We start from the raw sequence: 144,179 nt of genomic DNA, 5'->3' as shown, positions 1-144,179 counted from the left end.
CTAAGTTCTAGGGGACTGATGACCACAGCTGTTAAGTCCCATAGTGCTCAGAGCCATTTGAACCATTTTTTTTCTTTCGAAAGCAGTTCTGATTGCAAGATCACTTTCAAGAAACATCATTTACTTTAGCACACTCTTTTGCCACATCAACTTTAACCTTCTTTTTACCATATTCAAGATGCTGTTCATGATTCCTGAGGGTCATCCTGAACACTGAGAATTACTAAAGTCAAAATGAAACCTCCTTAAAATTAGGAAAGCCATTTTCTTGCCACGCCTTGTCGGACAGCACTATCCCCATTTGTGGTGCAAATTTTTCTGGCGACCTCCTCTGCTCTCACACCTCTATTGAACTCGAACAGAAGAATATGTCAGCAATCTTCCAGTTCCCTTGGTGCTCCATTTTATAGCATCCACAGCTACACTCACTATCTCCAAATGCCAAAAAGACAATGTGGAAACTCAAATAGCAACAGTGAACTACAAATAAAAAAAATGATGATCGATAAATAACCCCGTAGCAACCAGAATACCAACACGCAAAACAGAAATACTACGAAATTATGCACCAATCCATTATATTGGACAGTCGACTGCACACTACGGTACAGACGATATCACAAGCTTACAAATACGGACAGGCATTTGCATGCCCAATCCGACCACCATCCAGAGCAGAACAACTCAGTCATCCGTTACTGAGGTATCGGCGTGCAGTTGTTATGTGATGTCCGCAAGATAAAACCTGCGCCCAAAAGGCTGCAGACAGGGTTATCAGTTGTAGCCGTAAGTCGATCCATACAACGAACAGAAGAAAGCAAGATAGGCAGGAAATTGATAAACTGCAGCCAGCAGTGTCCTTGTGCTACGTGAAGCATGCCACTAACCGGGTTGGGTCCAGCCCAGGCGCGGCTCGTGGTTTCTATACTGGGGAAGGCTGCGGCATTTGTCGATCGGAGCCAACATAGACCTCGGGTTACGCTACAGATTAGTCTGACATAAACAACTAAGAATTCAGGGGGAGAGGGTGGGCAGATCACCCTCTACCCATAATTTTACGTACTGTATCTTCTATAATCAGGTATTAAATATCATTAGAAGCTAACTTCGAGTTAAAATCTTTGGTTAGTGTTTTTATACGTCATCATTACATTTTGTGACACTTTGCAGCAAATCACATGAAAAGACGCGTTTCGGAGAGCTCTTTAATGCGGGTCTGGATGCACCAAGTTCTTTCACTTTCATCCTATGGCCGTGTTCCAAGTTTTTACCTATTAAATTGCACACTGAATTCATATTGCGCTTGTTTCACACTCGCGGTATGTCGCAGATATTCACCAGCAAGTAAAACTCACTAAAATCTTGCAAAATATACTCCGAAAAAGAAACTTGCTAATATCACACGGTATCAACCAAAGTAGTCAGCATCAGCAAGCAAGGAAAGTAAAGTAACGGGACAAACTTCGCGCGCTTTGTCCTCTAACCACTTATGAAACTCTCGCTAGATGGCAGTACGGGTATGTTACTGTAGTGTAGTGCACTCTGGCGGGATATTTGCAAACTTATTCTAAATGTGGATAAAATAGCCAATGGCAGAAACAATACTACTATGTAAAACATTATCAAAACAATAATGCTAAACGTCGATTAATGACGCATCGAAGCGTAGTAGAGATGTGCAGAGACAGAGATTGGATAGGGAAGTTTCGGCCACTCTACATTCCTTTATTACATAGATAGTGGAACCTGAAAAATGTGTGGTGGTTGGTATGACACCCTTAGGCTGCAAGCTCTGAGCCTTCGGGTCGCCCATAAAGAGCAGTACTATGTAGATGCCACGCCCCCAAACCGCTACTACATGCAGCTTAAGGACGTTCCAAGGCGCAGCCTAAACACTACTAACCGTTCGGAAAACAACTATCGATACAAACAGTTCCAAAAACGTTGACCGTCGTTATTTTAATCGGAATGGGAAATTGCGATATTCGTCCTGATAATTTAAATTATGTAATACGTTCTTGCGAAATTTACTTTAACATATATTTTGGGGCGGCTCCGCCTCAGAGCCTTTAATTACGAGCCCCGCCTGGTCCAGCCTGTCTCTTACAACAGCCCCAAGATCTATGGTATTAGGTAGTCTCCACCAAGTGCAAGGTTGACGCTATGCACACTGCAGACGTGTACAAGGTGAGACATCAATGAGGAGACGTATACATCAGTGAACCCGGCATGCGAGTGCGTACTGGAGCAGGAGAATTGCGTTCATCCAGCGCAAAACGGCAAATCTGTAGTAGCCAAGCACCAGGAAAACTGTGGCAAGGAAACAAAATTTAATGAAACCTGCATACTTGGAAATCTGTCATGGAACACCTCCCCCACCCTCCAAAAAAAAAAAAAAAGTTTTTAAAAGAAGTGCTTATATATCTACCTAAAAGGTATGTTCAAAAAATAATGGGGATGTTTGTTTGAATGAAATAATTTTATTTATACAGGGTGGTCCACTGATCGTGACCGGGCCAAATATCTCCTGAAATAAGCGTCAAACGAAAAAACTACAAAGAACGAAAGTCGTCCAGCTTGAAGGGGGAAATCAGATGGCGCTATGGTTGACCCGCTAGATGGCGCTGCCATAGGTCAAACGGATATCAACAACGTTTTTTTTAAACAGGAACCCCCATTTCTTATTACATATTCGTGTAGTATGTAAAGGAATCAGGATGTTTTAGTTGGACCACTTTTTTCGCTTTGTGATTGATGGCGCTGTAATAGTCACAAACATATGGCTCACACTTTTAGACGAACAGTTGGTACCTAACAGGTAGGTTTTTTTAAATTAAAATACAGAACGTAGGTACGTTTGAACATTTTATTTCGGTTGTTCCAATGTGATACATATACCTTTGTGAACTTATCATTTCTGAGAACTCATGCTGTTACCGCGTGATTACCTGTAAATACCACATTAATGCAATAAATGCTCAAAATGATGTCCGTCAACCTCAGTGCATTTGGCAATACTTGTAACGACATTCCTCTCAACAGCGAGTAGTTCGCCTTCCGTAATGTTCGCACATGCATTGACAATACGCTGACGCATGTTGTCAGGCATTGTCGGTGGATCACGATAGCAAATATCCTTCAACTTTCCCCACAGAAGGAAATCCCGGGACGTCAGATCCGGTGAACGTGTGGGCCATGGTATCGTGCTTCGACTACCAATCCATCTGTCATGAAATGTCCCACTTCAACCGCACGCGAGCTATGTGCCGGTCATCCCTTTTTTTTCTCATGGGACGTTTGAACTGGTATGCATTTGGATTGTTGTTCCAACCACCTCTGGACCAAATTCAGAGAAAAAAAAGCTCTATGTGCGCTTGTGACAGTTTATATGTTAGCAAATACTTCAGATGAGATTCAACAAGAAGCACGCTTGCCAGAGCTATGTGCCTGACTGATTGCATATTGAAAATTATCCCAAAAGCAAAAGTATTTCTTGCATGGATCAGCAACGTAACACCAATGATTTTTAAGTTTTTGATATAATTTTCAGTGACTCTAAAAATACCAAGCCAATAAGATTTGTTGTCAAGTCTCAGTGAGCTCTTATACCTTTACCTAATGGATTTCTGGAGTTCATAATATCAAAAATTCTATGAATATAATACAAAAATTCTACTGTTGCTTCACTTCCTTTAAAATTTGGATCACCAGCTCTCATCAAAAACTCTATACTACCTGCCACACTAGAACTCAAAGTCTGTGCAGCTAATGAAACTTTCATTTTTCTATTATCTATTTCTATTATCATAACTTATATGTTGTCCTGATAGTTTGTTGGCAAATGTCATACGACCTTCTTGTTGTACCTTGATCAATTGCTCAATGAAATGCCATCTAATAATGCCAGTTGGAGACTCATAGCAGACACTTCTGCTAGAGCATTTCTGGCTAACTTAATCATATGACACGTGTCCAAGATACAATAAACACTGTATTTTTCCACAGGATGCGGAAAGTGGCTTTTAAAATCACCCTTGGAAAAATTTAAATTACAGCCAAGTGAACGTAAAGTGCTTATATTTATCTTGCAGCCATCACATGTAACACAGCAAACCCTAATGCCAGAACTATGCAGCCTCTCTAAAGCTGATTTTATCAGTGTGGCCTGATTATTTGCCTGTACACCATTGATAAAGAAATATGCAATCGGGCATTTAAATTTGCCTTTAATAGAGACAAGCATGAAAACCAGAGCCTCAGATGCCTCTATTACTTCTTTTGACTGAGGCACTTCCCCACCAAAGTCTAAAAAACCTGTGTATTGCTTAGTTCCTTGGTCCCAAACTACTTGCTTCCTAATTGCCATACTGTCTACAATTAGACATGAATCGCTGAACGGGTCCATGACAATTCGGTTCAAATCAATGTACCTGAAAACATCTTTTAAGAAGCCAGGTTCACAGTCTACACTTGCCACCCATTTGGAAATCAATGATTTATGGGGCAGAGGCATTAATTTTTGCATGTATTCATATGCTGCTGGTAAATAAAAGTACACAGTGATTGTAAACATTTTCAAATTTGCTGTGTATCTGTTACCCTTTGATGAGAGAGAGTTGTTCACTAAATTGCACACTAATTCCACTTGTGTTCCTTTCTGATGATTGAGGTAGTTAGGTACCTTCTCAGGCAGATGCCCCTTCTCCTTCAATGAATTTATGATGTCATACATGGAAAACACTTTCTTCTCTCTTCTTCAAAGTTTTTCACGGACGCACTTCAGTTTACATTTTAATTCGTGCACAATTTCTGAGAAAAAATTGCAACTTTCGGCCGCCTTGTCTTCCATTTCTACTTTCGACTGTATACCACAATCAATTACTGAAGAACCAACTGCACTCTGAAATAAAGAAATAATTTCGTTGTGATTGAAATAACTCAAGGCTTGATGAAAAAATATTATATGGAAGCTTTGGGGGTGTGAAAACATCCTTATACTAACGTTTTCAACACAATTCGCAGCTTCTGCATTGGATAAATGGGACATGCTTTCTACGGAAGAATTCTCATTGACAACATTCTCCACACAATCAGTAGCTTCTGCTGTGGGCAAATCGAGCACGGATTCCATGACAGAACGCTAAAAACAAAAATATGGACCTGTATTACAACATTGCATAGACCTATGTAGCCCATTTGTGTCCGTACGAAATAAATTCACAAAAGTAAAAAGCACACACATAGCAAGGAAATTAATCAGCTACCTCAAATGGAGAAACATCGTTGTTACTCAAAATCCTAACAACATGTCATCGTGGCTGTTTATTTGGTGGCATCAAATGTGTCGGAAAGTCAAAAACCGATGGCACTGCTTCGGGTTTGAGACGTTTCTTCCACGTTCCAGGGCTTACTATGTAATCGTATTGTCAGAAATGGTTTCCGCAAATAAAACTGCAAGACGTAGGATTAAAGCCTTTCCGCTTCACAGAGGTAATCCACTTCTTTAGCAGCTCTGGGTGCTTTAGAGGAAACCTGTTCAAAAACATCGAATTAGCAAACGCACTAAGTTTGTATTTTTATCGTATTGTATCGGTAGTCCTATTACCTGTGAAATGGTGTCACTTTCCTTACTCCATCGCTTCGTACAATTGAAAGCGGACCAAGAAATCGCCATTTCGATAATCTTTAATTTCTTATTCACCACAGCTCACTGGTTCCATGAAAATAGGATGTCATTAAATAAAAATAAAACTGAACACATCATCTTTTCCCTTAGAGATGTTAATGATGGACCTAATGAACTCAGACATTCAGTAAAATTGCTAGGCATTTATCTAGATACCAAATTGTGCTGGAATACCCACACAGAAAAGCTGTGCAAGAGTTGTATGTCTCCTTAGGAAACTGAAGGATTGTGCAGTAAGGAGTGCATACTTATGGCATACCATGCCCTTTTTCATACTGATCTGCATTATGGAATACTTCTTTTGGGAAACTCTGCTGGGGGAAAAGATGTTTTCCTCTGGCAGAAGAAAACCATTAGATGTATTTTTGGTGTGAGCAATTTAACTTCTTGCAGACAGTACTTCATTGAGCACAAAATTCTTACAGTTCCCAGTCTATACATACCTAAAGCACTTATGCATGCCAATGAGAATGCCCACATGTATGAAAGCAGGTCAGATGTGCACTCATATGAAACCATAAATAGGAACTTATTAGACATTCTTGGGACACGTTTGAGTAAAATCCAAAATAATTTTTTACATGCTGCCTAAACATTTTACAACAATACATCACATGGAACAAGGGAATTGCATGAGAATAGATTTAAAATGGTGGTAGAGAGAAAGCATTCTATAGCATAAGTGAATTCCTACATAATGAAAAAATATGATTCTCTATTATTATAAAGTGTGATTGTGATCAAAGAAACTGTAATTTATGTCATACAACCATACTGACCATTTGTATAATCATATATCATATGCTAACTTTTGTGTAATCATTTGTACCACAATCTGTATAACTATGTAACTACTGACCTTATGTATAATCATTTGTATAACCATCTGATGATGCCTATACAACACAACAGTTGTCTACAGGCAAATAAATATGAATATATGAAAATATGGCCGTACAGACTGAGAGAAACTTCTTGCCAAATTCGAATTTGGTGAACAATACAGACGACAGTAATCAGCCAGCAGAGCCATCTATCGGTAGGTCCGGTAATTGAGCATCCCTCATTTCGCTAGCCTGTCGTTCTGTCATCTGTATCTGTAGTGTGTTTATAAACTTGGCCGGTAAATACAATTGGTGTGTTCCATCAACTACAAAATTAATAAAGATGTATGAAGCTGATAAAGCGCTTTACAACGTGAGGCACCCTGAACACAAAACTAGATTAAGAAGATTGGAGAGCTATAAAAATATTGTGGAAATTATTAGCCATGAGATACATCCTGGTTGCACGGCAGCAGACATTACGAAGAAAATTAATGGCCTCCGCACAAGCTACTCCCACGAGAAAGCAAAAGTATGTATCGACATATTTATTTCTTTTTATTTATGCAAGTAAAGTTTACGTGACACACAAATGATTTGCATCAATTTGTTCACTGCAGCTACTTGAAGCATACAATAACGTTTACACAACCTACAAGTGGTTTACATTATTTTCATTACTATTATTGCAGATGCTTAAAAGCAAAAGCAGAGCCAGTGCACAGGCAGTTTATACTCCATAAGTGTACTGGTTCCACTTGCTAAAATCCCTCCACCAGGCCACAGAGGCGGACGAAAGTGTTAGCGATGTCGAGAGTACGGAAAGTGGCAGTTAACATGGTACACCAAGAAAATGTTTGAGGTATATTCATTTGTTTATATTTTACGTAACTAAATGTGATTATCTTGCCAGGGCACTTTCCCAGTGCCATTGTACTAACTGCTCTCCCGCAAGTGCGGTCTCCTACTACGGCTGACACTGTTTCCTGACGAGTGTACAAGTGTTTTCTTCTCTCAGTTAACGAGTTGTGCAGTGTGCAGGCAGCCAGTGTAATTGTGGTAACTTTTTCTGGAGGCAGATTAATGGTAGTAAGAAAAATCCTGAAACGATGGCAAGAATGCCAAAGCTGCTTTCGGCTAATCTTCTTCCTCGTGACAGTCTGTAAATGAAAATCTTTTCTTCCTTAGTGATTCCTTCTAAAGGGTAAGGCTTCATAACGTTGTAACTCAGAGGAAAAAGCATCATCTGCCAGTACAGCCATTGGAGTTCTAATGTTTGTGTTCCCAAGTTTTCTGCCTTCGGGAATGTTCAGAATAGATCGGTCAGTGAGACACTCCCGTGGTTTGCTTTTTGAAAACACTCCAGCATCACAAACACGCCCCTTAGGTTCCTACATCGACATACAAATTTGTAGGTAGCACCTACCGTGGCAAATAAAATGATACTGTTAAAGGATTTATAATTGAAAAAGTGAGATCAATTAGTTTGTGGCCATTTAATACGAACATGCTTTCTGTCCATTGCTCCTATAGTATTATAACAGTTCCACTTCTCTGTGAAATCCTTTGCAATTTGCTCCCACTCTCTTCTGCTTGTGAGTACCTGTAAATAAGATTTATGTATGTGCAAGGAAGTATGTAACTAACGGCTTTCATTTCCATTTTATAACATGAAATGCAGACTCAAGAAGAGCCTGTTGCCACATGCAGTGAGCCACAGTCCCAGCATCAAGAGCAGCCTCTCACAAAGAGAAGGAGAGGCACAACCGACGTAATTGTGGAGGCCACCAGAACATTGAAGGCTGTCGCTGATATGGCCAGAAACAGCCCCTGCCCCAGCCTGTTCGAGGAGACCAATATAATGCCCTTGCCACCCACATCGCAGCTGAACTGCAAGATACGGAGATGTGGGTGGTAAAGAATTTACAACGGACACTATTCGTGGGTCGCATCGCTATTGGATGGACAGGTCAGATTTGCTGCATGCGGCATCTCGACATCCACAACTGTCCTGTTCTGGATATATCCAGGCTGCCTTGCAGCAAGCTGATATAGAAGAGGATGACTCAATTTAATAACTTACGTGCACTCATGCTCATAAATTAAGGATAACGTTGATACATGGTGAAACAATGCTCTGGAGGGTGGTTTGCGGGTTTAAATCACCCGGGGGTATGACCATGCGGTGCATTTGACCTACGGTCGTCGCACAGTGGCAGCCAACATACGCTGGGGTGTGTTGGTGCATGTCATAGTATGGTGCAGTGAGTAACTGTGCAGATGTTTTCAGACATGCTAATGGTGACTGTGTGTTGAATGGCTCAAAGAGCACATATTGATGACGTTATGAGAGGTAGAATACTAGGGCAACTGGAGGCTGGTCAAACACAATAGGTCGTAGCATGGGCCCTCTGTGTGCCACAAAGTGTGATTTTAAGATTATGGCAACAATTCCAGCAGACAGGAAACGTGTCCAGGCATTACAGTACGGGATGTCCACAGTGTGCAACACCACAAGAAGACCGATATCTCACCATCAGTGCCCGCAGTCGGCCACGGAGTACTGCAGGTAGCCTTGCTCGGGACCTTACCACAGCCACTGGAACAGTTGTCTCCAGACACACAGTCTACAGAAGACTGAACAGACACGGTTTATTTGCCTGGAGACCTGCAAGGTGCTTTTCAATTACCCCTGGTCACAGGAGAGCCCATAAAGCCTGGTGTCAAGAACACAGTACATGGTCTTTGGAACAGTGGTCCCAGGTTATGTTCACGGACGAGTCCAGGTATAGTCTAAACAGTGATTCTCGCCGGGTTTTCATCTGGCGTGAACCAGCAACCAGATACCAACCCCTTAATGTCCTTGAAACGGACATGTATGGAGGTCATGGTTGATGGTGTGGGGTGGGATTATGATTGGTGTACGTACACCCCTGCATGTCTTTGCCAGAGGAACTGTAACAGGTCAGGTGTATCAGGACGTCATTTTGCACCAGTACGTCCGCCCCTTCAGGGTTGCAGTGGGTCCAACCTTCCTCCTGATGGATAGTAATATATGGCCCCACTGAGCTGCCATCGTGGATTACCACCTTGAAACAGAAGATATCAGGCGAATGGAGTCACCTGCTGGTTCACAAGACCTAAACCCAACCAAGCACATCTGGTATGCTCTCGGCTGACGTATCGCTGAACGTCTTCAAACCCCTAGAACACTTCAGGCACTACGACAGGCAATGGTGCAAGAATGGGGGGCTATACCCCAGCAGCTGCTCGACCACCTGATCCAGAGTATGCCAACCTGTTGTGCGGCCTGTGTACGTGTGCATGGTGGTCATATCCCATATTGATGTTGGGGTACATGCGCAGGAAACAGTGACACTTTGTAGCCCGTGTGTTTCTGGACAGTTTTCTCAACTTATCACCAATACCGTGGAGTTACAGATCAGTGTCGTGTGTGTTCCCTATGTGCCTATGCTATTAGTGCCAGTTTTGTGTAGTGCCACATTGTGTTGCACCACATACTGCAATTATCCTTAATTTATGAGCATTTTTTTTTTTGTAGCTCTCCAGTCTTCTTAATCTATTTTCGCACTCAGGATGCCTCACGTTGTAAAACCCCTCCTCAGCTTCATACATTTCTATTAATTTTGTAGTTTTCAGACACAAAATGTAATTGATTTGTTTATAAAATAAAATTAGATCTTAATGCACATAAAGCGTATTGAACATTTATTTACCTTCAGACATTGGTCCTTTAGTGCTTTATAAATTGCTACACACGTTTCAGGTATTATTTTCGTTAATGTAGCAAGGAATCGGAATGTTACAGTGAGCCTGTCTTCTGCAGATATAGCAGTTCTTAGTAAGTATTGTGCTTTGTGATATGAGGATACACTCCCTGAGCGCATACTGAAATGGATGCCCATCCATTCTTAAGTAATTTATGTATGACTTGACGTCCTCCACTACAAGCTCAAGTAACAAGTTTTGTTCAATGCTTTTATCGTCATAAAACCCACGGCTTTTGTCACAGGGCTTTCCACACTGTCATTGGAGCCATTTCAAGTTCACGGGATGCATGACACACCGATTTCTTTGGACTCCTTATGAATGTCTCTCATACGCACTCCGCATTCACTTTACTGACACTGGGATGTCAGCTTCTCTTTGCCGGGCACAAGCGACCCGTCATAACAAATTTGCTGTTGGCTTCTTACCGTACTTGGTTCTAAACATCTATTGAACAGCTGTAGCACACTTGCTTTTGTCGAACTCCAACACACAGAAAGCTCACTCCGTACCTGAACTCGCCATGTTTGCGACTAGCGCTGACTATTGGCAAATTACCAAACTACGCTGCGGCGGTATACATGAAAAAAAAAAAAAAACTTTCAGAGTTTCTCTTCAAAATGACATATGTACGATATCTGTACAGTGTTTGGTTCTTGTGCAATAAATAATTGAAAGTGTTCCCAGACTTTATGTACACATTGTATTTGTTTCAGAAAAGCTAACTGAAACTGTGAGCTCAGCAGATCACGGTAAAGAGACAATGTACTGAATGCAATTTGTGTTCACCCTCTGCTATAAGCAATGCATGTCTGAGAGATTATTTCTGGGATCATTTAATAGTGACTTCGACTATTCTGAGCAAGCGCAAATCATGCATCATCTTGCCATTGTCTCTGGACTGTGAATCCGCCACTCTTGCTTCTGTCAAATACAAGCCTCTCAAAATTGATTGCGGTTTTAAATTACTATGGCTAAAACATCATAAAAACTTCAGGAGCTAATTTCATTCTGAAATCATTCATTCTTTTAGAAGCTTATGAGATGCAGTAGGGAGTACGAAAGCCATCATCTACAGTGACTGCTGCTCCATTGCTCAACAACAGAAGAACTAATTTCATTCAACAATTTGAGTTTAAATTTCACTGCTTTATTGAAATACATCATTCTGATGCCCAACGTGGGGCCCGATACAAAAAATTTGTATGTCTGACATATGCTGGATGAGACGCCCTGCTAAACCCGCATAAGAGGACAGGTCGTTTAAGTTGTGGAAAGGGGTCAAAATAAGCAGCTGTCAGTTACACTCGAACATACAACCTTTTATTTGATCAAGCATTACAAGAGCCAAGAAAAATAAAAAAAATACACAGCTTTAGTTTTGGAACTCAATTAGCGACTGAATGCGCCATACAATCTCATGCCTTAAGGGCAAGACCAAGAACACTTTAATTAAAAAAACGGCTGAAAGCCAATAACTTAAAGCTCAACCAAAATCAGAAATTTAAAAGGCAAAGCCTTACTTAGAACAGTTCCTTAATTAGGTTGAAGGCCCAAAGACTCTGACACTTTAAGAGCAAACAACTTAAATTCAAAATCAGCTGAAGGCCCAACACTTCAGACTCAATGATATTGATTTTAAAAATGCCAAAGGCTTTACTTAAATTAGGCTTAAGACCCAAACCATCTGATGCCTTAAGGGGAAAACAACCTTAATCTAAAAATCGGCTACAAACCAAACAAGAAAAGGCAGTACATGGCCTGGAATTCAAACACTAACACTCGCTTAGGTGAGACAGGCGGTTGGCCTCAACCATGGTCAATCCGATGACAACCCAACCGACAGACAGCCAACGGACCCATGGACAAGATAATCTCCGCTTCACCTGACCAGCACACAACAGGGAGTCCAATGGAACAACGTAGAAGGTATTGGCGCCCACAACCAATTATACACGGAGCTGTCAAACTACACACCGTGCTGGACAGTGATAACACAATGTGGAAAATACACTGCCTGAATTTATGTCAATGGCCAGGGCAGGTAACCTGAACGTTAAGGGCCACAAGACAAACGATTCCGCTGGTGCAGTTCAATTCAAATAACCTAGTACAGTTAAACTCCACCGGAGGGTGGCTAAAATTTGCCAAATTGAAAACACATGTTGTTGCTCACGGGAATATTCCAATAGCTGATAACGAACTCCAAATGACACGACGTGAACAGTCATGACTTACTGGTAGATTATGTCGAAACTCAACTTTCATGTCCAAGATCGGTGAGCCACAAACGTCATAGTAATGAGAACACCACCACACACTCTGATACCACACAGAGACCACCAGCAGGCGCGGATAAATCACACGCCGCGGATATTTCCTCACTGCTCCACGCCAACCGACCAAATGCCTGCACACAGCCCAGCCAGAATCTATAAGTGCCAGGCCAAAGATAGTCCGAGGTGCGAATATCGATACACACCACTGCTGCCACCCGTGGAAAGAGAAGATAACAGCATAATCGCTATAACCGTAGGAGACTAAGTACGGAATAGCAACCAAGGTTTAACCAAACGCATTGCACGAGCCAGCCACAGCTCACTGGATTTTCGTTTTGATGTCTAAAACCTGCGGGAAGGCAAATCTGATCGTTGTCCAGATGACAATTCTGATATCAGATGGACACGGGTCCGAAAGGATAACGTATTTATCATCAATATGACAACGAATTCTAAAGAAAAGGCCAAGGACAGCAGCCTTAGCATATTTGAAGACTTCTCAAAATTCTAGTAATGCATTTTTTATGAAGATCAATTTATTGCCTCATAATAGTAACATATACAAAGCATTGTTCAAATTGAAGTCATCCAACGGGGTCACTACGCTGATCAGCCTGAACCCACTTACTATCAATATAAGCCCGTCCAGGCGATAGCAGCGTCACCTGGTGAGGAATGACTGCTACTCAGACACACGCACTGTGCATGTAGTATCAGGGAGCGTGCTGTCCGTGTGTAGGATGGGGTAGCCATGCTATCTATCTGAGTTTGACAGAGGGCAGATTGTGTTCGCCTGGAGGCTCGGCAGGAGTATTTAAGGAACTGCGAGACTTGTCGTGTGTTCGAGAAGTGTTACGGTGAGTGTGTTCGACACATAGCAAAACCAAGGTGAAGCCACATCTGGGCATCGTGGGGTTGGGAGGCCACCCCTAGATACATACACTACCGGCCATTAAAATTGCTACACCAAGAAGAAATGCAGATGACAAACGGGTATTCATTGGACAAATATATCACACTAGAACTGACATGTGATTACATTTTCACGCAATTTGGGTGCATAGATCCTGAGAAATCAGTACCCAGAACAACCACCTCTGGCCGTAATAACGGCCTTGCTACGCCTGGGCATTCAGTCAAACAGAGCTTGGATGGCGTGTACAGGTAGAGCTGCCCATGCAGCTTCAACACGATACCACAGTTCATCAAGAGTAGTGACTGGCGTATTGTGACGAGCCTGTTGCTCGGCCACCATTCACCAGACGTTTTCAGTTGGTGAGAGATCTGGAGAATGTGGAGGCCAGGCCAGCAGTCGAACATTTTCTGTATCCAGAAAGGCCCGTACAGGACCTGCAACATGCGGTCGTACATTATCCTGCTGAAATGTACGGTTTCACAGTGATCGAATGAAGGGTAGAGCCACAGGTCGTAACACGCCTGAAACGTAACGTCCACTGTTTAAAGTGCCATCAATGTGACAAGAGGACACAGAGACGTGTAACCAATGGCACCCCATACCATCACGCTGGGTGATATGCCAGTATGGCGATGACGAAAACACGCTTCCAATGTGCGTTCATCACGATGTCGCCAAACATCATGATGCTGTAAACAGAATCTGGATTCATCCGAAAAAATGACATTTTGCCATTCGTGCACCCAGGTTCGTCGTTGAGTAGACCATCGCAGACGCTCCTGTCTGTGATGCAGCATCTAGTGTAACCGCAGCCATGATCTCTGAGCTGATAGTCGATGCCGCTGCAAACGTCGTCGAACTGTTCGTGCAGATGGTTGTTGTCTTCCAAACGTCCCCATCTGTTGACTCAGGGATCGAGACGTGGCTGCACGATCCATTACAGCCGTGCAGATAAGATGCCTGTCATTTCGCCTGCTAGTGATACGAGGCTGTTGGGATCCATCACGGCATTCCATATTAGCCTCGTGAACACACCAATTCCATATTCTGCTAACAGTCATTGAATCTGGACCAATGCGAGCAGCAATGTCGCGATACGATAAACCGCAATCGCGATAGGCTACAATCTGACCTTTATCAATGTCAGAAACGTGATGGTACGCATTTCTCCTCATTACATGAGGCATCACAACAATGTTTCACCAGGCAACGCCGGTCAACTGCTATTTGTGTATGAGAAATCGGTTGGGAACTTTCCTCATGTCAGCTCGTTCTAGGTGTCGCCACTGGCGCCAACCTTGTGTGAATGCTCTGAAAAGCTAAATCATTTGCATATCACAGCATCTTTTCCTGTCGGTTAAATTTCGCGTCTGTAGCACGTCATCTTCGTGGTGTAGCAGTTTTAATGGCCAGTAGTGTATGTCGGACTCGTAGACTGGGCAAACTGGTAAAACAGGGCAGGCGGTGAACTGTGGTGGAACTAACACCACACTTTAATGCCGGACAGAGTACAAGTGTGTCTGAATGAACTGTGCACCGAGTACTCCTAATGACGTGCCTCCACAGCTGACAATCCGTGCACGTACAAATGTTAACACCACAACATCGGCCAATACAACTCAGAGGGATACGTGACCGTAGCACTGGACGTTGGCACAGTGGCAGAGCGTCGCTTAGTCTGACGACTCCCAGTATAGTCTTCATTGTGCCGATGGGAAGGCACAAATCTGTTGTCTTTCAGGGGATCAAGTCCACGATTCCGTACTGCGGGAATCGGCTCCGTAACATCTGCACTGTGGGATGGAGATAAGCTGGCAGCGGCTCCATTAAGCTGTGGGCAATATTCGTCTGGGCATGCTCGGGCCCAGTCGAGATTGTGCAAGGCACCGTGATGGCCGAGCAGTATCGTATACACTGATTGCGGACCGTGTACACCCCTTCGTGACAATTATCTTTCCCGACAGCAGTGACATATTTCAGCAAGATAATGCACTGCGCCACAACGCCAAGTGCGTTACGGAGTGATCCGAGGAACACAGTGGTGAGTTCCAATTGGTGCACTGGCCCTCCATCTCGCCAAATCTGAACCCGATCGAAAACATTTTGGATGTGATTGAATGTGGTGTCGGAGCTCATCGCCTCCCCATCCCCAGAATTAGGAGGCTTGTGTGTGCAGATGTGGTTCAACTCCCTCCAACGACCTAGCAAGGTCTCATTACTTCTGTGCCATAACACATCACCATTGTTATCCGTTCCAAAGGAGGACATACCAGATATTAGCTGGGTGGTCACAACATGCTGCCATATCAGTGTATAAGGCAATGCATTGGCAAGATGGAATGAGTCTTTTTTTTTCAGTTCAGAAATAATATTGAAATCCGTTTGTAACGATAGGACAACATTCCGACAGTGAATTCTCAGAATCTGGTGTCACGAATGTAAGTGATTTATTTTGGAAGTGAGGTCGAGCAAGTACGTAACACACTCACGTACGACTAAATTGTACAGAAATGTTCCACTATACAACTAACACATTTCAAATGATATAGGACTTTGTAGCCCATGTGCTGGATGTAGCTACGATTCTGCAGCAGCAGCAGCTCCACCCACTTTGACAGCTGTAATTCTAGAAAAGAATCTTCTGAAGCACTGGCATTTCCAGGTATATACAGGGTGTAAATGGTATAAGGCACCAAAATTATACAGATGGTACATCTCGGTGTGCTTGACAAAAAAGTCTAATGACATTTTCTTGTATCATGTACTTTATTTTTGTATTATTAAAACCTAATGTTCATAGGATAGGTAGTATACGCATTTCTGTTTACGTAGTCAACTGACAGCACATGACGTACCGAGCTTATTGCCTACAATGACGGGGTGGCCAGGGAAAGGCAACGAGCCGACCAGAGGATTGGAATCATTAGACGGGTACAACAACGTGGTGTGATAATCAGGTGGTACCGAAAAAAGGAATGTAAACGGTTTTTGGGTTGTCAAGAATGTGTAATTCGCTTTACGTGAATTGAATACAACCAGTCTGTTTCTCAACAAGTCGATAACGAAGGTCGTAGTAGTAATGACAAGCTAATATCAAACACAATGTATTTCCATTAGTACAAATTCAATCAATCATCGAGTAGATAGTTGTGCATTAATTACAATCAACTGTTTCACCTTTTTACGGCAATGCCATAACAAATACTAAATTCACATTATTTTCCTTCTGTACAACATTGTAACGAAAAGAAAACCCATTACTTCGTTTCCTCTTACACCAATACTACAATAAATGTTCGAAGTGACGACCATTCGCTTCTACACACGCTTCATTATGGCAAACCCAGTTTCGTCGCACTCATTCGCTCACATGCACATTGGCCTTTATGGTATTGGCAGCATCTAAAATCTTCTGCGTCAATTTGTCCACATTATTTACTGGCCCAGCATAAAGAAGTTCCTTCATATGGTCCCAAAAGTAAAAATCCAGTTGATTTAAATCAGGGCTGCGTGCTGGCCATCAACGTGGACCCGAGCGCCTGATCCATCGTCCTGGAAACCGACTATCCAAAAATCTGCGTACTCTGTGACCAATGTGGGGTGGAGCACCATCGTGCAGGAACCACATGTTATGACGTATGCCTAACGGAATGTCTTCTAACAACGTTGGTAACAATGTTTCCTCTAGAAACGTTCGGTAATAGTTACCAGTCAAACGTGCAGGTAAAACATAGGGACCAATAATGTAATTATCGAGCATACCCGCCCACACATTTACGGAAAATTGTTGCTGAAAGTGTGTTGCCACTACGTGGCGAGGATTGTGTGCACTCCACGTGTGCATGTTATGGAAATTAGTTATTCTGTCGCGAGTGAAACACGCTTCATCTGTGATGACTAATTTGTTGACAAAATCATGCTGCACACTGTGTAACAAAAACCACTCTGAGAAATCATGTCGCACAGGGAAATCTTGTTCTTCCAATGGTTGTAAGCGTTGAATGTGGTAAGGCTTAAGACGCTCCTCTTGCAAAGTGCGATGAACGACAGTGTGCGATATAGCAATGTGGCGGGCGATGCTTGAAGTACTCTGAGAAGGATCCTCCTGTATGCAGTCCAGTATTCTTTCCTCAGCTTCCAATGTACGATTGGCACGTTGTGGACCTCTGCCTTCTGCACCGAGCAGTAAAGAGCCAGTATCTCTCAATCTAAGGAAATTAAATATATACTCATCAGTTGTATTCTGTCATGATGTAACAAAAACGGAAAGCATATCAGAACAGAAGATACGTTTCGCATACGGACGAAAATTTACAAAGGTGCAGATAACTACTGTACTTTATTAACATGTAAATGCATAATAATTGCATCAAAGTAGAGAATTACAATGACACAAACCTTTGGCACACAGCAGCAAATGTCTTTCGTGCAGGAAGTCGTCGTTGTGGGAAGCGTTCTCGATAAATTCGTACAACTGCCCTCGCGACACCTTTTGCCTCGCCATAAATTAAATGCATATCGCATAGTTCAGCTATAGTAAATCTCCTTTCCATCCTAACAGTTAACAGAGTTGAAATAACATCTGCACGGGTTATTCGCCTACTGTCGTCGCTCGGTGTATTACAATGACGTAGTCACTCAGGCCGCAGTTGCCTGTGTGTTTACGATTTACGCTCGCGTTGTCAATACGCGCAGCGGGCAATAACAGGAACCAATTGCTTACGTACATGCACAGCCAAGTATCTACTTTTCCAAAACCATTATCCTGAGACGAACTGTTTTTTTCTGGGACAACCATGGGAAATACGCAAACATGTTACTAGACTTTTTTGTCAAGCATTGCGAGATGTGCATCTGTATAATTTTGGCGCCTTATACCATTTACACCCTGTATACCTGAAAAGAAATTCCCACATCCAGTAATTTTCATTCACAGTTTAAAAGGCATATTCTTCATTGTTGGCTGTGACTACATCAGAATCTTGTTACACATTTGAACAGTTCTAACAATGTTGGTCGCTTCGTATTCAGACTCGTTTGAGGAGAGAAGTGTTTAAGGGGGAGACATATGCAAAGTTGCAATACTTTGAAGAAAACCTTAAAAAATCCAAAGTTTTCAAGGCAATGTAAATAAATTTGGCATAGTTTTTAATAAACGTTATATGGATACACACACATGTTTTCATGCATGTATAAGTTATATGTTTTGAATAATAAACAATCGAAACTTTTTCAACAAGGTTCTTGCAAATGTTCCTTTTTTGCAAAATCAGTCAGAATGAAATGAATGTGTGTACTTATAAAGTTTAATATACCATTACTGCAAATATATGTAAACAGAATATTGATAACCTTTTTTCCTAGATTTTTACAGCTCACCAAACTTGTGTAGGGAAAAAATTTTAGAGCTTTTCTCTTACATAAATGCCTTAATATTGCAGTAAATGAAAATTCCTTTCACAAAATGTTTCATTATAGTATTGACTAACCTCATGCCAAATTTAAATACTATAATGAGAAAAAGAAACACACAGTTGCCAAATGTAACTTACGGGAAACCTGAATGAAAGATTTGACAGTGTTTTATGTTAGGCCTTACCTGTGTGGACTATTCTTTTCATCTTCAAGCAGTCTTTTCTTCGCTTGTCCTCTTAGGCCAACACGATATTTTGAATTGAGCAACAGCATCAGCTGCAACAATTCTCCGATTATCGATTTCCTTCAATACTGACAGTGTGAAAGCTCCTGGGTCAAATCCTAGCATCTGTAGACCCCGTAGTCTCCCAAGCTTATCACAGTTAAAAACTAAACAAGCATCCTGCACTGCAACTTCATCAGCAGCTGTGGAAAAAGATGCTGAATTGTGACATGGTTTTCCTATCAGAGAGTTGTAACTTTCATTAGGATTTCGAATTTTTCCATGCACACTCTTTTGTAGAACTTCTGGATGTGCTATACACCAAAATATTCCCCACATTGTGACTGCATAAAACTGGAAGAAAAAAAAAAAAAAGACAGGAATGAATGAGGAAAAAGAGAGATCAACAGAGGGATGTGGTCCAATGCAAGCTTTTGTTAGTTGTTATTTTTATCAAGTGCAACTGGAATGTAATATTTAGGAATTGAAATTTCAATGCCGTGTAGTAAATGAAGATACAGTAAAAATTTTTTCACAATTTTGGTCGCTTTCGAGTACGTACCCCCTTAATGCTAAGGTTTGTGATACGAAAACAGGCAGTCTAAGGAAATAGTTCAATGATATTAAAGGGGAAACAATCCACGGGGATAATCCCATAGTGCATAAAGATGGAATTTCAGTATTTAAAAGTAAATTGCTAGTTATCAGTCGAGAAATTCTCATCCGTGCACATGAAGACACTGTGGAAAATTTTCTATCAGTTGTAGACTGTCCCTATTTAACTCAAGAAGACACAAAACATCTGAATGGCTATGTTGGTGGGGACGTGCAGCATTCCACAAGTCGAGGCAACAGTGGACAGAATCACGCTGCTAGCAGCAGCAATGCTACACCTCGTGCAGACCACAGCAATGGCAATGCACAAAATTGTCACCAAAACAATTCTGGTTTTGTATGTGATCACAAAGTAGATGAGGTTAAGGAATTCTGCTACCTTTGAAGCAAAATAACTCACGGCTGATGAAGCACGGACGACATGAAAAGCAGACTAGCACTGGAAAAAAGGGCTTTCCCAGCCATGAGAAGCCTACTAGTATCAGATGTCAAGTCTTAATCTGAGGTAGAAATTTCTGGGAATGTTTCATTGGAGCATAGCACCATTAGGTAGCAAAACATGAACAGTGCAAAAACTGGAACAGAAAAGAAATGAAGCATTTGAGATGTGGTACTACAGAAGAATGCTAAAATTAGGTGGACTGATAAGGAATGTGGAGATTCTCTGCGGAATCAATGAAGAAAGGAACACATGGTAACACTGAGAAGAACAAGGGACATGATGATAGGACACATCTTAAGGCATCGGTGAATAGCCTCTGTGATACTAGAGGGAGCTATACTAGCTATCTATATCCGGATCCCGCTCCAGCTACTGCCGGGTATGGGTGCTGACGAGTCCTCTCCGTTTGTCTCGGTCCTCCCACCACTTTTCTTGCTCCACTTGCTGCCAGGTTACACCTCTCCTTTCTACAGATATTCTCACTCCCATTTTCCACCGTGTTCTTGGGCGTCCTCTAGGTCTTTTCCCATCCATCTTTAGTTCTTCCAAAATGTTGGGGAGTCTCTGCCCAAGCATTCCCCTTAACATGCCCATACCATCTTAATCTCGTTTTTTTTTTTTTTTTTTTTTTCAATTTATTCTCTCATACTTTCCTGTTTAAGGTCCTCTCTAATCTCTACATTCCTTACTTGTCCATTTTTGTTTTCCCTTAACTGCTCTGAGAAATTTCATTTCCCCTGCTTGCAGTCTGCTCCAGTCCCTTTCTGTCATTGTCCATGTTTCTCCACCATAGGTGACAATAGGGAAGTAATAATTCTTATAAATAAGGAGTTTTGCTTTTTACGAAAATTCCTTTATTCCAAACCAGATGTTTTATTGTGTGGTAGAAATTGCCTCCCTTCTGTAACCTCCTATTAATTTTGTTAGTTATTCTTCCATCCCTAGGTATTTCACTCCCTAAATAAGTGAAACTTTCTACCACTTTGAGGGGTTCTCCATTCAAGGTAATATTTCTGTTGATCCCTTTCTCTCTTCCAAATACCATTACTTCCCTCTTATCTTTATTTATTTTTAATCCACACCTTTTCATTATTTTCTTCCACACATCAAGCTGTAACTGTACATCTACCTCTTTATCACCCCATATTACCATATCATCTGCAAAAAATCATCTTTTTGTCTTTTTCTTTTACTATATCTTTAACTGCCCTGTTCATTCCCTCCATCACAACATTAAAAAGTGCAGGAGATAGAATACTTCTTTGCTTAAGTCCTTGTCTTATTTCGAAGTATTCAGAGTTCCCAAATGGTGTTTTAATTCTACAATTGTGTCCTCTGTACATTGTCTTAATACATTTATGTATCCATCTTCTATATCTATCTTCTGCATTTCTTCCCAGAGTCTTCCTCTGTTAACTGAGTCATATGCCTTTTCTATGTCTATAAAAACTATTATCGCCCTTTTGTTATACTCCCAACTTTTTTCCATATACTATAGGAGGTAAAAAATTTAGGGGAAGACAGAGGTGGGAATCTGTACAACAAATAATTGAGGACATACAGTGCAAGTGTTACTCTGACATGAAGAGGTTAGTGCAGGAGAGGAATACTTGAAGAGGAGAGAAACCGGTCAGAGGCACACGCACACACAAGCATCCAATTAAACTTACTTGATAGTTGAAACTTTATGTGTTGCAGTTGGTTTCCTCCAATCAGAGCGCTCAACATCACACCCAAATCATTATTCACAGTTGTCAGATTGCCACAACAATTACTTCACTTCCAATTCCTTGTCTGGTCCTCTTTCTTGATGTGCTTGGATCCTGAACCCTGGGTCTGGGTCTGGTCTTTATATTTTGTGTTTCATCACAGACAATAAGCACAACAAAACACACACACACACACACACACACACACACACACACACACACAAAATGATGCTAATGAAAATACACATTTCATACACAGCACTAACCAAACACTACTAGTTCTTTCCACACACATGATTCAGCGTTACATACAGAGTTGTTATAATCACAAACATTGGCTTACTTTGGATAAGCTTTGCATGATATTATGTGAAGCCAAGTTTTTGAAGACTGCAATTAATCATTGCAACTGTGTCTCCAGTCATAAATACAAGAACTTTCTGTAGTGTAATGGCGTAGCAGAATGGTTAATGTACAAGCCTGACATGTGGAAGGTTTTAGGTTCAATTTTCATCAAATGCCACAAAAGTTTTTGTTTTTCTAAAACTAGTCAATAGATTATGATTATTATTTTTATTCAGTTAATTGGTTTAAATGTATTTTTTTTTGTTTCTAATACCTTAGTGTGTCATTTTCATCATCATATTGACTTTTTTATTTGCTCTTCCTTCTCTTATTATTATTCTTTTTCCTTTTGATATCTGCTTGTGTCACCTATAATCTGCAACGAAGCACCAGCCAGGACCATTCATCATTCGGTAACGTGGCAGCCCGTGTAGCCAGTGTGAAGATAGTTTCAGGTAACCAGTGACAGCAAGAAATTACAGTCTGCTTTTACTGCTGAAGTTGAAATTCTCTTCCGGAATATGACAATGCAAAAAAACACATGAAATTTTTCTGTCTTGACTTTGCACAGAGAGGTTAGCAATAAATATCAGAAACAAAGAGTTCTGCTCCAGATTCTTGATCTCGGATGCACTGCACATCACAGTTGGTTGGTTGGTTTTGGGGAAGGAGACCAGACAGCGAGGTCATCGGTCTCATCGGATTAAGGAAGGAAGGGGAAGGAAGTCGGGCGTGCCCTTTGAAAGGAACCATCCCGGCATTTGCCCGGAGCAATTTAGGGAAATCACGGAAAACCTAAATCAGGATGGCCGAACGTGGGATTGAACCATCATCCTCCCGAATGCGAGTCCAGTGTCTAACCACTGCACCACCTCGCTCGGTGCACATCACAAGATTGTAGTTAGTTTAGGACACGAGTTTCAAGTCAGGGCTACAAAACTCATAGCCTGCCACAGTTCAGTCACTGGTCACTTAAAATCAGCTGTTGACAGACCATCACCCACTTCTGGCAAATCTCGTAGCAGCTGATTCCAACATTGCCCTGCGTTACACATCATCAGCTTTTTGCAAAGTGACCTGCCATCTTGTGTGTTGCCTGTAACGGAGTGGTAGCTGGCAGCGGATGTGTCAGCATTGTAGCACCAAGTGATGGAAGTCAACAATCAAGTAATTTTAATCAGGTTACAGTTTTTCAATTGTCTTCACAAGGATGAGTGGACCTCTTTTCAAACCCGTCCACCAGAAAAAATAAATAAATAAATAAATAAATTTGAGGTGGCCACTGGAGATCAAACTGGGAACGTCGGTGCTACTAGCCAAAAATACTGATCACTAGACTGTGTGGTCCATTTGTGTTTGCTGCTGTAATATAGACTTTCATTGGTGTGACATTAGGACACTTGAAAAGCTGTGTATTCTACCAAAAATGTGTGTGATGATTACCAGAAGAGAGATACTTGTCAGATGAGAAAACCAACAACATAATAAAGAGTCAGACAGCACAGATTCTAACGAGTCAGCATTATCAACTGACACAAACAGCAGATGATGAATCAACACACAACAGCTGCAGAAAATGGCGACATTGCCAGAGAAAGTAGTTTACCGATACTGACAGCAAAACTTTGTGAGCAGCAAAGGTGAAATATATCGTACACCTCGTTTCTGTTCTTGTTCTAAATGGACACTTCATTAAGTGGAACAAAAAGGTGTGTAGTGTGTAACAGACTCCACTTGTAAAGAGTAATGGAGTGTACATTATTCTTACCTTCCCTCCTAATTTCTTGGGCAGAAAAACACTAGTGCTGCCATCCTGACAAAAAGGCAATGAGTTCACTTTACCAATAAAACAATGTTAATCAAAACCAAATCAATAGAAACAAACCAAGGAAGGGAAAAAAAGCACCCACTCACACATGGACAAGTGCAAGTAGGACTTGAGTTCCGAGGATTCCACACTCACTTAATTACATGTATGGACAGCGCTCATCTATATTTTATTTATTGTATTTTACACATCTAGTTCTGTAGGACCAAATTAAGGAGCAAATCTCCAAGGTCATGGAAAGTGTCAGTACATGAAATGACAACATAAAAGTAATAACAGATAAAATAAAATGTTTATGAACCCAAAACAAGACAGGCCATAAGTTTATGTAAATGCAATCAACAGTATAACACAGGAATCAGCTTCATTTTTAAAGGTACTTCTCAACAGAATAGAAGGAGTGGCCAATGAGGAAACTCTTCAGTTTCGATTTGAAAGTGCATAGATTACTGTTAAAATTTTTGAATTCCTGTGTTAGTTTATTGAAAGTGTATTTAACTTCAGTTTCTGCCTAGTATTAACTGAGTTAAAGCTGCTAATTTGTGGGAATAAGCTTACATTGTTAACTAGAAACGACTGTAAAGAATATATGTACTGAGGGGCCAATGTCAGAAGACCCAGACTAATGAACAGGGGACAACAAAATGTTTGCTTACTTACACCACTTGTTGCCATACCACACATTTCTGAGCCAAAAATATCCTTTGAGAATGGGAAGAGTTACCCCAAAATATAATATAATACCATACATCATAAGCAAACTAAAATAAACAGGGTAGACTACTTTCTGTGTCAAACCATCACCTACTTCAGATACTGTTTGAATTGTAAAAATCGCAGCATTAAGTCTTAGAACAATATCCTGAATATGAGCTTTCCATGAGACTTTTCTATGTATCTGAACACCTATAATTTGAACTGTTCGGTTTCACTAATCATGTGTCTAGTCTGTGAAATTAGGTCACGTTTTGTTTAATTGTGTGTTAGAAACTATAAAACCTGAGTCTTACTGTGATTTAGCGTTAGCTTATTTTCTACAAGCCATGTTTCTGTTCTTGTTCTAAATGGTCACTTCACTCAGGGGAACAAAAAGGTGTGCAGTGTGTAACAGACTCCACTTGTAAAGAGTACTGGAGTGTACATTATTCTTACCTTCCCTCTTAACTGCACTATTTGAAACAGTGCCAATGTTGCATACAACACCTTTACTACCAAGCTAGTGTCATCAGCAAACATAAATATTTTAGACTCACCTGTAATACTAGAGGGGATATCATTTATGTAAATAAGGAACAGGAGTGGGGCCCCAGCACTGGTCCCTGGGGCAAACCCTATTTAACTGTGCCCCACCTGATGCCCACAGCACAGCCATTCTCAACAATTTCGATAATGACCTTTTGCTGTCTGTTGCTAAAGTAAGAGGTGAGCCGGTTGTGAGCTATTCCCCATATTCCATATTGGTCCAACTTCTGGAGCAATATTTTTCAATCAACAAAATCAAACTTCTTAGTCAAATCAAAAAACATGTCTAGCATTCAAAGCCTTTTGTTTAATCCATCTAATACCTCACAGAGAAAAGCGAATATATGAATTTCACTTGTTAAACCACTTCTAAAACCAAACTGTACGTTTAGTAGCAAATTATGTGAAATAAAATGATCAATTACCCTTACATACACAGCCTTTTCAATAATGTTAACAAACACTGATGGCACAGAAATAGGTCTAAAATTGTCTACTTAATCCCTTCCTCCCTTTATAGGTTTAATGAGAGAGTTTCCAAGTATCAAAATCTCCATCTCAAAATCCCAACTGACTGATTCACTCATTCACTGACTCATCATTGCCCAGCCCAAACCACTAAGGACAGACACTTAAAATTGGGAGAGTGTTGATCTTATACTGTAGGCATCGTTTAATAAGGGATTGTCTGAAATTCCATCCGTAAAGTGTGAAATAGTGGATGAAAGGTCTTTTGAAAATTAGTCACTACCATATTATGCCAATTCTGAAGTTAGACCGAAAAAAATTGGCAGTTGGTTTCTCAGTCAGAAATAAAGAAATACATGTTTCAACATTTTTGGAAATTCAACACCAAAGGGTATAAAATAGTAGCTGTAGTTGGTTTCGCAGACAGAAATAAAGAAATACGTGTTTCAACGTTTTTGGAAATTCAACTCCTAAGGGTATAAAATAATAGCTAAGTTTTTTAGAAAATAAATCATTATTAATAAACTACCAGAGCATTTTAGAAGCTTGTAGTAGTAGTTGTTGTTGTTGTTGTTGTGGTCTTCAGTCCTGAGGCTGGTTTGATGCAGCTCTCCATGCTACCCTATCCTGTGCAAGTTTCCTCATCTCCCAGTACCTACTGCAACCTAAATCCTTCTGAATCTCCTTAGTGTATTCATCTCTTGGTCTCCCTCTACGATTTTTACCCTCCATGCTGCCCTCCAATGCTAAATTTGTGATCCCTTGATGCCTCAGAACATGTCCTACCAACCGGTCCCTTCTTCTCGTCAAGTTGTGTCACAAACTCCTCTTCTCCCCAATTCTGTTCAATACCTCCTCATTAGTTATGTGATCTACCCATCTAATCTTCAGCATTCTTCTGTAGCACCAAATTTCGAAAGCTTCTATTCTCTTCCTGTCCAAACTATTTATCGTCCATGTTTCACTTCCATACATGGCTACACTCTATACGAATACTTTCAGAAACGACTTCCTGACACTCAAATCTATACTCGATGTTAACAAATTTCTCTTCTTCAGAAACGCTTTCCTTGCCATTGCCAGTCTACATTTTATATCTTCTCTACTTCAACCATCATCAGTTATTTTGCTCCCCACATAGCAAAACTCCTTTACTACTTTAAGCATCTCATTTCCTAATCTAATGCCCTCAGCATCACCCGACTTAATTTGACTAAATTCCATTATCTTCGTTTTGCTTTTGTTGATGTTCACCTTGTATCCTCCTTTCAAGGCACTGTGCATTCCGTTCAACAGCTCTTCCAAGTCCTTTGCTGTCTATGACAGAATTACAATGTCATCAGTGAACCTCAACATTTTTATTTCCTCCCCGTGCATTTTAATTCCTACTCCGAACTTTTCTTTTGTTTCTTTTGTGGCAGTGTTCGTAGCGACAAACACTTGGCTGTGGAAATGGCTTACGAAGTCACCGCCACAATTTTAATAGCGGGCCGACCGGTCCGCTGGAACAGTAAACAGAAAGATGAAAAACCAAACACTCTGATTAAATAAAAAGTCGGTACTTATCTTTATTGATAAAGATACAGAAACACAATAGGGAACTCCGTGTCTACAGAGATCTGTCTAGTTTGAGTCGGAGCGGCTAGGTCAGCGTCGGCTGACGACAAACAACAACTCTGCCGCGATGAACACACAACTGACTAGCAAGTACACAATTCGGTGGCGAGTATACAACTGAGCGGCGAATACAGAACTGTCCTAGCGCTCGCGACTCCAGCGCTTAAGAAGCCAGAAGCCAGCGGTGGCGCGCGCAGACTTGCGGCGATTTCCTGTATCGCTGGCGCTGCTTATACGGACGGCGTCCGAACTTTGATGCTGCCAACCTTTTGGCAGCGGGCTCGGGTGGCATTACTGGCTAGGACATAACAGTTTCCTTTATTGCTTGCTCAATATACAGATTGAATAACATCGGGGATAGGCTACAACCCTTTCTCACTCCCTTCCCAGCCACTGCTTCCCTTTCTTACCCCTCGACTCTTATAACTGCCATCTGGTTTCTGTACAAATTGTAAATAGCCTCTCGCTCCCTGTATTTTACCCCTGCCACCTTTAGAATTTGAAAGAGAGTATTCCAGTCAACATTGTCAAAAACCTTCTCTAAGTCTACAAATGCTAGAAACGTAGGTTTGCCTTTCCTTAATCTATCTTCTAAGATAGGTCGTAGGGTTAGTATTGCCTCACGTGTTCCAATATTTCTACGGAATCCAAACTGATCTTCCCCGAGGTCGGCTTCTACCAGTTTTTCCATTCATCTATAAAGAATTCGCATTAGTATTTTGCAGCTGTGACTTATTAAACTGATAGTTCGGTAATTTTCACATCTGTCCACACCTGCTTTCTTCGGGATTGGAATTATTATATTCTTCCTGAAGTCTGAGGGAATTTCACCTGTCTCATACATCTTGCTCACCAGATGGTAGAGTTTCATCAGGACTGGCTCTCCCAAGGCTGTCAGTAGTTCTAATGGAATGTTGTCTACTCCTGGGGCCTTGTTTCGACTGAGGTCTTTCAGTGCTCTATCAAACTCTTCACGCAGTATCGTATCTCCCATTTCATCTTCATCTACATCCTCTTCCATTTCCATAATATTGTCCTCAAGTACATCGCCCTTGTACAGACCCTCTATATACTCCTTCCACCTTTCTGCTTTCCCTTTTTTGGTTAGAACTGGGTTTCCATCTGAGCTCTTGATACTCATACAAGTGGTTCTCTTTTCTCCAAAGGTCTCTTTAATTTTCCTGTGGGCAGTATCTATCTTACCCCTAGTGAGATAAGCCTCTACATCCTTACATTTGTCCTCTAGCCATCCCTGCTTAGCCATTTTGCACTTCCTGTCGATCTCATTTTTGAAACGTTTGTATTCCTTTTTGCCTGCTTCATTTACGGCATTTTTATATTTTCTCCTTTCATCAATTAAATTCAATATTTCTTCTGTTACCCAAGGAGTTCTACTAGCCCTCGTCTTTTTACCTACTTGATCCTCTGCTGCCTTCACTACTTCATCACTCAGAGCTACCCATTCTTCTGGTACTGTATTTCTTTCCCCCATTGCTGTCAATTGTTCCCTTATGCTCTCCCTGAAACTCTGTACAAACTCTGGTTTAGTCAGTTTATCCAGGTCCCATCTCCTTAAATTCCCACCTTTTTGCAGTTTCTTCAGTTTTAATCTACAGTTCATAACCAATAGATTGTGGTCAAGGTCAACATCTGCCCCTGGAAATGTCTTACAATTTAAAACCTGGTTCCTAAATCTCTGTCTTACCATTATATAATCTATCCGATACCTTCTAGTATCTCCAGGATTCTTCCAAGTATACAACCTTCTTTTATGATTCTTGAACCAAGTGTTAGCTATGATTAAGTTAGGCTCTGTGCAAAATTCTACCAGACGGCTCCCTCTTTCATTTCTTACCCCCAATCCATATTCACCTACTATGTTTCCTTCTCTCCCTTTTCCTACTCTAGAATTTCAGTCACCCATGACTATTAAATTTTCGTCCCCCTTCACTACCTGAATAATTTCTTTTATCTCATCATACATTTCATCAATTTCTTCATCATCTGCAGAGCCAGTTGGCATCTAAACTTGTACTACTGTAATAGGCGTGGGCTTCGTGTCTACCTTGGCCACAATAATGCGTTCACTATGCTGTTTGTAGTAGCTTATCCGCACTCCTATTTTTTTATTCATTATTAAACCTACTCCTGCATTACCCCTATTTGATTTTGTATTTATAACCCTGTATTCACCTCACCAAAAGTCTTGTTCCTCCTGCCAACGAACTTCACTAATTCCCACTATATCTAACTTTAACCTATCCATTTCCCTTTTTAAATTTTCTAACCTACCTGCTCGATTAAGGGATCTGACATTCCACACTCCGATCCATAGAATGCCAGTTTATTTCTCCTGATAACGACACCCTCCTTTTTGAAGCTACGTCTATGAAATTTGGTATTCATCTTCTCAGTTAGAAAAAAAAGTTTTTCAGTGGTTTTGGAAATTCAACCCCCTAAGAAGCTGAATAGGGGACGAAAATTTTTAATAAGACATTTCGTTATACTAAAATTTTTTTAAAGGTATAAAAATTGGTATTTGAATCCTCTGTTAGATGCAAGGAAATGTGTATTTGGAGGTGAAAGTTCCTATGGAAATGTCACCACAAGAATGCAAAAGACATGATTAAGAAAAACCTTGCACTCATGCTACTAAAATCACTTTTTGCTCATAAGTACAGTTGGAAAAGCTCATGCTTCTGTGACCCTAATTACTGTGAAAACGTGTTGTAATTTGTGAAGAACATAAAAATTCAATTTAAGAAAAAAAAAAATCTGTGCAGACCATACAGTCCGTGCAGACCATACAGTGCAAAGCAGCAGACGCTAAGCTAGTATATGACATAAATGGTTTTATCTTTTGATTGCATTGACTTAGAAGTTTAAATTTTTTACATCACCAGGGGATCATACACCTTAGTAGTTGACATAAATTTCAACTTGATATCTCTATGCAATCCTGCAAAAAGAGAGGTCTTAACATGTGGACAGATGTACAACAAAGCGATCCCATAAGGGTCCCCTTTTTAACTACTGAGGTGTGGAACCTTGAAAATAATCAATTGAAAACTGTCCACTGTAAATAAAAACATATTATTACACTGTGAGTCTGTAAAGGACAGAAATTACATTTATACGAGGGTAAGTGAATTATTATCTGCAATTTAGTTATATTTTTGTTTATTTTGGTAGTACTGTTGTTTTACGTTGATGACACATGCTTTGTTTATTTGTTGTTATATCTTTGTAATTGTCAAGCTGCTAGGTTAGTTTTGTAATTGCTGCTGTGCTGTTAATCATTGCTGCTCCGCTGTCTATTTGCACCAAAGAAGAGCAATGTTCAGTGATCTGTTTTTGTGGTCGGAAGGCGTATCAGGGGCCAAAATTTGTCGAAGACTTTTGGTACAGGATGGGAACAGTGTTTTGCCACAATGGAGTGTCTACGAATGGATTGAAAAATTCCGAAATGGTCGCACAAGGTCGCGCAAGGAGCCAGACGATTGTTTACTGACACAAATGAAGAAACCACTGAGTGTTCACATGAAATGATTCCCTTAGACAGATGATTAACTACTCACAAAGTGGCACATTGTCTGTAAATTAGTCACAGTTCTGCCTAAAAAATCATCCACAACAGACTTGTGTTTCATAAAGTTTGTGCAAGATGGTTCCCAAAACAACACACAATTGCATAAACAAACGTGCTTGAACATCTGCAAAAAACATTTGGATCACTATGGTAACGAAGGAGACAAATTCTTAGACAGGATCATTACTGGTGACGAAACATGGATCAATCATTACGGGCTGGAGAGTAAATGGCAGAGTGTGGAACGGAAACATCCAAATTCACCGTACAAGAAAAAGTTCAAGACCCAACCGTCCGCAGGAAAACTAATGCTTACGGTTTTTTGGGATGCGCAAGTTCCAGTACTGGGATGTTATGGGGAAAGGGGCAGAACAATAAACAGTGTACGTTACAGTGGGATGCTTACTGCCAGGCTGAAGCCTGCAATTCGAAGCAAACACCGAGGATTGCTGTCAAAAGTTGTTGTTTTGTAGTACGACAATGCCTGTCTGCAAACTGCTGCCCACACTGCTGAAATGCTCCAGAAATTCAAATTTGAAGTACTGGATCATCCTCCATATAGTCCCGATCCTGCCTCTTCTATCACTTGTTTGGTCCACTCAAACAGGCATTAAGGGGTCGTTGATTTGCCTCGGACGAAACAGTGAAAGAAGCGGTGCATTCCTGGCTCGCAGCTCAACTGAGACTCTTCTTTGATGAGGCCATCAGCAAGTTTGTACAACGATGAACCAAGTGCTTTGAAATGCAAGGAGACTATGTCGAAAAATGATGTTCTTTTAAGTTTCCTCTCTGATTACAATAAAATTTTATAACTACTTTGTGGATAATAATTGACTTACCCTCATATTAAATAACTCTTTGCATTCATTTTGTATGTGTTGGCATCATCATTGGTGGGGCACATGTCTGTTAAAAGCAGTTCTAAATGAGAAGTCATGGTGAGAAGTTCTTAGGTGGAGCTCATTGTTAAAACTGCTTCAGTGGGCTTGTGGAGAGCTCACAACAAAAAAATGAATCAGAAATGTGAAATTCTTCATGCATGAAATGTAAATATTTTTATACTAATCTCTACCAGTAAAATGAAAGAAATGACAAACAGAAAACTATGGAACTTTAATCTCAATTTACAATATTATAATGACAATAAGATTTCTTTGATATTTGTACATTTCACAGATGTTAACAGCTGAAAAAGCAAAACAAGGATAAGTACTCAATCATAGATTATTTTTACTAGTTCCTGCTTCTCAATTTAGGATACAAGTTTGCAAACACGTTTCAGACATACACCAATCAGTCAGAACATTATGACCACATATCCTCGCCACGGAAAACAACACCGACATGTCAAGGCATGGAATCAATTAGGCCTTGCTAGGTTGCTGGAGGGAGCTGGCACCACATCTGCAGAAGGTCACCTAATTCCCAAAAGTTCCGGGAATGGGGCGGGGGGCACGAGCTCTGACGGCTTGTTTAATCATCACATTCCTGACGTGTTCTATCAGGGTTCAGATTTGGCGAGTTTGGAGCCCAGCACATCAATTGGAACTCAGCACTGCGTTCCTCAAATCTCTCCATTGTACTGCTGGCCTTGTGAAATGGTGCATTTTGTTGTTGAAAAATGTCACCGCCATTGGGAAACGTGATCATCATGAAGGCAAAAATCAATCAGTGTGTGACTTCAGCTGCCAGAGAAGCCTTTTGTTGTTCCTATCTGCATCTCAGCATTTCCTTTTCATAATATTGTTACAGATCATTATGAGGGAGTGTACGTGGTCTCCAACCAGTGTACAACACCCTCGGTCATTTTGGTGCCTGGCATGAGCTTCATGGATGGCCATGTGAATATCCCCCACAGCATAATGGAACTGCCACCAGTTTGGCTCCGTCCCTCAGAACAGGTGTCGAGGAGATGTTCCACTCAGTCACAACGGGTTTGTGTCCTCCCGTCGGCACTATGAGGAAAGTACTGGATTCATCAGACAGTGCAATTCTCTACCACTGCGCCAATGTCCAGTGCTGAAGGTCACGATTCCATTTCAGTCATAATTGCCGATGTCACGGTGTTAACACTGGCATATGGACAGGTTGTCAGCTGCGGAGGCCAATTGTTAGGTGTGTTAAGTGCGTTGTGTGTTCAGACACACTTGCATTCTGCCCAGCATCAAAGACTGATGTTAGTTCCACCACAGTTCGCCGTCTATCCTGTTTTACCGGGCTGCCCAGCTTAAATCGTCCAACACCTGTAACGGAGTGTGGCCGCCGAACCCCACGATGTCTGGACAGAGTTTCACCTTGGTTTTGCCACGTGTTGAAGATACTCACCATAGCAATCATCAAATCATCAGCAAGTCGTGTAGTTTCCAAAATGCTCATGATGAGCCTCCGGGCCATTATAATCCACCCTCAGCCAAACTCAGGTAGATTGTCCGCCTTTCCCCACTCTACACATGAACATCTCCCTCAGTGACACTAGAGGCACCGTGCATATGTCTCACTAGCAGTCATTCCTCGCCAGGTGCCGCTGCTATCACCTGGGTGGGTCTGTATCGGTAGCAGGTCAGTGGTCATAATGTTGGGGCTGATCAATGTATGTGATTGTAGAAGGAAAGTAGTGGCTAGATACAGTAGATACAAGAAGAGTCACGTTAAAGGGGATAACAACACAGCCATAAAATTACATGGCCACCCAGCACTTAGCCTCAGGAGGTAAAACTAAAATTACTGCTGATACACAGATTTTAAAAGGGCAGCTTCCTCATAAGCATTCGTAGCTGTCCGTCCCTGAGCAGTTGGCGACACACACTTTTCATTCACTGTCCGTGATAAGGGCTCCGAGGCCTCCTTCGACGTGACACTCGGGCATCAGCTGGCGTATTTTGTCCAGTTCGGCATCATCTCCGTCACAATAATCGATGTTCAGCTCTCTAAACATACAGAAAAAGAAGTAGCAATGTTATTTGTGTGTAACTGAGCCATCTTAATTTGCACAACTATAATGGACAGTACTAAAGTGTTGTTGGATATAGTCTGACAGAATTAAGTCTATTATGTAGTTTACTAAAGGATGCCTAGACAGAGTGGATCATCAAGGTTCTTGTGACAAAAAGGTGGTTAATAAACTGTGAAACTATGACATAAATGAGGTGCTACCTTAAGTATCAGAGAATTTCATCGCCCCGCTGAAACTAGTAGCAGTTTGTCACTCCACTGCTAGATGTTTTGAGGTACACATCTCAGCAACTGCACCACGAAGTTGTGTCATTTTTCCACGCAGTTGCGAGTTGTTGCTGTGCATGTCAGGATGTGCTTCAGCACTCCTGTGATGTGTGAAATGGATAACGTGAAGGATCAACAGATCTGCATAAAATCTGTTTTCAGTTGAAGGAAACTGCAGCTGAAACCCGATGTACGCTGACAGAAGTGTTTGGTGAGAGTGCTCCGAGTCAAGCAACAACATTTGACCAGCTCGAGCACTTCGAGGAAGGCCAAGAATCTGTGAAAGATGACACACATTCTGGTCGACCCTCGACACGTGCGACATCAGAAAAAATCTTTAAAGTGCATGACGTGATTCACAAACACCGAAGGCAGACAATTCGTGATGTTCCTAACAGACTTGGGCTGTTGTACTACGTGCCAATGAATTCTAGCCGATGAACTGAACACAAAACGAATGGCAGTGAAGTTTGTCACTCGCCTTCTCAGCATCGACTGGTGAAACCTCAAGGTTCAGACGTGACTGAACTGCAACAAAAAGTAAGATGGTGTCCAAAATTCTTATCCATTCATAACAGGTGATTAATCTTGGGTCTACGGTTACGACCCTAAAATGAAGCACAATAATCTCAACAGAAAACACCATCTTCTCAGAGGCCGAGAAATCTCGACATGTTCGCAGGAACACAAAGTCAATGCTAATACTTGTTTTCATTGTTTGAGGGATAGTGCACAAGGAGTTTGTTCTACTCGGTTAGACTGTGAACGGGCAGTTTTACTGCAAGGTTTTGAGACAACTGAGCGAAAATGTTCGATGCAAATGGGCAGGGTTCTGGAAAAATAAAGACCGGTCGGTGCACTGTGACAATGCACTTGCGCACACGTCACTTGCTGTGAAGGAATTCCTGGCCCAAAAACAACACGAAACTGAGCAGCCATAGCGCACGGATCTCCGTGCCGGCACATTCACAGGAGCTCAGTCCGTCAGTTCACCTGATGACGGTGACACGTACGATCACCGAAATATTGTGCCCGTCGGACACTGTAGACCGGCAGTACACCCGTGGATATTTTGATTACCAAATACGCCGGGAGAAACTCGAGAATCACATACAACAACTCGATACTGAACTAACTAGAAGCAGTCGGCAGTGGAACTGCGACGAGTGGCCACGCGAATGAGGACGAGTCCGGCCGAGGGAGACCGAGACAGACGGGAATGGAACCGAGGCTGGAATGAGACTGGCCGACAGGCCATTGCGGGAAAAAGACCAACTGTTGCCCGTTCCTGGTAGCTATAAGTAGAAAGCCGTGACCGAAGTGAACTATGAAAGACCGTTCCTTAGAATTCATTCCTCGCTCCTTCCATTCATCTCGGTGAACTGTTCCTTTGGACCAGTCAGTTCACGAACGACCCACCTCTAGTCGTGACATACCGTTGTACCGTCAGAGTTCCCTCAGTCAGTACCAGCCGTGAGCTGACTTAATATATGACGGTGCCGCACATGAGGAATAACATCACGGTACCTATCTGCAAAACGGGAAGAACGTGGCTTCTGCCCAGCTCATCACCATACTCACAAGTCATCCAGGATACTGCAGAACTGCAATTCACTGCCGAACACAGTGCCGAGCCATTCGTCGACGTCTTACGCTTCCCGGCCACAGCACCAATCCGAATGCAGTAGTCAGTGATCGACCGGCACGTGTGACGGTAATTCCTCGGTCTGGCTACCGCTAATCTCCAACCGACAGTGCGTGACGGAACGGAATGTTACCGGAAGATCATTACTCGTTCTCAGTCGGTGGGCACAGATGTGAATAGATTAGAGTGTGCTCAGTGCACGATACGGTGGTCCTCACCGGTGGTGGTCAGATGCGGTCAACCGGTACCTCGATGATGAGTACGCCTGCCCTCACATTCCCCTGCAGCCTGACATCGTGATATTGTCACATCAGAATGCCACACAAATCTGTATACTGCACAATTCGACCAGCTAGCTGAATGGAAACCTGGTTTCGGGCTCTGCGAGGTGCCGATATTACTGTCTCGGAGGAGTATGCGGCACCTCTGCATCCTGCACGGTGATCTCTCGACGTCTGATGGCGTACACACCGCTTACGTACTCCGACAGGCCCAGTGGTGAGACTAAATACGAACGACTCTAACACGTTCTGCTGGCAGCCCTACCAGATAACACTCGTCTCACAACACTTCCTGCAATCGTGACATCACTTTGACATCACACGCAATATTGTGAGGCCCACCGTAATATCTACAACTGATGCGGCAGGCACCGTATTTATATCGGCATATTTGGCTGTTCTCTGTTATAGCTTGCAGTATGTCATTTCGAGACGACAACATATTTGAAGAGTGTCACAGACACATCGACCTTATAAGCCTTCGAGAGATACTACAGTAATGGAGACTTGAGACGAATATCACACGAATCGGATCTAGTGTAATAAATAATGTCGTGGTTTGTGGAGTCTAAAGAAGCAGGTTTGCACCTCACTACATGCTAATATTGTTTTCTCACCTCAGTGTTGTTAAGACATTCTGAGACTTCCTTATGAATGTACTACAAGTATGTTCTGCAGTATTTGATGATATTTAACAATTTTGTCAGATTAGAGAACAAAATTAAAAATTATGAAATAAATATTTGGCTGCTTCTTTCCAAATACGTGGCGATTTTGGAGAGTGTGTGGTTGGGCAGGAACTTAAGCGGACAGCTTAAATTGCTGCAAGTGAAATGAGCAGCAGCAAAATTCACATTCTTCATTCCAATAAATATTTGGTTCTTTATTTCTGAATATTTGATTATTTCCAATCGTATAGTTCAGTGGGGATCTAAGAGGACACTTAAATTGCTATAATTTAAATGATGAGCAGTAACATTCGTATTCTTCCTTGTCTTTCACATTGGACTCACATTCGGGAGGATGTTGGTTCAAACCTGCATCCAGCCATCCTGGTTTAGGTTTTCCATGATTTCCCTAAATCGTTTCAGGCAAATGCGGGATGGTTCCTTTGAAAGGGCACAGCCGACTTCCTTCCCTAATCTGACGGGACTGATAACCTCGCTGTTTGGTCCTCTCCCCAAATCAACCTTGTCACAAATACAGAGTGTCCCAAAATAATGTATGCACTCTTTGAAACTGAATATCTCTTTAATTAACAGAGATAGTAAATTTTTGCAAGTAATAATTAAGAAGTAAGTGAAAAACATCAACAGGTTCTTTTATTCGTGGACTGTAAACAAATGTGGCATTATCATTGGATCAACAGAAATGGGTGCTGAAGTGTTACTGGAAAATGGAGAACGTGAATGACAGTGAAGGGTTAAATTTGGACCACCACCGATGGTAACAATTACTCTTTTTTTTTTTTTTTACTGTTGCGTAGCTGCTTGTTTTCACAACTAGTTCATTACTCTCTTGTTTTCATACGTTTAAGATGTGTATTTTTTGGCACTGATGTTAAAGAAAGATTTTAAGTGGAAATTAAAACTATATTATGAAACGAACACACGGCATTCACGGTCAAATTACAGCACTATCTCAATCAGTAATACTAAGTCCGCCTTATCCGTAACTTATTCCATCAAAATTCAAACCCCAATCAGATTTTCTATTTTGTATTTTCACAGCAGAACCCCGAGGAAAGGAAACACTACAATTGGCGTCCTGGGTGACAGGACTTACAATCTTCAGATTTGATACAAGTGCAATTATTATAAATTTTGGACATTTTATCTAATTTTAATCACGTAATAGCATCAGAAAATGAATTTGGACTAATTTTCATTCATTTCAATTGTATCGTTACGTGCATGAAATTTAGAACAATATTGTTTGACCTGTTATTAATTCATCTTAATTTTCATGCCGAGGAAATTAATTTGTAAAAAAAAAAGGGGATAACATTCCATAAAATAATTTGCACAGACGTGAAAGAAAAATCTTGGATTGAAAACTGTATATCTGATGCTACATTTGCAACACAAGACTGAAGGACAAAAAAATTGGTGAGTACAGAAATTTACTTTTTTTCCAGTTTCAAACAGCCATCTGTACTTCCTTTAGTCTGATCCATTTATTTCGAAATTATTTCTCCAAATTGTAGTTAAAACTGATTTACTATTGTTGCAAATGATAAGTGAAGAGCATATTCACAGTCATTTATTTGTGAGAGGGAAATTTCAGTACCAGTTTAATAATTCAATTTCTTATTAAAAATCATTTAGAAATATCCATTTCCATAAGAGAAATTTCAGATTTCAACAGATCATATATTTAAATTTTTTTTTTTTTTTTTTTGGTCATTGGAAAATTATATTTGCGATTAATTACAAAAATCACAAGATTGACGCTAGACGAGTAGAAATTGTTTCCGCGGACGAGCTTAGTGAAAGTGACACATTGCAAAACATGTCCGACAGTCAAATGAATATTGAACTTAATAGTGAGGATGTTGAAGACATAATTTTACCGGATCAACTAAGACAACAACCCCTATATTTAAACAGATATATAGACAAATGGAGAGTGAGTACTACGCGACATTGACAATGTCAACTTAAGAACCAGACATAAATCAGACATGAAAAAAATGACAAAACTAAGACACAGGACTCTGACATGCTCAACCAGATTCTGAAGTTACTTGGTGACCAAAACAGAAGATATGATGCTTTAGACAAGAAAAACATTTAAAACGTGACATTGGGAAATTTAACACTAAATCCGATGAACTGACATGGGACATATAAGAAAATTTTGAAAAACAATCGAGTCAAATTGCCGATTTGACAGAAACCATCAGTAGTCTTGGAAGGAAATTTACTGACTTATCAGACAAGGTTACGAGACAAGAAAAAGTATTTGTGGAATTCAGTGACGAGACAAAAACTGACTTATGACGATGTAATGAGAAACTGTTAACAGTAGTTTTTGAACAACAGAAAACCAGTGCCCAAGTTGACGAATTATGACAGTCACAAAATTCTGTAAAAACAAACCACGAACACTTAGACCAGATCTTTCAGACAGATTAAATGAGGTAACATTGGTGCAGAAATCCTTACAGGAAAAGTTAGAAAAACTTGAAGACAGAGCAGATGTAGCATCTTTAAAGAATGACACAACTCTAGCAGAGAAACTTGTACATGAATGCAAATTACGTGATGATTATTTAGACGAGAAGTTTGAGACAATGACACAGATCATTTTAGGTGACACAAAGGAACAAGTAAAGGGAGGAACAGATAATATTCAGAAAGAGGTACGTAAACTTAAAGGAAATGTAATACCAAGTTTGTCAGTGACACCAAAACCCATAACAGGCAACCAAAACACAAATGAGAATCCGAATAATGCTAGGCCCAGCACATAGCTGAAAATAGAATTACCAATGAGTGATACAAATCCCAATGAACCATTTTCAATGCTACCACAAGATCAAAATTACTATCAGACATCACCACATACTATGCACAGTTTGACTCAAAATGCAGGACCCATAATACCATCGGGAGTAGCTGATGAAACATTAGTATGGCATGGATACTTTCAGACATTTTCATGTGATGAGAAAGACAAAGTGCATCCAATTGTTTTCATCCGCTCTTTTGACGGTATTTTCCCGAGACATTGGTTAGAAGCTGATAAAATTCGATATGTTACAAATTTATAACGTGGAAGAGCAGCTAAGTGGGGAGCAGCAATGAAAAGATGATGTTTAACATTTGAAAAGTTTGAACAAGCATTTCTCGAGGAACTCTGGTCGATCACAGAAGAGCAAAGTTTAGAACGAGAAGTATACAATCCAGAAATTTACAACCCGAGAAAAGAGACTTTACACCAATGCTTTGAACGCTACCTAGATAAAACATTATATTGGACAAAACCAGCAGATTTACCAGACGTAATTAGAACACTTAAAAGCCACTTACCACTTCCTTACCGTGATAAATTAATAGGAGTGTCCAAGGACAACATAAAGAATTTTTTCAGTTATGTTGATGAGATAGATGTTTACGGAGATGAGATCAGGAATTTCAATCAATTGTATCCGATCTATCCAAGCAATTCGCATACGCACAACAACAGAAATGACAGAGGCTATTGGAATCCGCCTCCGACACCACAACAAAACACTCAAAGAAACAATTCGCACTACACTGGGACAAATCCATTCAATATTAGGAGAAACAACTCACTGCATTGGCAGGGAAACAGTAATTATTACTATAATGGTAGTTGTTGTTGTTGTTGTTGTTGTTGTGGTCTTCAGTCCTGAGACTGGTTTGATGCAGCTCTCCATGCTACTCTATCCTGTGCAAGCTTCTTCATCTCCCAGTACCTACTGCAACCTACATCCTTCTGAATCTGCTAAGTGTATTCATCTCTTGCTCTCCCTCTACGATTTTTACCCTCCATGGTGCCCTCCAATGCTAAATTTGTGATCCCTTGATGCCTCAAAACATGTCCTGCCAACCGATCCCTTCTTCTAGTCAAGTTGTGCCACAAACTTCTCTTCTCCCCAATCCTATTCAATATCTCCTCATTAGTTACATGATCTACCCACCTTATCTTCAGCATTCTTCTGTAGCACCACATTTTGAAAGCTTCTATTCTCTTCTTGTCCAAACTAGTTATCGTCCATGTTTCACTTCCATACATGGCTACACTCCATACAAATACTTTCAGAAACGTCTTCCTGACACTTAAATCTATACTCGATGTTAACAAATTTCCCTTCTTCAGAAACGCTTTCCTTGCCATTGCCAGTCTACATTTTATATCCTCTCTACTTCGACCATCATCAGTTATTTTACTCCCTAAATAGCAAAACTCCTTTACTACTTTAAGTGTCTCATTTCCTAATCTAATTCCCTCAGCATCACCCGACATAATTTGACTACATTCCATTATCCTCATTTTGCTTTTGTTGATGTTCATCTTATATCCTCCTTTCAAGACACTGTCCATTCTGTTCAACTGCTCTTCCACGTCCTTTGCTGTCTCTGACAGAATTACAATGTCATCGGCAAACCTCAAAGTTTTTACTTCTTCTCCATGAATTTTAATACCTACTCCGAATTTTTCTTTTGTTTCCTTTACTGCTTGCTCAATATACAGATTGAATAACATCGGGGAGAGGCTACAACACTGTCTCACTCCTTTCCCAACCACTGCTTCCCTTTTATACCCCTCGACTCTTATAACTGCCATCTGGTTTCTGTACAAATTGTAAATAGCCTTACACTCCCTGTATTTTACGCCTGCCACCTTCAGAATTTGAAAGAGAGTATTCCAATTAACATTGTCAAAAGCTTTCTCTAAGTCTACAAATGCTAGAAACGTAGGTTTGCCTTTCCTGAATCTTTCTTCTAAGATAAGTTGTAAGATCAGTATTGCCTCAAGTGTTCCAACATTTCTACGGAATCCAAACTGATCTTCCCCGAGGTCGGCTTCTACCAGTTTTTCCATTCGTCTGTAAAGAATTCGCGTTAGTATTTTGCAGCTGTGACTTATTAAACTGATAGTTCGGTAATTTTCACATCTGTCAACACCGGCTCTCTTTGGGATTGGAATTATTATATTCTTCTTGAAGTCTGAGGGTATTTCGCCTGTCTCATACATCGTGCTCACCAGATGGTAGAGTTTTGTCATGACTGGCTCTCCCAATGCTATCAGTAGTTCTAATGGAATGTTGCCTACTCCGGGGGCCTTGTTTCAACTCAGTTCTTTCAGTGCTCTGTCAAACTCTTCACGCAGTATCTTATCTCCCATTTCGTCTTCATCCACATCCTCTTCCATTTCCATAATATTGTCCTCAAGTACATCGCCCTTGTATAGACCCTCTATATGCTCCTTCCACCTTTCTGCTTTCCTTTCTTTGCTTAGAACTGGGTTGCCATCTGAGCTCTTGATATTCATACAAGTGGTTCCCTTTCCTCCAAAGGTCTCTTTAATTTTCCTGTAGGCAGTATCTATCTTACCCCTAGTGAGACAAGCCTATGATGGTTATCCGAACAATAATTACAATAAGAACAATAATAGTTATACTCAAAATAACAACAACAGAAGAAGGAACCGAAATTATAGAGATCAAAGAAGAGAGAATAACAGGTACCATCCAGGATATTTTCAGAGAAACAACAGACAACAACATCCATACATGTTACTTTTGAATACATTATGGGCACAGCAGTGATCAATGTCTTATAAATAATTACTATTAAAAACTGTCTTGATCATGATTTATTTAACAAGGTGACCGGTTTCAACCACTACTGTGGTCATCTTCAGACCATTGAGTAGGAACCTCTTTCTGTTGAAGAATCACTACTGTGATTGAGTAGTGATTCTTCAACAGAAAGAGGTTCCTACTCAATAGTCTGAAGATGACCACAGTAGTGGTTGAAACCGGTCACCTTGTTAAATAAATCGTGATCAAGACTGTTTTTAATAGTAATCCATACATGTATTGCAGGAATAACAGTAATTACAATACTAGTTACATTCAAGGGCAAAATAATGCATGGGGAAATCACAATGGACCATTGCCACGACACATGCAATACAGCAACCCTCAATTCATACCTAATGGAATTCCCAATGTGACGCGAGGTAATGTCAACAATCAAACATCTGATACTTGGGTAATGCGCGACAGAAATGTAAATATTATTGAGTTGGGCAATGAACCTAACCTGCAGCAACAGCCGAATTTGCCGGAAAATGAACGACGACTGAGCTAAGCGCTCAAGTTATGGTCGATAGGGAGCAGAGCGCAACGGACCCGACGATTTGATTTCTCCGATATGATGACGGTAAGAAAATAGAAAAAGAATTATATCAGGATGTAGATTTTAATAGTACCAGTAAAACAAAGAAGATTATTCAGGCTATAACACGAGTTATGATTGGTAGTTATGAAGTGGAAGTAATGTTAAATACAGGAGCAGCAGCAAGTGTCATTTCAATGTCTTTATATAATGAACTCAAGCGAATAATGAACATACCAACATTGCCAGTACAGAATTGTCACATTATAAGTGCCACAAGTAATAAATCAAAGAATGTGAAATTTCAAGCTCTCATTAGCTTCACATTTTCAAATATACCACTCAATTACAGTTTTCTGGTAGTAGACAAATTAGTTATGCATTGCATATTAGGAACTGACTTTTTGAATGAATATCAAGCAATCATAGATTAAGGAAAGAGGAAATGTCATTTAACCGTAAACCAACGACAACTGACAATAGAGTTAACTCAGGGTAAAAATTTAAACAGTGAACATGGTAAGTTTGAACAGATACATTTTGTGTATCCATCAGCAACAAACATATGTGATTTAACTTTTTATCAAGCTGTATCTCAGGGAATTAAACCTAATGATTTATATGAGAATTGCACAGAATCTGAATATCTGACGAAGGAACAACAACTTGAATTACTTGAAGTTTGGCAGCAATTTGCTGAGAAACCTGGAATTATTAGAGGCTATACTTATGAGATGGATGTTAAGCCACAAAAAAAAAAAATGTACTGTAGAACATATTATAATATTCCTTGGTCAAAGAAACCCGCAGTTTTGAAAGAGATTGAAAGAATGCAAGCTTAGGGTATCACTGAAAGGTCACATTCACCATATTGCAGTCCGATCCTAGCAGTTAATAAAGAGGATGGTAGTGTAAGGTTAGTGCTGGATGCAAGATAAATTAACAAAGTCATAATCCCAATCAACACACGACCTATAAATTTGGAAGAACAACTTTTAAAATTTCATAATGTACAGTATTTAACCGATATTGACCTCCGCTCATTGTTTTGGCAGGTGAACCTCCATAGAAACAGCCGTAAATACACTGCATTTCTATGTGAGGGACGTAGTTATCAATTTTGTGTTCTACCCTTTGGTCTACGAGGGAGTGCTGGAGTACTTATTGAAGCCTTAGATGCTGTTCTTGGACCACAATTGTTACTGCAAATCACAGTTTATGTTGACGACATTGTCATTGCCACCACTACTTGGGAAGAACATGTTAATCTTTTGAAGCAACTTCTGACTAAATTTTCTGACGCAGGTGTCACTATCAATTTATCAAAAATGAAATTAGGGAGGAGAGAAATCAAATTCCTTGGTCACATCATATCAACTGAAGGCATTTATCCAGACTCAAGAAAAATTGATGCAATTAAGAATTTTCCATCCCCACAGAATCGTAAACAACTCAAAGCTTTTCTTTGTCTATCTTCATTCTTCAGGAAATTTGTACTCTACCACTTTCTTAACAGTCCACATCTTCTATCTTTACTCAAAAGAAATAATATTTGGAAATGGACAGAGTTCTGTAAGACAGATTTTGAAGCGATTAAGAATGCTATAGTAAATGCACCGTTGTTATGTCATCCTGACATGACGTCAGACTTTTGCCTAGTAACAGATGCAAGTTCCTATGGGCTCGGAGCATTTTTATTCCAAATTCATGCAGAAAATGAACAAACAGTCACCAAACCTATCAGTTTTTCTAACCGCATGCTCACTGAATGCGAAAAGTCGTATTCAGTGACCGAGCGCGAAACACTTCCCATAGTATGGGCATTTCGCAAGTTTCGGTACTTTCTATGGGGAAAACATACTAAGCTTTATACTGATCATCAAACTCTTTCTTTCCTGCTATCATGCAGGTTATTACATTCACTTCTTGCACGCTGGTGTGCATCACTACAAGAGTATGATTTCGATATTATATAGCTACATAAAAGGAGAAGCCAACATTATAGCTGATGCTCTATCTCGTTTGCCACAAGGCTTACAAGAATTTTCAGATGTGATAAAATAAACACCAGATTTCAAAATTTTACTCATGTAAATGAACCATGGACCTTGGCGTTGGTGGGCAGGCTTGCGTGCCTCATCGATACAGATAACCGTACCGTAGGTGCAACCACAATGGAGGGGTATCTGTTGAGAGGCCAGACAAACGTATGGTTGCTGAAGAGGGGCAGCAGCCTTTCCAGTAGTTGCAAGGGCAAAGTCTGGATGATTCACTGATCTGGCCTTGTAACACTAACCAAAACGGCCTTGCTGTGCTGGTACTGCGAACGGCTGAAAGCAATTGGGAAACTACGGCCGTAATTTTTCCCGAGGGCATGCAGCTTAACTGTATGGTTAAATTATGATGGCGTCCTCTTGGGTAAAATATTCTGGAGGTAAAAGAAATACAGTAGAAGTAGAATGGGTAGCTTTGAGGAATGAAGTAGTGAAGGCAGCAGAGGATCACGTAGGTAAAAAGACGAAGGCTAGTAGAAATCCTTGGGTAACAGAAGATATATTGCATTTAATTGATGAAAGGAGAAAATATAAAAATACAGTAGTACAAATATTCCAGAGGTAAAATAGTCCCCCATTCGGATCTCCAGGCGGGGACTACTCAACAGGACGTCGTTATCAGGAGAAAGAAAACTGGCGTTCTACGGATCGGAGCGTGGAATGTCAGATCCCTTAATCGGGCAGGTAGGTTAGAAAATTTAAAAACGGAAATGGATAGGTTAAAGTTAGATATAGTGGGAATTAGTGAAGTTCGGTGGCAGGAGGAACAAGACTTTTGGTGAGGTGAATACAGGGTTATAAATACAAAATCAAATAGGGGTAATGCAGGAGTAGGTTTAATAATGAATAAAAAATAGGAGTATGGGTAAGCTACTACAAACAGCATAGTGAACGCATTATTGTGGCCAAGATAGACATGAAGCCCACGCCTACTACAGTAGTACAAGTTTATATGCCAACTAGCTCTGCAGATGACGAAGAAATTGATGAAATGTATGAGCAGATAAAAGAAATTATTCAAATAGTGAATGGAGACGAAAATTTAATAGTCATGGGTGACTGGAATTCGGTAGTAGGAAAAGGGAGAGAAGGAAATGTAGTATGTGAATATGGATTGGGGCTAAGAAATGAAAGAGGAAGCCGCCTGGTAGAATTTTGCACAGAGCATAACTTAATCATAGCTAACACTTGATTTAAGAATCATGAAAGAAGGTTGTATACATGGAAGAACCCTGGAGATACTAAAAGGTACCAGATAGATTATATAATGGTAAGACAGAGATTTAGGAACCAGGTTTTAAATTGTAAGACATTTCCAGGGGCAGATGTGAACTCTGGCCACAATCTATTGGTTATGAACTGTAGATTAAAACTGAAGAAACTGCAAAAAGGTGGGAATTTAGGGAGATGGTACCTGGATAAACTGAAAGAACCAGAGGTTGTACAGAGTTTCAGGGAGAGCATAAGGGAACAACTGACAGGAATGGGGGAAAGAAATACAGTAGAAGAAGAATGGGTAACTTTGAGGGATAAAATAGTGAAGGCAGCAAAGGATCAAATAGGTAAAAAAACGAGGGTTAGTAGAAATCCTTGGGTAACAGAAGAAATATTGAATTTAATTGAGGAAAGGAGACAATATAAAAATGCAGTAAATGAAGCAGGCAAAAAGGAATACAAACGTCTCAAAAATGAGATCGACAGGAAGTGCAAAATGGCTAAGCAGGGATGGCTAGAAGACAAATGTAAGGATGTAGAGGCTTATCTCACTAGGGGTAAGATAGATACTGCCTACAGGAAAATTAGAGAGACCTTTGGAGAGAAGAGAACCACTTGTATGAATATCAAGAGCTCAGATGGAAACCCAGTTCTAAGCAAAGAAAGGAAAGCAGAAAGGTGGAAGGAGTATATAGAGGGTCTATACAAGGGCGATGTACTTGAGGACAATATTATGGAAATGGAAGAGGATGTGGATGAAGACGAAATGAGAGATAAGATACTGCGTGAAGAGTTTGACAGAGCACTGAAAGAACTGAGTTGAAACAAGGCCCCCGGAGTAGGCAACATTCCATCAGAACTACTGATAGCATTGGGAGAGCCAGTCATGACAAAACTCTACCATCTGGTGAGCACGATGTATGAGACAGGCGAAATACCCTCAGACTTCAAGAAGAATATAATAATTCCAATCCCAAAGAAAGCCGGTGTTGACAGATGTGAAAATTACCGAACTATCAGTTTAATAAGTCACAGCTGCAAAATACTAACGTGAATTCTTTACAGACGAATGGAAAAACTGGTAGAAGCCGACCTCGGGGAAGATCAGTTTGGATTCCATAGAAATGTTGGAACACGTGAGGCAATACTGACCTTACAACTTATCTTAGAAGAAAGATTCAGGAAAGGCAAACCTACGTTTCTAGCATTTGTAGACTTAGAGAAAGCTTTTGACAATGTTAATTGGAATACTCTCTTTCAAATTCTGAAGGTGGCAGGGGTAAAATACAGGGAGCGAAAGGCTATTTACAATTTGTACAGAAACCAGATGGCAGTTAAAAGAGTCGAGGGGCATGAAAGGGAAGCCATGGTTGGGAAGGGAGTGAGACAGGGTTGTAGCCTATCCCCGATGTTATTCAATCTGTATATTGAGCAAGCAATAAAGGAAACAAAAGAAAAATTCGGAGTAGGAATTAAAATGCACGGAGAAGAAATAAAAATGTTGAGGTTCACTGATGACATTGTAATTCTGTCATAGACAGCAAAGGACTTGGAAGAGCTGTTGAACGGAATGGACAGTGTCTTGAAAGGAGGATATAAGAGGAACATTAACAAAAGCAAAACGAGGATAATGGAATGTAGTCTAATTAAGTCGGGTGATGCTGAGGGAATTAGATTAGGAAATGAGACACTTAAAGTAGTAAAGGAGTTTTGCTATTTGGAGAGCAAATTAACTGATGATGGTCAAAGTAGAGAGGATATAAAATGTAGACTGGCAATGGCAAGGAAAGCGTTTCTGAAGAAGAGAAAATTTGTTAACATCGAGTATAGATGTAAGTGTCACGAAGTCGTTTCTGAAAGTAGTTGTATGGAGTGTAGCCATGTACGGAAGTGAAACGTGGATGATAAATAGTTTAGACAAGAAGAGAATACAAGCTTTCGAAATGTGGTGCTACAGAATAATGCTGAAGATTAGATGGGTAGATCACATAACTAATGAGGACGTACTGAATAGAATTGGGGAGAAGAGGAGTTTGTGGCACAACTTGACTAGAAGAAGGGATCGGTTGTTAGGACGTGTTCTGAGACATCGAGGGATTACCAATTTAGTATCGGAGGGCAACGTGGAGGGTAAAAATTGTAGAGGGAGACCAAGAGATGAATACACTAAGCAGATTCAGAAGGATGTAGGCTGCAGTAGGTACTGGGAGATGAAGAAGCTTGCACAGGATAGAGTAGCATGGAGAGCTGCATCAAACCAGTCTCAGTACTGAAGACCACAACAACAACAACTGATGTATGACGGTACATTTGCACCTTAGTACAAAAACATGTGCAGAAAGTTTCCCATATTGCAGGACAATGATCCCAGGTGGATACAGATGAAGAATAAATTAAGCGCAGGAACAGACCCACATTTTGAAAAATATTACACATTACACAAAGAAGTACCATTTCACTGACGAAACCCTGAATCACAGCATTGGTGTGTTTGCTTACGTGAAGCTCATGTTGATGATTTTATTTTATTTACACACAGAACTTGGGGACACTATTGTGTAGCCAAATGTACAGATAAGATTATACAATATTGCTATTTTCCAAATTTAAGGTGAAGAGTATTGAGGAATATTAGGAAATGTATCATATATCAGAAAGCCAAGTATTCTAATTGCACAAGCACGAATGAATTGCAGCCAGTCATACCTAAGAGGCCATTACAGCTAATTTCTTTAGATATTGCAGGACCCTACCCACAAGCACGTGGAGGAATGAAATACGTCCTTGCTGTGTTAGATGTTTTCACAAAGTATTTAAAATTATATGCTTTACGTTCAGTTTCTACTGCTGCTATTACCAGACGTCTATTAACAGATTATTTTGTAAGAATAGGAAAACCTGAAGTTATGATCACGGATAATGCAGCATATTTTACCAGTTTAAAATGGAAGACTTTTATTGAAGCACAGAACGTTAAACATATTTTAATTTCAAGATTTCACGCAGCAGGAAACCCAGTAGAAAGAACATTTCGAGAATTTGGACAGTTTATGAGAACACACACACCAGAGAGGCACACAAAATGGGTAGAATACCTAGCACCATTTGAACAAATAGTGAACAATTTAACTCACATTTCTACTGGATACACACCAACAGAATTAATTGTGGATAAAACAGGAAGAAATGAATGGACAGACCCTCTACCTAAATTTACAGCAACAACAAATGCTGTTAGTTTAGAAGAAAAGGTAAGACAAGCTTACACAATATTATGTGACAAAGCTAAGGAAAGAAAGCAGAAATATGACAGAGGTGTCAGGAAAGCACAAACATTTCAAGTTGATGAGTTAGTTTTACTAAGAACACGTCCTAAACCCACAAAACTGAAAACTTTAAACAGGAAATGGCAGTCTTATACTCTGGACCATACTGAATTGCAAATATTCCACACCCTGACTGTTATTCGTTAGAATATTCGTTCTACATCCACACAGACATTTGAAAAAATACATACAGTAAAATGTTAGCTAATGAGAAGAAGATAATTAATATGATATACAGTTATGATGAGCCTACGTTGAAGTTACACAGATATTTACAATCTAATGAATAGAGGTAAATCTAGAAAGCAAAGAGAAATAAATAAATATATTTAGACATGTGAACCATCCAATAGCTAATAAGATACACTCCTGGAAATGGAAAAAAGAACACATTGACACCGGTGTGTCAGACCCACCATACTTGCTCCGGACACTGCGAGAGGGCTGTACAAGAAATGATCACACGCACGGCACAGCGGACACACCAGGAACCGCGGTGTTGGCCGTCGAATGGCGCTAGCTGCGCAGCATTTGTGCACCGCCGCCGTCAGTGTCAGCCAGTTTGCCGTGGCATACGGAGCTCCATCGCAGTCTTTAACACTGGTAGCATGCCGCGACAGCGTGGACGTGAACCATATGTGCAGTTGACGGACTTTGAGCGAGGGCGTATAGTGGGCATGCGGGAGGCCGGGTGGACGTACCGCCGAATTGCTCAACACGTGGGGCGTGAGGTCTCCACAGTACATCGATGTTGTCGCCAGTGGTCGGCGGAAGGTGCACGTGCCCGTCGACCTGGGACCGCACCGCAGCGACGCATGGATGCACGCCAAGACCGTAGGATCCTACGCAGTGCCATAGGGGACCGCACCACCACTTCCCAGCAAATTAGGGACACTGTTGCTCCTGGGGTATCGGCGAGGACCATTCGCAACCGTCTCCATGAAGCTGGGCTACGGTCCCGCACACCGTTAAGCCGTCTTCCGCTCACGCCCCAACATCGTGCAGCCCGCCTCCAGTGGTGTCGCGACAGGCGTGAATGGAGGGACGAATGGAGACGTGTCATCTTCAGTGATGAGAGTCGCTTCTGCCTTGGTGCCAATGATGGTCGTATGCGTGTTTGGCGCCGTGCAGGTGAGCGCCACAATCAGGACTGCATACGACCGAGGCACACAGGGCCAACACCCGGCATCATGGTGATCGTCGAGGGGACACTGAATAGTGCACGGTACATCCAAACCGTCATCGAACCCATCGTTCTACCATTCCTAGACCGGCAAGGGAACTTGCTGTTCCAACAGGACAATGCACGTCCGCGTGTATCCCGTGCCACCCAACGTGCTCTAGAAGGTGTAAGTCAACTACCCTGGTCAGCAAGATCTCCGGATCTGTCCCCCATTGAGCATGTTTGGGACTGGATGAAGCGTCGTCTCACGCGGTCTGCACGTCCAGCACGAACGCTGGTCCAACTGAGGCGCCAGGTGGAAATGGCATGGCAAGCCGTTCCACAGGACTACATCCAGCATCTCTACGATCATCTCCATGGGAGAATAGCAGCCTGCATTGCTGCGAAAGGTGGATATACACTGTACTAGTGCCGACATTGTGCATGCTCTGTTGCCTGTGTCTATGTGCCTGTGGTTCTGTCAGTGTGATCATGTGGTGTATCTGACCCCAGGAATGTGTCAATAAAGTTTCCCCTTCCTGGGACAATGAATTCACGGTGTTCTTATTTCAATTTCCAGGAGTGTATTTGGTTATAAGAGGAGTTGCTCTTGAGGCATACACACATTAGAGGAGGCATATACACATTAGAGGAGGCAGAGAACTGAACAGAATTATTTTCTTTAGGAGGCATGTGATAATAGTAATGTTATTATTATTGAAGTAAAAAAGGAAGTGATGGTGAATAAGATGAATATAGATGATGCTGAGGAATAAGTATAGCCTATGTTATTTTGTGAAGAACGAATAATAGAAATAGGTGAGAATGTTATGAGTAACTGAGAATATGTTGAGAGGAGAGAAACTAGATTTGAACACTAAACTAATGGGAACTTGTAATGAAATTTTTTGGAATTATGTAGGCTTGACACTTCAGATTGGAAGAATTATTTAAGAGAACATATTTACCAGTCATCTAATGGTATAATTAAAGCTTATCTACTGTAATGAACATATGCACCATTAAATAGAAAGGAGAATAAGGAGAAAGCAAAATGTCAGTCTTCCGTTGCGGCTCATTCTCATCCCTCCCGTAGAAAAATTTATACATGTTGATGAAATATTTCACATTATATAATTTGTAATTATCTGACAGTATGGAGAGACATACATTCATATTTATTTATGAATAGAATTTTACAGGTACCACAAGGTAAGACAGAAAGTTGGCTGAAACCAGATGTAAACAGTAATGAAATCCTAAACTCAGATAGGAATGTATACAGCAGAGACAGGCTGGACAGTGAAGGGGGAGGCGTGTTTAATGTGAAATGATTTGGGTGAAGATCACGATTAAAGCAGGCTCAGACATGGTAATTGGATGTCTCTATAGGCCCCCTGGCTCAGCAGCTGTTGTGGCTGAGCAACTGAAGGATAATTTGGAAAATATTTCGAGTAGATTTCCCCACCATGTTATAGTTCTGGGTGGAGATTATAATTTGCCGGATATAGACTGGGAGACTCAAACATTCATAACGGGTGGCAGGGACAAAGAATCCAGTGAAATTTTTTTAAGTGCTTTATCTGAAAACTACCTTGAGCAGTTCAACAGAGAACCGACTCGTGGCGATAACATATTAGACCTTCTGGTGACAAACAGACCCGAACTATTTGAAATAGTTAACGCAGAACAGGGAATCAGCGATCATGAAGTGGTTACGGTATCGATGATTTCAGCCATAAATAGAAATATTAAAAGAGGTAGGAAGATTTTTCTGTTTAGCAAAAGTGACAAAAAGCAGATTACAGAGTACCTCATGGCTCAACACAAAAGTTTTGTCTCAATTATAGATAGTGTTGAGGACCAGTGGACAAAGTTCAAAACCATCGTACAATATGCGTTAGATGAGTATGTGCCAAGCAAGATCGTAAGAGATGGAAGAGAGCCACCGTGGTACAACAACCGAGTTAGGAAACTGCTGCGGAAGCAAAGGGAACTTCACAGCAAACATAACATAGCCTAAGCCTTGCAGACAAACAAAAATTACGCGAAGCGAAATGTAGTGTGAGGAGGGCTATGCGAGAGGCGTTCAATGACTTAGAAAGTAAAGTTCTATGTACTGACTTGTCAGATAATCCTAAGAAATTTTGGTCTTATGTCAAAGCGGTAGGTGGATCAAAACAAAATGTCCAGACACTCTGTGACCAAAATGGTACTGAAACAGAGGATGACAGACTAAAGGCCGAAATACTAAATGTCTTTTTCCAAAGCTGTTTCACAGAGGAAGAGTGCACTGTAGTTCCTTCTCTAGATTGTCACACAGATGACAAAATGGTAGATATAGAAATAGACGACAGAGGGATAGAGAAACAATTAAAATTGCTCAAAAGAGGAAAGGCCGCTGGACCTGATGGGATATCAGTTCGATTTTACACAGAGTACGCGAAGAAACTTGCCCCCCTTCTTGCAGCGGTGTACCGTAGGTCTCTAGAAGAGCGTAGCGTTCCAAAGGATTGGAAAAGGGCACCGGTCATCCCCGTTTTCAAGAAGGGACGTCGAACAGATGTGCAGAACTATAGACCTATATCTCTAACGTCGATCAGTTGTAGAATTTTGGAACACGTATTATGTTCGAGTATAATGACTTTTCTGGAGACTAGAAATCTACTCTGTAGGAATCAGCATGGGTTTCGAAAAAGACGGTCGTGCGAAACCCAGCTTGCGCTATTCGTCCACGAGACTCAGAGTGCCATTGACACGGGTTCACAGGTAGATGCCGTGTTTCTTGACTTCCGCAAGGCGTTCGATACAGTTCCCCACAATCGTTTAATAAACAAAGTAAGAGCATATGGACTATCAGACCAATTGTGTGATTAGATTGAATAGTTCCTAGATAACAGAACGCAGCATGTCATTCTCAATGGAGAGAAGTCTTCCGAAGTAAGAGTGATTTCAGGTGTGCCGCAGGGGAGTGTCGTAGGACCGTTGCTATTCACAATATACATAAATGACCTTGTGGATGACATCGGAAGTTCACTGAGGCTTTTTGCAGATGATGCTGTGGTGTATCGAGAGGTTGTAACAATGGAAAATTGTACTGAAATGCAGGAGGATCTGCAGCGAATTGACGCATGGTGCAGGAAATGGCAATTGAATCTCAATGTAGACAAGTGTAACGTGCTGCAAATACATAGAAAGATAGATCCCTTATCATGTAGCTACAAAATAGCAGGTCAGCAACTGGAAGCAGTTAATTCCATAAATTATCTGGGAGTACGCATTAGGAGTGATTTAAAATGGAATGATCATATTAAGTCGATCGTCGGTAAAGCAGATGCCAGACTGAGATTCACTGGAAGTATCCTAAGGAAATGCAATCCGAAAACAAAGGAAGTAGGTTACAGTACACTTGTTCGCCCACTGTTTGAATATTGCTCAGCAGTGTGGGATCCGTACCAGATAGGGTTGATAGAAGAGATAGAGAAGATCCGACGGAGAGCAGCGCGCTTCGTTACAGGATCATTTAGTAATTGCGAAAGCGTTACGGAGATGATAGATAAACTCCAGTGGAAGACTCTGCGGGAGAGACGCTCAGTAGCTCGGTACGGGCTTTTGTTAAAGTTTCGAGAACATACCTTCACCGAAGAGTCGAGCAGTATATTGCTCCCTACTACTTATATCTCGCGAAGAGACCGTGAGGATAAAATCAGAGAGATTAGAGCCCACACACAAGCATACCGACAATCCTTCTTTCCACGAACGATACGAGACTGGAATAGAAGGGAGAACCGATAGAGGTACTTAGGGTACCCTCCGCCACACACCGTCAGGTGGCTTGTGGAGTATGGATGTAGATGTAGATGTAAGTACAGAATGGATATACAGCATGGAATGCAGCAGCAATTATCTGACAAGAACTAAGAAGATTTATTTATTAAGTACAACATTTATTTATATTTCTTGATACTCATGAAAGGAAGGAGATGAACTACACTAACCTCATAGAAAGGAAAGAAAGGAAAAAAGAATGAGCTAACAAATAAAATATATATTTCAATCTGAATGTAATTTAATTCACATATCAGCACAATGATATTGAATGTAACGTAAAAATTTACTATATTTTTCATTTAATTCTGTATATGTACTATATGTTAACAATGTAAATATCCCAAGTAATGATTTATTGTAAATATTTGTATATCCATGTACTTATTATATCAATAAATGGGTCATTCCATGTCAAATCAACCAATTGTACTACATGATTTGAACCTTGATATCTCATATTTGGATGATTTTTTTTTTCAGGTAATGTACTCACTAACACTAGTTTAAATTTAAAATTTCAAGTTTTTCTGGCCTTTGGTTTTTGAGTTTCACGGATTTGAAAATCAAAAAAACCTCCGTTTTTAATCAGTCAATGATAGTTTTAAAATACGGTAGCTCAAAAACTAGACAACCTAGAGAGCTCAAACTTGCACCATTGTTTCCCTCTGCAAATTCCCTTCAATTTGATATGTAACACGACTATGCTACCTAAATTTGAAAATTTTAAACTATTCCAAAAAACATTTTTTGTAATTTCCAAAATACGTACCCTCGGATTTTTTTATAAAAATTATATGTGTTGTCCAGTCTAACTGGCTACATGCATGCAAAATTTCAAGATGGGATCTCAATGGGTTCTTGTATAAAATAATATTTTACTACCGCAATATGCACTAGTGAGGTGGAAAGCAGACTATTTCTACGCTATGAATACTAAAGTAGGCCTATGTAATTCTAACAAACTTAAATTATTTTGTTAGCCTTTTTATGCAACATTACCCTCTTATTGTTTTTTAATTCATTAAATGATACAGTATTGTTTTAATTTAATGCCCATGATTCTTTTAACTATGCATCAGAAGGAAGTGAACACATTTTAATTGGTAATACACGTGCTACAAGTTAAAATTTTGAATAAAGCCACTCACCTTCATCCTTAGTTGTAAATGGTAGAGATTATCTTTTTCTTGGTTTTCCAGTGTTATTTGTAATCATTTGCAACAAGTTCCTTATATTAGAAATTGGCATATAAGTAATTTCACTTGGGAAAAAGATTAATTTGTTGCTGTCTGCATGGATAGAACTGTGTTTCTAATACCAATTGGTATTTACAAAGTTAATACACCTGGTATCTATACAACTTAGTGTTTAGTGAGGGTAGGTGTAACATAATTTAAACGTGCTTCTTTTATGATCTTTTAAGATATTTTTCCAAAGCAAGAGAAGACAACTTCATTTCTTTAGCACTTAAAGTGTAGGTTCTTTCCATAGCTGTTGTTGGATTCACTGTTTTTAAAAGAGCATTTCCTGGGACATCTAATATATCTCTTGGTTGTGGATAGTACATATTGTAATTTTCTTCAATGCATCCTAGCCACCAAGAGTCGTCATATGCTACTGTCACAAAACCAGCAATAATATTTTCCATATGTGACAGTGTTATTTGGTTCAGTGTTGTCACATATTCAAGAGACTCATCCAGACTAAAATGATAAGGCTTGACAGTAATTTGACTCTGTGTGCAGGGTTTATATGTGTGAAACTTTTGTGTTCTCACAATCGCTTTTGAGTCACTGAACCGAGGAAGTAAGTATTCTTTGGTCAGTTCATAGTCCTCTGTTGTGCAATATTCAAAGTCAATGTTTTTATGTTTTCCATGGCAAATACATGAAGTGATTTGGGTGTTAAGATATTTTGGTCATATGGCCTTTGTAAGCTGGCTTTAGCAGCTAGCCGCTTAACAGTTACACAAAGGCCACCGCATGCGCTCTTGCCATAGGATGTTGCAAAGGGCTCCCACTCTGCCTCAATTTCAAAATCAGTTTTACGCAAACACAAATTAAGGAAGTTATTATTATTTTTATATTGTGCAGCGCTGCCATCAGAAAAGTAAGTAATATTTTTAAGTGCAAAAGGCAAGTTTTGGTTTATGATTTCTAGCAGTTTTTTCTGGAATACATAGAAAGCGACTGCATTATGTTTCAGGCACTCTGAAATGAAGATATACTGCAGATGTTTTTTAGTTTTCCCTCCCATTTATAATACATGACGAAAGGATGCAATGTAGCTTCCCCGTTACATCAAGGTGGCCATAAGTAGGGTAGTGGCCAAAACTAGAGCCTTGACCCTATATGAAAATCTCACTTTTTTTTTTTTTTTTTTTTTTTAAAATAATAAAAAGTGAATGTCGTACAAAATCGTTAAGATTCTTAAGTTATTATTATTTTGTATATTTTATTCTCGCATTAAAATATCATTTAATGAATTAACAAACAATAAGAGGGTAATGTTGCATAAAAAGGCTAACAAAATAATTTAAGTTTGTTAGAATTACATAGGCCTACCTTAGTATTCATAGCGTAGAAATAGTCTGCTTTCCACCTCACTAGTGCGTATTGCGGTAGTAAAATATCATTTTATACAAGAACCCATTGAGATCCCATCTTGAAATTTTGCATGCATGTAGTCAGTTAGACTGGACAACACATATAATTTTTATAAAAAAATCCGAGGGTACGTATTTTGGAAATTACAAAAAATGTTTTTTGGAATAGTTTAAAATTTTCAAATTTAGATAGCATAGTCATGTTACACATCAAATTGAAAGGAATTTGCAGATGAAAACAATGGTGCAAGTTTGAGCTCTCTAGGTTGTATAGTTTTTAAGCTACATCATTTTAAAACAATCTCCGATTGATCAAAACGGAGGGTTTTTTTTATTTTTAAACCCCTGAAACTCAAAAACCAAAGGTCAGAAAAATTTGAAATTTCAAATTTAAACTAGTGTTAGTGAGTACATTACCTGAAAAAAAAATTGAAGCAAATCTGAGATGTCAAGGTTCAGACTGTTAGTTGATTTGAGACGGAATGACCCAAATGTATTTTAAGGAGATGTTAATGAACTGAAAAGGGCTTGTGCATGTAGGACAGGATTCATATAAATGGAACTGAAAATGCAAAGAAGAAACCAACGTGATGGAGCACTGGTCAAGAAATATTTACGTAGTGTCAATATGCCTTGAAGTGTATAGTGTAGTGGAAGCCGGCAGGTCTTCACGTTGGTGTAAAGGACAAGCTCATCACCTGTTGTAGGCAGTGAGGTGTTTCCTGTGCCCTCATTGACCATTTATACCCCGGTGGACGCCACCAAAATTCAACTGCTGGACATCACAATTTCGTGTTGACACAAAGAACAAACTTTGGATTTTCTTCAAGTCACACGCAGGAGATCTAGGCAGTACACACACACACGCGCACACACACACACACACACACACACACACACACACACACACACACACACACACACTCACAGAAGCCGATACTATGTTTAAAGACATTCAAGTCACACGCAGGAGATCTAGGCAGTACACACACACACACACACACACACACACACACACACACACACACACACTCACTCACAGAAGCCGATACTATGTTTAAAGACATTTGAGCAATACAATAGAAACAATTATTGTTCAAATTAATTCCATTGTAAACACGATTGATGCGAACTAAATTCAAACGCTGTGCTAAGCAACAATAACATGCCAAAGTGTTAATGTCATGAGTCGTAAAGAAGATACACACCAAAAAGACTGTATACAAAGACTGCTACGCAAAGAGCATTGTGCTCAGGAATATTTTTTGCAATATGTAAAAATTCTTATTTTCTTATATATATATATATATATATATATTATATATAAATACAAAGATGAGGTGACTTACCGAACAAAAACGCTGGCAGGTCGATAGACACACAAACAAACACAAACATACACACAAAATTCAAGCTTTCGCAACAAATTGTTGCCTCATCAGGAAAGAGGGAAGGAGAGGGGAAGACGAAAGGAAGTGGGTTTTAAAGGAGAGGGTAAGGAGTCATTCCAATCCCGGGAGCGGAAAGACTTACCTTAGGGGGAAAAAAGGACAGGTATACACTCGCACACACGCACATATCCATCCACACATACAGACACAAGCAGACATATAAAAATAAACAAAGATGAGGTGACTTACCGAACAAAAGCGCTGGCAGGTCGATAGACACACAAACAAACACAAACATACACACAAAATTCAAGCTTTCGCAACAAACTGTTGCCTCATCAGGAAAGAGGGAAGGAGAGGGGAAGACGAAAGGAAGTGGGTTTTAAGGGAGAGGGTAAGGAGTCATTCCAATCCCGGGATTGTGTGTGTGTACGAGTGTATACCTGTCCTTTTTTCCCCCTAAGGTAAGTCTTTCCGCTCCCGGGATTGGAATGACTCCTTAGCCTCTCCCTTAAAACCCATATCCTTTTGTCTTTCCTTCTCCTTCCCTCTTTCCTGACGAGGCAACCATTGGTTGCGAAAGCTAGAATTTTGTGTGTATGTTTGTGTGTCTATCGACCTGCCAGCGCTTTTGTTTGGTAAGTTTCATCATCTTTCTTTTTAGATATATATATATATATATATATATATATATAATTTTTTTTTTTAATACTGCCACACTCGCTTGCGGGTCGTGTCAGTAGAGGAGGCATTGTAATGGTACTTTGACTACCGCGCCTCCGCCAGAGCAAAGTTGTGATTTACGATCGCGCATGCATTAGAGCGACAGATTTTCATAAGTAATTTTGATTTATTTTTTTACTTTTGCGTAGGTGCGCTTGTTTTAACAACTAGTTTATTACTCTATTGTTACCTTGTCTTCATACGTTTAAGACGTGTATTTTTTTGGGGCTGATGTTAAAGAATGATTTTAAGTGGAAATTAAAACTATATTATGAAAAGAACACACGGCGTCTTCAAGTTATTTCAATAGTGATTCGCAATGGTTATCGCCAAATTTATAAATTAATCCAGACAGTGAGAACTGCAAGAAATTTTCATCAGACGGAGAACAAGAGGCCCAGCAAACAATAAAAAAAAGACACCCTAGAAGAAAATCAAGAAGTATCCCAGATGCAGCCACGAAGACTATATTATAATAGATACTACGTTTCTGACAGAATTATAAGGTAAATTTCAACTTATTTCTGACGCTATTTCCTTACGGTCACTTTTTGTAGTGTTGCCGACCCAGTCTGCCATTCGCGGTCAAATTACAGCACTATTTCAATCAGTAATACGAAGTCCGCCTTATCCGTAACTTATTCCATCAAAATTCAAACCCCAATCAGATTTTCTAGTTTGTATTTTCATGGCAGAACCCCGAGGAAAGGAAACACTACACAGTGATACAGGTGTACATACATTCCCCGAAGAAACCTGGAGGCAGTACTCTTGTGAGACTGGGATATGCAAAAGCAGTGTTCACAGAATTTTGCAGGCTCAGAAATTTAAACCTTACATCCGAAGACTTTTCCATCTTCGTAACAAGGATGATCCTGACTGGTGAAGTGAATTTTATGAGTGGATGATTAACAGATGTGGAGGAGAGAAATGTTCCCAAGATCTAATTCCTTGGTCACATGAAGAGACCTTTATAAACTTAACAGAATAATTAACTGCCATCATTGCGTGTAGTAGGACTGTGAGAAACCATATGCAACTGAGGGAAGGCATATTATTCTACCACGAGAATGTTTGGTTTGGTCTGTTTTCTGGAGGGTTAGTCAGGCCATACTTCTTTGAAAACACTGTCACATGTTATTCTTACTTGAAATGTTGCATATGATAACTCCTTGTCTTAATGACTGTTTTGAAAATGGAGGTTATTACTTTCAACCGGCTGGTGTTACCCTCACCTTCACACTGATGTGAGCACATTTCTCAATCGTACATCTCCTGCCAGACGAATAGGACGAAGAGGTAGTGTGGAGTTTCCAGGTCACTCTCCTGATTTATCTCCTCTAGACTTCTCTCTGTGGGGTACTCTCAACAACACCCTTTACACTGCAAGATCACAAACACTTATTGGTCTTAAAGAGCAAATTGAGCAAGCCTGCGATGTTATTCCATTAGGAACAATACAACAGCAATACCACTCTGTTGCAAGTTGTTGTCAATGGTGTATTGCAGTGGAAGGAGACCATTTTGACCATTTACCACCTTTAGTGAGACCTTAAGGTACACCACAAACATTGTATGACATTAATTAAAGAGATATTCAGTTTCAAAGAGTTTATACACCATTTTGTGACACCTGGTATTTTGTAGGTAACAATCATCTCACACGTCTTCCTGAGAGAGAGAGAGAGAATGGTTGTCATCTATTGTTGATGAAGGCCTTAATGGGTGAAAGCTTTATTTGTGACAGTCTTTTTGTAGTGCCTATCTGCGACTCAGCATCTCCGCTATATTGTGATGAGCACCTTTCCTTTACATAATTTTGTTGGAGGAAGTGTTGTGAGACAAGCGTCACCCAGTCCTACGTGCGACTCTAATTGTTTATGTTCTGGGGAAATTCTGGAGATGCCGTCAAAACATTCAAAATTAAAAAAAAAAAAAAATTATAAGAATAATGGAAGGGGTAGAAAGTCGCAAATCATGTAGAAAATTGTTTCAAAAAAGGATGATCCTGCCACTTCCTTGCATATATATACTTGAAAATATAATGTGTTTAAAGCAAAACTTACATACAAAAAGACCACTCATCACTCAAAATCACACAATACACAGCTATGATAAGAGACAAAAATTGGATGTACATGTTCAAAGCGCCAACACAAAGTTATTTCAAAACAGCCTTATCCATCCTAGTATCAAACTATACAATGCCTTACCAGATACCATAAACACATACAAAACATTGGTCACTTCAAATATAAACTGAAGTCGTACTTGGTTGATCACTGCTTTTACACAGTAAATGAATACCTACAAAACCAAATTTTTGTGTGTTTACCCAATGTAGTCTCATTCAGAAGAACATTTGTATTTTATCTCTCTGTATATAGTGTAACAACATTTATTTAAGTATTCATCATTAATTGATATATTAATGTGTGTTATTATGTACAAAGGTATATTATATGTAAAACTGTTAATATTAACAAAAAAAATCCAAATATCTCTTGCACATTGTGCAGCTGTAGATAAAATGGATCAATAAATCAATCAATGAATTAAACCAGCCAATGGTCATATGGAGCCTATTACACTGGGTCACCAGGCGGTGCATGCAGTCCTGCCACCACAACTCTGTTTGGCCACCACGTGGTCAGTCTGCCGTGCACTAGCGATGAGGGAACATGTCGGACAGCAAGTATATGTACATGCTCCTCCTTGTACTTTTCATTAAAAGAAGAGGAAGATACATGTATGCCCTATGCTACCACTAAGGGAATCTAAAGGGTTGTATTATACTCTTTTTAATGAACTGTGTTTGGATGACCACCAATTTTTTAATTACTTATGTATGTCCAAACTGCCTTTCTTTGAATTTTTGTCATTAAGAAAGGTTGATATTACCCGGAAAGATTCGAAAATGAAAAAGGGCACCTCACTAGAAGGAAAACTCTTAATCACTTCAGTATAACTAAACCAATAAATTCAACTATAAATTATTAAATTTTTTGCTTTAGGAAACAACAATTACTTTTGAAAACGTTTTTAAAAATGTGTGTGAAATCTTACGGGACTTAACTGCTAAGGTCATCAGTTCCTAAGCTTACACACTACTTAACCTAAATTAACACACACACATGCCCGAGGGAGGACTCGAACCTCCACCGGGCCAGCCGTGAAAACATTTAAAATTTTAAAAAATTTAAATAGTTTAGTTTCATATTTTTATGCTATTATGTCGAAAGGAAACTGATTTGAGGTATTACTGAAAGTAAACATTAACACTGACATTTATTTTCAAAAAGAACATTAATAAGAACATTTATTTCCTAAAGTTTTGTACATTGTATACGTAGGATATTTGTATATATACACTACATACCGAACATCAAAGGTTCACTCATCTATCAGAAGCTTCATTTGATGCGACAGAAGTACCTGCACACGGAAGAGATTGTAAGTGCACATTTATGTTTGGGTGTTGTTGAAACAATCTGGAAAAATTGAATTTGTGGTTGCCGATCCACCATTCCTAGCTGAAACATTGTTTGCTATTGAGTAGGATGTTGTCCCGTCAGCCATTGATGCATGTGCTGTATTTGCACATGCTGTGTTTGTTGAGGATACTCTAGCACTGACGATGATAGTGAAAGACGAAAGGATCCACCATAAACCATCTGCTGTCACCCTCGCTCCACATTTTTTTGGCCAGCAGCAACGAGAGAAATCACATATTTGTTTTCAGCAAGTACTTTGTGAACCTCAGTTATCGTAGAGAGGAGAAAGTGTGAGGTTTCTCTTCCGATGCAATCTTTTTTCAGATTTGTGCTGAGAGATCCTAGATGTAGGTCCATTACCAAGCAAAACATAAGTTTTATTTTCTTCTTCATTGTGATGTCTTCTTCGCCCACATCGCTGGTTGCAGCTGAAGTACTTTTGATACCCTTTACCCAAAGAAGTTCTCCCATGTTGGGAGGGAGGGAGGGAGGGAGGGAGGGAGGGAGGGAGGGAGGGAGGGAGGGAGGGAGGGAGGGAGGGAGGGAGGGAGGGAGGGAGGGAGGGAGGGAGGGAGGGAGGGAGGGAGGGAGGGAGGGAGGGAGGGAGGGAGGGAGGGAGGGAGGGAGGGAGGGAGGGAGGGAGGGAGGGAGGGAGGGAGGGAGGGAGGGAGGGAGGGAGGGAGGGAGGGAGGGAGGGAGGGAGGGAGGGAGGGAGGGAGGGAGGGAGGGAGGGAGGGAGGGAGGGAGGGAGGGAGGGAGGGAGGGAGGGAGGGAGGGAGGGAGGGAGGGAGGGAGGGAGGGAGGGAGGGAGGGAGGGAGGGAGGGAGGGAGGGAGGGAGGGAGGGAGGGAGGGAGGGAGGGAGGGAGGGAGGGAGGGAGGGAGGGAGGGAGGGAGGGAGGGAGGGAGGGAGGGAGGGAGGGAGGGAGGGAGGGAGGGAGGGAGGGAGGGAGGGAGGGAGGGAGGGAGGGAGGGAGGGAGGGAGGGAGGGAGGGAGGGAGGGAGGGAGGGAGGGAGGGAGGGAGGGAGGGAGGAGGGAGGGAGGGAGGGAGGGAGGGAGGGAGGGAGGGAGGGAGGGAGGGAGGGAGGGAGGGAGGGAGGGAGGGAGGGAGGGAGGGAGGGAGGGAGGGAGGGAGGGAGGGAGGGAGGGAGGGAGGGAGGGAGGGAGGGAGGGAGGAGGGAGGGAGGGAGGGAGGGAGGGAGGGAGGGAGGGAGGGAGGGAGGGAGGGAGGGAGGGAGGGAGGGAGGGAGGGAGGGAGGGAGGGAGGGAGGGAGGGAGGGAGGGAGGGAGGGAGGGAGGGAGGGAGGGAGGGAGGGAGGGAGGGAGGGAGGGAGGGAGGGAGGGAGGGAGGGAGGGAGGGAGGGAGGGAGGGAGGGAGGGAGGGAGGGAGGGAGGGAGGGAGGGAGGGAGGGAGGGAGGGAGGGAGGGAGGGAGGGAGGGAGGGAGGAGGGAGGGAGGAGGGAGGGAGGGGAGGAGGGAGGGAGGGAGGGAGGGAGGGAGGGAGGGAGGGAGGGAGGAGGGAGGGAGGGAGGAGGGAGGGAGGGGAGGAGGGGGGGAGGGAGGAGGGAGGGAGGGAGGAGGGGGGGAGGGAGGAGGGGGGGAGGGAGGGGGGAGGGAGGGGGGGAGGGGGGGAGGGAGGGGGGGAGGGAGGGAGGGAGGGGGGGAGGGAGGGAGGGGGGGAGGGAGGGAGGGAGTGGGGGAGGGAGGGAGGGAGTGGGGGAGGGAGGGAGGGAGGGAGGGAGGGAGGGAGGGAGGGAGGGAGGGAGGGAGGGAGGGAGGGAGGGAATATGAACTGTGAAACTGAAGTTTCGACCGTATTAGAATGGCCCTCTTCTACCGAGTCAGGCTTATAAGCCCAGAATGACCAACTGGTACCACCTTGGGTTTTGGATGGTTTGAGCTTTAACCTTATGCCCTGTGCCCATTTTGAAACTGCACACAGGTCAGTATTGAGATTCTCAGTTGCTGTCTTCAGGTTTATCAGTTTTGCACCTAGAGACAACTGGAAGCCATCAGTGGTATTTGCAGGACAAATACATCATTTATTTACAGTGAAAAGAGTATAGGACCTAATACCAAAAGCTGGGGGATGCCTGAAACTACGTGCCTCCAATGTGACTTTATGGTGCCGTGCATGACACATTGCTGGCACGATGTCTGGTATGAGCAAAACCATTGCACTGCATTGTACTTGATAAGAAATTTAGGCTGCTAAGTTCGGCAAGTAAAATGTCACAGTTCACAGGATCAAAGGCTTTATGGCATGTAAGAAGCACATTATAACATTACAGGTTGGGATTGATCTACGAGGTCTCGAATTTCTTAGTTGTATCTGTCAGTCGGTATGGAGAAATTGAGATTTGGGGGATTTCTTTATATAGTTTTGCGTGATTAAGTCCCGATGCTATGCGAAGCTGTCATTTAGTTATGCACTATTTGCGATCTGTTATGTGTTACCTTCTGATAATAAATAATATTTTTTCTGATTATCTTTAAAATATAATGACAAGAAATGTTTGAGATCATTTGGAATAATGTTTTAATAACTGTGTAGATGATGTGACGTTATTCGTTTACTCTTTAAAAAAAAAAGAAGGGAGTGTTAATTGTGCATTTATGGACAGTCTGTGTTGGGACCAGTGATTACGAGATTCCAGAAATAATTGAGTGGATGAAGTTCAATTGCACACACTCGTGTAAGGTGAATTACGATCTCGAAATTGGTTGTAGATGTATGCAGGTCAATTTTGTGACAGGCTGGTAAGCGTCGCAAGTGTGTCACGGTATCAAGACTGCTTTCGTGCCGCCGATGGTTTGCTTTTAAACTCGCGAAAATACAATTTACCCAAGTTCTTAATTATCGCGAAAGGGTAGAATATTTGATGAACCATTGTGGAGGATGTAAGTTTGGATAGAAAGATGATTTCAAAATCCAATATAAATCCCGTTGATAGAAATAGCCTAGCAGCCCAAAAGCACATACGTGGTTATCAGCAGAAACAGTGTACTATTTTTCGTGCACACGTTTACACTCTACATCGAGGTGTGGATGATTTGTGGGTGAGAAATAAACTTCTGAAAGCATTTGATTAAATAAAAGGAAAAATATAAAGTAGTTTATTTGTATATTTTGTTATTTCATGAACAGTGATATTTGCATATAGTGGTGTAGAGCCTTACGTATTATTAATATTGTGGCAGACTGGCCGTAAGTGCTCTTGTTACAAGTCGAGTTTTGGGCCTGATTAAGAGTAGCTGGTTCTTAAAGTCTCAAAGGTTAAGTGAAGAATAATATCACACTTAATAAAGCTGCATCGAAACCCACTATCTTTATACTATATTAAGCTAGCTATTCCGGAATCAGGTGATACCGTGGCTGTGTGGTTGTGTGTTGTCGACAACAAATATGTAAACACTAACATAAACATTTCTCGTGCTCTGATATCGACGAGGAAAGAAGAGATGACAATAACGACATACACGTATCCATATACAAACAGTATATCTGCGGTTAAAGACTGATTGAGAACACTTGTAGTTAAGGACTGACTTCAGATATGGGAGAGGGAGAGAGGGAGAGGGGGAGATATATATATATAGCAATTTTAAAATTACCTTAGATTAATGAGTCGTCCGGGAAATTTGCCAAATGGTATAGACCAACATACGCTGTATCTAAGGTGAAGGCGGCAAAGCCCGGACATGTCAAGGAAGCATTCTACACCTGGCTCTAGTTTCTGAAATTTTATTGCTTCGAATTCCAATGTTCGCAATGCTGGCAATACAGATATGTGACGAATTGCATCTCCACGAAGACAGTCACAGTAGGATATTTTGAGTCTGTAATAAAAATGTGAAACAATACATTATTAGGAGCAAGAGAAATGAAACGAGTAGTGTAATTGAGAACTTGGACGGGAAGTAGATGGTAAGAAGCTAAAGGGATGAGAAGGGAAGGGTGGGATGGTGGTTGATGACGACAAATTAAAAAGCAATAAAGGAAGTAATTAAATCATGCATAGAAAGTAAAAAAAATATTAGGACTGTGCACGAGTTCAAAGCATTTTTCCTGAAGTTTAATTAACACAATGGATACACATAACGGAGACTTTACTCGTCAATAAAATATTCTCCTTCACTATTTACAACAGTCTGCTAATACTGGGATAACTTTTCAATTCAGTGACTGTAGAAATCACACGGTTTTGAGGAAAACAACTCGTTGAGCCACGCTTGGAGCATATTTTCAGCTGGAAAGGCACGCAAAACGTAAAAATCTGAGGGTGTAAGATAGGTGAATACTGTGAATGTACAATGACATCCCATTCCAACTTCTGTATTATGTTTTCTGTCAGTCTAGCACAACGCGTGTAGCGTATCGTGGAGTAGCATCGATTCGTGCAGTATTCCTGGTCGTCGTTCCTGCATTCAGGGTGTATACGCGGACAAGGAAAAAAAATTCCCGGATTTCCCGGTTAAAAATACACTTTCTCCCGGATGAAAACATACTTTTTCCGTGTTATTAAGTGACAGTATATTTTCCCTCGGACCTATAAAACTTCAATCCTTTGAATGGTTATGTTTTTATACACGGGCGTAGAATTTCCCGGCACTTTAGAAAACGGAAGTTAGGGAAGAAAACTCCTTTTGGAAAGATGTTTGATGTACAACAACATGTGCGCTGCATAATTTTGCATTACAAAAGTATAAATTCGAATTCCACCAAGCACTGCATGTTACTTTCCGAACAACTGTAATCGAGATTGCGACATGTTTTTGTAAGTCAGTCATAGCTCATGTCACGTGCTCCCACCAGCCGATAACCACAGGGCACACGATGTAGTCATCACTGTTAAGTCTGCGGATAAACAAATGGGAAAAGTTAATGTTTTAAATTAATATACATAGTGTTGCTACAAGAAAAGAAAAGCTTTCACATATAACATTGGTCTCTAAGGTTAATAAGCAGCAAGAGAAGCTAAGCTTTCACATATAATGTTGATATTTTTTGTGCATGCTGCACTTTAGGATATATCACATAAATGTGCCAGTAAAATTTTTAGCGGAGTCCAGTGACTTGTCCTCAAAATTTTCCACAAATAAATTAGCTACCGCAGAGGAGAGAGAACTTCCCGTAGCACTACATCAGTTTGCTCACAATAACAACATGAATGTCTGATCTTCTGGGCTCGAAATACTTCTAAATGGCTCGCCATCAAATGTTCTGTGATTTACGAAATTCATCGTACATTCTCGCACATAGTTCAATTTGCGTAAAAGGAAATTTACTTTGAAAGCAACGCTTTTCAAACCACCATTCGCAATATTTTCCCGTGACCTGTTAGAAATAGGTTCGTTTTAGTAGTCGTCAGTGAGCGCCAGATAACAGGCGCCACCACGCTTTGACAGCTGCTATGACACAGGAAGCCAGTGTGTTCGTACATGTAAAACGTTAAAAGATCTTACATTATATCATAAAAGAAAAAAAGACATCAGAGGATACTCCAAGAGTATCAGAATTTCGTGAACCATACTAAAATAGTACATTTAAAGTGCATACTTAAGAGCACATTCATATGTCCAGATTCCCAATGAAGTAGGTCTCGACCTGATATTAAGCTTTTCGGTGTGGGTTTTGGCATGTAAATCTTCTTGGAGTACCAGTACTGTATTAACTCATTTTTGATTCTTTCTTATGGCATACGTGCTAGAAGATGAAAACGAGCTACAAGATGAAAAGGTGCACCTGAAATTCAGCGAGCAGTTGAAATTAGCCAATAGTGTGATTCAAACACACTGACTGCCTCAGCATAAAAGATTGATAAAAACCAAATTTCTTTAGCAAACCAACAAAAATACCTTCACTGTTCTACAAGGCGATTAATGCACGGCTGTCAAAAAAGTGGAAATAAAATCTGAAGCTAATAACGTATATTAGCCTTCTGTAATTATGTTAGTGTATTTTAATTCACTTGATAGCTCCCGGCCACAGAAATCCATTTTGTTTTCATTTGACATGAGAGGAATAAATGAAGAGGAAACAGAAAAATCACTAAATGTAAAAACGGGTTACGTGGAGACTACACACTTCTCCACTATAGCTCAGACTGCTCTGCGCATCAGCCTCGGATCTACATTTCCAAACCGGGGCAATACTAAGATAGTGGCGCCGCCCCGCCCAGCCCCCTCCCTCGGGCGTTTGAGATACGTCAAAAATATAAAAAATCGAATTTTCAAAAATATGTTCATTTTGTAGTGCACAGCTTTCTGAAGAGTCTGATACATAAAACACACATGTTTGAGGAAATGTAAGACATGTTATCTGGTCTTAAAAGTGTGCCAGAGTGCAGTGCCACCCCTCTTCACACAGCATTCTTCTCCCTCTTCACACAGCATTCTTCTACCGCACGTCACTGTATTTCGCTCCATGGAATTGAAACGAGTATATTTTGTATCGGATGCCATCAAACTACACTCAGGACAGCGGAAATTAAAATCTCCTGCTCCCAGTCATCAGGTTTGACATCCTGCCCCTTTTTTTTTATAAAATCTCGCAATTAATACTGGATGGGATTATTTGTAATTGGGAGAACAAGAACTCTTCAGGAAATTTGCACTCTTTATTGCCTGTTAGCTAATAACTTTCTGTTTTGGATGAAATAAAATTAAATATAGGATACATAAAACCAGTAAAGACAAGAGACAAGCAATACAGTACACATTTCTTCAATCCTTAGCTCCTAGAATTGTTTTCTCTCTAATCCTGCTACAGCTTTACACGGTGTGCTTTCCTTTCGTCGAACGTTTTGCTACACGAAAACTCAAAATGTCATTGTCTGATACTGTGTAAGCTGTTAATACAACACTTGTATGAGCACTGTGTTTTGTTGTCATATATGGCACACATCCTTTGCAATTTATGTTTTATTTTCCTTTTTTTCACGTTCATGTTTTATTGTTGCACTATTATCCTGCAGTAGCTGTATACAGTAATATCCTCCGTTAGAGTATCGATTCTTACCAGTCAAAATGACAAAAATTTAACTGAAAACTAAAACGACGAAAAATTCTCGGAATTCTAAAAAAAAATTCCCGGGTTTTTCCCGGATCTCCCAGTTGTCCCGGGTCGTATACACCCTGTGCATTGCATCTAAAAAGTGTCTCATTTGTTAACAGTAAACATCAGCAGTAGCTGTTACACCTCAAGGAAGCAATTCGTAGTACGCCACACCATCACTGTTCTGCCACATGTACACTATGTGATCAAAAGTATCCGGACACCTGGCTGAAAATGACAAGTTCGTGGCGCCCTCCATTGGTAATGCTGGAATTCAATATGGTGTTGGCCCACCCTTAGCCTTCGTGACAGCTTCCACTCTTGCAGGCATACGTTCAGTCAGGTGCCGGAAGGTTTCTCGGGGAATGGCAGCCCATTCTTCACGGAGTGCTGCACTGAGGAGAGGTATTGACGTCGGTCGATGCGGCCCGGCTCGAAGTCGGCATTCCGAAACGTCCCAAACATGTTCTACAGATTCGGGTCAGGACTCTGTATAGGCCAGTCCATTACGGGGATGTTACTGTTGTGCAACCATTCCCCTACCGGCAGTGCATTATGAACAGGTGCTCAATCGTGTTGAAAGATGCTATCACCATTCCACAGTGGGAAGCAAGAAAGTGCTTAAAACATCAATGTAGGCCTGTGGTGTGGTAGTCCCATGCAAAACAACAAGGGGTGCAAGGCCCCTCCGTGAAAAACATGACCACACCGTAACACCACCGCCTCCAGATTTTACTGTTGGCACTACACACAGTGGCTGATGAAGTTCTCCGGGTATTCGCCATACCCGTACCCTGCCAATGGATCACCACATTGTGTATTGTGATTCGTCACTCCACAAAATGTTTTTCCACTGTTCAGTTGTCCAATGTTTACACTCCTGACACAAAGCGAGGTGTTTTTTGGCATTTACCCGCACGATGTGTGGCTTACGAATAGCCACTCGACCGTGAAATCCGAGTTTTCCCATCTCCCACCTAACTGTCTTAGCACTTGCAGTGGATCCTGATGCAATTTGGAATTCCAGTGTGACGGTCTGGATTAAGGTCTGCCTATTACACATTACAGCTCCCGTCAACTGTCGGCGGTCTCTGTGAGTCGACAGACGAGGTCGGCCTGTACACTTTTGTGCTGTACATGTCCCTCGACATTTCCACTTCACTATCACATCGGAAACAGTGGACCTAGGTATGTTTAGGAGTGTGGAAATCTCGTGCACAAACATATGACACAAGTGACACCCAATCACCTGATCACATTCGTGCTCTCTCACAATGTCTAATGACTACTGAGGTCACTGGTGTGGAGTACCTGGCAGTAGGTAGCAGCACAATGCACCTAATATGAAACACACATGTTTCTGGGGGTGTCCGGATACTTTTGATCACATAGTGTATAACACTACCTCATGTGGATGCCCCCAGATCTTTGCACGGGGATCTTTCCTTTCTTTTCCTCGTACTAGCATACAGACACCATTTCTCATCACCAGTTACGATACAGGGTAGGAAAGGTCAGTGTTGTACACAAGCCGACTGGTGATGTGCAAGCAGAGATGCACATATCTTCCCTATCGAATGCATACTTCGAAAGATAGTGGAACGATCACAGTTCGTCAAATGTACCAGTTCTGAAATACACTGATGCAGATCATTGTGGATTAACTCTGAAGTTCTTTCTGCACCTGAAGAGTCACTAATGTCAGAACGATCCTCCTCAAAACGAGAAAACCATTTTCTCACAGTGCTCTGTCTAGCAACATTATCCCCATTTATGGAGCAAACGTTTCTGGCTGCCTCTGCTGCCATCACATCTCTGTCGAACTCAACCAGAAGAATATGTCGAAGATCTTCCGATTTCTCCACTCGGCATTCCATTTTCTAGTGTCCACAGCTCGACTCATTATCTCCAAATGACAATATGTAAACTCAAATAGCAACAGTGAACTAATGACTTCTCAAAGTCCTACAGGTCACTATTCTTTGCATCTGTAAGATGTCCCCGCTGTTGACTAGAAACTCGTAGCAACCGGAATACCAACATGGAAAACAAAAGCATTATGAACTTGTGCACCAACCTAATATATAGCAACACTGATGTATAATAATAATAGTCCAAGAACTGAAAGAGGGGCAGTGAACAGTGAGACACTGTGTGATTTAGTGTGAGCAGTCAGACACTAACGCACACTAAATCTGAGAGAACGATACAGTCCTTTGAGATTAGAACGGTGGTGTGACAGAGCAATGGTGTTTCACCACTGTTGTTCAACATACTATTAGACAGATATGTCTGTCAATGGGGAAATAACTGAAGATCCAGAGAATTTATAAACCAATCTGGCTAGAAAACAAAACTGAAGGACTACATATTCACAATAAAAAGTATCTCGGGAAGATGATACCGGCAAATGGCACTCGGGAAGGAGCTCGTGAACAGAGAAATGAAAAGATGACTACAGCAATCTGGAAGACTGGAAACGTCTACAATGAATCGCGCCTATCCGGTAAGGTAAAAATGACATCCCTCATACGGCAAGAGCTGACAACACTTAATGTACCCAGGAATGTTACCGAAAATGATTGTTTCGACGGTCTAGGTCTTACGGTGTGGAGAACCGTAATGCCGCATTACGTTCAAATATCTGAACACGGTAAACTCACCAGTCGACGTTACTGTGACAGTCCCGCTTCACCGCGTGTTTCATTCCGGGGTTCCGTTCAGCTACGACTCTATTTTTACGGACAATAATATGCAACCGCATCGAACGGCACAGGTATAGGAGCTCTCAGAACGAGAGGATATTCGGCAAAGGGACTGGCCTGCCCGTTGCCCCAATGAGATACATTGGGGAGACGTGTTGCAGCATATCCACATTCAGCAACAACCGTCCAGCACTTGTCAACTGCACTGTGGAGGAACAGAACGCCCCACCACACCAACTCCTTACCAACCTTCTGGCCAGCAGGCGAGCCCATTGCAGACCATGCACCGCCATCTGTGGTGATCACACACCCTAGTAAGGATCGTGTCCTATGTTTTGTAATGTCCAGGAGACCATCATAAATCAGTGACTTCAGTGTAATTACTGTCTTTGAATAAAAAAGTAACATCTGGTCATCTCATTGTGTATTTCTGTCAGTTACCTTTTGCATTGTATTGTAGTGGTTCTTTCTACGTACAATCCAAGTTTGATCAAGCTATGTTATTTGGCAGTGAAACATTATGTGAAGGTTACTTTTTGTCCTTTAAAATTTGCACACCAGTGTAATAGTTATTACATTTTGAAATAAATATTGTCCGTGTTCTGTTTCCCCACCAGAAATATTTGTGTGATACAAGTTCTGTGCTGTGATTGGCTCAGTCCAGGAAACCAAAGAAGTAGTACATGATATTGCAACTTTTTGAAGTTCGTATTTCATATTTATATACAAACTTCCCCATTCCTAAAATACACTTTTTCAAAGCACGGGTGCATTAAAGATCTCTAGAAAACATAATGTTCGAAGTTACAATTTCAGTGAAAGTGAATACCATGAATTCAGTGGAAAATTATTTACATAAGAAAGAAGCAATGTTGGAGAATCTCACTAGTGTTTTATCTCCAGCCGCAAACGCCTATGCCTGTGTTTATTGACAATCGAGTCTAGCTTCCAATTTTTTCATCCTATGGCTGGCTTTTTGTCAACTTGTGATGTAATCAAGTCCAACACCTTACCTGCACCTACGAATACTGTGGGTAACAGAAACAGCAGTAGAAAATAAAAACTCTATATACACACATCAAAAAAAGTTTTGCATCACCCCTGTTCCCAGAACTCCTGAAGATAGATGTTGACTGTGGATATCATATCTGTCACAGACACAGTCCCTTTGACTGTCCAGAGATGTCACTAAACCCACCCAAAGATGTAAACGATCATATACGAGCACCAACCTAATATATAGCAACACTGATGTATAATAATAATAGTCCAAGAACTGAAAGAGGGGCAGTGAACAGTGAGACACTGTGTGATTTAGTGTGAGCAGTCAGACACTAACGCACACTAAATCTGAGAGAACGATACAGTCCTTTGAGATTAGAACGGTGGTGTGACAGAGCAATGGTGTTTCACCACTGTTGTTCAACATACTATTAGACAGATATGTCTGTCAATGGGGAAATAACTGAAGATCCAGAGAATTTATAAACCAATCTGGCTAGAAAACAAAACTGAAGGACTACATATTCACAATAAAAAGTATCTCGGGAAGATGATACCGGCAAATGGCACTCGGGAAGGAGCTCGTGAACAGAGAAATGAAAAGATGACTACAGCAATCTGGAAGACTGGAAACGTCTACAATGAATCGCGCCTATCCGGTAAGGTAAAAATGACATCCCTCATACGGCAAGAGCTGACAACACTTAATGTACCCAGGAATGTTACCGAAAATGATTGTTTCGACGGTCTAGGTCTTACGGTGTGGAGAACCGTAATGCCGCATTATGTTCAAATATCTGAACACGGTAAACTCACCAGTCGACGTTACTGTGACAGTCCCGCTTCACCGCGTGTTTCATTCCGGGGTTCCGTTCAGCTACGACTCTATTTTTACGGACAATAATATGCAACCGCATCGAACGGCACAGGTATAGGAGCTCTCAGAACAAGAGGATATTCGGCAAAGGGACTGGCCTGCCCGTTGCCCCAATGAGATACATTGGGGAGACGTGTTGCAGCATATCCACATTCAGCAACAACCGTCCAGCACTTGTCAACTGCACTGTGGAGGAACAGAACGCCCCACCACACCAACTCCTTACCAACCTTCTGGCCAGCAGGCGAGCCCATTGCAGACCATGCACCGCCATCTGTGGTGATCACACACCCTAGTAAGGATCGTGTCCTATGTTTTGTAATGTCCAGGAGACCATCATAAATCAGTGACTTCAGTGTAATTACTGTCTTTGAATAAAAAAGTAACATCTGGTCATCTCATTGTGTATTTCTGTCAGTTACCTTTTGCATTGTATTGTAGTGGTTCTTTCTACGTACAATCCAAGTTTGATCAAGCTATGTTATTTGGCAGTGAAACATTATGTGAAGGTTACTTTTTGTCCTTTAAAATTTGCACACCAGTGTAATAGTTATTACATTTTGAAATAAATATTGTCCGTGTTCTGTTTCCCCACCAGAAATATTTGTGTGATACAAGTTCTGTGCTGTGATTGGCTCAGTCCAGGAAACCAAAGAAGTAGTACATGATATTGCAACTTTTTGAAGTTCGTATTTCATATTTATATACAAACTTCCCCATTCCTAAAATACACTTTTTCAAAGCACGGGTGCATTAAAGATCTCTAGAAAACATAATGTTCGAAGTTACAATTTCAGTGAAAGTGAATACCATGAATTCAGTGGAAAATTATTTACATAAGAAAGAAGCAATGTTGGAGAATCTCACTAGTGTTTTATCTCCAGCCGCAAACGCCTATGCCTGTGTTTATTGACAATCGAGTCTAGCTTCCAATTTTTTCATCCTATGGCTGGCTTTTTGTCAACTTGTGATGTAATCAAGTCCAACACCTTACCTGCACCTACGAATACTGTGGGTAACAGAAACAGCAGTAGAAAATAAAAACTCTATATACACACATCAAAAAAAGTTTTGCATCACCCCTGTTCCCAGAACTCCTGAAGATAGATGTTGACTGTGGATATCATATCTGTCACAGACACAGTCCCTTTGACTGTTCAGAGATGTCACTAAACCCACCCAAAGATGTAAACGATCATATACGAGCAGCGCCTATTAGAAAGAGCGTATCCGACAGCCGATCAGGTCCAGTCATTCCACCAGGAAGGAGATACACAGCTCGTTTTGTCTGTAACTCAACCGAGCCTAGACAGTCAATACCACAGTTCGATCGTGTCCACATTGTTACTTTGCGCCAGGAAGGGCTCTCAACAAGGGAAGCATCTCGGCATCGCGGAGTGAACCAAAGCGACGTTTTTCGGTCACGGAGGAGATACAGAAAGACAGGAACTGTCGATGACATGCCTCGCTCAGGCCACCAAAGTACTACTACTGCAGTGGAAGACCGCTACCTACGGATTACGGCTCGGAGGAACCCTGACAGCAATGCCACCGTGTCAAATAATGCTTTTCGTGCAGCCACAGGACGTCGTGTTACAACTCAAACTTTGCGCAATAGGCTGCACGATGTGCAACTTGACTCCCGATATTCACGGTGAGATCTGTCTTTGCAACCATGACACCGTGCAGTGCAGTACAGATGGGCCCGACAACATGCCGAATGGACCACTCGGGATCGGCGTCACGCTCTCTTCACCAATGAATGTCGCATATGCCTTCAACCGGACAATTGTCGGAGACACATTTGGAGGCAACTCGGTCAGGCTGAACGCCTTACACCCCCTTTTCAGCGAGTGCAGCAAGGCAGAGGTTCCCTGCTATTTTGGGGTGGAATTATGTGGGGCCGTGGTACGCCGCCGGTGGTCACGGAAGGCATCGTAACGGCTGTACGGTACGGGAATGCCATCCTCTGACTGATAGTGCAACGGTATCCGCAGAATTTTGGTGAGGCATTCGTCTTTGTGGATGACAATTCGTGCCCCCGTTGTGCACATCTTGTGAATGACTTCCTTCAGGATAATGACATCATTTGACTATAGTGGCCAGCATGTTCTCCAGACATGAACCCTATCGAACATTCCTAGGATAGATTGAAAAGGGCTGTTTATGGACAATGTGACCCACCAAACACTCTGAGGGATTCTATGCCAAATCGCCATTGAGGAGTGGGACAATCTGGACCAATAGTGCCTCGATGAACTTGTGGATAGTATGCCACAAACGAATACGTGCGTGCATCAGTGCAAGAGGACATAATAATGGGTATTAGAGGTAGCGGTGTGTACAGCAATCTGGACCACCGTGTCTGAAGGTCTCACTGTATAGTGGTACAACATGCAATGTGTGGTTTTCATGGGCAAGAGTGGAAATCATGTTTATGCTGATCCCTGTTCCAATTTTCTGTACAGGTTCCGGAACTCTCGAAACCCAGGTGATGCAAAACTTTTTTTGATGTGTGCAAATTAATTATCAATCTGAACAATATAACTGTGAGTTTTGCAATTATTTGGTATGAATTAAATAATTCTGATAATTGTAATTTGAAAATGAAATTATATAAAATTTATGATACAACTTGTAATAATGTTCTCTTTATCTTCTATATTTTTCCGTAGCATTTATAGAAAAGCAAACAAAGTAATTTTTTTACTAATAAGATGAATTTTATTACTCTCTGTTGTTCTTATAATTATTAACCCGTATCCATACATTCAAGCCAACATTCAACATCTCTGGAGAATATAATGAAGCCCTTACACAACAAGGTAAGTATTAGATTATGAAATATCTTAATTGAACATGTCCTCTTTACAGTCTGCACTGAAAGGACACAAATGTGGATACCGAAAATACAGCATTGAAATCTGAACTCACATTATACGAATGCACAGTTTCGCGGCAATACAAATTAATAAAATTTTCTCCGGCTTCCAGCCGTGTCAGGTGGTTGAAATCCCATAAGCTTTCAACTGAGCTCTCCTGAGTTACTGTCAAGTGGTAAGACTGACTGCCATGTCGCCGTGGCCGCGTCGTTATATAGCCGCACTGCTGGCTGTGACGTCACTGGTGCTCTCTTCCTCGCCATACAGGGTAATGTTTACATCCCGCGTCTGTCGCATCCATTTTAACCTCGCGATGGCCGGGTCCCAGGCTGCGCTGAGCTGCAAACCGCCGTCATTGTTGATGGTGTTTTCAGAGGTTTTTATTTCAATAGCTTCTTTTATGACACTATCGCAAAATCCCTTCATCCTCATAATGACAGGTGTTTTGTCAAATGACACTTTTATCATCTGGCCCCCTCGTCATGAAAAACTGGGAGAATTTTTAGAACACCTCAACAGCATTCGTGGCCACATCAAGTTTACAATGGAAGATGAGACACACGGTTCCGGTGCATTGTCCTTCCTTGACGTCCTCGTTTGACGGAAAACCAATGGGCACCTCAGCCACAGTGTCTACAGTAAACCGACACACACAGATCGGTATCTGCACGCTCTCAGCCACCACCATCTGGCACAAAAACGTGGCGTTCTGAATACCCGCGTCCATCGTGCTAAAGTCATTTCAGATGTTGAAAGTCTGCCACTAGAACTGAGCCACCTCCGAAAAGTCTTCTGGGAAAACAGGTACAGTCACGGACAGGTGTCACAGCCTGTATCTGGTGTGACATGCAAGAAACACACCAACAGAGAAGAGAACACCACCGAAGAAGAAAGCAAGAAACTTGTCTCTTTGCCTTTCTGTGGTACAGTGTCAGGAAAGATTAGCCGGCTCCTGAAGAGATATAACATTTCATTAGTGTTCAGGCCCCCAGCAAAAACTTGACAGCTCACGAGGCCTGTGAAGGATGATCTACAGCTTAGAATGCCTGGAGTGTACAAGATACCGTGTCAATGTGGCTGTTACTATGTCGGCCAAACAGTACGTACTGTGGACCGACGCCGGACGGAACAAGAGATGTGTTTACGCCTTTGCTATCCAGAAAAATCAGCCATGGCAGAACACGCCTCAGAAAATGGACACCGAATTCTATTCGACGAAACATCTGTCGTTTTGATGACGAAGGGATTTTGGGATAGCGTCATAAAAGAAGCTATTGAAATAAAAACCTCCAATAACACCATCAACGAGGATGGTGATTTGCAGCTCAGCAAAGCCCGGGACCCGGCCATCGCGAGATTAAAACGGGCGCGACGGACGCGGGCTGAAAACTTTACCATACGTGGTGAGGAAGAGAGCACCAGCGACGTCACAGCCAGCACTGCGGCTATATAACGACGCGGCCATGGCGACACGGCAGTCAGTCTTACCACTTGACAGTGACTGAGGAGAGCTCAGTTGAAAGCTTATGGGAGTTTAACCACCTGACACGGCTGGAAGCCCGAGAAAATTTTATTGAACACACGTTATTTGTTACATCTTAGTAAGAGGAAGGGTACATGCGGGTGTGTCAACTGGAATATGATGTACGTATGAAGAAGTTGCCCATTACTGATTCATACTTTTTAGATAAAAAAGAATTATAATGGATGTAAATTTTGATGAACACTTTAGTTTATTATTTACAACTGGCTGTCATTTACAGAGTCAAATGTGTTGAATAGATCACAAAAGATAATTAACTAATGCTCTTTTGTTGATTAATGTTAAAAAAGTTGATGATTGACTATTTTACACTTTAACATCAATACCCGTGAAAAATATAGTTGCATCACTTTGCCGAACACAGCATTATGTGTTTACACTTACATTTCCAACTGTTTTAGCTGGTGGAACAGCTTGAAAGCCTCATCAGTGTGTCCGCGACAAGCGATCAGTGATAGCTCTCGCAGTTTTGGGCACCCCTTTGAGATGGCGAGAAATGCCTCATTCCCCAGGTCAGGGATACGCCACAAACCAAGTAGCTGCAGGTTTGAGAGGCCTCCACCTCTGAAACACAAAAAATAGTTCTCTGTGTGTATTAAGTACTATTTCTTAAACAAGCGGTAACAAGCTAATTCTGTGATAAGAATGAGAATTAGTGTCACACAAAAGCTCTGCGAAGCATTTTTTCCTTGTAAAGGAGAGAGTGTGAAGTGTGCAAAAAATTTTTGCACTGGGAGAGGTCTCCAGGGGAGGGATGGACATTTTGGAATCATGTATACGGATATGTAGGTTAGGGTCCCAGTATCCTTCTCTGCAGCCATTCACCCTGGTGGACTCTCATTTGCGAGTCATCGACGAAAAGAAATTTCGTAATTGTACGTGACTGTCCTAGAGCATTAAAACCAATTACAATAATCATATGTTCACTGTGGTGTAACTGTTTGCATACTCACCTGATGCGTGAAAGATCACGGGTTCAGACCTTGTCAGGTGCTTCCAAATTTTTATTTTCAAATATTTTTAGAAATGACTGATTAAAAATAACTACAGTTAATTGGTTTAAACACATTCTTTTTAAAAATTCATAGCCCTTTGCTGCCTCATTTTAATCAAAATATTAACTTTTTCATTTTATTTTAGTTTTTCGGACCTTCATTTGGCATCTTTGTGCAAGTGATTTTAATTATTTTCATATATCTATCATAATATTTGAACACTTCAAAATCCCAACCTATCAGTTAAAACCCAAAGAAATGCAAGACAAAACACACTGTCTATATTGGTTGTGTTCTGATGTAAAAGAATGTATTTTTTGATACAGACATGTACATTTTTTTGGGTCGGTAATCATAATGCAAGTAAGCAAAACATAAATTCTTGTTGCACTATGGACAAAATAAAGCAGCTGAAGATGTAACCGAAAGAAGGGCTTATATATAAAATTAAATTCAAGCAAAGTCAGGACGAGAAATAATGAATGCAATAACATGGACAAAAATATAAGATGATCAGATGGAAGAAATTAAGCTGGAACCAACTCAAAAAATAAATCAAATCACACACAAAAAGATAAAAAAAAGAGATAGAAAGAAAAACTGAGAGCAGTTGAAAAAGTTAATATGATGAGTGTATTAAGAAAAGGATAGATTACTACTCACCATGTAGCAGAGTTGTTGGATTGCAGACAGGCACAACAATAAGACTGTCCAACAAGTAAGCATTCAGCCAAAATGGCTTTCATGAAAATTGGACAATATTATGAAAAGGATAGACTGCCACTAGCAATATAGTGGAGCTGTTGAGTTGCCGGTAGGCAACAAGACTGACAATCAGAATTGGACAACTGACAATAACAAGAGTATTAACCAAGCAAGCTTACACACACACGCACGCGCGCGCGCGCGCACACACACACACACACACACACACACACACACACACACATGCAAATCCAACTCACACACACATGATCACAGTCTCTGGCTACCAAGGCCCGACTATGAGGAGCACCAGCAGCACAATGGGAGAAAAAAACTTGGTGGTGGGGATAAAGAGGACATTAGGGTGAGGAAGAGAGGATAGTAGGACAGGGATGGGGGATAGCAAAGTGCTGCTTGTGGGAGGATACAGGAATGAGGTGGAGAGAGGGTAGGGCAGCTAGGTGCAGTCAGAAGGTTAGACGGAAGGCAAAGGGATAGCGGGGGCAGCAGAAGTATAAAGACTATGAGGGCGTTGGTGGGATAGAGGGCTGTGTAGTGCTTGAGAGGTAACAGGGAAAGGGGATAGGTGGTGTAGGACAACGAGTTATGAGGTTGAGTCCAGGAGGGTTTGGGAATGTGCCATATACTGCAAGGGCGTGTGTGTGTGTGTGTGTGTGTGTGTGTGTGTGTGTGTGTGTGTGTGTGTGTGTGTGTAATTCTGATGAAGTCCTTTCTGCTGAAAGCTTACTTGGTTAAGACTCTTGTTATTGTCAGTTGTCCAATTCTGATTGTCAGTCTTGTTGCCTACCTGCAACTCAACAGCTTCACTATATTGTGAGTGGCATTCTATCCTTTTCATAATATTGTCATTATTTCGTCTGGAATTCCAATTATTTAATATGATGATTAAAATGACAAGACTAAGGATTAGTTACAAAAAAATACATTTAAACTAATTAATTGAACAAAAATAAAGATCAGTCACTTTGCTAAAGATTTTAAAATGAAACATCTTGAAGCCACTGATGAGATTTGAACCTGTGACTCTCAAAATATAAGGCTCGTATGCTACCACTACGCCAAAATGCCCATAGGATTGGCATCGATTTTTAAGCTCTAGAACAGTCACACAAAATTACAAAATTTTTTTGTCAGTTACTCGCAAACAAGGGTCCACCAGGATGAATGTCTCCGGGGTGAGACACCTGGGACGCCTACATACATTACTGTAAATTTCTTCTTGTTAGACAGTATGAATTTTTCACTCTGTAGTAGAATGTGCACCAATTTGAAAATTTCTGGCAGACAATGTGTCTGCCTGACAGGGTTTCAAACCCAGAATTGCTGCCTTTCGTAAGAAGATGCTCCATCGATTGAACTACCTGAGCACAACTCGCAACCCGTCCTAACAGCAGGCTCAAGTACGATATACAGTTTTAATCTACAAAGAAGTTTCAATTGCTCTTAGATTTATGATTAAACAAATTCAACCTTTATTAATCTTTACTGAGTAACACCCTCACTCTGCGGTATACAAATCACAATGCGATCTGAATAATAGTAACTATACGGTAGTATGAGAGAAAACCAGTTTCATATTCGATTAAGTTTTTGTGATTTAAGGGCCAACAACTTCTCTGGTGAGCACGTGCCACATTAACAACGCTCAATGCCGATTCAGCATCCAGATATCTATCAGACGACAACGCAGCAGTTTTGCCTCATCGTACTGTGGTGCTATTGGAGACTGGCATATTTTCACCACGCGGCTATTTGTATACGAAGTAATGAATACCGGTCTTACGCAAGATGTGTTTAAAGAACTGCTTGTCGCATCAGTGACAGCAATATTTGCTGCTTCAGGGAGTGTTGATTCTACTTCTCTGGGTTGGTATACACGGGGTGTCCCTCCTAAGAGTCTTCAGGCTCATCGGTTCTGGTATTTTGGCAGATTTTCACAATTTTGTTTTTGCAATGTGTAGCTGGAGTCGGCTCAAACAAATACTGCTCATAACATCTTTCATATGACACCAACTGTTGATGGAAAGCACCAATTTATTTCCTATTAAAGTGCGCATCGTTTACGATGGCGGCCGAGTTTAGGTTAGTTCTGCGCATCTGACGTCACAAAACGCAGTCGGCCAATGAACAGAGAACGACGTTGCCAGATCTCGACTGCAGTGCAGAGCACGGACGAGTGTCTTCAGTTTTAGAAATGTTCAGTCATAAATAAAGTAATTGAACAAAAGCAATGTCTTGATAGCAGACTTTCTTTTACAGAAAGTTTGGAAAAAGCATTCTTTATACCAATTGCTTCATATTCTATTAATTAATTAAACCAAACAAACAATAAGGCTCCTAATTCAGGCGATAGCAAGGATAGGTGTTTGTATCATTCTCACGAACTTTTTCGCAATAAAGAACAGCGGTAATTGTTTATTTCCTATTGTACTTCGACGAAACGTGAGTAATTTGTAGTCATACCAACAGTGTTTGTCGGAATTTTGCGTGCCATGTTAAAGTCCTCTAGGAGCTCTCTCGAGTGACAAGCTGTGTTAGTGTAATGATTAAAGTGTTTGGCTGCTAAGTGAAAACAAAAACAATATCGAAGTGTCTTACTTCACGAATTTTATTCGTATGAATGTAATTTTTTGAAATTTCTAGTGCTTTGTATCTTCATTATAATCATAATAAGTTTTCGGTTTTTCTAATTTTGTCCTCCAATATTTCTTTTTACAGCAATTAAAAACAATGAAAAGGCACACATACAATATTCATGTTATCTATTCTGTTTGTATATCTTCTCTTCTGCAGTCGCTGTTTTACTATTCATATTGCGATATATTCTTTTGCGACAGTATTAAAGTATTATTTAGAGCAGACTTTTTGCTCGTATGTTGCCAAGCTACTTGATTGTTGGACGCAATTCTTTGCTTTGCTGCTTTGGCAACATCATCATATTCAATGTTTTCGTTGACTGATCTATGTTTTGGCAAGTATTTGCTGTCCATTGTGACAAACGCGAATTGTTTGCTCACTGTGCCTGTATGACAATATATTTTAGTTTTTTCTATGTTTTATTATGTCCACAATTCAGTTTTGTGTGCTTCACCAACTTTGATTTATCAGAACTCTTTAGAAAAAATTGAAATGACTCTGATATAAATAAAACTTTTATTACAGTCGCGAAAGACGGAATATTTGTCAATATTACATACGACACCTGTGTGGTACTTAAATTAAATGAGATATTGTTATACAGTAAATTTTATATGAAATTAAGGCAACTAAAATCGACCATACGGAAAGTATACGCTATGGACTTTTACCTCTGCAAACTCTTCAAAATTTCGTGCAACGGTTTACTACATTTAATGCTGCACAATAACTGCGTCGAACATCGAAACAAAATTAGTCATTTATGGGGGGAAGGTATCAGTCGAGAAGATGTGTAAAAATCAAATTTTTGGGCCAAATAGCTTTTGAGAAATCGAATGATAAGTATGTCAAAGCAGTCGGAACACCGCGTGTCTGCACAGGCGAGCAGTGCAGTGATGACAAAATAGCGCACAGCGCGGAATGTGGGGAGCACGTCTCTGTAGCAGTGAAAGGGTTAATTCGGCCGTGGTGGCTTTACTACATAAACTGTGCGCTTCCCCCTAAATGTAAGTTTGCGAACTGTACTATACTACGGTGCCGCTTCTCTCGCCGCGTGCGTCGTTTGCAACTTGGCAACGCAGCAACCTCCCGCATCTGGGCGGGCACGCACGAGCCGCCAAGATAAAAGAATTGAACTGTACAAACAACACGATTTTTAAAAGCAGAATTTTACACACCCTTCTGATAGATCAGTCCCACGCTACTGTAGTGTGATACTTGTTTTATCAGTATGTGTTAACCAGGGCAATAAAACACGATGAATAACCAGTACTCCAGCAGCAGCAGCAGCGCCCTACCCTGTGCTGACTGCTACCGCTATGCGGCAGTTAGGCTCGGTCGCTATTGGAGTACTGGTTATTAACCGTGTTAGTTTTTGTGTTGGCAGAAGAGCTAACACCGTGTTACGAGTGGAGGCCGAAATACACGCGTTTTAGCTCACGCAGGCTGGTGTGAAGAGGGAAGAACTGTACTGACGTGAGGTCTGGAACACGACAAGGAATGAGAAGTCAGAAAGCGGATGTAGTTAGTTTGATACTTAACTTTAATCCATTAATGATGAACGTCGCTCTTGACGGTACACGATACACAATATCATTATCAATAGTAACTGAATATGGCGCCTTGCTAGGTCTTAGCAAATGATGTAGCTGAAGGTTATGCTAAACTGTCGTCTCTGCAAAGGAGAGCGTATGTGGCAGTGAACCATCGCTAGCAAATTCGGCTGTACAACTGGGGCGAGTGCTAGGGAGTCTCTCTAGACTAGACCTGCCGCATGGCAGTGCTCGGTCTGCAATCACTGATAGTGGCGACACGCGGGTCCGAAGTATACTCACGGACCGCGGCCAATTTAAAGGCTACCACCTAGCAAGTGTGGTGTCTGGCGGTCGCACCACAGTATTCCATTGTCCACCAAGCCTACACAATATACTTGTCCACCCTTACACAACCCCTGCTCCCAATCCCCTACCTCGTGGCTCACACCCCTGTAATAGACCTAGATGCAAGACCTGTCCCATACACCCTCCTACCACCACCAACTCCAGTCCGGTCACTAACATCACCTATCCCATCAAAGTAAGGGCTACCTGTGAAATCAGTCATGTGGTCTACAAGCTAAGCAGCAACCACTGTGCTGCATTCTATGTGGGCACGACAACCGACAAGCTGTCTGTCCGCACGAGTGGCCACCGACAAACTGTGGCCTAGAAACAAGTAGACCACCCTGTTGCTGAACACGCTGCCAAACACGATATCTTCCATTTCAATGACTGCTCCACAACCTATGCCATATGGATCCTTCCCACAACACCAACTTTTCTGAATTGAGCAGGTGGGAACTTTGCTTGCAATACATCCTATGTTCCCGTAACCCTCCTGGCCTTAACTTTCGTTAGTCACTGTCCTCACCCATCCAGCCCCCTCCCTGCTCTCATTCCAACACTACACAGCCATCATTCCACCACCACACCCAGCCTTTCCTATTTTCTCTCTTTTTCTCTCTATGTCTCTCCTTTTCCGCTATCCCCCTCCCCACCTCTCCCCTGCCTGCCACCCAATCTGCAGCACTCCACTGTCTACCATCCCCACCACACTATCCATCCCCCTCCCTGCCCCAGCCGCCTCCCCCACCCAGTCACCACTCCCATCATGCACTGGTGCTGCTGCTCGCAGTGTGGTTTTAGTTGCCGGAGACTGCAGTCATGGGTATGAGTTGCGTTAGGGTGTGTGTGTGTGTGTGTGTGTGTGTGTGTGTGTGTGTGTGTGTGTGTGTGTGTGTGTGTGTGTGTGCGCACGCGGGAGCACATGTGTGTGTCTATTGTTGACAAAGGCCGTTGGCCGAAAACTTTAACTGTGCCTATCTGCAACTCAGAATCTCTGCTATATGGTGAGTAGCAACTTTCCTTCTCATAATATTGTTACCGTATTTACTCGAATCTAGGCTGCACTTTTTTTCCGGTTTTTGTAATCCAAAAAACCGCCTGCGGCTTAGAATCGAGTGCAAAGCATGCAGAAGTTCTGAAAAAGTTTTCGTTGGTAGGTGCCGCCATAACTAACTTCTGCCGTCAAATATATGTAGTGCTCGTGTTTGCTGCTATCTCATTTAAATCCTGTCTGCCTAATAAACTACGAAACTAGAGTGAGACAACAGCAAACGCGGAAGAATATACTTATCGAGTCATGTTTATATTCGTATTATTCTTATGACTAATAGTGATACAGTCAGAAATGAAGCACGGCAACTGACTAGATTTTAAAATCTAAGATGACTCTAATTTCTGTGCAGAATTTGATGTACTAAAGAAGCGGCCGCAAAGATTTTCAAACGGAGAAAAATTTTCGCCTAACTCTCGTTCAGAACATGTTGTATCATACGCAGTCTATTATTTGGTTCGTGTTGATCATTATCAAAGAAAGCAGCAGTGTAAGTAACAAAAAATAGCAGTGTCTTGTCATTGTTTCACTAATGAGACGATTCCTCTCTTTTTTTTTTTTTTTTTAATTGTACGCGGTGGTAGTGCGCACAAAAGCAAGCCATGCCACGAGCGGCGACAGGCCGTAAACGTGCACTATCAGAATGCGACAAACAATGCATGACACAGTACAGTAATGCATTTTCAGCTTAGAGTGACGTAAACACCTATAACAAAGAAAACGGCACTTATCAGATCAAAGCAAAATAAGCAATCGATTCAAACCTGGCTACGTGGTAAAGCTTACCTGCTTAGCTCATGACTCGAACCAAACTACTGTAGCTGCATCGTCATTCATTTGACCTAAATTGTGTCTCATACTACAATGGACCAACTTTGTTTCGATTTGGAGGTGCAGCCTAAAACTTTTCTCTCCCCTTGAATTTTGAGACTCAAAATTTCAGGTGCGGCTTAGATTCGGGAATTTTTTTTTTCCTTTATTTCGAGTCTCATTTTTCAGGTGCGGCTTAGATTCGAGTGCGGCTTAGATTCGAGTAAATACGGTAAGCTTTGAAAATAATTTTGTTTGTAAGGGGAAACTAACACACTTTCTCTTGACACTGTATATTGGATGAAAGATGTGATGAGCTGTACTTGTTTGGACCGACTCCAGGTACACACTACAAAAACAGAATTGCAAATATCTGCCAAAATGCCAAAAAATATGCTAGAAGGCTCTTAGAAGGGACATGGTATGTCTGAAGATTTGTCATTCTACCAGCTTTCCAGAATGTGGAAAAAATGGATCCATTCGACTGGGAAGTACTTACAGCCAGGAGCATACGTTATGGACATTTCCGAATAAAAGATGAGCCCAGAATTTAAAAGAAACGTAAAAAGTGTGGGACTACAAATCCAAAGGTCTCAAGTTCGATCCCTGGTCAACCCCTGAAGTTTTTATCTGTCACTTGTAATTTATTCATGCCTGGCAATATTTGATGATGTGGAAAATGCCAAGTAATCCATGTTATACTGCAGGTCCCCTACAAATGGTGGGGTAATTCGGTTGGAATTCATGTTAAACTAAGCCATCCTATAGCCAGCCAGGTAAACAGTTCTAAGATGAGAACAAGGCAACAGCATACCATCTCCAACAAGACTGCCTAGAAAAAAAACTCTGGTGTTAAAACTGATCTTCATACTGATGACAGCTTTAATTTTATTAATATTCTTCTGCCTTCACTATTACTTAATTATTTTTACTTAAAACTGCAGCACATTTCTCCAACTTCGCATTTATTTCCGAATCTTGCCTGCTGAAAAATAAATGTTGGTCAAAATGCATCAGTTACTTTGAAATTCCAAAACATTCAGAGAGACAACATTATAAATGGGCTCCTATACTATTAAACATGGAGCCAATTGTGAGTTTCTGATTGGAAAGTTCATCTTTCAGAGGACAAAAGTACTCCAAAAAGAAAATCAATTTTAGTAATTGGGATGAAAAAGAGAAACTCGACACCATTACAACCCATTGGCTGCACATTGTACCCATAAAACTATATTGTAATACAATACAATGACACAATGGATACCAACATTCAATTGCAAAATTAATAATATTGGTTGAATACCAGTCATGGCATTTTATACCAAAGCTTTCCCAAACTTATTTTATGATTTGTACTCGTTAAAGTTCTATCAAAAGAAAGAAGGTATTGATAAGTAAACCTTCATTGTTTAGGTATTTTGTGAATTCATCAATTATGCTTAGTATAGCTGTCTGTAAATGACAGCTTTTTTGAGGTTTATTTTGATGGCTGGAAGAACTGCATCAGAGATTGATTATCTGAAACTGTCTATTTCGTATATAGGTTTAGGTCCAAGGTATTACACACATACTGCAGCCATTCATCCTTGTTGGTCCTCATTTGCGAGTAATTGACAAAAACAATTTTTTTTTAAATTTTCTTTAGCTTTAAAAACAGTAACATATATCAAATTGTTGCCATAGCATAATGTTTATCATGCAGTCTACACAGGTGGAAGGTTGTGGGTTTGAATCTTGTCACATGGTGTGAATATTTTTTATTTTTTAATCTTTGATTGTTATTTCTATTAAGTTATCCTGTTCAATATTTTCCCTAGACTTTTGTCATGTCATTTTAATGAACTGTTTCAATTGCTCTCATTTCTTCCTCCTCTTATTCTTTTTTCCACTTTGAACCTTTGTACATGTGAATATCATTATTGTTATTTATTGATTTCAATTTAACTTCTTCCCTATTATCATCTTATATTTTTGTCCACGTTATTGCATTCATTATTTTTATTCTTCATTTTGCTGGAATTTTGTTTTACTCATAATCCCTTCTTTCGCTTAAATCCTCATCTGTATTACTTTGTGCATAGTGCAATAAGAATTTTTATTTTCAATGTTTATATGATGGCATCCAAAAAATACGCATCCTGTAATGAAAAATATAATTTTGACACTTCTGCACAGTCATTAGGAATAGATTATTTAATCTTTCATCAGCATTTTCAAACATTAAAATTTTATGATAAAAATAATGTAATTCACATGTACTAAGGTTCCAAGTGGAAAAAGAATAACAGGAAGAAGAAATGACAGCAACTGAAACAGTTAATATTTTGACTAAAATAGTGTGACAATGGAATAGAAATAGAAAAATTACATTCAAACCAGTTAATTGAATTAGAATAACGATCCAAGTCATTTCAATAAGTATTAAAAAATAAAAAGTCCCATGCCACCTGACGAGGGTCACATCCACAGCCTTCAGTGTGTGTAGACTGCATGACAACCATTATGTCATGGCAACAGTCTGATTAATGTTACTATTTTTAAAGCTAAGGTAAATTTCCAAAAATTTTTTTTGGCGATTACTCGCAAGTGAGGGCCCATCAAGGTGCGTGGCTGAAGGGTGTGTGTGATAAGTGGGACCTCGACCTACACCTCCATATAGATAGTTTCAAAAAGTTGAGGTCACCACTGGGGAGTTGTCCTTTTGAGTACCAAAACCAGGACTTATTTGCTGATTTTCGTATCCAGGTAAGCCTACCTTTATTAAGAGGATTATTATGTAAAACAATGAAAGCCAGACATGTCAAGTGAAGATAAATCAAAAAACATTGAACTCCAAATAAAATATTTTATTTCAGTCCATTGCCACATGTGTCTTTTGAATGATCACTTGTTTTGTTCAAACTATGAGTATCTTCAGATATGCTGAAACAAATCAAAGACATGCTAAGGTCAAACAATGAAAAACCCTAGATGGAATAATGACATTATTATGAAAATGCATTATTATGAAAAGAATAGATTGTTACCATATAGTGGAGATGTTGAGGCACAGATAGGCACAAGAAAAAGGCAGTCAAAACAAGACTGAGGTCACACGTATGTGAGAGTAGCGTTTCATTCAGTGTATTATGTACATTGTCTAATTCTGATGAAAGCCTTTTTGGCCAAATGCTCAGCCGTTTGACAGTCTTTTTGTCGTGCCTATCTGGGACTCAGCATCTCCATTATACGGTGAGTAGCAACTAATCTTTTCATAACATTGCCATTATTCTATCCTAGATTTTCAATTGTTTAACTTTGCTTGCAGAGCAGCCTGTCAGTGTTACATGCTCTGCCCAGCTTCCATAACTATGGAATTGTAAAGAAGAGTGGGGAAGCATGTCAGCTGTCTCATATTACACAGTGTATAATCGGAAGTATCAGAATGCCTATTACTGGACACTGTCCATGTTTCTCATTTATAATACTTCATCTATGGTGGGGACAATTTCAGTGAGACACTTGAATCTGTGTGGAGGGCCAGCTGCCCGTTCTTCCTCAACAACCAAAACCAGAGAAATCAGTGATGTTGGACGGAGCAAAAGCAACATTCTTACTCATTCCAATAGTGTTCCAATGTGTTCTGGTCAGGACAGTCTACTTCAGAAATGTTATAGTCCACAAACTACTACCTTACAGACGCAGCTTAGTCACGATGCGGACAAAAGTCAGCATCGAGTGATCGTGAAGAGTCATTGCAGTGAATTGTGATGAAAAATAATGGGCCAACAGTTGGAAAAGTCACTGCAGAACCAAATGTCGCACTCACAAATGCTGTCAGCACCAAACCGGTAAAAAGGGAACTCCGTCAATCCGTAACCAGGGACTTGCAGGGTGAAGTGGAACTCCAAAATCATTGATCAGTTATACAAATGTACATAACAGGAAAATGTGATGATCAAACTGTGTATGTTGAGCAATGCAAGAATATCATTTGGTCAGATGTGTCTCTTTTCACACTGTTTCCAACATCTGATTAAATTTACATTCCGAGAGTGGCATACGACTGACAGTTTGGGCAGCAGTATCGCAGTATTCTGTGGGCTTCGAGGAGTTTTCTGCAAGGTAGCATTACTGCCGAGGATTATGTGACCATTTTGACCAATCAGGTATATCCCACAGTACGATATTTGCTCCCGAAGGGGACGCATCATCCTTTGCCACCAGTCAGTAGACCTCAGTATTATGAAGCCCTTGTGAGCAAGTTTGGAAAGGAGGGTGCACGATTGTCATTTGTCTCTGTGACCATTACCTGAATTTGCCACTATTTTGAAGGAAGAATGGTATAAGATTCCCTCAAAACCATACAGGACCTGTACTTATTCATTCCAAGATGACTGGAAGCTGTTCTGAATGCCGACAGTTTTCCTACACTGTATTCAGCACGGCAGTGTTTTTTTGCCCACCCCCTGAATCTCGTTACAGAAAGTGCTCGACTGTTACCCTCGCCAGCGTATTCTCGTAATCTTTCAGACACTGAAAATTCTCAGTCACAGACTGCGACAGACTGGAATGTCACCATCTGCCAACCACTACGATTGATATAGCCTGGAATACTGTGAAGTAGTGTGAAATGATTTACCTGTCTCAATCACCCAAATTTGGTTTCACTCGGTGCCCAGCCGACTAAGAGCAACTGCCACAGGAAGATGTGGCAGCACCGCATACTACCGTATTTTCTCGAATCTAAGCCACACCTGAAAAATGAGACTCGAAATCAAGGAAAAAAAAAAATTCCTGAATCTAAGCCGCACCTGAAATTTGAGACTCGAAATTCAAGGGGAGAGGGATGTTTTAGACCGCACCTCCAAATCGAAACAAAGTTGGTCCATTGTAATATGAGACACGATTTAGGTCGAATGGATGAAGATACAGCTACAATAGTTTAGTTCGAGTCGTAAGCTTAGCAGTTCAGCTGGACCAGGTAGCCACTGCTACGCGTCAGGTGCTCCGACTGTATTTATACGGGTACCTTTCCTTTTTCACGTGCTTCGTCTGGATTCAATCGATTGCTTATTTTGCTTTGATCTGGTAAGTGCCGTTCTCTTTGTTATAGGTGTTTACATCACTCTAAGCTGAAAATGCATTATTGTACTGTGTCACGCATTGTTTGTCGCATTCTGATACTGAGTGTTAACGACCAGTTGCCGCTTGTGGCACAGCTTCTTTTGTGTGCACTACCACAGCTTACAATAAAAAATAAAAGGAATTGTCTCATTAGAGAAACAATGGCAAGTGACTGCTATTTGTTATTACTTACACTGCTGCTTTCTTTGATAATGATAGACTGTGTATGATAGAAGATGTTCTGAACGAGAGTTTAGCGAAAATTTTTCTCCGTCTGAAAATCTCTGCAGACGCCCCTTTAGTACATTACATTCTGCACAGAAATTCGAGTCATCTTAGATTGAAAAATCTAGTCAGTTGCCGTGCTTCATTTCTGACTGCATCACTATTCAGCATAAGAATAATACGAATATAAACATCACGTGATATGTATATTCTTCCGCATTTGCTGTTGTCTCACTCTAGTTTCGTAGTTTATTAGGCAGAGAGAATTTAAATGAGACAGCAGCAAACACGAAAGAATACAAGCATAATGTTTACATTCTTTTATCTTTTCTTTTAATTTATTTACTGACGCAGAGGTTTTGGCACCAGTATTTATCTTTGTGCCTGCAAAGCATGCCTGTGTAGCGCTATATATAATTGACAGCATAAGTCAGTTGTGGCGGCACCTACCAACATTTTTCAGAACTTCCGCTTACTTTGCACTTGATTCTAAGCTGCAGGCGGTTTTTTCGATAGCAAAATTCACAAAAAAAAGTGTGGCTTGGATTCAAGTAGATTCTACATCCACATCTACATCCATACTCCGCAAGCCACCTGACGGTGTGTGGCAGAGGGTACCCTGAGTACCTCTATCGGTTTTCCCTTCTATTCCAGTCTCGTATTGTTCGTGGAAAGAAGGATTGGCGGTATGCTTCTGTGTGGACTCTAATCTCTCTGATTTTATCCTCATGGTCTCTTCGCGAGAAATATGTAGGAGGGAGCAATATACTGTTTGACTCCTCAGTGAAGGTATGTTCTCGAAACTTTAACAAAAGGCTGTACCGAGCTGCTGAGCGTCTCTCCTGCAGAGTCTTCCACTGGAGTTTATCTATCATCTCCGTAACGCTTTCGCGATTACTAAATGATCCCATAACAAAGTGCGCTGCTCTCCGTTGGATCTTCTCTATCTCTTCTATCAACCCTATCTGGTACAGATCCCACGCTGCTGAGCAGTATTTAAGCAGTGGGCGAACAAGCGTACTGTAATCTACTTCCTTTGTTTTCGGATTGCATTTCCTTAGGATTCTTCCAATGAATCTCAGTGTGGCATCTGCTTTACCGATGATCAACTTTATATGATCATTCCATTTTAAATCACTCCTAATGCGTACTCCCAGATAATTTATGGAATTAACTGCTTCCAGTTGCTGACCTGCTATTTTGTAGCTAAATGATAAGGTATCTATCTTTCTATGTATTTGCAGCACATTACACTTGTCTACCTTGAGATTCAATTGCCATTCCCTGCACCATGCGTCAATTCGCTGCAGATCCTCCTGCATTTCAGTACAATTTTCCATTGTTACAACCTCTCGATACACCACAGCATCATCTGCAAAAAGCCTCAGTGAACTTCAGATGTCATCCACAAGGCCATTTATGTATGTTGTGAATAGCAACAGTCCTATGGCACTCCCCTGCGGCACACCTGAAATCACTCTTACTTCAGAAGACTTCTCTCCATTGAGAATGACATGCTGCGTTCTGTTATCTAGGAACTCTTCAATCCAATCACACAATTGGTCTGACAGTCCATATGCTCTTACTTTGTTCATTAAACAACAGTCGGGAACTGTATCAAACGCCTTGCGGAAGTCAAGAAACACGGCATCTACCTGTGAACCCGTGTCTATGGCCCTCTGAGTCTCATGGACCAATAGCGCGAGCTGGGTTTCACACGACCGTCTTTTTCGAAACCCATGCTGATTCCTACAGAGTAGATTTCTAGTCTCCAGAAAAGTCATTATACTCGAACATAATACGTGTTCCGAACATAATACGTGTTAGAGATATAGGTCAATAGTTCTGCACATCTGTTCGACATCCCTTCTTGAAAACGGGGATGACCTGTGCCCTTTTCCAATCCTCTGGAACGCTACGCTCTTCTAGAGACCTACGGTACACCGCTGCAAGAAGCGGGCAAGTTCCTTCATGTACTCTGTGTAAAATCGAACTGGTATCCCATCAGGTCTAGCGGCCTTTCGACTTTTGAGCAATTTTAACTGTTTCTCTATCCCTCTGTTGTCTATTTCGATATCTACCATTTTGTCATCTGTGTGACAATCTAGAGAAGGAACTACAGTGCAGTATTCCTCTGTGAAACAGCTTTGGAAAAAGACATTCAGCCCAGAATGAGATTTTCACTCTGCAGCGGAGTGTGCGCTGATATGAAACTTCCTGGCAGATTAAAACTGTGTGCCTGACCGAGACTCGAACTCGGGAAGTTTGGAACGTAGGAGACGAGATACTGGCAGAAGTAAAGCTGTGAGTACCGGGCGTGAGTCGTGCTTCAGTAGCTCAAATGGTAGAGCACTTGCCCGCGAAAGGCAAAGGTCCCGAGTTCGAGTCTCGGTCGGGCACACAGTTTTAATCTGCCAGGAAGTTTCAAGACATTTAGTATTTCGGCCTTTAGTCTGTCATCCTCTGTTTCAGTACCATTTTGGTCACAGAGTGTCTGGACATTTTGTTTTGATCCACCTACCTACCGCTTTGACATAAGACCAAAATTTCTAAGGATTTTCTGCCAAGTCAGTACATAGAACTTTACTTTCAAATTCATTGAACGCCTCTCGCATAGCCCTCCTCACACTACATTTCGCTTCGCGGAATTTTTGTTTGTCTGCAAGGCTTTGGCTATGTTTATGTTTGCTGTGAAGTTCCCTTTGCTTCCGCAGCAGTTTTCTAACTCGGTTGTTGTACCACGGTGGCTCTTTTCCATCTCTTACGATCTTGCTTGGCACATACTCATCTAACGCATATTGTACGATGGTTTTGAACTTTGTCCACTGATCCTCAACACTATCTGTACAAGAGACAAAACTTTTGTGTTGAGCCGTGAGGTACTCTGTAATCTGCTTTTTGTCACTTTTGCTAAACAGAAAAATCTTCCTACCTTTTTTAATATTTCTATTTACGGCTGAAATCATCAATGCAGTAACCGCTTTATGATCGCCAATTCCCTGTTCTGCGTTAACTGTTTCAAATAGTTCGGGTCTGTTTGTCACCAGAAGGTCTAATATGTTATCGCCACGAGTAAATAGGGTAATTCTCGCACTCTGTATACTCACAAAGTGCCTACAAATTTAATAATGTATTGTTGTTATCATAATGTAAACTGGGGGGGGACGAAAGTCACGGGGTAGCAATACGCACATATACAAATGGTGGTAGTATTGTGTACACAAAGTAGGAAAGGGCAGTGCATTGGCAGAGCCATCATTTGTACTCGTGTGAAGAGATTTCTGATGTGGTTAGGTCGACTTGACAGGAATTAACAAACAGACACAGAATGTGGAATGGTAGCTGGAGCTAGATGTAGGGGGCAGTCTATTTTGGAAATTGTTAGATAATTCAATATTTTGAGATACACGGTGTCAAAAGTGAGCCAAGAATACCACATTTCATTAATCACTTCTGTCTACAGACAGCACAGTGGTCGACGGCCTTCACACGACGACCGAGCGCAGCAGCTTTCGCATCGAGTTTTCAATGCTACGAGACAAGCAATACTGCGAAAATAACCGCAGAAATCAATGTCGCACGTGCGGTGAACATACCTGTTCACACATTGTGGCGAAATCTGGTGTTATTGGGCTACCGTAGCAGACGACCGACGCGAGCGGCTCTGCTAACAGCCCAAAACCGTCTGCAGCGCCTCTCCCGGGCTTGTGGTCGTGTCGTTTGGACCCTAGACGACGAGAAAACTGTGGCCCGGTCAGATGACTGCTAATTTCAGTCGGCGAGAATCGCGATGCCAGGGATCGAGTGTGGTACAGGTCCCACAGAACCGTGAGACTAATTTGTCAAGAATTTACTGTGCAGGCTGGTAGTGGCTCCAAATTGGTGTGGGCCACGTTTACACGGAATGGATAGGGTCCTCCGGTCCAAGTGAGCCGATCATTAACTGGAAATGTTTATGTTCGGCCACTCTGAGACCGTCTGCAGGCATTCGCGGACTTCAAGTTCCCAAACAGCTGTGTCACATCCCTGGGCCACAACTGTTCGCAATTGGTTTGAAGAACATCCTGGACAATTCGAGAAATGGATCTGGCCACTCAGATTGCCCGACACAAATCCCACTTAACACTTTCGGGACACAATCGAGGCACTGGAAACACTTTTGCAATTACGAACGGATAGCGACACCGCGGCTATATATTTCAGCAGGGGACTTTCGACGACTTGTCGTCTGTGCCACAGCGGGTTGCAACACTACGCCGGACAGAAAGAGATCTGACACGATATCGGAAGGTATCGCAGAACTCTCGTCACCTCAGTGTACGCGCACAATAAGCAGAACACCATTACTCGCTATACTTGCTGTTGCAGTTTTAATGGCCGGTCCTAGATGTACGTGAGAACACATGACATTTTACACAGTTGACAAAAACAGTCTCACAGAATTCACTCTTATTTCCAATAGGATGGAAAGTGGACTTACATAAATGGCACAGGAATTACGTGCGGTATCCGTTTGTGTATCGTATCGAAGATAAGTTCTCGCAAGTTGTGAAGCCGTCCCAGTGCCCTGAATGCTTCCAAATCTTCTCCATCTACAACGTCGTACGTATTCAGCTGCAGGTATTCCAGGGTGTCAACACACTTCACCAGCAGAGGGACTATGTTCCTGTTTAACAGAGCAACACAACTTACTCTCAACTGCCAGAATTATTATGTGACTGAAAATTTACAAACAGTATACTGAGTTCTGTAAGAGAAATAGAATAATACAAGCAGTTAATATAGACATAAACAACTGTGAATGAATGTTCCAAATTTCTGAGTGTATACAATGAACTCTAAACTAAAAAAATCACATTGCTGAGCTGTTCAAACAACTAACAGGTAAACCTACACAAAGGATGCACATCAATTTTAATTAGCTTTGAATATATTATAGCAGAGAACAAATAACAGATACTTTTTTATTTGTGCACGTGCACCCATTATGGGGACGAAACACCCCCTCGAGAAAAATTGAGTTTGATTCTGAAACAATGCCACTGAAATGGCAACAGATATAAAAATAATTAAATAAATGTTCTAAGGTTTTTAACGTACATTACAACAGCACACCTAGATTTGTACAATTTTTTTTATTCCCTCTCCCCACTGTTTAGCTTTTCGAGTTGACATCTGACTAATAGCAAAATGCATAGCATCATTAATAGCAAATTCAGTCATATGTGACGAAGTAGTGTCTGCTTTAATGAAAGTTGTCACGGTGGGTTGTTTAATGAGTCTTTCCCAGATAAGTGCACTATATTTGTGTTTTCTTTTTTATATTTGGTGTATTTTTTTTTTTTTTTTTTTTTTTGTTTTCGTGTCGTAAACTTTTCAGATTTAATAATGTTACATTTGAAATTGTGTATACATTATTGCTGTATTACTGTAAATCTGTACAATAATGAGGAGATGCAGAATTGTTCTGAATGATCTGATTTTTCAAGGGTGTGTTTCACCCCCGTTAACGGTTGTATGGGCACCTATTAAAAAACATGTGGCTATTATTCTGAGCTCTACCAGAACACATTCAAAGCCAATCAAAATTGAAATGTATCTCTTTTTGCTTTTCATAATTGCTAGCTTGAGAATACGAAAAAAAAAGTAACATATTAATATGATGTGCTTACATCACATACACTTTTTCTTCCACAGATCCGTAGTGTGGGCATCATCACATATGCAGAAAATGTCATAATGCAAGAATAAATAATACATATTCAGTAAAATTATCAAAAAGGTAATTGCAAGCAACTACTTAACGTTCTGACTGCAGATAATACATAGTCTGACAGAAACAATGCAGCATCTGGAAGGGAAGATTAAATGAAACTTCACAGCTCGAGAGGGTATTTGAAGTTATTTCGGCGATTACAAAATCGAGTCAAACTCGACAGTGTGAACCCCCTTATTAGTAAGAAATGCACTGCCTCTGGCATAGATGAGAGCACTGCTTCATTTGGGAAGGGTGTCATAAAGCAGTCGTATCCACTCTCGAGACAAACTGGGCGACAACTCCCGTAACTGGCCCTCGATATCCCGTATGCTGCAACTGGGACACAATTGACGTCCGAGACAGGAATGAAATCTTCACTGGGCAAAAACACGCTGTAAGAATATGTTGTGCTCACCCACAATCGTCTTGTAGACATCTGTTTAAGGACTCGGTCCTTCTGACTACTGATTCACAGTATATTTATTCCCTCGTGATGTTTGTTGTAAATAAATAATCCACTACAGATCAAAACGAAGAATGACGTATATAATTACAATACCAGAAGGAAAAATTACATTCATCACTCCACATTAAGGTTGTCTTTAGCACAAAAAGGAGTGCACAATGCTCAAACAACAATTTTTGATCACATACCTAGTGATATAAAATGTCTGACAGACAGCAAAGTAAAATTTGAAAACAAACTGAGAAAGTTTCTCTTTGACAGCTTCTATTCTGTAGAAGAATTTCTGTTACTGTAAAGTGTAGAGCTTACTAACTCCCAACAGGAGCAAGATAGTGAACTCACGTTGATATCTCTGAGACGAAATTCACCTGACATCTATCCTATGAAACCCATCTGGGTTATTGGTTGCCATCACAGCGTACACAAAAAAATATCAGTGGCACATTATTTACACAAATTACACGACCTGTGTTTAGGCATCTAATGCCACATACCTCGACAAACCTGCCAACAAACTGCCAGACCCCTGATACACAGAATCGGTGATTATTTCACCCCGAAGAGGGACAAACGAGCTATTAAGCAGGTAGACTAGATGTTTTGATTCATTAGTGTACAGTATGTACAAGAACCGAGGTGAAACAATAAGAGTGGAAGACCAAGAACAAAGAGCACAGATTAAAAAGGGTGTAAGTCAGGGACATAGTGTCTCACCCCCGCTGTTCAGTCTATATGCTGAAGATGCCATGTTGTTGTTGTTGTGGTCTTCAGTCCTGAGACTGGTTTGATGCAGCTCTCCATGCTACTCTATCCTGTGCAAGCTTTTTCATCTCCCAGTACCTACTGCAACCTACATCCTTCTGAATCTGCTTAGTGTATTCATCTCTTGGTCTCCCTCTACGATTTTTACCCTCCACGCTGCCCTCCAATACTAAATTGGTGATCCCTTGATGCCTCAGAACATGTCCTACCAACCGATCCCTTCTTCTGGTCAAGTTGTGCCACAAACTCCTCTTCTCCCCAATCCTATTCAATACCTCCTCATTAGTTATGTGATCTACCCATCTAATCTTCAGTATTCTTCTGTAGCACCACATTTCGAAAGCTTCTATTCTCTTCTTGTCCCAACTATTTATCGTCCATGTTTCACTTCCATACATGGCTACACTCCATACGAATACTTTCAGAAATGACTTCCTGACACTTAAATCAATACTGGATGTTAACAAATTTCTCTTCTTCAGAAACGCTTTCCTTGCCATTGCCAGCCTACATTTTATATCCTCTCTACTTCGACCATCATCAGTTATTTTGCTCCCCAAATAGCAAAACTCCTTTACTACTTTAAGTGCCTCATTTCCTAATCTAATTCCCTCAGCATCACCCGACTTAATTAGACTACATTCCATTATCCTTGTTTTGCTTTTGTTGATGTTCATCTTATATCCTCCTTTCAAGACACTGTCCATTCCATTCAACTGCTCTTCCAAGTCCTTTGCTGTCTCTGACAGAATTACAATGTCATCGGCGAACCTCAAAGTTTTTATTTCTTCTCCATGAATTTTAATACCTACCCCAAATTTTTCTTTTGTTTCCTTTACTGCTTGCTCAATATACAGATTGAATAACATCGGGGAGAGGCTACAACCATGTCTCACTCCCTTCCCAACCACTGCTTCCCTTTCATGTCCCTCGACTCTTATAACTGCCATCTGGTTTCTGTACAAATTGTAAATAGCCTTTCGCTCCCTGTATTTTACCCCTGCCACCTTTAGAATTTGAAAGAGAGTATTCCAGTCAACATTGTCAAAAGCTTTCTCTAAGTCTACAAATGCTAGAAACGTAGGTTTGCCTTTCCTTAATCTTTCTTCTAAGATAAGTCGTAAGGTCAGTATTGCCTCACGTGTTCCAGTGTTTCTACGGAATCCAAACTGATCTTCCCCGAGGTTGGCTTCTACTAGTTTTTCCATTCGTCTGTAAAGAATTCGTGTTAGTATTTTGCAGCTGTGACTTATTAAGCTGATAGTTCGGTAATTTTCACATCTGTCAACACCTGCTTTCTTTGGGATTGGAATTATTATATTCTTCTTGAAGTCTGAGGGTATTTCGCCTGTTTCATACATCTTGCTCACCAGATGGTAGAGTTTTGTCATGACTGGCTCTCCCACGGCCGTCAGTAGTTCCAATGGAATATTGTCTACTCCGGGGGCCTTGTTTCGACTCAGGTCTTTCAGTGCTCTGTCAAACTCTTCACGCAGTATCGTATCTCCCATTTCATCTTCATCTACATCCTCTTCCATTTCCATAATATTGTCCTCAAGTACATCGCCCTTGTATAGACCCTCTATATACTCCTTCCACCTTTCTGCTTTCCCTTCTTTGCTTAGAACTGGGTTTCCATCTGAGCTCTTGATATTCATACAAGTCCTTCTCTTATCTCCAAAGGTCTCTTTAATTTTCCTGTAGGCGGTATCTATCTTACCCCTAGTGAGATAAGCCTCTACATCCTTACATTTGTCCTCTAGCCATCCCTGCTTAGCCATTTTGCACTTCCTGTCGATCTCATTTTTGAGACGTTTGTATTCCTTTTTGCCTGTTTCACTTACTGCATTTTTATATTTTCTCCTTTCATCAATTAAATTCAATATTTCTTCTGTTACCCAAGGATTTCTACTAGCCCTCGTCTTTTTACCTACTTGATCCTCTGCTGCCTTCACTACTTCATCCCTCAAAGCTACCCATTCTTCTTCTACTGTATTTATTTCCCCCATTCCTGTCAATTGCTCCCTTATGCTCTCCCTGAATCTCTGTACAACCTCTGGTTCTTTTAGTTTATCCAGGTCCCATCTCCTTAAATTCCCACCTTTTTGCAGTTTCTTCAGTTTTAATCTACAGGTCATAACCAATAGATTGTGGTCAGAGTCCACATCTGCCCCTGGAAATGTCTTACAATTTAAAACCTGGTTCCTAAATCTCTGTCTTACCATTATATAATCTATCTGATACCTTTTAGTATCTCCAGGGTTCTTCCATGTATACAACCTTCTTTCATGATTCTTAAACCAAGTGTTAGTTATGATTATGTTGTGCTCTGTGCAAAATTCTACCAGGCGGCTTCCTCTTTCATTTCTGTCCCCCAATCCATATTCACCTACTATGTTTCCCTCTCTCCCTTTTCCTACACTCGAATTCCAGTCACCCATGACTATTAAATTTTCGTCTCCCTTCTCAATCTGAATAATTTCTTTTATTTCATCATACATTTCTTCAATTTCTTCGTCATCTGCAGAGCTAGTTGGCATATAAACTTGTACTACTGTAGTAGGTGTGGGCTTCGTGTCTATCTTGGCCACAATAATGCGTTCACTATGCTGTTTGTAGTAGCTTACCCGCATTCCTATTTTCCTATTCATTATTAAACCTACTCCTGCATTACCCCTATTTGATTTTGTGTTTATAACCCTGTAGTCACCTGACCAGAAGTCTTGTTCCTCCTGCCACCGAACTTCACTAATTCCCACTATATCTAACTTCAACCTATCCATTTCCCTTTTTAAATTTTCTAACCTACCTGCCCGATTAAGGGATCTGACACTCAACGCTCCGATCCGTAGAACGCCAGTTTTCTTTCTCCGGCAGAAATAAAAGAAAGGTTCAAAAGTTGGATTAAAATTCAAGGTGAAAGGCCATCAATTTAAGATTTGCTGATGACATTGATACATTCAGTGAAAGTGAAGAAGAATTATAGCAGGATGGCTACTCAGACTTGGACAAAATGTTTAAAAATCCCTGGGAATTCCAGGTGTGAGGAGAAAAATGGTGTCCAGAACATCCTGATAAATTAATGAAATTAATGGTGAGTGGAGGGAGTGTAGGAAAGGGGTGGGGGAGGGGCAGTGGGGGGGGGGGGGGGCAGCATACCTCAATAATGACCGTTCTTTCCTCTCAGCTGAGCTACATACCAGCCATAAGCAGTAGTTTAACCACAATTTTTAAATATAAGTAATTTCATGTGATTAACACACTTTGAACTATTAGATATTTTAAAATTTGTGATTTGCCCCAAGATTTTATGACATTTGCTGAAATTTCCTCGATTTGTCAAGGTAAAACGTAGTGCTCTGAGAATTCAAGGTTTTCCAGAAGAATCGCCACACTGTACAAGATCTGTTGAATGAAATGAACAATCTAATGAGTATTCAGTACGGATTAAGAGTAAATTGAAGAAAGACGAAAGTAATGAGAAGCAGCAGAAATGGGAATTTTAGCAAGAAAGTTAACCTAATAATGAAGTAGATGAAGTTAAGAAATTATGCTACCTAGGCAGCAAAATAATACATGACAGATGGAGCAAGGAGGACATAGAAAAGAAGACTCGCACTGGCAAAAAGGGCATTTCTGGCCAGCAGAAGTCTACTTGTATCAAACATAGGTCTTAATTTGAAAAAGAAATTTCCAAGAATGTATGTTTGCAGCACAGCATTGTACGGTGGTAAGAGACAGACTGGGAAAATCAGAACAGAAGCATTTGGGATGTGGAGCCACAGAAGAATGCTGAAAACGAGATGGACTGACACGGTAAGTAATGAGGCTGGGTTCTCTGTAGTCAGCAAGGAAAGGAATATGTGGGAAACACTGGAAGGGACAGGGTGACAGGACATCTGTTAAGACATCAGAGGTTAACTTGCATGGTACTAGAAGGTGCTGCAAAGTGTAACAACTGTTGAAGGGGACAGAGGTTGGAATACGTATAGCAAATAAGTGGGGACATTCAATGCAAATGCTACTCTCAGATGCAAACACTGGCGCAGTAAAGGAGTTTGTGGCAGTATGCATCAAACCGGTCAGAACACTGATGGAAAAAAAAAGAAGGCCTGAATGAGGAACTTTACCTTTTACCTCACACACCGAGTTCCTTCCTTTATGCTCGGTCATCACCTTGCAGAGTATTCCTCCTCCTGTTATATGCACACTTCCCACTTACTTACTTGACTTCAACATTCTGCTTACACATTCTGTCTCCTTCTAGATCAGCACTGTTAATCCTTTCTCCTTCTCATCAAAATAAATGCAATGACAGAAACAGCAAATAATCACAAAAGCCAGAATGAGATTTTCACTCTGCAGTGGAGTGTGCGCTGATATGAAACTTCCTGGCAGATTAAAACTGTGTGCCCAACCGAGACTCGAACTCGGGACCTTTGCCTTTCGCGGGCAAGTGCTCTACCGTCTGAGCTACCGAAGCACGACTCACGCCCGGTCTCACAGCTTTACTTCTGCCAGTATCTCGTCTCCTACCTTCCAAACTTTACAGAAGCTCTCCTGCGAAACTTGCAGAACTAGCACTCCTGAAAGAAAGGATACTGCGAGTTCGAGTCTCGGTCAGGCACACAGTTTCAATCACAAAAGCATTTTCCACAATCACTTCTACTGCTCGCACTGGGAAATAATGACAGTCCATACTTTGAATGGTACGTTGACTGTACATAGTTGCACGACAGAGATACGAGGTTTTAGGTTGTCTCTTATTTTGCCCCAAAACAATTATTTACGGAAACTTTTATACTTGCCACTTTAATGTTTTCTATTTCATTAGATTTACTCCAAAAAAACATTTCATCTCAATAGGATGACATTAATCTGTGCCGACTGGAGCGATGAATTTTAATACTAGGAATCTGGCTTTCTAATTTTAGTCAGTGTAAAAGTTATTTATGACTGCATAAAAAAAGAAATATCTCTTTGCTTTTTGGGATGCATTTAGTATTCTTGAAAATATATTCTTTTCGGTGCTTCTTTCTTGCAATCCGAATACAGTCTACGGTGCTCTTGAACAAAAAGCATTACTAGGTTCTTTTGCTCCTCACCTATGGTCAATATACTGTGAAAATCTTGCATTAATTTAACACACCTTTCAGCTTAGTCATTAACGGCTTTTAACTTCATCACTATCCTTTTAGTGTCTAAATATGAAGAGGTGTTCTTCCGTGTTGATGAGTGTTCTTCAATAAAACTAGTGTCCATAATCAAGAGATTGGTTCTCTGCTCTTCCCCGACACGAAGTTGGCTGATTATTTTCTCTGAAGCAAAGATGAGATTGAATTATGAGACGTAAATTAATGAATTAAAAAAAATTAATAAATAGTACTCAAAATAATTTTTAAAGTTACTTTATAATGACCCATACAGTTCTCCTAAAAAACAAATTTTTCCGTTTCTAGAGACTCTCTTTCCAGATTGGCTTCCATTTTGATTTTGGTTTGACCATCTACTTAATTGTCAAAGAGCAATACAAGAGACACCTTTTCTGATAAATACCACAAATTATGACTAAATTTACTTATAGCTGCTTTTGAAATCGAGGAATCTAACCTTTTATACAATTTCAAATCTTTTAAGGAGAAGTGACCCAGATGAGCAGCATGTGACAGGATTGGTAACAAATAAGCAACTGACTGCTTTGCACTCACACATACTGATAAGTTACGGTGATGTCAACACGACATCTGCGAACAACGTGAAAGATCGTGTTCCTCGTGTGGGTTCATTGTCCAGTCTTACAGTACTGCGAGTGTTACAAAATTTTGTACAGGCACGTTTTAGAGTCATTCAAACCATACTGGAGGGTAAGCACTCACAAACATTGAAATCGGAAAATAAGGGACACCCGAATGATGGCAGTCTAAAAAGTTCTCGGTCTGACGGTGAAGACGACAATTTATGCTTTCAAAGAAGTTTTATTTTTTCCAGCATAATATCCTCTAATATCAATACACTTCATCCAGTGGTGTTCCAGTGCCATTATCCTCTCCCTGTAGTTTTCCTGCAAAAATGTTCAAAGTACCCACCTACAGCTACAATGGATGGACACAAATGCTGACCGGTGAGGAATTTGTTCAACTTTGAGAATAAATGTAAGTCCGAGGGAGCCAATTCTGGGGAATAGGGTGGATGTTCCGGCACTTCATGGTGCAAATCCCTCAACTTCCCCATTGCCGAGACACTTTTGAGGACAGGTACACTGTCCTGATGGAAGATTATTTCTTTCTTCTTCAATCTTGGTCTGTTTCACGAATACATACTTGCGTCCAGTTCCATTAGAAGTTGAGAGCAGAATTCCTCAGTTATGGTTTTATCTTTTTAAAGACTGTCAAACAACAAAATTCCTTTTGCATCCCAAAACACCAATGCCATGATCTTCCCCACTCCTGGCACCATCCTTGCCTTCTTTGGGCCGAAGGACCGGCTTCTATCCAATACACAACCTGCTGTTCAGATTCTGCTGTGTAGTGGTGAATCCAGGTTTCATCCAGTGGCACTTACTAACACAAAAAGTCACTTCTGTTTTTCTTAAAATGCACCACGTACTTTTTGAAAAGTGTACGTGAACGTGTTTACGATCTTTAGTGAGCGAATGTGGCACGTGTCGAGTGCAAAGCTCTCTCGTGTTCAATTCCTGGTGCATAATTTGACCAACAGATCCCTTTGATATCACTAGAGCATTAGCAGTTTCAAGCAGCTTCATCTTCCAAATTCATTACCGTGCACTTTGTTGCACTTTTTCAGTCTTTGATGATTTCACAGCCACATTTAACCCCTTAATATAAAACCTGTAGTTATCTTGTTTTTATTATTACAATAGAAACTTAAAATTCGAAGAATACTCTGACAACTTAAAAACAGATCTTTGAAAACACAAAACCACCGCTTATATCCATTTCGGCACTGATAGTTCAGTTTACAACCACTACAGAGCATCCGGTACTAAATTTGTAGCCCGATTGTCGTGTTTAGTTTGAGTCGATTGCCACTAGATATCGTCTTTACTGCACGCAGCTTTGGACGATCTACAACAAAACGTGTGTTTTCAGACTCTCTCCTGTATTGTTATCCAGGCAATGTTTTCAAAAAAGTATGGCTATAATGATCTTGAGTTTGACATTGAATTTAGCAACTGAGAAAGGGAAAAAGGATGTGATGTTATTTCACTAGAGACAAAGTGAGGATATTTTGTCAGTTGAGTGACGGGTGCTCACCAGTGGTACAGATGAATACACCCACTGTACTCCAGCCAGCTCCTCCAAGATTTATGTTCTCAGGAAACCACTTTCAAGTACACGGTTAGACTCCACAACTACAAAGAAACTAAAAAATGACTTCATCGTAAAAGTCCAGTGCAAGAGCATCTTTAGGATTCATTATTGGTGATCTTCAAAATTTGGTAACCCATTATTTTGAGCTTTAAAAGTTACGTTTATAAACCTATTTCTAATGTCATTCATCATAGGATGTTTTTCATTAATAAAAAAAATATTATCTTTTGGAATGCAACTTGGAAAAAAAAAGTTTGTTAAGGGGTTAAACTCAGCCATCCATTTCTTCATGGTGGACTCTGAAGCTGAAGACCCGCTTTACACATTTAAATATTGCTAACGAATTTTGGTCAGTGTTAAACCTTCTGTTATGAAGAATTTCATATACATCTACATCCATACTCTACAATCCACCCGTGAAGTGCGTGGCAGAGGGTACGTCCCACTGTACGAGCTATTAGGGTTTCTTTCTTGCGTGAAATGCCCTTGTGCGTGCAATAATTATTCTGATCTTGTCCCCGTGATCCCCATGCAAGAGAAATGCATCAGGCTGTAGTGTATTCGTAGAATAATCATTTAAGGCCTGCTCTTGAAACTTCATTAGTAGATTTTTCTTGGGATAGTTTAAGTCTATCTTCAGGAGTCTGCCAGTTCATTTTCTTCAGCACAATGTAACACTCTCCTATGGGCCAAACAAACCTGTGACCATTTGAGCTGCCTTTCTGTGTACATGTTTATTATCTCATGTTAGTCCTATTTCATACGAGTCCCACAAATGTGAGCAATATTGTAGAATGTGTCATGTGAGTGAGTTGTAAGCAATCTCATTTGTAGACTGATTGCACTTCCCCAATATTCTACCAATAAACCTGCTTTAGCCAATACTGAACCTATGTGATCATTCCATCTTGTATCCCTATAAAGTGCTACATCCAGTTATTTGTAGGAGTTGGCCGATTCCAACACTGCCTCACTGATATCGTAGTCACATTTTTTCATTTTGTGAAGTGCATAATTTTACATTTTTGAACATTTAAAGCAAGTTGCCAATCAAAACTTCCTGGTGGATTAAATCTGTGTGTCACACCAAGACTTTAACTTGGGACCTTTGCCTTTTGTGGGCAAGTGCTCTACCATCTGAGCTACCCAAGCACGACTCACGCCCCGTCCTCACAGCTTCACTTCTGTCAGTACCTCGCATCCTACCTTCCAAACTTCACAGAAGCTCTCCTGCGAAATTGGCAGATCCGAGTCTGCAGAGTGAAAAATTCATTCAAGTTGCCAATCTCTGCACAATTTTGAAATCTTATCAAGACCTGATTGAATATTCATGCAGCTTCTTTGAGATAAATCTTTGTTATAGATCAGTGCATCATCTGCAAAAAGTCTGATCTTACTATTAATATTGTTCGCATGGTCATTAATATAGTATGTGAATATAAGGGTCCTAACACACTTCCCTGCGATACACCTGGAGTTACTTCTACATCTGATGATGACTCTCCAGCCAAGATAACACGCTGTGTTCTTCCTACCAAAAAGTCCTCAGTTCAGTCACAGATTTCACTCGATACCCCACATGAACATACTTTTGACAATAAATGTAGGTGCGGAACTGACTCAAATGCTTATTGGAAATCAAGAAATACTGCATCTACCTGACCGCCTTTCTACCGTATCTTCCTTCATTGTCGACGTTCTCGTTGTTGCCGTGAGGCACCCGTTATACCAAGTGGAAATGGGCGTCGATCTTAAGAGCATGAGATATGGTAACCTTAAGTCATTGACAACACACAACGGTCACGGTAGCACCTGATTCCAGAATAGCTGCAGTAGTTAGGATCTACGAACTACCCCCTCTTGACCAGGTCCCCAAAACTTAACTCGTAACGAGATCCCTTCGAAGCAAATTGTCATAAAGATCGTCTATAAAGGCTTCGTACAACGGTAAGAAATGTTACAGTCTATGGATTAAAAACAGGTATGACCAAACAGTCTTGTTTCTTCTGTTTTATTTAACATAACTTTGCTCACAGTTTTATTTCACATTCACCACTCATTCACACTCTGATGTGGAGTATATGCGAGTGCCTGAACCCTAACTCCCAAGTTCCATCAAAACTCTTTGATGCACAGTTTTGGTTGCTCGACACCAACATTCAATGATAATGATACAGTATTTTGTAATTGACTCTTCTAGTTTAGCCACCGCCCTCCACGAATGTTTGTTAGGCGTAAGACAATTACACACTTTTCTCTCCGGTCTGCTATTATTAAGGGTTCGCGTAAAAGTTAACGTTTTTCTCCTTTTCATAAATTGGAGCCAGCTCTCCGCGATATAATAAAAAAAAAAAAAACCGGTTTCAATACCGCGTCCCTCGTGAGATGCGTATAGATTTATCCCAGAATTGACCACCCTGTAGGTGTACTCAGTTTAATGAGCACACTTCGCTAGCCGCGATTTCGTGTAACTAAATGTCCTTCTGTTACTCTGATCGTATAGCGTAGTTATTTAAAACTCGCCCCTATATTTTTTTTTCGTAACGCACAATTAGCACTTCTTTATTTGTTTTTTTCTAAGAGTGCGGCTTTGTCGATATAAAGCAAAACACCTCAATACGCCCAATTTTACCTCTTCTTATAGGATTGGCTACCTTACTCTTTAATTTACTACATATTATTTCCAATAACACTAAACAGGCATCGCCGTTATATTTTAATTTTATCCAAAACATATTATTATTATTATGACTGACCAAATCGTAACAAATCGCACGGCGTGTGTTTTTAACGATAGCTTTACACTCGCCCAGCCTTTATTCGTGCAAAATTATATAGAAATATACAGACAGGACCGAAAGATCAATCTCTCTACCATAACCAATAGAGGCAAATATGCTATTCAAGTTCCGTTACATCTATCTCGACTCGTATTGTTACACCTCGATACAAAGCTTTCAGTACGTCACGTGAGAAAAGTGCGAGTCGGGTTTCATATGAGCGACGTTTTCGGAATCCGTGCTGGTCGGCGTGGAGGTGGTCATTCTGTTTGAGATATCTCATTATGTTCGAGATCAGAATATGTTTTAAGAGTCTCCAATGAGTCGATGTCAAAGATATTGGATCATAGTTTTGTGGCTCAGTTCTACTATGATTCTTATGCACAGGTGTGACCTGTGCTTTCTGGACACGGTTTCCTGTTCGAGAGATCTATGATAGATTGTAGTTAGATTAGTTCATCACTCCACTTTCAACACCACACGCACCAGAAGTGCTTCAAACCACTGCCAACAGTCAACTGCTTTGCTTCCTGGAAAGACTTGTAACTTTAGGTGGCATCTAGTAACGCGTCTACCAATGTTAAAGGGGAGAGGGGGTGGGGGGTCAAGTGAGTGGTGCTGTGATCTGTGGGTGAGAACTTTTAACACAGCCTTCATAGCTCCTGGTACAGATGGATCAGTAGTTTGCTTTTTTCAAGTAATAGATAAGTAGAGTGACAAAAATACAATATTGTGAGGAATCAGCAGGGATCAGTGAAAATTTGTGCTGGACCGGGACTCAAAACCTGCATCTGCTGCTTACTAGGCAGTTTTGTTCACCACAGTGGCATCCGGACAAAGCGTTTACAGCAAATGTGCTGACTATCTCAGCACGGTCTGCGGATGACACACATTCTCACCTGGCGCCATCTATGCACAATCTCCGTCCGTATCCTCCGAGCTCACTAATTTTAGATTCGCACCGCAGGTCGGACGAAATTTGCATCCGCACTGGGGATAATGGATTCACTGTCCATCGAGGCAGTGTAACATCCACGAGATAAATTTTAGCTACAGTGCGACGAGAGGAAATTATGCCACTAACAGTTATAAACATTATCTATTCGACATATGAAAAGACAGTGAAAATGATGATAAAATATTGATTATTTATATAATATTTCACGATGTAATAGTACATATCGATGTGTATCATACAAGGACAATGATAATTGTAAATTCCTTTTATGATCTGCGTTTGTCTTCCTTTGTTTTTACCTTTTGTTGGTTGGGTTTTGTAGGTTGTGGATGCAAGACGCATATCAAACTGAGGTCTGTTAAGAAATTGTAATTATTTGTTAATTATTACTTGAGAATAGAGTTCATTATTATTATAAATATGAGTGAATAATTATTTGTAACTTTAATTCCTCTCTCAGTAAGCATTATCTGTGTTAATTATTTCTTTCCGCTGCAAGGAGCGCAGCCATTGATGATAGCGATTTGTATCGCGTTTTTGTCTGTGTTTTCCTTAGGAAAAAAATCAAATGTTTTCTTGATGAAGTCTAAATAGTGCACAATACGAAAGTAAAGTTTAATAAGCATTTCAAATACTTATCTTATTTGCTCTAACAATAGAAAGTCTCTATCAATTGTCTGCCGCCATCTTAACAATTATATCAGCGGCAAATTCAAATTACGCAACTCTGCAGACATAAATGCCGAAGGTAATAAAAATGTGTAAAAATAAATGTGCACCGGTGGTCCCGAACTCATTTTAATGAAAATAATTTGAATCAGATTGGTTCTTTAAAAACAGTGCTCATAACACGATCCTTACAACAAACTTTTCTAGCTGATGTATGGACCCGAAATTAATTACGCACGAGTTGCGAAGAATATTGTTTCAGGTAACATACGTCAGTGTTGTGCACGGCTGATATTCGGTGGTTTTAATTATCATTTTGCTGAAGATAACTGTTTCCATCATAATCAATAGTTGTATAGAATCTAGTGGATGGATATGTGCGTGTGTGCGAGTGTATACCTGTCCTTTTTTCCCCCTAAGGTAAGTCTTTCCGCTCCCGGGATTGGAATGACTCCTTACCCTCTCCCTTAAAACCCACTTCCTTTCGTCTTCCCCTCTCCTTCCCTCTTTCCTGATGAGGCAACAGTTTGTTGCGAAAGCTTGAATTTTGTGTGTATGTTTGTGTTTGTTTGTGTGTCTATCGACCTGCCAGCGCTTTTGTTCGGTAAGTCACCTCATCTTTGTTTTTATATATAGTTGTATAGAATCTGTTGTACGAACTGTGATTTAGTGACACTTGGAGTTCTTTAGCAACTTGACAAAATCTTTAGCCGGGAGAAAAATTATTTAGTAATTACTCAATGTAATGAAATAAGATTATCATTTTCATTTACTAATTAGTTAAATACCAAACCACCGAATAACACGGCAAACACCACAGCAGATCAATTATACGAATGAGTGGTGTCTGTTCTTTCGGACATATAATAAATGCAATACGCTCCAGTCGTCACTGTAGCGAGACTAACCTCCTCTCGACCGTAGTCCACTTGACGCACAAGCGCCTGAGCGCGCGTCCCTCGGTGCTGACGAAATACTCTGCCTCCTGCAGCCGGTAGTGCAGCCAGCCCAGGTCCAGGTCGCACAGGTGCGGACACCTGTCGGCGAGGCCTCTCAGTGGGACCTGGCAGCCCACATTGTGGTAAGGCTTCAACTGCAGTACACGGAGCTGCGCCAGTTCCGCAACCGCGTCCACGAACCTCGCGTCGGCCAGCAGCCCCCTCTCCGAGATCTTCAGTGTGCGGATCTTTTTGCATCCGTCAAACAGATTCTTCGCTTTCTGGAACGAGATTACACAGAAGTTGATCAGAAATCTGAATACCGAATTAAGCAGAGAAACAGAACAGGCAAGGGAAACATGGGTGAAAGAGAGCTGTAATGAGAGAGAGAGATGTAAAGAAATAGAGAAACTAAAACTGGAAGGAAAATACGAAGTAATGTATAAGATTAGCTGCTGACCAAGTCTTAGAAGTTAAGAAAAGCAGGACAAGTTTGGGAACTGAAAGAAGTGACGGTACTATGGCTCACAAAGCAGAGGAAGTGTTGGGAATTTGGCAAGAACATGCAGAGTGCCTATATGAGGCCGATCAAAAATGAAGAGACACTGAAATAAAAGAGGAGACGAGAGTTATAGAAGAGGACAAAGGATGCTGCATCTTGGAAGGAGAAGTAAGAAGGGCTTTAAAAGAGATGAAGAATCATAAAGCAAGTGGAACTGATGGATTACCAGCAGAGTTGTTTAAAAGTCTCAGTAGTAGTGGTGTGAAAGAGTTAACATATCTATGCAATAATATATATAAAAAAAAGTGAATGGCCGTATGAATTTTTCTCAGCAATAATGATACCAATTGTAAAGAACAGGAGTGTCAATAAAAGGGAGAATTTTGGAACTATTAAGTTTCATTTCCCATGCTGCAAAAGTGCTATTAAGGGTGATAATTAGAAGACTGGAAAAAGTCAACTAGACGGACAGAAACCTGATTAAAAACTTATACCTCCACGAGAAAACATGAGTACAGATATGGAATGAGATGACAGAGGAAAGCACAATTAGAAGGGGAGTAAGCCAAGGCTGCTGTCTCTCCCCAATATTGTTTAACATAAACTGGAGTAGATTACACAAGAATGTTTGAAACAAAATAGAAGAGTACTGGTTGGTGGTAGGAGGATAGTATGTATTCTATTTGCAGGTGATGTGGTGTTCCTGGCAGACAGCAAAAGAACTGTGACTGGGGTATTAAAAGAATTAAGTAAGATCTGTAAGGAATTTGAAATGAGAATTAGTAATAAAAAGCGAAAATGTATGGTGATAAGTGCAGGAAAAGTAAGAACAACTATAAAGCTAGGGCTGGAAGATACAGAACAAATTAGTGTTTTCAAATACCTAGCAAGCATTATCACAGATGACACGAGATGTAATGAGAAGGTTGAAACACTTATACAAATTGCCAAGGAAGTATTTAATAAGAGGAGGAGGATTCTATGTGGGTGCACAGACAGGGATCTGACAAAGAGACTGGTGATGTGCTTCATACGGAGTGTGGCACTGTGAGGAGTTGAGACACTGCCGCTGAGGAAAGAGGAAGAAAACATCTGAGATGTGAATATGGAAGGGATAAAATGAGTAGACAAAGTAAGAAAGGAGGAGATTAGTGTTTATCGATGAAGGGTATCAGACGGATGCCATATTCCTTGACTTCCGGAAAGCGTTTGACTCGGTGCCCCACTGCAGACTCCTAACTAAGGTAACAGCATATGGGATTGGTTCCCAAGTATAAGAGTGGCTCGAAGACTTCTTAAGTAATAGAACCCAGTAAGTTGTCCTCGATGGTGAGTGTTCATCGGAGGTGAGGGTATCATCTGGAGTGCCCCAGGGAAGTGTGGTAGGTCCGCTGTTGTTTTCTATCTACATAAATGATCTTTTGGATAGGGTGGATAGCAACGTGCGGATGTTTGCTGATGATGCTGTGATGTACGGGAAGGTGTCATCGTTGAGTGACTGTAGGAGGATACAAGATGACTTGGACAGGATTTGTGATTGGTGTAAAGAACGTCAGCTAACTCTAAATATAGATAAATGTAAATTAATGCAGATGAATAGGAAAAAAAATCCCGTAGTGTTTGAATACTCCATTAGTAGTGTTGCGCTTGACACAGTCACGTCGATTAAATATTTGGGCGTAACATTGCAGACCGATATGAAGTGGGACCAGCATGTAATGGCAGTTGTTGGAAAGGCGGATTGTCGTCTTCGGTTCATCGGTAGAATTTTGGGAAGATGTGGTTCATCTGTAAAGGAGACATATTCTTGAGTACTGCTCAAGCATTTGGGATCCTTATCAGGTCGGATTGAGGGAGGACATAGAAGCAATTCAGAGGTGGGCTGCTAGATTTGTTACTGGCAGGTTTGATCATCATGCGAGTGTTACGGAAATGCTTCAGGAACTCGGGTGGGAGTCTCTAGAGAAAAGGAGGTGTTCTTTTTGTGAATTGCTACTGAGGAAATTTAGAGAACCAGCATTTGAGGCTGACTGCAGTAAAATTTTACTGCCGCCAACATACATTTTGCGGAAAGACCATAAAAATAAGATATGAGAGAATAGGGCTCGTACAGAGGCATATAGGCAGTCATTTTTCCTCATTCTGTTTGGGAGTGGAACAGGGAGAGAAGATACTAGTTGTGGTACGAGGTACCCTCCGCCACGCACCGTATGGTGGATTGCCGAGTATGTATGTAGATGTAGATGTAGATGTAGAACATCCCGTTGACAACGATGTCATTAGAGACAGAGCACAAGCTCAGATTAGGGAAGGATGGGGAAGGAAACCAGCTGTGCCCTTTCAAAGGAACCATCCCGGCATTTGCCTGAAACAATTTAGAGAAATCAAGGAAAACCTATATCGGGATGGCCAGAGACAGGTTGAACCGTTGTCCTCCTGAATGTGAGTCCAGTGTGCTAATCACTGCGCCACCTCGCTTGGTAAAGTAAGAAATGAGGAGGTGCTGAAAAGAGGGCAAGAAGAGAGAGAAATTTTAAAGGTAATCAGGAAGAGGAAACACAATTTGCTGTTCCAACACGTCCCAAAGGTTTTCTATGTTGTTCAAGTCTAGTGATTCTGAATGCCTATTAAGATGTAATCAGAAATCCAGTTGTATACTTTTCCAGCCCAATGAACTTTGCTGTTGTCATCTGTATGTGCCTGTGGGAGCAACGGCCTCTTGTGAGGTGACCGACTCCAAATGTTCACCACGTGCAGTTCTCGTCACAATGTCGTCTCACCGACAGGTCGATACGGACCTTCATTCATGGACTGCTGTTGGGTTTTGACTGGATTTTGATTCACAAGCTGTGAAAGGTGTCTCCAGTCCCTCTCAGTCAGGATCTTTTTCCAATTACAATTCTGGCGCAATATTTCATAGTCACATGTGTTACACTACTGTTTGTAGATATGGTGAGTAGTCTGTCATGAAACGCCAACAAATCCAGCCACAGGCACAGCCAAACACGATTGTCCCTTTTTGCACTGTCACGTCATTACATTTACCCATGTTTACGAAGGTCACTCCAAAAGAAATGCACACTATTTTTGTAAAAATACAGTTTTCATTCTGCATGTGTGAAAGTTTTACATTGTGTAGGTACATCCTTCCCACTTGTTTTCAAACTTAGTTCAACCTGTTCCCATGAGTGGCACTGTCACAGCATGTCTTCCAGATGGCTGCTACACTTGACGTTCATCAGAAGTAACGTGCTGTCATAGAATTCCTGTGCTGTGAAAACCAGACAGTGGGAAACACTCACAAGAGGTTGGAAAAGGTGTATGGGGATGCTGCTGTCAATCGCAGTACAGTCAGTCAGTGGGCAAGCAGGTTACGTGATGAAAGCGGGCACGGAAATATTGAGGATTGTCCTCGCAGGAGCAGGCCTCGTACTGCACACACTCAAGACAGTGTGCAGAGAGTAACGAATTGGCGACTGCTGACAGACACATCACAGTGAATGAATTGTCACCCTACGTTGGGATAGGGGAAGGAAGTGTTTGCAGAATACTGAAAGTGTTGGCATTAAAAAAGGTTTGTGCCAGGTGGGTTCCCAGGATGTTGACAGTGGCTCACAAAGAAACAAGAAAAACAGTATGCAGTGAACTTTTGGAACAGTACGAGAATGGTGGAGATGAATTTCTTGGAAGAATTGTGACAGGTGATGAAACTCGGTTCCATCATTTCTCACCAGAGACGTAGAGGCAATCAGTGGAGTGGCATCATGCAAATTCACCCAATAAAAAAAAATTCAAAACCACACCTTCTGCTGGAAAAGTTATGGCTACGATGTTTTTCGATTCCGAAGGCCTCTTGTTTGTGGACATCGTGCCAAGTGGAACCACCATAAATTCTGATGCATATGTGACAACACCGAAGAAACTTCAAGCTCGACCGAGTTGTGTTCGACCACATCGGCAAAAGCAGGATGTTTTGCTGTTGCACGACAATGCATGGCCACATGACAGTCAAAAAACTGTGGAAGTGATCACAAAACTTGGATGGACAACACTGAAACACCCGCCTTACAATCCTGACCTGGCTCCGTGTGACTATCATCTCTTTGGGAAACTGAAAGACTCTCTTCGTGGAACAAGGTTTGAAAAATGATGACTCCCTTGTGCACGCTGCCAAACAGTGGCTCCAACAGGCTGGTCCAGAATTTTACCGTGCGGGTATACAGGCGCTGGTTCCAAGATGGCGTAAGGCAGTTGAAAGGGATGGAAATTACGTGGAGAAATGAAAATATTGTTCCTAAATGATGTATCTACACACTGTAAAACTTTCGAACACGTAGAATAAAAGATGGATTTAAAAATAAAAGTGTGCATTTCTTTTGGAGTGACCCTCGTACATACTATTTGCACTCAAAATATTAATGCCTCACTGATCACTACTGCCTTATGTGCACCTAGAGACAAGCATGTACAGTTGAGCATGTAACCTGATTGCTGTGCCATCTGTAAAGCATTAATGATGCATCTGTGCGCACACAACAGGGTGACAATTTTTTTATCGGGTGAACTTACCGTTGAGTGTACTTAATTTAAAAGCACCTATAATAACGATACCACAATAAAAGCACATGTATTATCCACTACTGGCTTGCTGTACTATCACAGCTTTTCCAGAGGCCTGATGTCTGTCAGTTTTCAGTGTTACTGTAGGACCTCCATAGCTATCAAAGCCGTCTCAGGGCACACATACTACCCAATTTCGCAATGTTGGCTGTCTCCCAAGAAGTGTACGAGGGGTCAGAGTTGTGGGAGGAACCGTTACAGTGGGCTGTTCCACCGTTGCCCACAACACGACAGCACCCTCACCGTCCCCTCGACACATTCACAGGCCGTGTAGGCTACCGGCCGGACAGTCGCATCACAAATGATGTGCGCACATGTGATCTGCTCGACTACCCCCGCCCACGTGCATTCTGCCAGTGGAGTAGACCACACGTGCTCAGCCTCAGCTGCAGGACGGACTGCACATCAGCTATTTGCGCATTCCCACCCACTTGTGTAGCGTGCCGCCCATGGATGAGCACATCAGCTCAGACAGTTTGCATTACAGGTTAGGACAGGAATCGAAGCTTAGATCTTACAGTCATGTTAAACGAATGGAGGAGGAGGAGGTACCTAGACCAATATCAAGGTGAAGGTTTATCACTTAAACTTTTGCCCATACATTTTTCTGTTCGAAATATTGTGCCAATTATGGAATTCAAATAGCCCTCCGAAACTGGTCTCTAAATCTGTTTGGTCTAATTTGTCTGCAAATCTTTCTGCTGCGGCATGCAGACCACCTCACCTTACACAGAGTGCTGTTTTTGTATCAGGTGTATACAAAATAATCAATTGGGAGGGGGGGGGGGGCAGGTTTGGTCTAATTGTCCAATTCATTTTCCACTAGTTCATCTTGTTTTAGTTCAAAGTCCAAAGTTTTATTGTAGTTGTCCTTATTGTCATAAAAAGTCAACCAAACTCTCTCATGACACACTGCGCAGAAGCTCAAGCTTGTTTTTCATAGAGTGCTCTTTTTATTTTTCTAAACTTAGTGAATTATATTTGCTCTTAACATTCACACATTAATACATTTTTAAGAGATCCTAAAGCTGTAATTCAATGCATCTCATTGTATGTGCTTCAGCAGACAAATTGCTCAGGTCTCGACTTAGCTGTACGCTTGTGACTAACAATGATACATACGTTGCTCATTATCAGCCATGGGTGAAGTGCGTGGGAAGAAATTGGATGCTTTCAACATTTTACAGTACATAAGCTTGGAACAAATGATGCCCAGTTTATTAAGGTGACATTCCACACTGCACTTGCAGGTTAATTTGATATAAATTACAGAAAAGATACTGTACATGTAGAGGGGGAAATGCATGCAAGTCATGAGCTCATCAGGTGTAAATGTCTTACCATACTGAAACAAGAATTTTTTTTACTATGTTCTCCAATCAGATTTAAGCAGGTAGCTGTTTTCATCTCCATGTCTCCCAACACTTAGCATATGTAAAGTTTCACTGTGTGTTATTGTTTTAGTTTTGTGTCTCTTATAACAGTGTTGTTGTTAGTGAATCTCAGTGATCGGTGGAATTTACTTTCACTTCTTTTCCCAGCAAGATGGAGGATAAGAGTTCATCACTGGCCATCAAAAATGTTGTCACACCTATGTCAACAAAGCATACTAAAAAACATAATAGGAAAGTTTAAAGATGGAGAAAAGATGCTCGGGGAACCAAATGTGGGTGCTAAACTAAAAAACTTGCTCCAGTTCAAATGTCCAGTGAAGTATCATTTCAAACGCAAAAGACACTTTATTTATAAGAGCATGAATTTTAAAACCGAAGGAAAAAGACTAGAATTTAACATCCTGTCTGCAAAAGAAGCAAGCTGTCAGCTGACATGAAGCAAGAATCTGAGATTACCACAAATTCATAAGCAAAGATTTATTTATTGGTCACAGCTTCAACAAATTTTATGATGATCAAGATTCAGGCATTGCAGAATTCCTATCAGTACTGCTGCATACAACTTTCAATAATAATTGGGCATAAGGAGTTGTAGCTTGTAATGTACATCTACATCTATGGATACTCTGAAAATCACACTTAAGTGCCTGACAGAGAGTTCATGAAACCACCTTCATAATAATTCTCTAATATTCCAATCTCAAACAGCATGCAGGAAAAATGAACAACTACATCTTTCCGTATGAGTTTTGATTTATCTTATTTTATTATGATGATCGTTTCTCCGTAAGTAAATCAGCATTAAAAAAAAATATTTTCACATTCGGAGGAGAAAGTTCGTGATTGAAATTTCATGAGAAGATTCCACCACAACAAGAAACGCCTTTGTTTTAACGATCCCCATCCCAAATCCAGTATCACGTCCGTGACATTGTCTCCCCTATTTTGTGACAGCAAAAAACATGCTGCCCTTCTTTGAACTTTCTTGATGTACCCCATTAATCCTATCTGGTAAGGATCCCAGACCGTGCAGCAGTATTCCAAAAGAACACAGATAAGCATGGTGTAGATCTGTTACATTTTCTAAGTGTTCTACCTACCCCCACAACATTTTCTGTGTGTTCTTACCAATTTAAGTTGTCTGTAATTGTAATTCTAAGGTATTTAACTGAATTTACGGCCTTTAGATTTGAGTGATTTAGCATGTAACTTAAGTTTAATGGATTCCTTTTTGCGCACATGTGGACGACCTCACACTTTTCATTATTTAGGCTCAATTGCCAATTTTTTGCACCACACAGACATCTTTTCTTAAATCATTTTGCAATTTGTTTTGATCTTCTGAGGACTTTACTACATGATAAAGGACATCATCATCTGCAAATGCCGATTGGGGTAGTGTAGTTGTTAGCAGTCTGGACTCGCATTTGGGAGAATGGTGGTTCAGCCCCACATCCGGCCATCCCGATATTTCTGTTTTCCGTGATTTCCCTAAATCGCTTACAGCAAATGCTGGGATGTTTCCTTCGACAGGGCACACCCGCTTTACTTCTCCGTTATTCCCTAATCCGAGTTTGTGCTCCATCTCTAATGACCTCATTGTCAATGGGATGTTACACACTAATCTCCTTCTCCGTCTGCTGCTCAGATTGTCCCCTAAATCGTTTATATAGATAAGGAACAACAGAGGGCCTACAGCGCTACCTTGGGGAACACCAGAAGTGACTTTTGTTTTCAGGGTTGCCACAAGTTTCCCCAAGTGAAATTCCCTGGTACTTAACTGATTTCCAGACAGGTCTTAGCATTTTTCACTGAAAAATTTCGAGATCTCAAGGGTTACTTAAGATGTAAGTTAACAACCTGCATTTGCAACTATGGTACAAGAAACAATAGTGCAAACAAGATGGCATTTCCGATGTGAGCAAAAATCTTAAGTACTTACATCAACATCTTTTGTAATGAACTGTTTTTAGATGGAGAAAGCAAGCCAACTGGTATATGTATTTCATTAAGACCACTGATGTTATTTTATTTCAACAAGATGAAACACATTTGGTAACAAAAACACACATTTCCTTGGAGTCACAAGACAGACTTAAAAATACCTTCAATGATTTCAGAAATAACCTCAGAAAAAAGTAGGCCTCTTGAAAGAGGTGTATAAGGCAGGGAATAATTGTTTAAACCAACACTGTAGATGATTGCCAATAAAATGTTGGTTCTATTATGTTCGTTATTGTCAGTTATTACCCATCGTGTTATATCTGTTATTTTTTCAAGTGTTGTGAGATTTTTCTTTTGAAAAATATATGAGTACATAGGGCGCAAAACCGCCAGTGACTGACTCAATTTTCTTCTTCTTATCGTCCATACTTTCTAACATATAAACAACTTTCGAAGTGGCAAAATGTACTAGAACAATAAAATATGTATAAATTGCCACACTGTACAATGTACTTGTGGTGAGAGAGTTGCACCTCTGGCCTGGTGAGGTGCACTGTAATCCTGGGTCCATGGAAAATCCGCTGCATTACACCACAAACAAACACACCCAACCTGCGGGCAGGTCAGTGAGACTAGATCTGGCGGGCAGGGTCTGCATATTAGTGGAGAGTGAATGGCTCCAGATCAGCCGGCCCGATCCATTACAGATACCCACAGAAACGGCTTCCAGTTTTAGCCCGTCGTGGAAATCCACTCGCGTGGCCAGCTATTAATGAGCCACAGACAGTATGTTGATGAAATGGGATCACAGTGATCAATCAATGAAACAGATAACTTGCTCAAATACTCTGAGAAGCAATAATAATGAGAATAGGTAGTGACTCATCATAAAGATGATTGCTGAGCTGTAGACAGCCACGCAGAAAAGACAATCACATTGTCACAACTAAAGTTTCAACCATAGCTTTTGTCAGAAAATAAGAGCACAAACACAGTCACTCAGATACAACTCACGCACACACGACTGCCATCCCTGGCTGCTTCGTCTACAGTCTCTGACATTCAGATCCAAACAAACCACTCCTCACGCCTCCCTGCCTCTCGCCGACAGCTGCTAGGCTAGTGGCAAGAAGAGCTGGTAGCACTGACTGTAAGTTGAGGGGAGGGGAGGAATCGGAGAAGCGGTAGGAATGAGGGAGCAGGGAAACGGTGCACATACTCAGCTACACCCAGCCAGCGATGATGCATGACACCTCAGCAAACAAACCACTTCATCTACTGAGACAAAAGTGAGATTTTTCCTGTGTTTTTCAAATTTCCCTGATGTGTTTGAAATTCTCCAATATTCTCTGATTTCCAAAACTTATGGCAACCCTGGTTTTACTTGATGACTTTCCATCCAAGCGTGAAGACTGTCTCTTTCAGAGTAAGAGTAATCATTTTAAATGCTTGTGTAAGATGTTCCTCCTTGACTACTTTTTAAAAAATTGCACTTTGGATTTAACTTGTAACAAAAAGAAATGTAATTTTTGCTCATTAGAGCGCAGTACATAAAACTAAGTAAATCTGTTGCATTTGTATTTTCACACTTATGACACTGTGTGTAACTATAATGACAATTCATAAAATTAAATCATCACAACAAATTTGTGTATCTTACATGTATATTAGTGTGATGTCATATTGTGCATAAGTATTAAGTCAACTCATAAAACTAAATGATGATGACAAATTTGTATACCTTATGTGTATATTACATCTAAAAACAAAGATTCCGTAAGTTACCAAACGAAAGCTTTCGTATGTTGATAGAGACAACAACAAACACAAACACACACACAAATTTCAAGCTTTCGCAACCCACGGTTGCTTCATCAGGAAAGAAGGAAGGAGAGGGAAAGACGGAAGGATGTGGGTTTAAGGGAGAGGGTAAGGAGGCATTCCAACCCTGGGAGCAGAAAAGCTTACCTTGGGGGGAACAAGGGACAGGTATACACTCACGCACACACACACATATCCAACCACACATATACAGACACAAGCAGTCATATGTAAAGGCAAAGAGTTTGGGCAGAGATGTCAGTCGAGGCGGAAGTACAGAGGCAAAGATGTTGTTGAATTACAGGTGATGTACGAGGGGTGGCAACTTGAAATTGGCAGAGGCTGAGGCCTGGTGGGTAACGGGAAGGGAGAATGTATTGAAGGGCAAGTTACCATCTCCGGATTTCTGATAGGTTGGTGTCAGTGGGAAGTATCCAGATAACCCGGACGGTGTAACACTGTGCCAAGATGTGCTGGCCGTGCACCGAGGCATGTTTAGCCACAGGGTGATCCTCATTACCAACAAATGCTGTCTGCCTGTGTCCATTCATGCGAATGGACAGTTTGTTGCTGGTCATTCCCACATAGAAGGCTTCACAGTGTAGGCAGATCAGTTGGTAAATCACGTGGGTGCTTTCACATGTGACTCTGCCTTTGATCCTGTACACCTTCCGGGTTACAGGGCTGGAGTAGCTGGTGGTGGGAGGGTGCATGGGACAGGTTTTACACTGCGGGCAGTTACAAGGGTAGGAGCCAGAGGGTAGGGAAGGTGGTTTGGGGATTTCATAGGGATGAACCGAGAGGTTATGAAGGTTAGGTGGAAGGCGAAAAGACACTCTTGGTGGAGTGGGGAGGTTTTCGTGAAGGATGGATCTCATTTCAGGCAGGATTTGAGGAAGTCGTATCCGTGCTGGAGAGCCACATTCAGAGTCTGATCCAGTCCCGGAAAGTATCCCATCACAAGTGGGGCACTTTTGGGGTTTTTCTGCGGGAGGTTCTGTGTTTGATGGGATGAGGAAGTGGCTCTGGTAATTTGCTTCTGTACTAGGTCGGGAGGGTAGTTGCGGGATGCGAAAGCTGTTTTCAGGTTGTTGGTGTAATGGTTCAGGGATTCAGGACTGGAGGAGATTCATTTGCCACAAAGACCTAAGCTGTAGGGAAGGGACTATTTGATATGGAATAGGTGGTAGCTGTCATAATGGAGGTACTGTTGCTTGTTGGTGGGTTTGATGTGGACGGATGTGTGAAGCTGGCCATTGGACAGATGGAGGTCAACGTCGAGGAAAGTGGCATGGCATTTGGAGTAGGACCAGGTGAATCTGATGGAGCCAAAGGAGTTCAGGTTGGAGAGGAAATTCTGGAGTTCTTCTTCACTGTGAGTCCAGATCATGAAGATGTCATCAATAAATCTGTACCAAACTTTGGGTTGGCAGGCCTAGGTAACCAAGAAGGTTTCCTCTAAGCGACCCATAAATAGGTTGGCGTATGAGGGGGCCATCCTGGTACCCATGGCTGTTCCCTTTAATTGTTGGTATGTCTGGCCTTCAATAGTGAAGAAGTTGTGGGTTAGGATGAAGCTGGCTAAGGTAATGAGGAAAGAAGTTTTAGGTAGGGTAGCAGGTGATCGGTATGAAAGGAAGTGCTCCATCGCAGCGAGGCCCTGGACGTGCAGGATATTTGTGTATAAGGAAGTGGCATCAATGGTTACAAGGATGGTTTCCGGGGGTAACAGATTGGGTAAGGATTCCAGGCGTTCGAGAAAGTGGTTGGTGTCTTTGTTGAAGGATGGGAGACTGCATGTAATGGGTTGAAGGTGTTGATCTACGTTGGTAACCAGCTAGAATGCGGCGGCTGGGATGTTTGAGTTTGTGAATTTTAGGAAGTACGTAGAAGGTACGGGTGCAGTGTGTCAGTGGGATCAGGAGGTTGATGGAGTCAGGGGAAAGGTTTTGTAGAGGGCCTAAGGTTCTGAGGATTCCTTGAAGCTCCACCTGGACATTACGAATGAGTATACATTGGCAAATTTTGTATGTAGTGTTGTCTGAAAGCTGACGGAGTCCCTCAGCCACCTACTCCCGACAACCAAGTACCACAGTCATGGAACCCTTGTCCACCAGAAGAATGACGATAGATCGGTCAGCCTTCGGATCACCGACAGCTTGCGCTTCAGCTGTGGTGATACTGGGAGTAGGATTAAGGTTTTTCAAGAAAGATTGAGAGGCAAGGCTAGAAGTGAGAAATTCCTGGAAGGTTTGGAGAGGGTGATTTTGAGGAAGAGGAGGTAGGTCCCGCTGTGACAGAGGACGGAACTGTTCCAGGCAGGGCTCAATCTGGATAGTGTCTTGGGGAGTACGTCAACCTATTTATGGATCACTTAGAGGAAGCCTTCTTGGTTACCCAGGCCTGCCAACCCATAGTTTGGTACAGATTTATTGATGACATCTTCATGATCTGGACTCACAGTGAAGAACAACTCCAGAATTTCCTCTCCAACCTCAACTCCTTTGGTTACATTAGATTCACCTGGTCCTACTCCAAATGCCATGCCACTTTCCTCGACGTTGACCTCCATCTGTCCAATGGCCAGCTTCACACATCCGTCCACATCAAACCCACCAACAAGCAACAGTACCTCCATTATGACAGCTACCAACTACCCTCCCGACCTGGTACAGAAGCAAATAACCAGAGCCACTTCCTCATCCCCTCAAACCCAGAACCTCCCACAGAAGAGACCCAACAGTGCCCCACTTGTGACAGGATACTTTCCGGAACTGGATCAGACACTGAATGTGGCTCTCCAGCAGGGATACGACTTCATCAAATCCTGCCCTGAAATGGGATCCATCCTTCACGAAATCCTCCCCACTCCAATAAGAGTGTCTTTTCACCATCCACCTAACCTTCGTAACCCCTTGGTTCATCCCTATGAAATCGCCAAACCACCTTCCCTACCCTCTGGCTCCTACCCTTGTAACTGCCCCCAGTGTAAAATCTGTCCCGTGCACCCTCCCACCACCAGCTACTCCAGTCCTGTAACCCGGAAGGTGTACAGGATCAAAGGCAGAGCCACGTGTGAAAGCACCCACATGATTTACCAACTGACCTGCCTACACTGTGAAGCTTTCTATGTGGAAATGACCAGCAACAAACTGTCCATTCACATGAACAGACACAGGCAGACAGTGTTTGTTGGTAATGAGGATCACCCTGTGGCTAAACATGCCTTGGTGCACAGCCAGCACATCTTGGCACAGTGTTACACCGTCCAGGTTATCTGGATACTTCCCACTGACACCAACCTATCAGAAATCCGGAGATGGGAACTTGCCCTTCAATATATTCTCCCTTCCCGTTACCCACCAGGCCTCAACCTCCGCTAATTTCAAGTTGCCACCCCTCGTACATCACCTGTCATTCAACAACATCTTTGCGTCTGTACTTCCGCCTCGACTGACATCTCTGCCCAACCTCTTTGCATTTACATATGTCTGCCTGTGTCTGTACATGTGCAGATGGATCTGTGTGTGTGTGTGCGCGCGAGTGTATACCTGTCCTTTTTCCCCCCCTAAGGTAAGTCTTTCCACTTCCGGGATTGGAATGACTCCTTACCCTCTCCCTTAAAACCCACATCCTTTCGTCTTTCCCTCTCCTTCCTTCTTTCCTGATGAAGCAACCGTGGGTTGCGAAAGCTTGAATTTTGTGTGTGTGTTTGTGTTTGTGTCTCTATCAACATACCAACGCTTTCATTTGATAAGTTACATCATCTTTGTTTTTAGATATATTTTATGTATATTAATATAATGGAAGGAAACATTCCACGTGGGAAAAATTATATATAAATACAAAGATGAGGTGACTTACCGAACAAAAACGCTGGCAGGTCGATAGACACACAAACAAACACAAACATACACACAAAATTCAAGCTTTCGCAACAAATTGTTGCCTCATCAGGAAAGAGGGAAGGAGAGGGGAAGACGAAAGGAAGTGGGTTTTAAAGGAGAGGGTAAGGAGTCATTCCAATCCCGGGAGCGGAAAGACTTACCTTAGGGGGAAAAAAGGACAGGTATACACTCGCACACACGCACATATCCATCCACACATACAGACACAAGCAGACATATTTCTGCTTGTGTCTGTATGTGTGGATGGATATGTGCGTGTGTGCGAGTGTATACCTGTCCTTTTTTCCCCCTAAGGTAAGTCTTTCCGCTCCCGGGATTGGAATGACTCCTTACCCTCTCCTTTAAAACCCACTTCCTTTCGTCTTCCCCTCTCCTTCCCTCTTTCCTGATGAGGCAACAATTTGTTGCGAAAGCTTGAATTTTGTGTGTATGTTTGTGTTTGTTTGTGTGTCTATCGACCTGCCAGCGTTTTTATGTATATTAGTTTGATGTAATTGTATTGCAAGTATTTATGCTTCATTTGTAGAAAACTATCATGCCAACTGTAATTTCCTTTGTAGGATGGTTTGAACAGAGGTGCCTGAAACTAGTCACAACCAGGAAATAAAAAAGATACTTCTTAATGCAACTTATGATGGCGCTACAACCATTTATTTCAATTGTAAAAGAGCTGTGGTCTATTTTTGACCTGCAGCATGCTGGAAGTTCGTAAATTCCTCCTGTACCACAGAAGACTTCTCAAAGAAAATTAAGTATTCAGTTACAAAACATCAAGTGAACTGCGTATGACCATATAAATTCATTTTTTGTTCATAAATGTCTGAATCTGTAGCTCAGTTGGCACCTTCATTACCACTCTGTTTGGCAAAAATAAGATCTACACAACCTGTAACAACTACTTTTACCAATATGACTCTAATATGGAGAAGATGTGCAGATGACACAAAGCAAAGAAAAAATACTCACTGTATAATGTACGGTCTGTCGATAATCGATATCCAGTGTGGTGACCTCGGGACAGCTTTTAGACAGAACCTCAAAGATAGCGGGTTCAACTTCTCTATCCACAATCACTGTACGCAACTGTGGAGCTGCTCGGAAAGTCGCTATGGCCTCCTCATCGGTTACTGTGTACCTGTGGAGACAGGTGTATGAATAGTGAGGACAAATCCGTTTACTTCAGAAATTGTGGGGTGAATGAATTTAAATGTGCAACTGTGGGTTTCATTTTTATGAATCTTCTCTGATGGCAAACATCCACACATCAGACATTCAAAAAACTGAAGTTACTGTGTAGTTAGGATCAATCTAAATGTAGGTGGTAGGCTTCATTTTATTTGTAGAATACTGGGGAACTGCAATCAGTCTACAAAGGAGATAGCTTACAAATCACTCGTGTGACCTATTCTAGAATACTACTCAAGTGTGTGGGACCCAAACCAGGTAGGACAAACAGGGGATATTGAACATATACAGAGAAGGGCAGCAAGAATGGTCACAGGTTTGTTTAATATGTGGGAGAATGTCACAGAGATACTGAAAGAACTAAACTGGAAGACTCTTGAAGATAGACAAACTATCCCATGAAAGTCTATTAACATAGTTTCAAGAACCGGCTTTAAATAACAACTCCTCCTGATTTATTGCTCACATAGGAATCATGAGGATAAAATTAGAGTAATTACAGCATGCATTCTTCCAGCACTTCATATGTGAATGTAATAGGAAGAAACCTTAATAATTACAACAATGCCATGCACTTCATGGTGGTTTGCACAGTACAGGTACAGATGTAAAACGTCTCTTTAGGGTCAAACAGCAATGTCCCATTTCTTGAATCAGGGTGTTGCCTTGCTTGCTGTAAGTTGAATATCCACTCGGACATGGCATCTGGTGCACAGCAGACTGCCAGGATTACAATGATCATCACAGTTTCTGTCGACCTAGCAGTAAGGAGAGGTACACCTATCGTAATGCAGCCAGCGAGAACAACTGGACACGTTAAGTGAAGCCACATCATCTTTTCAAATGAGTAATTCAATGGCTGTACCGGTGCGTTGTATGCTCTGAGGGAAACAAATGTTGCCAGATTGCTTTCCTCACAATTACTGCCTTTGTCCAAATAGTTCCAGGACAGTAGTTTTTATCCTCAGTCTTTAACACTAACAAGGAAAAAACACAGTTTTTATGTTACCCAGTACGTGTGCATCCTTAAAATGATCTCAGACACATTTCTGTGCAATCTTGCTAGGTGGCATGGCTGTGATTAGCAACACATCATTTGGATTCCTAGTGCATTAGTTAAGGTGATACAATGGATGCCAATTGTGAGCAAAGAGTGAACTTTTAAGTTCTGCATCAAGCTCAGGAAAACCCCTAGCAAAACATGGCCGATGATTAAGCAATCATATGACTTAGAGAAAGCTTTTGACAATGTTGACTGGAATACTCTCTTTCAAATTCTGAAGGTGGCAGGGGTACAATACAGGGAGTGAAAGCCTATTTACAATTTGTACAGAAACCGGATGGCAGTTATAAGAGTCGAGGGACACGAAAGGGAAGCAGTGGTTAGGAAGGGAGTGAGACAGGGTTGTAGCTTCTCCCCGATGTTATTCAATCTGTATATTGATCAAGCAGTGAAGGAAACAAAAGAAAAAATCGGAGTAGGTATTAAAATTCATGGAGAAGAAATAAAAACTTTGAGGTTTGCCGATGACATTGTAATTCTGTCAGAGACAGCAAAGGACTTAGAAGAGCAGTTGAATGGAATGGACAGTGTCTTGAAAGGAGGCTATAAGATGAACATCAACAAAAGCAAAATGAGGATAATGGAATGTAGTTGAGTTAATTCGGGTGATGCTGAGGGAATTAGATTAGGAAATGAGACACTTAAAGTAGTAAAGGAGTTTTGCTATTTGGGGAGCAAAATAACCGATGGTGGTCGAAATAGAGACAATATAAAATGTAGACTGGCAATGACAAGAAAAGCGTTCTGAAGAAAAGAAATTTGTTAACATCGAGTACAGATGTAAGTGTCAGGAAGTCGTTACTGAAAGTATTTGTATGGAGTGTAGCCATGTATGGAAGCGAAACACGGACGATAACTATTTTGGACAAGAAGAGAATAGAAGCTTTCGAAATGTGGTGCTACAGAAGAATGCTGAAGATTAGATGGGTAGATCACATAACTAATGAGGAGGTATTGAATAGGATTGGGGAGAAGAGGAGTTTGTGGCACAACTTGACTAGAAGAAGGGATCAGTTGGTAGGACATGTTCTGAGGCATCAAGGGATCACAAATTTAGCATTGGAGGGCACCGTGGAGGGTAAAAATCATAGAGGGAGACCAAGAGATGAATACACTAAGCAGATTCAGAAGGATGTAGGTTGCAGTAAGTACTGGGAAATGAAGAAGCTTGCACAGGATAGAGTAGCGTGGAGAGCTGCATCAAACCAGTCTCAGGACTGAAGACCACAACAACAACAATGCAGACGGGGCACTGTCAAGAAGTTGTTTTTTCGAGTAGCACAAAAGGCAGAGATTCAGTGTGAGAAGATCCCAGAGCTGGTTGCCCATTTACAGCACCTACTGATGCAAACAACTTAAATTCAATTGTGATGTGTGTCATAGGAGTTAACGCAAATATTTAGGGAAATGCAACCTTAATGCAGAACTTGTGCCTCACACACTAACAGAAGAGCAGAAAGAGGAAAGATGAAGAATTTCTGCTGAACTACTGAATGGAACCAAACGTGATCCCACATCTCTGTCAAAGATTATTGCTAGGGATGAAAGTTTGTGCAACCAGTATGACCCTCACACGAGGTGTTAAAGTGCCAAATGACAGAGTCCCAGATCACCAGACTTGAAAAAAGTCAAATGACAACCTTCAAGAACAGAGACATTGTTGATCGCATTCTTTGATAGTAACGGATTAGTTCACAGAGTATGTTCCTCCAGACCAAACAGTAAACTAAACTCTTTACACAAAAGTCTCAAAACATTTGTAACAAGCAATTAAATGTTGCTGCCCTGATTTCTGTCATCTTCAGAACTGGTTCTTACTGCAAGACACTGTAAGGCTCCACTTCGCATTACGTGTAAACAAGTATCTGGCCAAACATTCTGTTATTGCCATCCCACAACTGCCATATTTACACGACCTATCAGCCCACTATTTCTTCTTGTTTCAGTGAGTTAAATGGCAAGTGAAAGGAAAGCTTCATCGGAGATATCCAATGAGCTGTGACAAATGAACTTACATGCATCGTAGTTGAAAATTTCCCTGCTTGCTTCCAAAATTTCCAGAAATGTTGGCAACTGTGTATAGATAGCCAAGGGAACTACTTAGATAGGAGCTAGAATCATTACTTGGTAAGTACAATTTTATATTTTTAAAGAATCTGTCCTGGAGCTTTTCTGACAAAGTGAGTACAAGGGTGCAGCATCTGACAAGGTGCTAGGGGTTGCCATTGTCTACACAACACAAGTATCCCTGTTTCAAAAGGCTGGTAATTTTGTAAGTTGGTATTAAGGCTGGTGCTCTATCTTGGAGGTCTCTGTAATGTTTCCTTTCAACAAGATAACACAAGACCACACATCGCTCATGCCATTCCAACCCACATACAGACTCCACATATCTCACCAACTGGAACTGCCTGGTCAAGGGTTATCAACACCCTGGCATGCCAACACTCACCAGACACTATTGTTGCTGAACTCTGACACAGTGTTGAAACAGCACAGACTGATTTAGTCACATCTGTCAACCAAGATCAGCTCTTCTCAATGTCAAGTTGGCTGGAAACTCACCAACATGAACCTGCATTCGCTGAAAACATCAATTCCTGTCAAGTTTTAAACTATTTTTCACTGACAAGTCATGACAACTACAGGCTTAAGTCTAGATCGAGGCCAGCGGCAGTCACAGTGGTGCTTACTGACTACTCGCAGGTTGGCAATATGCTAGTTCCATGTAGCCAGTGGGATGATTCTTTAATGTAACCAATGAGAGATGATAACAGAGGCCCCAAAATTGATACCATTGTCTTGTTTGACATTTTTCGGTGTATTAGAGGGTTTCAAAAGAGTAGTATTTTGTGATTACTGTAGTGAGTGCTTTAAAGTGGACTCATATGAGTGATTTATTTCTTCAAGACGAAGGTGGTTGTTGCTGCATATCTCTTGGATTAAGTGCAGAGATACAAAAATGTATCAAATATTGTGGATGGAATCATCTGGAATTGCAGAAAAAGCCACCATTTTGTTTAAGTGCATCAACTGTTTTTAATCAAATCATCGTAGAAGGTAGGTGAATCAATGTTTATTAATAACAGAGTCACACATCTGATATATTAATAAACATTGTTCCACCTACCTTCTCTCATGATTTAATAAAAGAGCAATGATCTGCCTACCGCCTCCCACGGTTTCATAAAAAAAACATTGATTCGCTCAGCGTGCTGGCGCAGATCAATTGCGTAGCAACAGCAAGCAGAGAAACATTTCACTGCTTTTTCGAATATATTGTGGGTTGCAACACTGTCCTAAAGCTGTGACTCAAACAAGGAGCTATTAAATTTATAATCCTCGTTTACAGCCATGTTTCACCCTTCCTTCTGAAAGTATTACTTCAAAACATGTCGTCTGCCTGCTGCTCTCCATTGGGTATGTAACACAAACAGCTGACACACCCTCTTCTCTTCCTATCACACCGCAGCAAGTGCTTACAACATTCCTGGATGAAAAACTTAAGTACGCCACTACCCTCATTCTACATTTTTACCAACAACACTTAACACTCACCTCCTTCCCTGTCGGTTACGGTCATTTTATGACCTCTGTTCTTATGCCGTGCTCAATGCCTGCAAGTGGTACACCATTCCTTGTAGACATTTTGATCGGTCCATGTTGACACACAAACAAATCGGGAAACACAATGGCTCCACTTTGCCATTCTCATGTGTCTTCACATTGACCCACCATACTTCTATCATTCACGGTGTGCCATATGATCACCTGGTGTCAGTTCCACACTGTCTACATGATTCCAAGAGATCTGGTCTGTTCTTTTAATGGTGTGATTAATATTTTGCCTAGTGAGGTCAGTTAACTACATCTGTAACAACAGGGGCATGTTACCCAAACACTGCTACATGTCATGCAACTATACAATGTGCTCCACTTTTTTCCAGGGGCATAAAGAGAATTTCCGGTACTTGAATGTAAGAAACCAGATAAAGTTTAGGAGGGATAGTACATTTATAGCTATCCAATCAGTATGTAGTGATATTAAACTTTTTGCTCTATGTTACATGTGAGGTCATTGAATACATTTGTGCCAGAGTTACATTACTTCAAACTAACTCTAAACAAGGACACAAAGACTAAACAATAATAATTTTTTGGATATTGTATTGTGATTGTTTAGCTAAAAATGATTTCCACTGCGAGTAACAAACACCACTAACACTCCTAGTATCACTGGAGTCAATATGACCCCATAAGTGCATTGGAAGTACATATATCTCCCTCATTTTGATAGCAATTATTTTCAAATTGTATTACATTTTCCCTCTGATTCAACTGTATCCAATGACGTTTCGTTCATTTTTACTCTTACAACACATTAAAATTTATTCATACGACTTCTTTTTTTCCTTTCTTCTTTCTTTCTTTTTGTACCGAGTACCACTGGTGTCAGTATCACACCAATCAAACCTAGTTTTTGTGTCTTGAATGTAGTGTTTATGAAATACAACGATGATTGCAGTGTTTCACAGCTGTAATGTATACTTTTATGTTAGTGTATTAAAATACAGTGAAACTGTTCTGTGGGAATTTCTTGTGTCTTTATAACCTAGTGGCACTCAGTGAAACAAAAAAATACACGTAGCAGTAAAAGTGCTGGAAATCGAGTGTAAGGCTTCTGCAAGATGGGTGGTTATCTACTTTACACAATTTTCATACTGTATTTTATGTACCTGACATGCATCACTTCAAAAGAAAATTTAACAAGACAACAAGAAGTAAACCTTTAGCTCAAAATAATGGGTAGTCCTTCTAATAACAAAACATGATGAACTGAATACATTGATTAGTTTATCTGTCTGTTGCCTCCATTCTAACTTGTTATCTAACTGGACCCCACGGAATTTCACACACTGTGTCACACTTAGCAAAGGACCGTATTGTGTACCTCTGGTCTTCACCTCAGTAGTAAATATACTGATATGACAGTTAATTCTGGTGACATCTAATTCTGCATCAGCTATAGATAAGATGGTACTTCAGGCTCCAGACCAGACTTACAAAGCAACACATATCATGTTAACAGAATCTTCTGTCACTTCTTGGTAGAACAACATTATAATAAATGAAGAGCACCAGACATAAATGTCTGAAAATGGCCTTGTAAGTCAAAAACCAGTTAACACAATAAAAGCAATATTCTAGAACAAAATCAAACTGGTGCTTTTCATTTATCAACACATATCACACTAATATTAGCACATGCCTTTCCTTCAATACAGGATGTCCACATGAAACCTCCCTGCTTTCCAAATACAATTAAAAAACATTTGAGACACAAATACTTCCAGTTTGAGGCGCCATGTGAAGCATCTCAAAAAGTGCTGTGCAGAGATCTTTGTAAACAACTCCATTTGTTTTGTTTCCAGTGCTAAATAATTACCAGTAATCAACGCATCCCAAGAGAGGCACCAGTGTGTGGTACAGTATGTGGAGACAAAAATCACCATAGCTCTCCAAAGAAATTTCCGTGAATTTCAGAGACATTAAGATGACTGTGGTGTCGCCGCCAGACACCACACTTGCTAGGTGGTAGCCTTTAAATCAGCCGCGGTCCGTTAGTATACGTCGGACCCGCGTGTCGCCACTGTCAGTGATTGCAGACCGAGCGCCGCCACACGGCAGGTCTAGTCTAGAGAGACTCCCTAGCACTCGCCCCAGTTGTACAGCCGACTTTGCTAGCGATGTTTCACTGACAAAATACGCTCTCATTTGCCGAGACGATAGTTAGCATTGCCTTCAGCTACGTCATTTGCTACGACCTAGCAAGGCGCCATTATCCTTTGATAGTGCTATTATACTTCTGTACAATCCAGAGCGATGTTCTACAATTATGGATTAAAGTTAAGTATTCCAGAAGCTATGTACTTTTCTTTATAGCATTCATTACGTATCCTGTTTCAGACCTCACGCCAGCCTGCGTGAGTTTAAGCGTGTGCCTTTCGGTTACCCGTCACTGTGGATTGGCTGTCTTGCCAGTCCACAACAGTGACGAAGGCTCGGTACGAAAAATTCCTAGTCACTGTGAGTGTAAACAGACAGACAGGTACTGGCAGAAAACACAAATCTGATAAAGTGGTTGAGGAGATCAGAGACACCTTCCGAAGAAGCTCATCAAATTCAGTTCGTCGAGGAGCACGAGAGCTAAACATCCCTCACTCAACAGTTCATAAGGTGCTGCACAAATTCACTTGCACACCTGCAAAGCTTAAACTATGTAAGCCCTGAAGCAAAATGATTAACAGCTTCATGACGAATTTGCTATAGAGACGTTGGACTGGATCAGGCAAAACCACATCTACGGAATGTCGTTTTCTCTAACAAACAACCTTCCGCAGGTCAGGAAACGTTAATCAGCACAACTTTTGCACCTGAGGTTTTGGAAAACCCACGGTTTTCAGAAACATATCAGAGTCAGGCAAAAGGGAAATATGTTGTGTGCGCTAATGAAAGGCAGCATAGTTGGACAGATACAAATACTGAACAGTCCGTAACAGGAATTTGCTGCCCCTCAGCCTCTTCTGCTTCAGTCAAATGTGATCTTCTAGGAGGACAGCGCACCACCGCACTGGAGTTTACATTTTTGTGGCTTCCTGGACTGAACATTTCCACAGCGATGGACAGGATGTGGCTGACTGACAAAGTGGCCACCATGATCAAGACATAATAAACCTCTGGATTTTTTCCTGTGGGACTGTGTGAAAAACAAGCCTGTACGTGACCTTGTCAATCTCTGCACAAGAATGCAACAGCCTCCATCAGCCCAGATGTGCTTGTGCGCACACGTGTTGAGATACAGTACCATCTAAACATTTTATGATTTATTAAGGGAGCCAATGCCGAAGTGCACTAATTTTTTGTACAAATAGTTTTTGAGTTGATTTACATGATACCACAAAACCCAAATACCTATGTCTCAGTATTTTTCTTAAATAAAGTGATGGACAGTCCAGGTCAATAGTTGGACTACAGCAGCCGGAGTCAGTGTCCATGTGTGTGTAGTTGGGCTTGTGTAAAAGTGAGAGACAGAAGAGACAGAGGACTTTTTTGTCCCAAAGCTTAACATCTGCGACTCAATGCCTCCCTTATGTGGTGAGAAGTGATGTATCCTTGTCATGACATTGCAGTTCTTCTTAATTGCATTTGGAAATCAGTGGAATTTTATGTGGGTACCCTTCATATCTAAGAGAGTTCCTTTGTTTTACAACAATAAAAAACTAAGATTGAGATCAAACTTCTTACCCAATCACATATTGCTTGTCATACCACACCTTAGCATCTTGGGCAATACTCTTCCAACGGATGCACACCTTCTGCAAAAGGTTTACATTTTCACTCACGCTCATGTACGAGAAGATCTCCAGCATTATCTCATCTGGCAAATCATCTACAGTTGTGGTCATAGTGGGCAGTTCAGAAGTGTGGCTGTTAGCTGGCAGTGGACAGTCTCCTGTTGACTGGTGGCAAGTTGTGTCTTTCTGTTCTAAACTTGACTGCAGCTGCACATTTGCTACGTGTTTTCCAAACACAGTAGGTGTACAAGACACACTGGATATGACTGTGGTTTTCGTGTCATCTGATTTTATTGAAGCCAGTCTGATAAAACTTTCCCCATAAGTATTTACGTGCACAGAGTCACTGTTGGGGCTTGTGTCTGCACCTGTGACAGTAAAAATACGACACACATCACAAATAACAGAATTACAGGTGACAGTTGCTATGTTAAAAAATGGACTATCCCCAACGGACTGAGTTCTAATCAACATAGATGAGCTGTTATCACTGCTGACCTGTCAGAAGAATCCAGAAGGTAGTTACATTTTGCCAGAATGAAAGTAATCCTACATAAATGCCCCGCCAAACCAGTCTCGGGCAGAATATACATAATCTAAACCTGCTACTATGCAGATTGTTCAGGAGAAAACCTTTAAATCTGAGGGAAGTGCAGTGGTGTGTGTGTGTGTGTGTGTGTGTGTGTGTGAGAGAGAGAGAGAGAGAGAGAGAGAGAGAGAGAGAGAGAGAGAGAGAGAGAGAGAGAGAGAGAGCGCTTGTCCTTTAGTGAATTGGTACAGCTCTTTGGGTAAAGTAATTAGTGCCCACTGAATGTTACATAAATAATATGTTCAAGTTGTTAACGCTTCCATGCAATAAAGTTGTGTTGCCAACAGCCTTACCACACTGGTAACACCGCTTCCCATCAGATCACCAAAGTTGCACTCGGATGGGTAACTATCCGGTCTGCCGAGCGCTGTTGGTAAGAGGGGTGCACTCAGCCCTTGTGAGCTAAACCGAGGAGCTACTTGACTGAGAAGCAGCAGCTTCAGTCTCGTAAACTGACATACGGCCAGGAGAGCGGTGTGCTGACCACATGCCCCTCCATATGCGCACTCGGTGATGCCTGTGGGCTGAGAATGAAACAGCGACCGGTCGGTGCCATTTGGCCTTCGGAAGTACGGAAGCATCCGATTTCGCCCATCTGCTTTGACCCATGACGTCACAAATATGGCGGAAACGACCATAAACCACGATTCCAATATGGCGCATATAAAGTCGTTACGTACACATTATGAGGACAAAAATACATTGAAAAAAAAAAAACACACACACACACACACACACACACACACACACACACACACACACACACACACAAACACAAACGGGACAAGTGCGGGAAATAGGGGGTTTTTGGGTGGGGACAAACTAAATAACACACACACACACACACACACACACACACACACACAAACGGGACAAGTGCGGGAAATAGGGGGTTTTTGGGTGGGGACAAACTAAATAACACACACACACACACACACACACACACACACACACACACACACACACACACACTAACGGGACAAGTGCGGGAAATAGGGGGTTTTTGGGTGGGGACAAACTAAATATAAACAAATTTAGACAGCCACCCCCATACAAAACCACGCAAAACGACGAAAAAATCCATCACAAAACTCAACCACTAAACACAATATCATCTGGAATCGGACACTTGCCTTGACCTGTATAGCTCAAAGGCAGCTCCCGATCCCATAAATTGGGATCGAACACTTCCCTTGACCTATACAGCTCAAAAACATCTCCCGATACCAATACCAACAGCCACACATTGGGATCGAACACTTCCCTTGACCAGTTATCCTTACGACATCTTCACATACAGCTGTCCCTGGTCCGAGACGCCGGAACTTTAAGTAAGCCTCATTTCTTCATGACGTACTGAACACTTCACGACTTCATCCAAAAATCCGAATAGTTGAAAAAATTTTACTAGAGACAATCCTGTCAGTCATATCCATACCTCCCAATGACATAAAAAAGCAATTTACCAAAATTCACACACGACGCCACACTCGCAAACTAAACCAAACATATCACCTAACACACCACCAGAGAGCACCACCAATCGCATCAAAACGACACCTACAAACACGCCACACACACAAACTAAATTCCGCGCCGTCGTGACGTCACACACCACAACAGCCTTACGTCATGGATCAAAGCCGACGGGTGGGATCGGACGCCTCAGTCGACCCTGTCCTTCATGTCCCGTTTGGGCAGAGTTTTAGTTTTTTAATAAAGTTGTGTTCAGTCTAAAGGTCATGTTTTCCTTATGCCTGATTAAAAATGGGAATCACATTACCAGCAAAGCAACAGATCGGTCTGATGATGTAAATAAAATTGATAAGCATCAAACTGGTCCCAAAATGAACGTGAAACCATTTAGTGTAATACATGATGTGACTAAGTGATAAACACAAATACAATTTTAATTATTATTTCACCTCTCCTGCTGGCCAAACAACCCATATTACAGATACAAAGGCTGAGACCCCATCTAACCTCAGTCAGTTTGTATAGTTTCTGTTTGTGGAAGTAAATGAGCATGAAGTAAGGTAATATGCATTCTACAAAATAATTCCTCTGGGTGCAATAGTGTAGGCCTATTCATTGCAGTTACTATTACATATGTATCTGGAATCTCAAATACCTCTTACATACCACAGTAATTACAACATTAGAGTAAACATGTATCCACCTGTTCTAACAATGAGTGTTGTGAAACAAGTCTATAAAATGAGAAGTAAGGAATAAGGTTACAAATACGCACCAACATCATAATTCACACTTCAGTAAGATATTTAAAAGTATTATTGTGTGCCAACTCATTATGCTTTTCACAAAACACATACTACTTTTAGATTCTCAGCACAACTTCAGAAAAGACCCACACATGACCACTCCACTACACAGTTCTTCCACAAAGTGTACTGTCCGTTGAACCTGTGAATGGAGACTACAAGTACATTTTTAGAGCTGACAAAACCTTCTCACACAGTTTACTTCTAAAAAAAAAAACAAATATTGTATTGAGGAGCCATACATGCATCTTTTAGCCACATACTGTTCAGTCATAAGCAGGCAACTTAACTGACATACAAATTAGACGATAAAATCTCGGGGCTGAATCCTTGATCCCTTTCTCTTCCTCATACACATTAATTTTCTTGTTAGAACACAATTTTTGCTTTGTTTAATCTCCAAAAATCCTTCACCAAAGCTGTGGCATCTCCTTTTTTACATACATCCACACAAAGTCAACGCAAATTAAGAATTTGTTGACAAATTTGTGGTTGTTTATATTACATATGTACTTGTTTTTTACATCACCTGTCCCCTAAGGCTGAAAACAGATGTCAGCCCAAGTCTAAATTAACAGACTATGTCATCTAGAGCAAAAGGATGTTGCAGCAATGAATGCATTTTAGTTTAGAATACAACCTTGAAACTAGATATTCCCGTAATGCTGCTTTGTGATGCGTACGGCTGATCTGTTTCACCTGTCCTGAGCTGTACTAGGTTATTTTTTGCCTGTTAATGTGTTTCTGTTGTGTTTATATTTAAAATTATCTACGAACACCAGTAATATTTCGCAAGGCTTCAAAAAATAAATTGAAAAGGTTTCTGATGGGCACCTTCTAATCAACAGATCAATTTTTAAATATAAATTAGTAATTTTACAGCAATTGAAACAATTGAATTATGACATGTAAACAAACCTTATGTTAAACTGACACGTTTCACATCATTACGAAGTGTCGCAGTCATGATCTGTGAACAAGTGTTAATTCAATTTAATCTAATCTAATCTAATCTTTTACTGTAGCCATCGATAAAATTCTGTGATGTTTTGGTTTGGAAAACTGGCGTGGTTTGTTATTTATCGCTTGTGTTGCGTATTTTTAAGTGACTGCGTTAGTTGCGCGTTGTTAATTGATGAATTCTGGATGTTATTTTGTTGCTGTTACACGCACACTTTTCACTATCCGCACAATTTACCTTTCAGTGTACGACTCTAAATCTTAGCCACAGTCTGTGTCTTAGCTTTGACATTTGACATCACACCGAAAACGTAAACAACACTGGATTTTATATCCCCACCACACCTTCTCGAGCTCTGACCAAGCGACCAATGAAAAGTCAGGACTGGAAGGCCAATCAAAAAGCGCTACATTTAAACCGCGTGCAGATTTAAATTTGTAAACTCTGTTACACGTCCTCTGTATTCTCGCTTTGTTTTTGCCTATTTGAAGTTCGCAGCAAATTCTATTTAAGCTGTACTCTTAGGTTCCTGCTTAACCACACCATCTGAATTCGCGCCGTATTCGGAAATAAACAGCCAAATATTTGTGACAAGCGAGGAATATAAACGTCATTGCTGCTTTATGCCTTCGCCGTCACTTCTGCTGTACTTTCATTTAAATGATCACATTTTACGGAAATATTTGACTTAAATAGCATTGCCGTCAACATTCTGAAGCGTTGCTGCAGCAAAAGTCGATTTTGCGGTTTGGCTGGCCCATACTGCTGATGTTGCAGCTGTTGTGGGTAGTTGCCGACGTATTGGCAAGGGTTTGTCGGTGTTGTCCGCCAACAGTAACACACAAGCGGTACGCGACAAGCAGCCGATAACTACATTATGAAGTGCGCCTATACGTGTATGACAGTAATGTATAAGCATTTACATTTTTTTCTACATAGTACTTAATTATGATACTGTTGCATACGTGATTAATATACCTTTTTGTATTCTTCTTCCTTCTTTTGGGTCATCTAAGAACCACGCACCAATTCCAATGCTTCCTCCTTTGTTCTTGTTTCTTCTTCCTCCAATATTCTTCCATCTTCTTACTACATATCCCTTTTCTCTCCTCAGACCATTTTGATCCAGTCTTCTTCCCCCTTCTGCTTTGGAATCCTTCCAGTTGTAACACGTTCTTCTTAAAAATCTCTCTTACCGTTGCGTCTTTTTCACTTGTATTGTTTCTTTCCAAATCTTTCCTAAACTCTTGAAACCAGGCTATTGTTGACTTCTTGTCCCAAAGATATTTAAAATTCTGTCTTTGGTTAACCTGTTTCTGTTCATTCTATTTAACTCTTCGGAGGGCAGGCAAAATTGTAACTAACCACATACGTAGACGGTTTCAATGGGCGGTGGTCACTGTGGCTAAACACATAATATTTTCTCCCTTTACCGCTCAGGGGCCAGTAGTCTCTCTGCCAGCCACCTAATTCTTGCCTAAAATGCCGCTAGATGGCAGTGCAGGTCTTCTGCGCGAATTTTTGCCGTGTATTCAGAACAATAGTTGATACTTCTTCATTGTTAGCACTGTTCTTGGAAGCGGCGTGCAGTATTCTCTGTAGCTCTTCTTTATACGGATATTTTTGGTAAGTAATTGCTTATATTTATGTGTTCAACACATACAAGTCTACATGTAATGTAACTTTAAATTGAAGTAGAATTTTCCATGTTTCACAGACAAATGTCTGTGTGGTTAGTGCTGCTAACCACCGCCCTTCTGCTCCACCCAGTATATTTTCTTCGTCTCCATCGAATATGTCTAGCCGAAAAGGAATAACTGAGGACGAATGTTACCGAATTTTATTTGAAGAAATATCTTCTAGTGACAGCAGTGCTGACAGTGATGGCAGTGATGGAAATGACCCCACATTCATGACAAGCTGTGCAAGTTCTAGTCTTGTGTGCAGTCGTGTGGTTCTAAATTTAACCAGTTGTCTTAGTGGAAAGAATCATATTATTTTCATGGACAATTATTTTACATCATATGATCTGTTCAAGGACCTAAAATCAGATGGTGTGTTCGCTTGTGGAACAATAAATCCTGGAAGGAAAAACATACCAAAACTCAAGGAGGAAAAGGAAATGGAAAGAGGGGAATTTGATTACAAAATAAGCAATGATGGCATTGTAATCTATAGACGGAAAGATAACAGGGCAGTCAACATGATTTCAACATGTCATTCACCATCAGATGTGGCCACAGTAACTCGAAAAATTAAAGATGGAACAATAACCAATATCACTTGTCCAATTGTATTGAAAGACTAAAATTGCAGTATGAACTATGTGGATAATTTTGATCAACTAAAGTCAGACTATGCTACTGACAGAAAAAGCAAGAAATGGTGGATGAGATTGTTTCTTCACTTTTTAGACTGCAGTGTGACAAATGCGTTCATTATGCACAAAGAAATCGAAATGGAGCAGTTCTCCAATAAAGACTTCTGTCGAGAGGTGTACAAAATCGCGTTGGCTCCAAAAATAGTTTCAGTGGCAGCTAATTTTGCTTCTGTATCCCAAAGTGGTATAGCAACCCAGATCAAATCACGCAAACCATACATAGACGAAAGTATTCGCCACAAAAGCAGTAAACAACAACCAATTCACTCATCATCTAGAAAATGTGCAGTTTGCAGTTCAAAGAAAAATCCAGTGCGAACAGTGTTGATGTGTTCAGTGTGCAAGGTACCTTTATGTCTGCGAGAAGGCACGAACTGTTTCAAGAGATACCAAGAAAATTAAAAACTAGTTGTTTCAAAGTTCAACCACCATATATCGAATTTGTATACTGTAATGGGGTGGTGGGTACCTGTAGTGACCACATTTAATGTTAATATTTTGTTGTTGTTTAATTTTTACAAGTTCAATGTATAAAACATGTCAAGACAATAAAACAAATGTGTTACAAATGAAAGAAATTTGAAATTTGCAATTAATTTTTCTTGCCCCACTAGGGTAAATTTTAGTGGTGTTTACCTGCCCCTCAAAGAGTTAAATGTCCAAAAACTAGCAGGCGCCTCTTCCGTAGCGTTTCAGTTATGTTTTCTATGTTGCAGTATACTTCTTCATTACTTCTTAATTTCCATACTCCTGTATTTCTTAGTGGACCAAGTATTTTTCCAAAGATTTTTCTTTCTAGAACTTCAAGTTTGTGTAGTTTGTAATTCAGTACTATACATTCACTTGCAGAAAGACTTTCTGGTTTTCCTACTGTGTTGTTGTGCTGCATTTTCAAATTTTTAGACAGAGACCTTTTTGTTGTAAATGTTCCAGATTATACCATATGCCCTCTTTAAATTAAGTGCTGTTTATTATACAGCGAATTTTTCTAAGCCATTTTCTTTGATCATTTCTCCCAACTATTTAAATGTATTAACTCTCTTTATGTGCCCAACATCTAGGACTTCTGGAGCATATTTTATGTTTGTCATACATTTTGTTTTTTCTACAGAGATTCTTAAACTTATTTCGTTATCTGTTTTTTCTAAGAGACTGATTTGTATTTCTGCATTTGTTAGGTTTTCAGAAAGAACGACAAAGCTTCCACAAATGTTAGACAATGAATTTCCATACCTTTGTTATTAGTCCCCAGCGTTATTGGTGATAGCTTATGTTCTTTTAGTTTTTGCTTCCACTCTCTTAGTATTTTCTTTAAGAGCATTTGAACAAGGGAGGCGACAGGCCATTACTTTGCCTTACACCTATTTTTATTTTGAATGCCTTAGGTATCTAATCCCGAAATTTTACTTTTGATTTGGTGTCTGTGAGCATTTCACGAAGAAAGTTTGCTAGTTCAGATTTAATGCTAAATTCTCGGATCATTTTATCTGGTGTTTCCCTGTCAACTGAGTCAAATGCCTTATTGAATCTATAAGTGTCACAACAATGCCTTTAGAGTTTGGAAGTCTGAGAAGGATTATGGGCTTTGAAAATCTGTTCTGAGCGACATCTGCCGTTTCTAAATCCACTCTGATAGTATCCCAAATGGCTATCAAGTGTTGCTTTTACTTGTTCACTAACATTGTTGAAGATGTTTTACAACCCATTGGCACAGAGATATGCCTCTGTAGCTATGTAGATCATGTTTATCACCCTTCTTATGCAAAGTGTGGATAAGAACCACTTTCCAATCTTCTGGAATCTTTTCACTTGCCTATATTTCTTCAAGCATGTTCCAAAGGTTAGTTACAATTTCTCGTTGAGACCATTTTATAACTTCAGCTGTAACACAGTTTTCTCCATTGGCTCCATTGTTTTTCACGGTGTTTATTGCTTGTTTAAAATTTCTTCATCTGTAAGTGGTGGATCTGCTTCTGCATTTTCATGAAGGTCTGGAAATTCTAGCTTACAGTTCTGTTCTTCACAGTTCAATAGTTGTTCACAGTGCTTTCTTAATATTTCACAGTTCTGGGTATTGCTTTTAGATGATTTTTAAACATCCAATAGAAATTCTAGGAGTCAAGTTCAACAAAGCTATTTTGTATATCAAGAAGTAGACTTCTCAAACGATCATTTAGCATTCTTTATTATTCCTGCTATTTCTTTCC

At 40.9% G+C, this 144,179-nt stretch overlaps 1 protein-coding gene across 4 annotated transcripts; it reads right to left on the bottom strand.

The window, feature by feature from the left end:
* Positions 1-33,296: 33,296 nt before the first annotated feature.
* LOC124718857 lies at positions 33,297-139,925 on the bottom strand. Of its 4 annotated transcripts, XM_047244485.1 has the most exons (9): positions 139,830-139,886; positions 139,550-139,601; positions 135,711-136,128; positions 127,124-127,292; positions 111,939-112,249; positions 96,787-96,972; positions 79,258-79,437; positions 66,423-66,647; positions 33,297-33,914 (listed from the first exon to the last, which is right to left on the bottom strand). In XM_047244485.1, the coding sequence occupies exons 3-9, from the start codon at positions 135,869-135,871 to the stop codon at positions 33,797-33,799; spliced, it is 1,350 nt and encodes a 449-aa protein (XP_047100441.1). In that variant the 5' UTR covers positions 135,872-136,128; positions 139,550-139,601; positions 139,830-139,886; the 3' UTR covers positions 33,297-33,796. The 4 variants fall into 4 exon arrangements, with proteins under 4 accessions (XP_047100441.1, XP_047100442.1, XP_047100443.1 ...); XM_047244486.1 differs by lacking the exon at positions 139,550-139,601 and having other exon boundaries at positions 139,830-139,925; XM_047244487.1 differs by lacking the exons at positions 139,550-139,601; positions 139,830-139,886 and adding an exon at positions 139,272-139,337.
* Between the last annotated feature and the right edge of the window lie 4,254 nt (positions 139,926-144,179).

Source organism: Schistocerca piceifrons, chromosome 10 (assembly GCF_021461385.2).
Source record: "Schistocerca piceifrons isolate TAMUIC-IGC-003096 chromosome 10, iqSchPice1.1, whole genome shotgun sequence".
NCBI classification, from domain to species: domain Eukaryota; kingdom Metazoa; phylum Arthropoda; class Insecta; order Orthoptera; family Acrididae; genus Schistocerca; species Schistocerca piceifrons.
This window is presented reverse-complemented; position numbering and strand designations above follow the sequence as displayed.

Excerpts from the sequence above, each read along its gene's own strand:
- LOC124718857 (XM_047244486.1), bottom strand. The coding sequence starts at position 135,871 with ATGACCACAACTGTAGATGATTTGCCAGATGAGATAATGCTGGAGATC. Across the intron at positions 79,438-96,786 it reads GTAATTCCTGTGCCATTTAT|AGGTGGAGGCCTCTCAAACC; the intron begins GTAAGTCCACTT and ends TTTGTGTTTCAG. Across the intron at positions 66,648-79,257 it reads CAGCTAAAACAGTTGGAAAT|ACTCAAAATATCCTACTGTG; the intron begins GTAAGTGTAAAC and ends TTTTTATTACAG.